At 47.4% G+C, this 130,728-nt stretch overlaps 1 protein-coding gene, 2 long non-coding RNA genes and 1 pseudogene across 4 annotated transcripts; all 4 read left to right on the top strand.

Annotated features, from left to right (window-relative positions):
• Window positions 1-12,953: 12,953 nt before the first annotated feature.
• On the top strand, window positions 12,954-25,619 carry GTPBP6 (GTP binding protein 6 (putative); the record flags this gene model as incomplete). Its single annotated transcript, XM_079727566.1, has 10 exons — window positions 12,954-13,293; window positions 18,041-18,178; window positions 18,738-18,808; window positions 18,936-19,066; window positions 19,393-19,463; window positions 20,313-20,471; window positions 21,872-22,080; window positions 24,545-24,693; window positions 25,028-25,180; window positions 25,462-25,619. The coding sequence occupies 10 exons, from the start codon at window positions 12,954-12,956 to the stop codon at window positions 25,583-25,585; spliced, it is 1,545 nt and encodes a 514-aa protein (XP_079583692.1). The 3' UTR covers window positions 25,586-25,619.
• A 10,612-nt stretch (window positions 25,620-36,231) lies between these two features.
• Window positions 36,232-51,631, top strand: LOC307069878. The gene is made up of 3 exons (XR_013811503.1): window positions 36,232-36,476; window positions 50,593-50,710; window positions 51,322-51,631. It is a non-coding gene; the product is annotated as an uncharacterized lncRNA (long non-coding RNA).
• A 4,410-nt stretch (window positions 51,632-56,041) lies between these two features.
• Window positions 56,042-57,681, top strand: LOC307069073 (putative ATP-dependent RNA helicase DDX28; annotated as a pseudogene). The gene has a single exon. The product of its transcript is annotated as a putative ATP-dependent RNA helicase DDX28 (transcript).
• Window positions 57,682-57,722: 41 nt separating this feature from the next.
• LOC307069504 lies at window positions 57,723-62,724 on the top strand. Its single transcript, XR_013811497.1, has 2 exons — window positions 57,723-57,796; window positions 61,761-62,724. It is a non-coding gene; the product is annotated as an uncharacterized lncRNA (long non-coding RNA).
• The last annotated feature ends 68,004 nt before the right edge of the window (window positions 62,725-130,728 follow it).

The raw sequence follows: 130,728 nt of genomic DNA, 5'->3' as shown, positions 1-130,728 counted from the left end.
GTGACGGGGCGCGAGCCTTCCGTGCAGACACCACGGGGAGGCCCCGACGCCCACCTTCCACACCGCTCGGGCCACTCCCGGGTCCGCCCAGCTGAGTCGGCACCAACCTGAGACTTACGGGGAGGGCGCGGCCCGCGTGTCCAGGGGGAGGTGGCCGACGAGCCCCCTGCCCAGGCCGGGGACAGGTCGTCTAAGGTCTGGGTGCTGAGCAGACCTCAGGGAATGAGTCTGTCCACCCTGCAGCTGGGCCCGCGGCGCTGGACAGAAGACGCGCCCACGGCAGGGCCGGCAGCAAGAGGAGGAGCCAGACCACGTGGGGCCACACAGGGCCGCAGGCACCATGCGCCGAGCCCCACGGACGGGAGCAGGGCCAGCTCTGGCACCTGCCTTCCAAGCCGGGCACGGCGACTGGCCACTGAGGAGGCTGGGGGCAGGCGGGTCCCCAGCTGATGGTCACACAGCCCTGTCCTGGGCAAGGGCTGCCGTCACCCGCCCCGCAGCCTGGGGGCCCCGAGGCCTGGGTCATTGGCACACGCTGGCCCCTGGGCCCCTGGCGATGGAGGGGGAACTGCCAATGTGAGCTCCGGCGGTGTGGCTTGCCTTCAGTCAGACCCGCCCTGCTGACAGACAGGACAGGTGCTCAGGACACATGGACAGATGCACAAACGTTAGAGCCCGGGACCAACAAATACGGGGCCAGAGGTCGGCCTGGCCGCCCACAGGGTGGTTCCCAGTCAGTTCAGGGACAGTTTGGCAAGTCCCCAGAAGGCAGACGGGGGACCCTCACCTGCCATGGCTGTTGGGGCCATGAAAATGGCTGGGGGCAAGGCCAGCCGCACTCCCGCCTGGAGCCCCCCCACCCCGGGCTGGTGCACTGACCACGCGGGGTCTGCACAGGGTGCCCCGGAGGGGGGCACCTTTGCTCCTAAAGGGCCGTCCCAGGGCCACACTCACCAGGGCCCTGGCAGCACTGCCCCAGCCCGGAGTCAGGAGGGGCGTCAGAACCCCAGGGTGCCCCCAACCCAGTGGTCTGAGCCACGTGGGCCTGGGCACACGCCTGAGGCTCCCAAGCAAGCCCCAGTCCACACCTGGGGTATCAGAGCGCCTGGGGTAGCTCAGCGGGGCCTGGGCCACCTGACAACCAGCCAGCCGCTGGTGATGGTGTACACAGAGGCCCTGGGTCACTGGGACCAGGGCCTGTATCCCTGGTGCTGACTGCACAGTGGCCCCTCCCATCCCCACGCTGGGCTCAGGTCTCAGCTGGGAGACCCCAGTGGCTGCAGAGTCCCACCTGCTCCCTCGCTGCCCCCCAAGTTCCCACAACGCTGGGGACGCCTGAGGACCTGCTGGACTGGGGACCCTGCAGACGGTTCTGGGTTCCCTGCCGACCACGGAGGTGCCGACCAGGGGGTCCAGGTGGAGCTCGTCCCCGCGGGCAGCTCTGCAGTGGCAGGAGTGGTCAGCCGCGGCGGCCCGGCAGGGCCGCTGCTCCCCCCCGAGGCCGCTCCCTGTTCTGAGGACGCCGGCCTCTCACCCCCCGCCTCCCCACAGACCCCTTGGGGGCGGCAACGGGTTGTCGACGGGCTCCGCGTCCCCCTCCCCCAAGGCCTGCACACCCTCGGGGATGGAGTCCCACAGGTGGGCGAGCCTGCAGTAACAGGGTACCTGGATGGGGACAGGGGAGGGGAGGGGACCCTCCAGGACCCCACCTGTGCCCCCTCTCCACGCTCACGGCGAGAACGCCGTGCGGGGACATGGAGGCTCGGGGGCGGGGGAGCGCCCTGCCCCCTGGGAATCCCCCCCCACCCCGGCCCTCCTCACTACGGCGCCGCCCGGGCACTCACGCTCTGCCAGGATCCTGCGGAACTGGCCGAGCAGGAGCAGGACGCCGAGGTTGGGGACGTGCTGGTGGCTGTGGTCCTCCTCTGTCCTTCCCCTGGGGCTCCGGGGCCTCGGGCCTCCAGGAAGGCAAAGGCCTGCCCGTCCCTGGGGGCGGGGCTCAGGGAGAGGGCAGGGCTTATACAGGGATGGGCCCAGAGGAGGGGCGCGGCCAGTGGGGGTGGGGCCATCTGTGGGCGGGGCTCGGGACTTCGAGCTCAGAGAAGTGGGCGGGGCTCAGGTGGAGGGGTGAGGCTTAGAGCCAGGGTGGGTGCAGAGGAGGGGCAGGACTTAGGGCGGGGCCGGAGGTGGGCGGGGCTCAGGACTTGGCAGAGCTCTGATGGGAGGGAACTGGAGCTCAGAGAAGTGGGCGGGGCTCAGGCAGAGGGGCGGGACCTAAGCGAACCTGTGCAGCCAGTGGGTGGCGTGAGCACCAGGCTGTGAGCGAGCAGCCCCGTGGAGTAGCAGGGGACGCAACTGAACTCAGTGGGGTTGCTGCCCGGGCTGTATGTGTCCACGGACGCGCGGGCGTGTCAGGGCCCTCCCATGTGCAGGGGTGGGCGGTCTGGGGGCACCCAATATGCCAGGGTCCGGGTGAACCTGCAGGGGTGGGCGGAGGCAGTGTCCCGGGTCTGGGGATCCGTATCTGCATGTTTTACCAAGAGAAGCCATCGCGACCTTGACACCCCGTTTCCTTCTAGGGGAAGGGGGTGGGTCTGCTCACCCCCAACAGAGGCTGGAAAACCTCTGTGCACCGTGGCCACACCCACAGGCCTGTGACCCAGGTCTGAGCCGAGCCACAGGGCTTCGGACCCCAGACCTGCCTGGGGCCTCCCCTGGCCCCCATACTTCAGGGGAGTGGGCCGGTGTCTGGATCAGGTTGTCAACCAAGACAGCAGGGCAGAGCCCCCTTCCCAGGTGACCCAGGTTCAAGACAATCCAGAGAAGAATCCGGAGGAGCCTCCCCATCTCCGCCTCCCCCAGAGGCGAAGTAATGACAGGGTCCTGGGAAACAGGTGTGTGGTCAAGGGAAGGGTGACCCACAGGCTGATGCTGTGCAGGTGAACGGGGACCCCTGAGGCTGGAGACACTCACGGGGCCGGGGTGGGGGCACAGATCCACAGCAACACACACACATGGAGGCCACTGATCCACGGCCGAGATGCTGGGGGCAGGGTCTGCCCACATCCAGCTACACCCACACTGGCCATGTCACCTCCAATCCACGGACGCCCTCACAGCCTTTCAACACAACCACCCGGATGGAAACCCACTGACCAGGGGAGACGCTCACGACTCATTACCAAGAGAGAAGAGCCTGCGTGGGGCCCGACGTGGCCACCAATGCCGACGCTTGGTTCTTGGAATTTGGGGATCGTCTGGACGTTTCAGGCTACTCCACAACGAGAAAGAAACCAGGCTGTTCCCTCCCAGGAGCAAACTGCAGGAAACCTAATGTGAAACCAGAGTGTGAAGATCTCAGAATCTGCAGAAATGGGGAGGCGGGTCGCCACGTCGCTGCAGGACGGGGAGGGTAAAGGGCGTCCGACGGCTGTCCAGGGAAAGCTGGGCACCTGGCCCGTGCACAGCCCTGGATCCTGAAGGACCCGCCCGCCCAGTGCTCATGCTCAAGAGAGGGGCTCCGTCCCGGCCCTTCCTGAGAAACCGCTGCAGTGCGCGAGGGACGGGGTCAACCCCCGAGATGGGAGAATCTGCAGCAGCAGCAAGAAAGCCTGAGGCCCGGGGGCTGCAGGCTGTCCCTACCACGGCTCAGACATGGTGCCGAACCCAGACGAGTGGACAAGGTGAGAAGAACAACACCATCTCCTCCAAGATGCTTTCGGGACCGAGACCAGGTTGGCCCCCGATTCAAGGCGGGCTCCTCAGAGAATCTGCCAACACTTGTGAGTAACCCCCGATGTGAAGGCAGGGGTGTTGGTGTGGGAAACACACGAGGAAACACAACCCAGCATGAGACAGCCACTCGCCACACCCCAGACTCCACGATTCTAGGGTCAACTCTTCCACGAAGACGAAGAATCAGAAAACCAGCCTTCTTGCACGTCGTCATGACAACATGACACCTCAGATGAGACAGAGGACGGACAGACAGTTGCCCACCCCGAGGGATGGGGAGACCCCTCCCCGCATCACTGTCAGCAGCACAAGTCCCCAAACTCAACACGAAGCTCATGCACGGGGCCCTCCCTGGTACCCTGTGTAAGGATGGGCCAAGGTCGGGTGTGCGGGGATGACCAAGTGGGCGGGTCTATGGAGGGGACAGTCTGCAGCCTGACCAGAGAGCAGGTGGGTTCAGGAACTGCCCAGAGGCCCTGGGGTGAGGGACGCCTGTCCCGGGCAGATGCAGAAGCACATGTAGGTAAGTGGTGCCCTCACCCAGCCCCTGAGATGCCCTGGGGTTCCTGCAGATGGCAGGAAGGGTGCCGTGCTGGGCCCTCAACCGGGGACGCTCCTTCCGTGGGGAGGGTGGGGCCCCCAGGGCAGCGAGGCGGCCACGGTGAGGCTACACAGCCACGCTGACCAGAGCTGAGCTGAGCCACGTGCAGACGCGGTCTCCGGGGGGCACGGAAAACTCAACAAAGGAAGGAGAAAAACCCGGTGAGACTGTGTCCTCACCCCTCGTTGAAAAGCCCCCGGGGGGTCAGAGATTGAAAACAGAGAAGAACCCGTCCCGAAAGTAAAACTCAAAATAAAAGGCAATCCAGGAGATTGGTTCAAGATGGCGGAGTAGAAGCACGTGCTCTCCCTCCCTCTTGTGAGAACACCGGGATCACAACTAACTGGTGAACGATCATCGACAGGAACACTGGAACTCACCAGAAAAGATAGCCCACATCCAAAGACAAAGGAGAAGCCACAATGAGACAGTAGGAGGGGCGCAATCACAATAAAATCAAATCCCATAACTGCTGGGTGGGTGAGTCACAAACTGGAGAACACTTATACCACAGAAGTCCACCCACTGGAGTGAAGGTTCTGAGCCCCACGTCAGGCTTCCTAATAACCTGGGGGTCCGGCAACGGGAGTAGGAATTCCTAGAGAACCAGACTTTGAAGTCTACCGGGACTTGATTACAGGACTTTGACAGAACCAGGGGAAACAGAGACTCCTCTCTTGGAGGGCACACACAAAGCAGTGTGCACATCAGGACCCAGGGGACGGAGCAGTGACCCCATAGGAGACTGAACCACACACAACTGCTAGTGTTGGAGGGTCTCTTGCAGAGGCAGGGGGTGGCTGTGGCTCACTGTGAGGACAAGGACACTGGGAACAGAAGTTCTGAGAAGTACTCCATGGCGTGAGCCCTCCCAGAGTCCACCATTAGCCCCACCAAAGAGCCGGGTAGGCTCCAGTGCTGGGTCACCTCAGACCAAACAACCAACAGGGAGGGAACCTAGCCCCACCCATCAGCAGACAAGTGGATTAAAGTTTTACTGAGCACTGCCCGCCAGAGCAACACCCAGCTCTACCCACCACCAATCCCTCCCATCAGGAAACTTCCACAAACCTCTTAGATAGCCTCATCCACCAGAGGGCAGACAGCAGAAGCAAGAAGAACTACAGTCCTGCAGCCTGTGGAATGAAAATCACATTCACAGAAATATAGACAAGATGAAAAGGCAGAGGACCATGTACCAGATGAAGGAACAAGATAAAACCCCAGAAAAACAACTAAATGAAGTGGAGATAGGCAACCTTCCAGAAAAAGATTTCAGCATAATGATAGTGAAGATGATCCAGGATCTCGGAAAAAGAATGGAGGCAAAGATGGAGAAGATGCAAGAAATGTTTAACAAACACCCAGAAGAATTAAAGAACAAACAAACAGAGATGAACAATACAATAACTGAAATGAAAACTACACTAGAAGGAATCAGTAGCAGAATAACTGAGGCAGAAGAATGGATAAGTGACCTGGAAGACAGAATGGTGGAAATTCACTGCCGCAGAACAGAATAAAGAAAAAAGAATGAGAAGAAATGAAGACAGCCTAAGAGACCTCTGGGACAACATTAAACACAACAACATTCGCATTATAGGGGTCCCAGAAGGAGAAGAGAGAGAGAAAGGACCCGAGAAAATATCTGAAGAGATTATAGTTGAAAACTTCCCTAACATGGGAAAGGAAATAGCCACCCAAGTCCAGGAAGCACAGCGAGTCCCATACAGGATAAACCCAAGGAGAAACACGCCGAGACACATAGTAATCAAATTGGCAAAAATTAAAGACAAAGAAAAATTATTGAAAGCAGTAAGGGAAAAACAACAAATAACATACAAGGGAACTCCCATAAGGTTAACAGCTGTTTTCTCAACAAAAATTCTGCAAGCCAGAAGGGAGTGGCATGACACATTTAAAGTGATGAAAGGGAAGAACCTACAACCAAGAGAACTGTACCCAGCAAGGATCTCATTCAGATTCGATGGAGAAGTCAAAAGCTTTACAGACAAGCAAAAGCTGAGAGAGTTCAGCACCACCAAACCAGCTTTACAACAAATGCTAAAGGATCTTCTCTAGGCAAGAAACACAAGAGAAGGAAAAGACCTGCAATAACAAACCCAGGGCTTCCCTGGTGGTGCAGTGGTTGAGAGTCCGCCTGCCGATGCAGGGGACACGGGTTCGTGCCCCAGTCCAGGAAGATCCCACATGCCGCAGAGCGGCTGGGTCCGTGAGCCATGGCCGCTGAGCCTGCGCGTCTGGAGCCTGTGCTCCGCAACGGGAGAGGCCACAACAGTGAGAGGCCTGCGTACTGCAAAAAAAAAAAAAACAATTAAGAAAATGGGAATAGGAACATACATATCGATAATTACCTTAAATGTAAATGGATTAAATGCTCCCACCAAAAGACACAGACTGGCTGAATGGATACAAAAACAAGACCCATATATATGCTGTCTACAAGAGACTCACTTCAGACCTAGGGAAACATACAGACTGAAAGTGTGGGGATGGAAAAAGATATTCCATGCAGATGGAAATCAAAAGAAAGCTGGAGTAGCAATACTTATATCAGATAAAATATACTTTAAAATAAAGCATGTTACAAGAGACAAGGAAGGACACTACATAATGATCAAGGGATCAACCCAAGAAGAAGGTATAACAATTATACATATATACGCACCCAGCATAGGAGCACCTCCATACATAAGGCAACTGCTAACAGCTATAAAAGGAAATCGACAGTAACACAATAATAGTCGGGGACTTTAACACCTCACTTACACCAATGGACAGATCATCCAAACAGAAAATTAATATGGAAACAGAAGCTTTAAATGACACAATAGACCAGATAGATTTAATTGATATTTATAGGACATTCCATCCCAAAAGATCAGATTATACTTTCTTCTCAAGTGTTCATGGAACATTCTCCAGGATATATCACATCTTGGGTCACAAATCAAACCTCACTAAATTTAAGAAAATTGAAATCATATCACGCACCTTTTCTGACCACGACGCTATGAGATTAGAAATCAATTACAGGGGAAAAAAACGTAAAAAACACAAACACATGGAGGCTAAACAATATGTTACTAAATAACCAAGAGATCACTGAAGAAATGAAACAGGAAATCAAAAAATACCTAGAGACAAATGACAAAACACGACGATCCAAAACCTATGGGATGCAGCAAAAGCAGTTCTAAGAGGGAAGTTTATAGCGATACGGTCCTACCTCAAGAAACAAGAAAAATGTCAAATAAACAATCTAACCTTACACCTAAAGGAACTAGAGAAAGAAGAACAAGCAAAACCCAAAGTTAGCAGAAGGAAAGAAATCATAAAGATCAGAGCAGAAGTAAATGAAATAGAAACAAAACAATAACAAAGATCAATAAAACTAAAAGCTAGTTCTTTGAGAAGATAAACAAAATTGATAAACCGTTAGCCAGACTCATCAAGAAAAAGAGGGAGAGGACTCAAATCAATAAAATTAGAAATGAAAAAGGAGAAGTTACAACAGACACAGCAGAAATACAAAGCATCCTAAGAGACTACTACAAGCAACTCTATGCCAATAAAATGGGCAACCTGGAAGAAATGGACAAATTCTTAGAAAGGTATAACCTTCTGAGAATGAACCAGGAAGAAATAGAAAATATGAAGAGACCAATCACAAGTAATGAAATTGAAACTGTGATTAAAAATCTTCCAAGAAACAAAAGTCCAGGACCAGATGGCTTCACAGGTGAATTCTATCAAACATTTAGGGAAGAGCTAACACCCATCTCCTTCACCAACTCTTCCAAAAAATTGCAGAGGAAGGAACACTCCCAAACTCATTCTATGAGGCCACCATTACCCTGATACCAAAACCAGACAGATCCTACAAAAAAAGAAAATTACAGACCCATATCACTAATGAATATAGATGCAAAAATCCTAGCAGACAGAATCCAACAACACATTAATAGCATCATACACTATGATCAAGTGGGATTCATCCCAGGGATGCAAGGATTCTTCAATATACACAAATCAATCCGTGTGATACACCATATTAACAAATTGAAGAATAAAAACCATATGATCATGCTCAATAGATGTCAAAAAAAAAGCTTTTGACAAAATTCAACACCCATTTATGATAAAACTCTCCAGAATGTGGGCAGAGAGGGAACCTACCTGAACATAATAAAGGCCATATATGACAAACCCACAGCAAACATCATTCTCAATGGCGAAAAATTGAGAGCATTCCCTCTAAGATCAGGAACAAGACAAGGATGTCCACTGTCACCACTATTATTCAACATAGTTTTGGAAGTCCCAGCCACGGCAGTCAGAGAAGAAAAAGAAATAAAACGAATACAAATTGGAAAAGAAGAAATAAAACGTCACTGTTTGCAGATGACATGATAGTATACATAGAGAATCCTAAAGATGCCACCAGAAAACTACTAGAGCTAATCAATGAATTTGGCAAAGTAGCAGGATACAAAATTAATGCACAGAAATCTCTTGCATTCCTATACACTAATGATGAAAAATCTGAAAGAGAAATTAAGGAAACACTCCCATTTACCACTGCAACAGAAAGAATAAAATACCTAGGAATAAACCTACCTAGGAAGACAAAAGACCTCTATGCAGAAAGCTATAAGACACTGATGAAATAGCCACTGAATCACATTCTACGCAGTCAAGACACAGTGCTACTTTATGTACTGAAAGTATATGCAGGATACAATTTAAGTTAAAAATTTTATAAAACAATATATACTATATAAATCCACAAACCTGTGTGTATATGTACCTTAAAAAAATTGGAAAAATACATAACAAAATCTTAACAATAGTTATCTCTGTATGGTCATATTGTAGGTGATCTTTATTTCCTTCTGGGTTCTTTTCTGCACCTTCTAAGTATCTACACAAATATGTCACTTTTTTCCATGGAGGGAAAATGCATTTTCAAGCCCAAGTAACAACGTATATAAATTGAGCAGATTGTTATACTGACAAAATCCCTAATAAGGAGCATTTACACACATTCTCAGGGCCACTGCCTTTTGAGACAGACTCTGATTTCATCACAATTTGGCCAGACCTTCATCTAAGGTACAAGAAAAGTCACGTTGCTAAATGCAGCCCTTGAAGCTGTAAGCCATGTAATGACACTGCCACCCCGACTCACCCACGACATCACTCGCAAAGGTGCCGACACCCCTGAACCCTGGGGATTTTAAGTGCATAGCCCATCATTAGACTTCTTAACACCTCTTGTCAGTAGAGGGAAGCAAGTTACAAAAGGGAGCCACTGAAAAAAACTGGCAACAACCATGGGGACAGAGGCACCGCATCAAAGTCATCGTTTCCTACTGCTGCGAAGGGGGAGAGGTGACCCACCAGCTCCGCTGGTTCTAAGTGCAGGATCGTCCGTGAATCCGAGACTTCTCACCACCCCCCCACACAAGCAAATCTGTACTGGCTGGGGCTTGTCTGTATTTTTTTTTTTTTTTTGCGTTGTGGGTGGGAAGGGTGGTAAAAAGTTTTTAAATCAACGATGTGTCTCAAAATCACTGGTAGGAGAGAATCAAGGACATGGAATACGTTCCACTGCAAGCTGCGGTCTACGCTGCGCCTCCAGCCCTGTGGCCCTCGGTGCACCTTTGGGAGCCCGCCTTCACACGACGACACCAGGCAGCGGTCACTTCTTTCACCCGGTTTCCCAGCTCCTCCCGCAGCCTCATCATCGTCGTCACACCAACATCTATGCTGTTTACCATGAACGGTGGTAGATGTTCTACGACTGTCTGCTGAGTCGTCTCCACAGAGGCCTGGAGTTTCATCTCGGTGAGGTTTTAGGGCTCCCAGCGTACTCAGGGGGAAACCATCTGCCCTCTGTCAGCAGCCGTATGACATGCGATCAATAGTAAAGCAGTAAACAACTGCGTTACCTCATGATCGAGTGTGTTAACTCTCCCCCCACACACCCCTGGAAACCCCGGAGAAGGCAGGCTCTGGGGGACAGCCTGGTGACGACGCCAGGGCAGCACAGAGACAAGTCCCAAAGCAGAGAAGAGCCGGAGAGGTCTGTGTGCAGGAGGGGACCAGCGCTTCCCTCAGACCGAGTGCTCAGGAAACAGGAGCTGCGGGCCTTCCACCCCCCAAGTAAGGCCGTGCAGGAGGGCTTGGAACGAGGTGACCTCTCCGCATCTCCCGCCAGGCGGCGTGGCAGGACCGGAGCAGTCAGCCACCCTCCCCATGCAGCCCTGCACAACCCCAGCACCGGAGCCGGCCCTACGGATGGACGCACCCGTGCTGGGACAAAGGAGCTCGAGGTTTTAACAGGACCCGGTCTACGGCGTTCCTTGGGCCTCCCGGCTGTGTCCCGCCGTTGTGATGGAGGAGGGTAGGGGGACTAGCCACAAAAGGACCAGCCACCAGAACTTACACATGCGTGATTTCTGTGTTGGGGGTTTTAATTCCGCCTCTCCTTCTATCCACGGGGAAATTGCCCCCAGGAATGACCACCTGTCCGGGGCCCCACTGGCAACCCTGGGTCAAGATTCTAAGCCTTCACCCATTTTCTTTGAGGCTGATAATCTCCATCTCAATTTAAACTTGCAACTGTGCACAGCCTGACCACACTTGCCAAGCTGTGCACATGACAGGTCCTGGCCTCAAAGGTTCCTTTTCAGCCTCCACACCCATTCCTAAATGGAAATTGTGTCTGCAACCCCGTTTCAGGCCACACGTCTCCACGTCCCTCTGGGGTCTCCCTCCTTCTCTATGTTACAATGATGTGGTTGAACACCGTCTCCTGAAACATCAGAAAGGCCATGGCTTTCTGCAGACACTTACGAAGGAACATTCCCATTGAAACCATTGTCCCGTAAAAACAAGACCCCCCTAGAGACGGTTGGGGTTCCTTGTGACGCTCTCCACACCATATGCCATCTTTAAGTTTTGCCAGGAGGACATGACTGATTACAGTGTGAACGCGAGGGGTGCTCCTTTGGAATCAGCCCGCCTCCCACTTTCTGTGATGCCGAGGACTCTGCTATCATGAACCAAGCTCCATCTGCCAGCTGGATTCGGACCTTCAGGGCAGGGCCTGAGACCCCTAGCATGACTCACACCCTCAAGGCTGCACTCAGGCTACCATCGCAGACTTTGGAACACCCCCTTGTCCTATTGGGAAGCCCCGACCAGCATTTGGGACCCCTGAAGGAGGACAGCATCGGACACTCATGGCGAAGTCAGGGGCCCCTGGGGATGGGCTTGGACTCCCATGGCAGGGTCTGGGACCCAAAGGGCGGCACTCCAACCCCCCAGAGCAGAGCCTGGGAATGCACTGTCACAGACTTGGGCCTGCAAAGCAAGGCTGGGGACTCCCAGGGCTGCACTCAGATCCCATAAGCCAGGGTCTGGGATCCCCAAGGATGGAGTGGAACCTGCAAGACAGGGTTTGAGACCTCCAGGAATAGGACGGGACCCCCAAAGCAGGGTTCATGACCTGTGGAGTCCCACTAGGACCCCCCACCCCCACCGGCAAGGCAGGGTCTTGGGCCCCAGGGCTGCATTCCCACACTCGGGCTACCAGCGCTGACTTCATCCTGCCAGGGCCAGACAGGAGACTCTAAGGCCAAGTTTGTGACCTCTGGGCCAGACACACAGCCCCAAGTCAGAATTTAGGATCCACCGCGACTTGCCTGGACCCCCAGGGCCACAGTCAAGCTACCACCATAGACTTCAGATCCCCGGACTGGATTTGAACCCCCCAAGCAGTGTTTGCAATACCCATCCAGTCCAGACTCCAGACCCTAAGGTAAAGTCCGGGACCTCCAGGGATGGGACTGGATCCCCAAGGCAGGGTCCAGGACCCCCGGGGCCGCACTCGGACCCTTAAGGTAGGATCCGGGACCCCTCCCCAAGGCAGGGTCTGAAACCCAGGCTGAACCAGGACCCCTAAGGCAGAGTTCAGACTCCCCCTAAGGCAGCGTCTAGGACCCGGGTCCGCATTTGTACGCCTAGGGCAGGGTCTGGGACCCTCAGAAATGCACTTGAACCCCCAAGGCAGGATCTGGGACTCCTGTGACACACTCAGAGCCCTAAGGCAGGACCTGGGAACCCAGGGCTGCACTCGGACCATTAAGGCAGCGTTTGGGACTCCCGGGGCCGCCCTCGGACCCCCACCAAGGCAGGGTCTGGGATCCCTGGAGCCACAGTCGGATCCACCAAGGCAGAGTTCAGGGTTCCGGAACTGATCCCCAGATGGAACTGATTCCCAGGACCGGACCCCGACCCTGCGCGGAGGCCTGACCGGGGCGCGGAGAGGTGGCGAGCGTGGGGGAGCGCCCACCGGGTTGGGTGCCCTGCCGGGCCCTGCTCCGGCACCACCTGCCTTGGGAGGTCGCCTCGACCACCGGCGGCAGAGAAAAGCATATCCCCAGGCTGCGGCGTCCCAGACTGGCCCCCCGGCCCGGACCGCGCGCACCAATCAGGCGTCTGCGATCACGTGACCCGGGCGGCCAATGGGCAACTGCACGAGAGCACGCTCCCGAGGCCCCGCCCGTGGCGTAGGAGCGCTTGCGGTATGTGCGCCCTGGGAGCCGCTGTCCGCCCGGGGTCCTGGCTCTTTAGCGTGGTTCGTGGCTGCGGGGCTCCGAGGGCCGCGCCGCCGCTGCCACCCTGCCCCGAGCGCGCGCTCGCCGCCTTCCGCGGGGGCCTGGGGGGCCCGGAGGGGCGACGGGGTGGGGGGCGGGGCCCACATGCAGGTGGCCGGAGAAGTCTGACTGGAGGAAAGGAGGAGGCTGAGGAAGCGGAGGAGGAGGAGCTGCTGAGGAGGGACTTTTTGCTGCCGGCGGGAGCCCAGCGCGTGTGCTTGCTTCACCCTGACGTCAAGTGGGGACCCGGGAAGCCGCAGGGGACCCGAGGTGACCGGGACCGTGGCCGTGGACTCGGTGGGGGTGGGGGGGAGTCATGAAGAGAGCCAAGTCTCGGAACTTAAAGGGCGGGGAGGCCGGGGGCGGGTTTCGAGGTCTGGCGCTCTGGGCAGAGACGCCGAAGGGCGGGACTTCTGATTGGCCGGACTGAAGGGGCGTGGTGTTGGGGGGCGTGACTCTGAGGGCTGGAGCCCGTAGGGCAGGGCTTCTGGGAGCGGGACTCCGAGAACTGGAGCTCGTAGAGCGGGGACGTCGGGGGCGGGGCTCCTGAGTGGCCGGGTTGAAGGGGTGGGGCTTATGGCGGCGTGACTCCGAGGGCTGGGACCCCTATAGGGCCGGGCTTATGGGGGCGGGGACTCGGAGGCTGGACCGCCCCCACCCGACCCGCTCCCGGGAGCCGCATCCCTGCAGCGGGCCTGGAAATCCTAATTCTGGGCTGGGGCGCCTTCCCCCGTGCACACAGCGGGTCCGGGGCCCCTTCCCCTTTCGGACGCGCCCCAGGTTGTCGCTCGGCCCTGCTGCCCCGCGCAGCATCCCCATCTGTAAAGGAAGAGAATCGAACAACTAACGCCGGTTTGCACGGGGTGTGTCCCTCAGCTTTAAGCCTTTATTGACCCGCTTTCGCTGTGTATCACTGAGTACTACGCCCAAAGGTGGTGCACAAGCGTGTTCACACGCCCTTTGTAGCAGAAACCGTGAGCCCGGCTGAGCCCCTGAGACGCCTGGGACCTGCCTCCATGGCCCTCGGCCATCAGCAACCCCACTGTACCCGCTCCGGTGGGGCTGGGGGGACAGCAGACAGGCCGGGCAGGAGCCCGCCGCCTGACCTGAGTGCTGTGTTCAGAACCCAGCAGGAAGGCGGACGGAGGGGGGCGGGGACGGGGCCGTCTCACCAGGGTGGTCCTGGATGGCCTGGGGAGACGGACCCCACGGATGAACAGGGACAGTGTTCAGGGTTAGGGCTCCTGAGCGAGCACGTCCTGGGCCCTCCTGGGACCGCTGCTCCTCGGCTGTTTCGGGGCTGTCAGAGGCAAGTCACTGCGGTGGTGCAGCCATGCGAGGAGTCAGGTCATCACAGGTCCTCTGGGTTTGAGCAGAGCAGTGACCCAGTTGCGGGGGAGGGGTGGCATTCTCCGTATTCCTTTCCTCCTCTTAGACCTTTATTGAGATACAGTTCGCAGAGCATAAGATGAACCACTTTGAAGGGTACCACTCAGAGGCGACTAGTACGTTCACAGCCTTGGGCAGCCACCACCTGTGTCTGGTTCCACAACGTGCTCATCTCCCCGGAAGGAGACCCTGTGCCCTCAGTAGCAGGCCTCCCCCTTGCTTCTCCCGCACCCAACCCCTGGGAACCGGGAATCAGCCTTCTGGCCCCGTGGATTTGCCTGTCCTGGACATTTCACGTGAGTGATATGTGGCCTTGTGTGTCTGGCTTCTCTCACTGAGCGCCATGTTTCTGAGGCAGACGTATGTTGTAGCCTGTGTCAGTGCTTCATTCCTTTTTTTTCTTAAAAACTTTTTTTTAGGGTGCTTTTGGTTTCACAGCAAAATTGAGAGGAACGTATGGAGATTTTTCACATATACTCAGTGCCCTCACCAATGGATGGCCTCTGCCGTTTTCAGCATCCCCGCCAGACAGTGAATTTGTTATAGCTGACGAGCCTATGTTGACATAACGTCGTCACCCCAAGTCCACGGTTTACATTAATTAGGGTTCACTCCTGGTGGTGTACATTCTGTGGGTTTGGGCAAATGGATGATGACATGTACCCACCGTTACAGCATCACACAGAGCAGTTTCACTGCCCTGAACATCCCCTGTGCTCCACCCATTCATCCCTCCCTCCCCCTCTTAAACCCCTGACAACCGGTGGGCCTTTTACTGTCTCCGTTGTTGTGCCTTTTCCGGAGTGTCATAGAGCTGGAATCACACAGTCTGCAGCCTTCTCTCACTGCCTTCTTTCACTCAGTCATATGCATTTAAGGTTCCTCCATGTCTTTTCATGGCCTGACAGCTCATTTCACTTTAGCGCTGAATAATATTCTGTTGTCTGGATAGACCACAGTTTATTTATCTAGTCATGTACTAAAGGACATTTCTGTTGTTTCCGTTTTGACAATTATGAATAAAGCTGCTATAAACATCGATGTGCAGGTTTTTGTGTGGCTGTAAGTTTTCACATCCTTTGGGCAAATAGCAAGGAGTATGAGAGCTGGATTGTATGGTAAGAGTGTGTTTAGCTTTATAAGAAACTGCCAGACCATCTTCCAACGTGGCCGTACCATCTTGCGTCCCTCCCAGCAAGCACCCGTGGGAGGGGTGCTGCACATGCTTGTCGGCATTTCGTGTTGTCAGGATTGTGGATTTCGGCTGTTCTGATAGGCGTGTGGTGGTGCCTCATTGCTGTTTTAGTTTGCATTTCCCTGATGACAGAGGACGTGGAGCATCTTGTCACATGCTCATTTGCCACCTGTATATCTTTTTGGTGAGGTGTCTGTTACGGTCTCTGGCCCACGTTTTAGTAGGTTGTTTTCTTATTGCTGATCTTTAAGAATTGTTTTTATATTTTGGATACCAGTGCTTATGGATGCGTTTTTTGCACGTATTTTCTCCCAGGTCTGTGGCTTAACTTCTCAGTCTGCTGATGACGTCTTTGCAGAGCAGACGTGTTTAATTTTCCGTGTTGTCATATGCTCAAACTCCGGGATCCTTTCTCTGCCGAGTCCAGTCTACCAGCAGGCCCATGGGAGGCGCTCGTCATTTCTGCCAGAGCACTTGTGATCTCTAGCAGGTCTTTTTGGTTCTTTCTTGGGATTTCTATCTCTGCTTGCCTTGCCCATCCGTCCTTGCATGCTGTCTACTGAATCCATTAGGGCCCCTGGCACGTTAATCATAGTTGTTGTAGATTCCTGGTCCAGTAATTCCAACATCCCTGGCACGTCTGGTTCTCATGCTTGCTGTGTCTCTTCGGGTTGCCTTTTGGTGTGCCTGGTAATTTTTTCTCGATAGCTGGACGTGATGCACAAGGTGAAAGGAACTGCTGTAAATAGACGTCTGTGGGGAGGGGCTGATGTGTGGGGGAGGGGAAGCCTGCTGTGGTCCTGGGATCAGGGTTCAGTGCCTTATGGTGCCTGTGCCCCTGGGCTGTCACCTGCACAAGTGCTTCTCCGTTTCCATCCCCACCGAATCCTAACCCTGGCCTTCGGGGTGGGGTTGCGGGGTGCCAGACCCCCAAGCGGGCAGCTGTGCAGCGCAGCAGGAGGGAGGCCGCTGGCCCCCGCGCAGGCTCTCACCACGGAGCTGGGGCCGTGGCCCCTGGGATCGGGAGAGACAGCACCTGCAGGGATTACTGCTGGGTCAGACCTGCAGCTGAAGGACGGAGGTCAGGCGTGACCAAGCACCTGCTGACCTGAGCGACCAGCAGCTGGAGGAGGTGGGACGAGCTGGCGGGCCGATGGGGAGTCACACCGAAGAAGACTCCGCCTCCCCTTGGCCTAGAGAATGGGGGAACACACTCCCCATGTCCCAGAGGATGGGGAGACCCCACCCCGCATGTCCCAGAAGATGGGGACCCCCGCACAGCCCAGAGAATGGGGGGACCCTGCTCTGTGGCCTCAGACCCTGCCTGGCCCCTACTCCCGAGCCTCTGGCCTGTGTCCTGGCTGTGCCCTGAGGAGGGTCAGGTGACCCCAGAGACAGCAGCACCCAGGTGTCCGGGGAGTGGGGACAGACAGCGAAGCAGGGGCGCCACAGAGGGGCCGCGGCTCTGAGACTCTGTGCGAGGGTGGCCTCCCAGGGGGCGGTGGCATGGGCACGGGATGGGGGGCCGGCCTCCCGTGGGGCTTGGGGCACACGCTCCCCATCTCACAGAGAACACACCCGGGGCCCCACAGAGCTGTCCTCCAGGCCACCGCTCCTCCAGACCGTAGTCAGCCTCGTCCACCCTGTCTGGGCCCAGCCCCGGGGCACGTTGGCGTCACTGCCCACCTGCCTGCTGTCCCTCAGGGGAGAGTCTCGGCTGCCCCGTGCCCCCTTCCTGCTCGGGAAGGGCTGTCAGGAGGAGAGCCTAGGGCGGGGTGGCCCCGTCAGCCCTCCATCCACGGCCTGTGCCCTCAGTGTCCTGGGCTCCTGCCCTGGGTGGGCCCTGCCTCTCCCACCACCCACGCCCCACGCACGCGCACAGATCATTTTCATCATCACCATCCTGACCGTTCACAGCCAGGGACCCTGGGTGGGCGCTGCCTTTCTGGGGCCAGGCTCGGTATGGGCAGCCACTGGGGCCAGGCTAAGACCAGGCTGGGCTCACCGAGGACAGGGCACCCACGGGGACACAGCCCACCCTGCAGGCAGGGCGGCAGGTTCTATGGGCCCTTAGGAGCCTCACAGGGGACGCTGTCCAGTGGGTCACAAGGGACCATGTGTCCCCACGGGGCAGACGTCCCAGATTCCAACACGGGGGGTGGGGGGCGGCCATCCCCGCATCCCTGCTCAGCTCAGGGCCCTCCTCCCCTCCCCGGTCCTGTGTCCACCCCTCCTGACCGTCTACCCAGAAGAACAGAGCTGCATTTCGAGCAAATGCTGACTGGGGCGCTCTCTCAGGGCCGTTGTGTAGGCATGAAGCAGGAAGCCGTCCCAGCCTGGGGCACATGGCCCAGGGCCCTGGGCAGGGCTGGACACAGCCCGGGGCTGACCCAGCCGGAAATGACCCTCACAGTGGCCTGTCTCTCCCCAAAGTTGAGTGGCAGGTGGTGGAGGCACAAGCGCTGGTGCACACGCTGGATGGCTGGTCGGTGGTGGACACGATGGTGGTGCCCACCAAAACGCCAGACAGGAAGCTCATCTTCAGCAGAGGGACCTTGGAGCGCCTGACAGGTGAGTCCAGCGCACGTGTCCCCATCACCCTCCCAGAAACAGAGCAAGCATGGCCGTGCCTCTGGGCCTCACAGGAACTTGGATGAGACGGCAAAAGCCACCACGCCCGCGTCAGAATTCAAACGAGGCCCCAGGACACAGGCGGGACCTGTGAGAGTCGGGCGCACGCCAGCCCCGCGCCCCAGCCCAGCCCAGCCCACGCCCCCCCGCCAGTGCCCGGCGGAGGGGGTCCTGCGTGTGACCCCTGCCTTCCATGGACCCCGACGTCCCCGCCCCAAACCCATGTCTAGCTCACAGCTCAGAGCAGGAGACAGGCCAAGGGGGGCGCTCACCGCCCATCTCTGTCTAACGGGCACTCAGTCCCCGTGGGGTCACGGGACCCCCATGTGTGTGAGATCTACTCCCCTGAAGAGGGACCCGGTCCGGTCCTCCCCGACCCACACTTGACAAATACTGTGCTCAGAGACTCGGGGTGTCCGGCAAACCCGGCCAAAGTGCAGGGTCCCCAGACAGACATCATGGGCATGCAGGCCTCTGAGAGGCCAACCTCTTTTCCTAGAGAAAATCAGAGGGTCCCCGGAAATCACCGCCGTCTTCCTGAATGTGGAGAGGATGGCTGCAGCCACCAAGGTACCTCAGAAGCTCGCTGTTTCCCGCCCACGGCGGCTGAGGGAGTGGGTCAGTGTCCCCGTGAGGACACAGGTCTCCACGGGCCTGGGGTCACCACAGGTCCCCTCCCTCGCTCTCCATCTTCTAGAAAGAACTGGAAGCCGCCTGGGGTGTGCGGGTGTTCGACCGATTCACGGTAGTTCTTCATATTTTCCGCTGCAACGCCCGCACCAAGGAGGCCCGGCTGCAGGTGGCACTGGCTGAGCTCCCCCTGCTCAGGTACCTGCAGAGCCTGGGCTCGGGGCAGACGGAACCCTCCTTGGACCCCTTCTTGCTTTCCCTACCTGGACTGTTGCCAGGGTGGTGAGGGTGGGATGTGGCCAGTGGGGACGTGGCCAAGCAGCACACCTACCAGGGCACGCGGCCCACAAGGAGCGCCACCCAGCAAGGGACCCTGCGTCCCCGCCCGTGAAGGCCCACGCGGCGGGGAGGCCCCGAGCGAGCCTGTTCTTCCTGTCTAGATGCCCACTCCCGAGCCAGGGCTCTGTGCCAGCCTCCCACGGGCACGTGCTCCCGTCTCCTGAGCCGACCCATTTCCACGCCAGGTCCTGCCTGAAAAACCACGTTGCCCACCTGGGCGGACGAGGACGGGACTCCCGCAACATCATGGGGTCAGGTACAGTGTCTGACGTCTTGTCACCGGGAGCTCAGAAGGGGGAGGTGTCGTGGCCACCACCCCTACAAAGGGGACGACGTCCCTCAGAGGTCCTGCTGGGGCCTCGTCCGTGGTCACAGTCAAAGGAGGGTGTCAGGGTGTTTCCCTGGTGCGGCCGTAACGAAGGACCACGAACCGGTGCCTTAAAACCACAGACGTTGATCCTCCGTGAATCCTGCAGAGCAGATCAAGGAGTTACAGGGGCTGGTTCCTTCTGGAGGCTCCAGGGGAGGGTCCTTCCCGCCCCTTCCAGCTTCTGGGGGCTCCGGGCGTCCCTGGGCTCGTGGCCGCGTCCCTCCCGTCTCTGCCTCTATCTTCACGTGGCTTCTCCTCTGTGTCTCTCCTCTTCTGTCTCTTAGAATGACCCTGTCATTGGATGTAGGGCCACCCTCCTCCAGGGGGACCTCATCTCAGACCCTTCCCTGCATCACACCTGCAGAGACCCTGTTTCTTAATAAGGCCCCATTTGTAGGTCCTGGGGGTCAGGGTGTGGACACATCTTTGGGGCACCAGTCAGCCCGCTGTGGGTATCATGGGGGCCCTTCTGAGGCTCTCCCCTTGGCCTCTTCCTCCTGGGTAAAGGGGAGCCCAGGTGACCTCAGAGGGCAGAAGTGCCAGGCCGTCTCGCGCTGGGCAGAGCTGTCTCAGGACAGAAGGTGTTGGGGCCAAGTGTACAGGGGAGCAGGCTGGGGTGGGGAGGGGGGTCCCTGCAGCCCCAAGAGGGAGCCTGTCCACGTCCCCCGCAGGCACCCCCGTGTCTCTTGCCCCTTTCGTGTCTGCCCACTGACTCGCCATCTTGCATGTTTCTAGGAGAGTCTTTCCTGCAGGTGCAGCAGCGCCTCCTGAAAGATAAGGAAGCGAAGATTCGGAAGGCCCTGGACAGACTCCGCCGGAAGAGGCTTCTCCTGGGCCAGCAGCGGAGGCGGCGGGAGATCCCTGTGGTCTCCGTGGTGGGCTACACAAACTGCGGTGAGGAGTGGGCCCGCCGGGGCTGGGCGGGGTGCGCTAGGAGAACCCGCTTGCCGACCCGGCGAGACTGGGTGCTCGCGGAGGGCCATAGCCCCCGTTGAGGAGGACGGGACTCGGGCCCCATCCCTGGGCGTCCCGGGGGCGACGCGGCCCCCGTGTGACTGCTGTGCGCTGACGCCCCTCTCAGTGGATGTCCTCCAGACTCTGAGAACGACGAAGTGGGGACAGTTTTAAGTCCGTTGACATTGGGCAGGATCTTCCAGGGATCAGAGTGATTCAGGTGTCACCGAGGAAGACTTGACAGTCTGTTCTCAGCTTTGCACGAGCACATCAAGTGGACTCCCCGTGGGGGACAGTGTAGGGCGCCCTGTAGGGTCCCAGGTGCCCTGAGATAAGGGGAAAGCACCCCGTTCCCTGCACTGTGGGGACTCTGTCCACAGCGCTCGCTGGGCTGCCCTGAGGCCCGGCCCCGCCACGTGCTCGGGAAGCACTGCCATGCCAGGCCCGTCCCTGTAGCAGGCGCTCACGGTCTGCGTCCAGAGGAGGGAGGGAATGTCCCACAGACGTGCACAGGAAGCTGTGGGGCGTCCAGGCTTGAAAAGTCATAAATGTCTACAGGTAAGATCACCCGTGCCAGGAAATCCCGACGGCCCCTCCTGGCCGCATCCTCGGAGGGCGGCGTGTCCTCTAACTGTCAGAGCATCCAGTGAGTGTCCGCTTGGTCCCGACTCTCACCGGCCGGGAGTTCAGGGCCCTTCACTGAGGAGCGGCGTCCAGGCTGCGCCCCGCCCTCCAGTTACTCGACGGCAGGACCCGTCACCACCTCCTGGTGGACCAGGCGTAGCCAGGGGGTGTCCCTGGGCTGGACGGTTACTACTGGTGCCCCTGAGCCTGGGCTCGGTGGACAGAGTGTCCACGTTGTCAGGAAAGGCTGTGGAGGCGGGTGCTCTAGGGCCCCTCAGGTACACACAGCACTGTCTACCCCCTCACTACCTCTCTGCACACACTGCACCCCCTACTCCACCATCCCCTCGTCTACACAGACACCACACCACAGCTCGGTTACTCCACGGTACCATCCCTCCGCCTGTGTGGACGCCTGCCCACCTCACATGCACGTCACCACTGTCTGCGTCTACGCCGTCTCTCCCTTCTACACCAGCACGCTTGCCCTGGCCCTGGTCCACTTTACCCTGAAGCCTAGACCGCGGCAGCCCAGTCCGTGCACAGCCCGCGCAGCGTCCCACGGGTCCTGCACAGAGTTCCCAGCGCACAGACCTCCTGCCCCTGCCCACCCTCCAGCGGCACGTGGTCAGCGTGGGGCAGCCCCGAGGTCCACAGTGCTCACTGGGGGGCCAGAGGGGTCTGACACGCACGGTCCCCTTGTGCCCCACGTTCAGGAAAGACCACGTTGATCAAGGCGCTGACGGGGGACGCCGCCATCCAGCCCCGGGACCAGCTGTTTGCCACACTGGACGTCACGGCGCACGCGGGGTGGCTGCCCTCCCGGGTGACCGTCATCTACATGGACACCATGGGCTTCCTCTCCCAGCTGCCCCACAGCCTGTTCGACTCCTTCTCGGCGACCCTGGAGGACGTGCGCCACTCGGTGAGTGTGGAGGGCCAGGTCGCCTCAAATACCCAGAAATGGGAGGCAGGTCCCCTCATCCCAACATCACGGGCCAGGGTCCCCTCATTACAACATCTAGGGAAAGGGTCCCCTCATCACACCATCAGCGGACAGGGTCCCCTAATCACAGCATCAAGAGACAGGGTCCCCTAATCACAACATCATGGGGCAGGGTTCCCTCATCGCAGCATCACGGGGCAGGGTCCCCTCAACACAACATCAAGGGACAGGGTCCCCTCATCACAGCATCACGGGACAATGTGTCCACATCACAGCAACACGGGACAGGGTCCCCTCATCAGAGCATCAAGGGACAGGGTCCCCTCGTCACCACATCACGTGACAGGGTCCCCGCATCACAGCATCACGAAACAGGGTCTCCTCATCACGGCATCAAGGGACAGGGTCCCGTCATCACAGCATCACGGGGCCAGGTCCCCTCATCACAGTATCACGAGACAGGGTCTCCGCTTCGCGGCATCGTGGGATAGGGTCACATCATCAAACTGTCAAGGGACAGGATCCCCTCATGACAACATCAAGGCCTAGCGTCCCCTCATCACAGCATCGCAGGACAGGGTCCTCTCATCACAGCATCACTGAGCAGGGTCCCCACATCACAGCATCACTGGGCAGGGTCCCCTCATCACAGCATCACGGTATAGGGTTCCCTCATCACAGAATCATGGAACAGGGTCCCCTCATCACAACATCAAGGGACAGGATCCTCTCCTCACAGCATCACGCGACAGGGTCCCCTCACCACAGCATCCCGGGACAATGTCCCTGCATCACAGCATCAAGGGACAGTTTCCCTCATCCCAGAATCACTGGGCAGGATCCCCTCATCACCTCACCAATGGAGAGTGTCCCCTAATCACAGCATCACGGGACAGGGTCCCCTAATCACAGCATCACGGGACAGGGTCCCCTCATCACAGCATCGCAAGACAGGTTCCCCTCATCACAGCATCGCAGGACAGGGTCCCCTCATCACAACATCACGGGTGAGGGTCCCCTCATCACAGCATCAAGGAACACAGTCCCCTCAACACAGTATCAAGGGATAGGGTTCCCTCATCAAAGCATCACGGGACAATGTGTCCACATCACAGCATCACGGGACAGGGTCCCCTCATCAGAGCATCAAGGGACAGGGTCCCCTCGTCACCACATCACGTGACAGGGTCCCCGCATCACAGCATCACGGAACAGGGTCTCCTCAACACGGCATCACGAGACAGGGTCCCCTCATCACAGCATCATGGAAAAGCGTCCCCTCATCACAGCATCACGGGACAAGGTCCCCTGATCACACCATCACTGGGCAGTTCCCCTCATCACCACACCCAGGGACAATGTCCCCTCATCACAGCATCACCAAACACTGTCCCCTCATAACAGCATAACTGGGCAGGATCCCCTCATCACCACACCAATCGACAGTGTCCTCTCATCACAGCATCAAGGAGCAGGGTCCCCTCATCACAGCATCACGCGGCAGGGTTACCTCATCACAGCATCTCGGCCAGGGTCCATTATAGAAAACTTCACGATGACTGTATCCCCACATCCATGCTGGTCAGCGAGCTGTGCTTTGACTGTTCGATTGTAAGTGCTGTAAATTCAATGCTAATGAAGAAGGGGTTCTCTGCACCCTTTGGCTGCACTGGGCCCCGGAGCCAGTGCTCCCTGGCATCTACTCAGGGCACAGGGGCTGCGGGGCCTTCCGTGTGACAGATGCCCCAACACCTTCGAGGTCACAACAGCTGAGCCTGAGGGCCATGTGCAGCTGCCAGCACCGTCCTCAAAAGTTTCTGAAAATCTAGAACTTCTGAACTGAAACACTGATTAAAAGATAATTTAAGTTCATCAAAAAAAAGAGATACAGACAACCCAGAAGCGAGCCCCCCAAATCGTAAAGGGCACATCCTTCCTGCGGCAGAATTACCCTCAGCTGCTATTTCTCCTTTTCTGTCTCTTCTGAATTTTGCATAAGGTACCTGCCTGTAAAACATGTGGCATAGGGGTGGAAGCCTTTTTAGAACGTGAGCTTGGTTTCACAGAAAAGTGGAGCGTCCCGGAGCCTCGAGCACAGTACCCGCCGGGTGGGGGGTTGGTGACGGAGGCAACTGGCCGCACGCAGGCGTAGGGCCAGCACCTGCGGGGCGGGGACACAAGGCAGGCCCTCAGTCCGGGTGCACCTGGAGCGGCATCCTGGCCCGGAACGAGGGGCACTGGGGGGCTCCGTGCACGGCAGAGCGGCTCTGTGGCCTCAGGTCCCACCCGCCCCCTTGGGGCACAAGCCTCTGTGGGGCAGCCGCACCCACCCCCCACGGAGAGCGGTGCGCAGACCCCATCGTGGGCCTGGCAGGTTCTCCCGGGCGGGTCCGGGCACCGCTAGACCCGAGCTGTCTGACCGCCCGGCCCCTCTGGTCCTCAGGATCTGATCGTCCACGTGCGAGACGTGAGCCACCCCGAGACAGAGCTGCAGAAGGCCAGCGTCCTGTCGGCCCTGCGGGCCCTGCAGCTGCCGCGCCCGCTGCTGGACTGCATGGTGGAAGTGCCCAACAAGGTGGACCTGGTGCCCGGGTGAGCGCCTGCCGCCTTCCCACCGCCGGACCCCTCGCGCTGGCGACCAGGGCGCGCGCGGGTCTCCCGCCGGCGGGGCGGCCGCCTCCCCGCTGCTGCTCCCAGGCGTGCCCTGCCTGCCCCGCCTGCTGCCGCTCGAGCAGCGGCGCGCGGAGTGGGCTGCGCGCTTGGACCCCGCGCGCCCGGGTCGCACCCCAGCCCCACGCACGTCCTTCCTCTCACCTTCCGGCGGGGCCGCGTCCTCGCCCGCCACAATCCGAGCCCGTCACGGCTGGGCCTGCGGGCGGGGACCCCCCTCCGGCCCCTCTCGCTGAGCGGGCGGCCGCCCCTACAGGTACAGACCCGCCGAACCCGGCGCGGTGGCCGTGTCTGCGCTCCTGGGGCTCGGGCTGCAGGAGCTGAAAGCCAGGCTGGAGGAAGCAGTTCTGAGAGCCACGGGCAGACGGGTCCTCACGCTGCGAGTGGGGCTGGCGGGGCCGCAGCTGAGGTGCGTCGGGTTGGGCTGGCCCGGCGGGGGGAGCGGGAGGGGTCGCACCAGTCGCTGCGCGGGGCGGGGAAGACGGCGCCAGGTGGGGCCCGGGTGCAACGCGGGGGCAGCCGCATCCCCCGCAACCGGTCTGGCTGCTCAGGCGGTGAGCAGGTGCCCGGCCGCTTACCCGCACGCCGGGGCCGTGGGCGATGTCACCCGCCAAGAAGCAGGACGCCTCGCTGGGGGCTTCGGGGCTCCGTCGGGGCCGCCTGTTCCCACCAAACGCGTCTTCCTCCCAGCTGGCTGCATCAGGAGGCCACGGTGCAGGCGGTGGACGTGAGGCCTGAGGCCGGGGTGGCTGACGTCAAGGTCATCATAAGCGACTCCGCTTACGGCAGGTTCAGGAAGCTCTTTCCGGGGTGAAAGGACGCCCAAGGATGGGGGTGCTCCCCGAGGACTGAGGGGGGCGCTCACGGGGGTCTGGGGGGCTGCAGCGTTCCCGCCTCAGAGAGAAGCGGGCTCGCTGCGTGGGCCCTCCACCCCCGTGAGCCTGGCGGGAGGGCCGGTGGGGCTGGGAGCTGACGTCCCGTCCAGGGCGCTTGAGCCGCGAGACAGTAAAAGTTTTGTGTGTGTTCGTGAACCAGCCTTTCCGATTCTTCCGTGCCGGCCGCCCGGCAGAAGCCCTGCGAACGCTGGCCGTGAAGGAGGCAGGTCCGGCTTCCCCGTCCGCTCTCCGTCCACGCGTTCACGGCTGCCAGTGCTCGCCCTTCCCCACGGTAGCGTCACGGGTATAATTAAAATGTCTCCCGAGATCCCAGCAAGCAGGAAGAATCTCCCCGTTTACAGGGCCAGGCGGCCCGGACCACCCGTCACACGCCTGTTGATTGTCTTTACCCAAAGGAAAAAATACAACTTTGGGCATCTTGTCGATAAGCAGGGAATCACATCCTGGGGCCAAACTCCCCCACGGTGAGGCAGGACCCCCTTCCCGATGTTCACTTTGCAGAGAGGCTCCAGGGCCCCCAGACAGACGTTCCCGGGATGCAAACAGGCCGGGGGACCTTCACAACCTCTCGGTTGTTTGGTAACAAAAATCCACAAATGCAACAGACTTTAATGTCTTTTAATCATTCTCTAGAGTTTAAATTTTATTTTTTTTATTTTTTGCTTTATAACAAATTTAATCAGTTATACATATACATATGTTCCCATATCCCCTCCCTTTTGCGTCTCCCTCCCACCCTCCCTATCCCACCCCTCCAGGCGGTCACAAAGCACCGAGCTGATCTCCCTGTGCTATGCGGCTGCTTCCCACTAGCTATCTACCTTACGTTTGGTAGTGTATATATGTCCATGTCTCTCTTTCGCTTTGTCACAGCTTACCCTTCCCCCTCCCCATATCCTCAAGTCCATTCTCTAGTAGGTCTGTGTCTTTATTCCTGTCTTACCCCTATGTTCTTTATGACATTTTTTTCCCTTAAATTCCATATATATGTGTCAGCATACAGTATTTGTCTTTCTCTTTCTGACTTACTTCACTCTGTATGACAGACTCTAGGTCCATCCACCTCATTACAAATAGCTCAATTTCGTTTCTTTTTATGGCTGAGTAATATTCCATTGTATGTATGTGCCTCATCTTCTTTATCCATTCATCCGATGATGGACACTTAGGTTGTTTCCATCTCCGGGCTATTGTAAATAGAGCTGCAGTGAACGTTTTGGTACATGACTCTTTTTGAATTATGGTTTTCTCAGGGTATATGCCCAGTAGTGGGATTGCTGGGTCATATGGTAGTTCTATTTGTAGTTTTTTAAGGAACCTCCATACCATTCTCCATAGTGGCTGTACCAATTCACATTCCCACCAGCAGTGCAAGAGTGTTCCCTTTTCTCCACACCCTCTCCAGCATTTATTGTTTCTAGATTTTTTGATGATGGCCATTCTGGCTGGTGTGAGATGATATCTCATTGTAGTTTTGATTTGCATTTCTCTAATGAGTAAAGATGTTGAGCATCCTTTCATGTGTTTGTTGGCAGTCTGTATATCTTCTGTGGAGAAATGTCTATTTAGGTCTTCTGCCCATTTTTGGATTGGGTTGTTTGTTTTTTTGTTATTGAGCTGCATGAGCTGCTTATAAATTTCGGAGATTAATCCTTTGTCAGTTGCTTCATTTGCAAATATTTTCTCCCATTCTGAGGGTTGTCTTTTGGTCTTGTTCATGGTTTCCTTTGCTGTGCAAAAGCTTTTAAGTTTCATTAGGTCCCATGTGTTTATTTTTGTCTTTATTTCCATTTCTCTAGGAGGTGGGTCAAAAAGGATCTTGCTGTGATTTATGTCATAGAGTTTTCTGCCTATGTTTTCCTCTAAGAGTTTGATAGTTTCTGGCCTTACATTTAGGTCTTTAATCCATTTTGAGCTTATTTTTGTGTATGGTGTTAGGGAGTGATCTAATCTCATACTTTTACATGTCCCTGTCCAGTTTTCCCAGCACCACTTATTGAAGAGACTGTCCTTTCTCCACTGTACATTCCTGCCACTTTATCAAAGATAAGGTGACCATATGTGCGTGGGTTTATCTCTGAGCTTTCTATCCTGTTCCATTGATCTATCTTTCTGTTTTTGTGCCAGTACCATACTGTCTTGATTACTGTAGCTTTGTAGTATAGTCTGAAGTCAGGGAGCCTGATTCCTCCAGCTCCATTTTTCGTTCTCAAGATTGCTTTGGCTATTCGGGGTCTTTTGTGTTTCCATAAAAGTTGTGAAATTTTTTGTTCTAGTTCTGTGAAAAATGCCAGTGGTAGTTTGATAGGGATTGCATTGAATCTGTAGATTGCTTTGGGTAGTAGAGTCATTTTCACAATGTTGATTCTTCCAATCCAAGAACATGGTACATCTCTCCATCTATTTGTAACATCTTTAATTTCTTTCATCAGTGTCTTATAATTTTCTGCATACAGGTCTTTTGTCTCCTTAGGTAGGTTTATTCCTAGATATTTTATTCTTTTTGTTGCAATGGTAAATGGGAGTGTTTCCTTGATTTCACTTTCAGATTTTTCATCATTAGTATATAGGAATGCCAGAGATTTCTGTGCATTAATTTTGTATCCTGCTACTTTACGAAATTCATTGATCAGCTCTAGTAGTTTTCTGGTAGCATCTTTAGGATTCTCTATGTATAGTATCATGTCATCTGCAAACAGTGACAGCTTTACTTCTTCTTTTCCAATTTGGATTCCTTTTATTTCCTTTTCTTCTCTGATTGCTGTGGCTAAAACTTCCAAAACTATGTTGAATAAGAGTGGTGAGAGTGGGCAACCTTGTCTTGTTCCTGATCTTAGTGGAAATGGTTTCAGTTTTTCACCATTGAGGGCGATGCTGGCTGTGGGTTTGTCATATATGGCCTTTATTATGTTGAGGAAAGTTCCCTCTATGCCTACTTTCTGCAGGGTTTTTATCATAAATGGATGTTGAATTTTGTCGAAAGCTTTCTCTGCATCTATTGAGATTATCTTATGGTTTTTCTCCTTCAATTTGTTAATATGGTGTATCACATTGATTGATTTGCGTATATTGAAGAATCCTTGCATTCCTGGAATAAACCCCACTTGATCATGGTGTATGATCCTTTTAATGTGCTGTTGGATTCTGTTTGCTAGTATTTTGTTGAGGATTTTTGCATCTATGTTCATCAGTGATATTGGCCTGTAGTTTTCTTTCTTTGTGACATCCTTGTCTGGTTTTGGTATCAAGGTGATGGTGGCCTTGTAGAATGAGTTTGGGAGTGTTCCTCCCTCTGCTATATTTTGGAAGAGTTTGAGAAGGATAGGTGTTAGCTCTTCTCTAAATGCTTGATAGAATTCGCCTGTGACATTCTCTAGAGTTAAATGATCCATGTTGAACCATTTCTGACCCAAATGCGAGGTGATCGCGGTTGGATCCAGCAGGAGACACTGATTATTGAGTCGTAATTACCGTTAACCACATGCCCTGATCTCCACCCGATCCCCCAAGCGTGAGCTCCACGGGCCCACCGAGCAAGTTCAAGGCCAAGGTAGCCCCTGGGATGACCCGTGAGTTTCTTCTTCTGGGTTTCAGGCACGTTTGTTCAGTGAGGGATCCTGGTACCGAAAACAAGCGGATTTTCTAGTGGAAAGTGAGTACTTAGATCCCAAAGGGAAGGCCTTCCAACGTGGATTAAATGGTCATTTTCCAGGCTCTCCAGAGAATCTAGTCCCTAAAGTCTTTGCTTTACACTAAGACTGTTCCAGAACACAAGACACAGACTCCCCGGGTACCCTCTCAAGAGGGATGTGACATTGAAAGTATGGTTGGGGTCCATCCTTTGGCTGAGACATGTACAAAATGAGCTATTTCTGTGCTCTCTGAGTTTGTGAGACGCCTGGTTATCAGAAAGTGAGGAATAACAGCACAGATGTTCTGTAGAATACCCAGATTTTGACTGGTTAGAAAGTCAAGGAGGAATGCTTTTGTTCTGAAGATATAAACCCTCTTCTAAATTGAGCTGTTATTGGAAGTTAGAAATTTTTTGTTGCTGTTGTATTGCTTTGTGTTTTCATGATTATTCTGCCAGCATCTCCCTTGTTAAACCTTCGATTTGGGGAAGAGTGCCATTATTGGAAATGAGTTTACAGAATTATTCTCAAAAACAGAAGGAAATGGTTCTCACCTAAATATTAAGAAATAATCTGTATACTGGTGTACTAACAGAATTATGATTCAGGGATAATAATTCTATGAAATTAATTAAACACACAATATATATTTTTTTCTTTTAAATTTCCATTGTTACTTTTTTTTTTTCGCGGTACGTGGGCCTCTCACTGCTGTGGCCTCTCCCGTTGTGGAGCACAGGCTCTGAACGTGCAGGCTCAGCGGCCATGGCTCACGGGCCCAGCTGCTCCGCGGCACGTGGGATCTTCCCAGACTGGGGCACGAACCCGTGTCCCCTGCATCGGCAGGCGGACTCTTAACCACTGCGCCACCAGGGAAGCCCCCACTGTTACTTTTTAAAAGTACAGTTATAATCCAAGTTCTTTGGAACAAGTGAAATTTAAAAAGATTAAAGGAAAAGATAATATTTTACCACTTGCCATCCTTTCCCACTCCCTGAAACGATCAGCATAATGTGTAGCTTTCTCATTTTATCCAGGTGTTCCTTACATCTGGAACATCATGTTTCTCACTGCAGAAAAACAGACTTAGCTCTCACACTCTTTATAGGCTACTTAACAGTCCAGAGAACAGAAGTACCAAGTATTTCAGACTTAGCTTTTTGAGAAACACTCAGGTTACTTTCTGTTTTATTTTGCTGTTCTGCAATTTGTTTTATCCCCAGAAAAATATTTTAAAAAATTAATTTAGGGGTAAGGATTAGGGTTTAGGGTACAGGTTAGGGTACGGGTACAGCTTAGGGTACAGGTACAGCTTAGGGTATGGGTTAGGTTACAGGTTAGGATTAGGGTACAGTTTAGGGTTTGGGTTAGGGTACGGGCTAGGGTACAGGTTAGGGTTCGGCTATGGGTTAGGGTTAGGGTATGGGTTAGGGTACAGGTTAGGGTACGGGTTAGAGTACAGGCTAGGGTTAGGGTACGGGTTAGGGTATGCTGAGGGGTTAGGGTTAGGGTATGGGTTAGGTTATGGGCTAGGGTTAGGGTACAGTTTACGGTACGGAGCTAGGGTGTCCTGAAGGGAGTGGCTTGGGGTCGGCAGGTGGTGGAGACTGTTTCGTGGGAGAGTCTTGCACACCTGTGACATTTCGTCCTCGGGGTCAGCATGGCAGCGTGGATCCACCATCTGCCCGTTTGTCTGTTCCTTCATCGCTCACTCATTATCTTACTCATTCATTCATTGACCCTCTCCATCCGTGATTTGAGGAGTTACTAAGGGTGTGCTACCTGCAGGAAAACACAGGACGCAGAGGGCCCGAGAGATCTGGCCATTGGTAAGACTCAGGCCTGCTCAGCACGTCACTCACGGTGAGCCCGGGAGTGAACTGTGCACCAGGGCAGGGGCTCCAGGTGGACGAGAAGACCATGGAACTGGGGGTGTCACCGCTTCCCACCTCCTCTCCCTCAGGCTCCCTGGCCTGCCCGCATCCCTGTGGCACCGCCCTGTGTTTGGTCACCCTTTGTGTGGTAGAGGCCTGGAGGAGATGGTCAGTGTCCTCATGGGAAGATCCTGCTGCCCACAGAGCACCTGGGACTCTGAATCCAAGTTCAGCAAGGGGAGTACTTGAGCTTTCTGACCCTCCAGGCCCCAAAAGCCTGGGAGCTTGGCTGGGCTCCCGTAACCACTTCTTATGCAGTCTCCCTGGGTCCCCCATCCCATCACAGTGAGGATCCAGAAGGTGCTATGTGAGGCCCTTTCCACTCTGGGCAGCACAATGGCCCTGGGGCTCTTCCAGGCCCAGAGCATCTCTGAGTGTGTTCCAGTGTAGTGAAAAATTTACAGTTTTCACACAGTGTAGAACAAGCCAGGCTGTTATTTATGGTTCGTGTTGTGTGTGATTTTTCATGGTCTTGGAGAGTCCTATCATTTTTTTTATGCATCAGCACATTTTCCCACAGCATGTGCTTGAGTCCACAGGCTCAGGGGGTATTCCTGGGTTCTCTGGTCAGGAAGGCCCAGTCAGACTGGAGGGGAGACTGACCACACCCAAGGCCTGGTCCTTGTCAGGCAGAGGGCAGGAGAGAGTCCAGTTGAGGCAGGATTGAGGCTCATTCCAGGAGGGTTATCCTGACTGTGGTCTAAAGAGATGCTGCTGCTTCTGGGAATATTTTTTTCTAGAGGAGAAAAACAGAGATGTTGTATAGAGCATGACTTGGACTAACAGGCAAAGGCAAGTCTGTGCAGGCCTGCGAGAGGGGGATCATGTCTCCCAGATCTTCATGGACTGTAGGCCCAGCACCTCCGCAATCAGCCCCAGGTGGAGCAGCATTAAGACATACAAGAAGTGGACTTGGGTCAGACTGCAGCTTTGTGATTGTGCACAGAGATGGCTGACTGTTTCCCAACTCCAGTGTTCTAGAACTGGGGCCTCTGGAGGGCATAGGCATTCAGGAATATGGTGAAGTGCTTACGGAAGAGTAGATAGCAAAATGTAAGCCTCAGCCCACAGCAAGATACCATGCAAGATAACACAAGACCCCCAGTCCAGAAGTAGCACAGACATGACCTGCAAGTGACACTCAGACTTGCTTCTCCCACGAGGGGCTGGGGCAGCGGAAGGCTCGGCTGAGGCAGCTGAGCAGGCTGGGTCTGTACCCCACGACTGGGCAGGGCAGAGCGTGCTTGAGCCTTCAACTAGCCTCTGTGACAGATGCAGGGCCGTGACCATCTTTATTTCCCAGGGACCATCTGCTGTCTCCTCGTTCTTGGGGAGGCTGAAACAAAAACAAACTTTATGAAATTTCCTGAGCTTTTGTGTGTATGTGTGTGTATTACGTGAGTGTGCACAAGCACGTGCATGTGTGTGCTGTCTGTGCACAGGTCTGTGTACACCCGAGTGCATGTGAGTGTGTTTACGTGCAGGCAGGCACATATGTGTGTATGCACGTGTTTTTGCATGTGCAGCATGTGTGATTGTGTGCCTGTGTGTGACTGCAGTCCATCTTTGCATGTGTGTGTGTACATGTGTGTGAATGCAGGTATGCTTGGGCGTGTACGTGCACATGTGTGTGTACACATGCATACTGTGGGGGGATGAGGAAGGCATGGAGTTGTTGCTTTCTGGTGCTGCCTTCCCCCACCCTCCCTTTTGCTGTTGCCTCAGCACTTTGTGGTGAAGTGTAGAGACTCAAAAGGAGGACCACTACCCGCTACCGTGAGTGATCTGCCTGCTCATCCTCATGGTCATCCATCTGTCCAGTAAACATCCCTGAGCCTGTGCCATGTGCTGGGCCCTGGGGTTCACAGTGAAGCAGGCGCATGCTCTCAGCTCTGCTCAGCCCAGCCGGGCGTGGGACAGAGGAGCTGCAGGCCAGGTGTGTCTGTGGAGGGAGAGGTTACCTCTGGCTGGTGGGTCAGCGGAGGTGGCAGCTGAGCTGAACTGAAGGAGCGGGATGGACGGAGCTCACTCTAGAAGAGGGTGGGGGCAGGGGGCAGGGGAAGGGGCTGGGTGCCTGGCTCACGGGGAGGACGCATCGCAGAGGGGCTGCAAGGGTGGCCAGACAGCTAGCTTTGACTTCGTTTTATAGACAGAACAGTTTTGGAACCAGAGTGACAGGATCAGGCCCACACTTTTCCTCTGGTGGCGGCTGAGGGGTTTGATGGCAGAAGAGAGAAGCTGGGCCGAGGAGCAGGGGTGACGGTAGCGGCTGTGCCTCCGCCGGCTTCCAGCCTCTTTGTGGTGGTCCCTTGGGTCCACAAGGTTAGCACGCACCTTGTGTGAGGCCGGAATGGGGCTTCCTCTTCATTCCCTCTTTCCCAGAAGTAAACGCAACACAGTTTGGAGCTGGTGAGACTGAGGGGGCCATCTTTCAGGAAAGGCAAGCATCAGCGTTGGCTGGGGTGCCCACCCGGGGACGAGAGGGACCCTTAGCCAGACCCGCAGACCCCGGGGAAGGACACGGTGTGCTCAGAGAGGCAGGGATAGTCAGGAAAGCCAGGTGTGCAGAGAAGGCTCGGCCAAGGGGGCCCTGGGGGCTCAGACACTCAGGAAGTGAGGGGAGGGGCGGCCAGACAGCCGTGAATGAGGCCCAGGGGTCGACGGGGTCGTGCTGTGTGCAGGGTGGACACACAGGGCCAGAGGCTCTTCTGTAGGGAATGTCTCCCGGCTGCAGTGGGCTCTGGAAATTGTCTGCGGGTTGCCACGCCTTCTGGGGCTCTCCGGCCCAGGCCCCAGCCGGGAGCTGCCTGTCCAGCCTACCCCGGCTCCACCTCCAGACTGCGCAAGCCTGGGCGGGCGGGACGGGCTCCTCGTGCCTCGGTTGCCATGACCTGTAACGTTTCCTTTCCAGTTGCCAAATTCATTATAAGGATATATGTACAGTTTGTTGCGTTGTATTGCGCCACCCATTGGCTTAGGGAAGAACTGCCCTAGTAGGTTGGCCTGCAAGGTGTGCTACTTCAGAGCTTCCATCTGACATACTCTTCCCTGTCCGAAATGCAAACACAGCACACACTCCCTGCCTGGTTTGGGAATGATGACACATCACCTCTCACCCCTCCTACCCTGTCCTGCCCACACTCCAACCTCAAGGACACTTTGGTTCCCCATCTGACTCCCGACCCCTCCAGCTGCCTGGGGACAGGCAGCCTCATGACACAGTGTGCACAAAGCTTTCTGGCTGGGCTGTGAGGATGGGGACCAGGTCCCACCTGTGCCAATGAAGCGGGCGTCTCACCTGGATTTGTCTCTGGGCTCTTGAAGGTGGACTGAAGGTCAGACAGTCCAGAGGCCAAGGGCCCCAGAGGAGGGGGGTGTGGGCGCAGGTAGACGAGGAGCAGCTGCCCCTCTGGTCAGGAGAGTGCAACAGCCCAGGGCTTTCTGGTATCAGGTGCTGAGGACGTGGCCTGCAGGGGGCACCCGGGCGGGGAGGGGGTGGGGCGGTGGGGGTCGGGAAAGAGGAAGCTAGTTTTATTACTCCCTTTCCCTTTCGTTTTGGTATATCCCTCCGGGATTTCCCGGAATCCCAGGTTGGTCCATTTGGGGACTGGAGGAGGGAGTTGGGAGCTGTCCCCATCTGTGCAGTTAACCGAGCTCGGCTGCCTCCCCCAGTTCCACTGCAAGCGAATTCTGGAGTCTGGCCGCAGCAGCATGACACGCATATCTGAGCAGGCAGCAGTGTTTCCACAAACCTTGTCCTCTCAGTTGGGAGGACGGGGTTCCCTGTCAGGGTCGAGAAGGAACATGTCCCGCCGCGTTGTGGTTAACTGTTGCCTTGGGCTGCGTGGCCTCCCTCCTCCAGTCTTCTGTCCAGAGGACCCAGGCCCCGAAATGTTTCCCCCCCGACCTCACCCGCACCAGACCCCCCACGGAGAGAGGTGGCGCTCCTTGCTGATGGTCCCAGGCCTAGATCTTGCTTTACCTACTGTGACTACACTACACTCCTTGACCCCCGCCCCCCCACCCTGTTAGCATCCCCACAGGATAAAAAGCTAGAGGGAACGGTCACCTCCTGTTGGTGGAAAGAGGTAGCACACTGTCCCGGGGCTCGGGTCTGGCCAGCCAGGGACCTCACAGAGCCCGAAGATGTCTCCTTGCACCCCAGCCTCGTCTATGCAGCAAGAAACCAGGGACTTAACCAATGTCGCCCCACTGACTGGGCCTTTTGAGTCCCCCTCCTCCCGTATGGAACAGAAAGCCATGATGCTTTAAAGCAGAGCCAGTGGAAACCCAAGGCCCACCTCCCTCTTTTGGAGTTTCAGAGCGAGATCTCTCACGACCCCCCACATAACATAACATTTACCATTTGAATCACGTTGAGCATACAGTTCTATGGCATTAACACCATTCACGTAGTTGTTTTGTACAACATTGTTGTAGAAATGTTCTCAGCATCCACCTCCGGAACTTACTCATTTTCCCTATGGGAAATTCTGTATCCGTTTCTCTAAATTTTTGCCAACATTTGTTATTTTTAGTTTTCTCGATTGTAGGCCTTCTAGTGTGTGGAGGGGTCGGCGTTGTGGTGTTAACTTGCATTTCATCACGACTGATGACGATTAACATCTCTTCATGTGCTTGCTGACCATTTGTATGTCTTATCTGGAGAAGGGTCTTTTGAAGTCCTTTTTCCATTTAAAACATTGGGTTGTTTGCCGAGTCCCGCCAAGCGCTCCTCCTGGCGGCGTTGGTGTCGGTGAATCCAGCCTGGAGCGGTCTCCGCGCCGCAGGGGCCCGCGCCCCGGGGCATCGCTAGCTGCCTCTCAGGAGAGGAGACGCCCGCCCCCCGGCGCCCGTGCCTGGAGCGCCGAGATCCTGCTGCGCCTAACGGGGCGGGTCTTGCTCGGCATTGGCTGCGGGTCACCTGAGCGCGGCGGCGGTCTGCGCGCGTCTCCCGGAAGGGAGTGTCCCGGAACTGGGCGTCCCGGCCAGAGCGCACATGGCGCGGGGCGTCCTCGGGGCTCCTAGCCGTCGGCGCCACGCGAGCCGGCGGGGTCTAGGGAGCCACCGCCCGGCGGCTGGGAATGACCCGTCCAGTGGGTCCCAGGCACCCCAGCGGCATCCGAGCGCGGAGCGGAGGGAGTCTAGGGAGCCAGCGCCCGGCGGCTGGGAACGACCCGTCCCGTGTGTCCCTGGCACCCCAGCGGCATCCGAGCGCGGAGCGGGAGGGCTGCGGACCGCAGGTAAGGGGACAGGGGTTGGTGGGGGTGGGTGGAGGAAGGAACGAGGAATTACTCCAGAGCTGTTTGGTACAGGGGCAGAAACAGAAAACTCAGACGTAGCACTGCAGAGGCCATGGGAGTTAAGTTGTAAGTGCTGCTGGCTTTCAGTAGTCGGCAGCCATTCTCTTCCTGTAGCTGATGGGATACAAAGCTCTACTGGGTTGTTCTTTGCATGGGATGGTTTTGTTTTGCAGAAATTCAGCTCAGAGCCATCCTTGATGTGTAAGTGTAAGGTCGGATCTTAACAAACGGCATCGCGAAACAGAGGAAAGCTTCAAGTGAGCTTTATTAGGGGGAGCTCCCGGGCGAGGTTCACTGGTCCGAGAGAACGGGGCCAGAGAAGTCGCCCCCGGGCGAGGGTTGGGCAAGATTTTATAGGGGAAGAAGGGAAAGGGGTGTGGTGAATCTGGGAGGGCGCAGGGAATTCCTTATCTGGTGGTCTCTTCGGGTGTCGTGGCACTATCTGGTGCCGGTTACATCAGTCTTGGGACCGCTAGTCCCGTCCCTCGAAAGGCGGGAAGGCTGGGCCGGGTGGAAAGCCCCCAGGTCAGTTCCTGGACCTGGGTGGTCCGGAATGTCTCCAGGTCAGTTTCTGGAACTGGGTGGTCCGGAGAGTTTCGGTCTGATGCAACCTGTGAATCTGATTGCGTTCCCCTGCCTCGGGCCAGTTGGCCTTATATCCCGACATCTTTGGTGTAATGGGGCGGCGTTCCGACCTCTGACTACTTCATGCTGAATGAGGGTGTCGAAAGGGGAGTCGGGCGACCAGAGGTCCGAGGCTTAGGGGAGACCAGTGGGGGGTTCTGTAGGAAGCAAGGTGTAAGGACCGAGGAACATTTGGTTTGTGGCCACCCGAGAGACTTCCTCCATGCGCCAGCGAAGGAACCTAAGAAAACAGGGGGCAAACATGAGCAAGATACAGATGAGAATTAAGGGTTAAGACTGGTGTTAGCCAGGTATAGAGGGTGGATCGCCACCAATCGGGAATTGGGGAGGCGGACTGTTGGTGTTTGCGTCGGAGTTCTTCTCTTAAGCGATGGAGGGCGTTTACAGCAGCATTCCTCCTGTAGGAAGAGGCAGGTACCTCCTTTGTCGGCCGTCAGGAGATCCAGGGCTCGTCGATTCTGGAGAGCGACTCGGGCTATGGAGGTGATTTGGCGCTGGAGAGAGGAGATGGAGGCGGCGGAGCCTTCAATGGCTAGTTGGAGTTTATGTTCTAAGTCGCGGGATGTTGAAACACTATGTGTTAGAGCTCCCCCTGCCCCCGAGGCCTGCAGCGACCAGGGAGGAGGCGAGAGAGATGCCTGCGAGCAGAGGAAGAAAGATAGCTCTTTTCTGTCGGGTAAAGGGCGGCGTGATTAGCGAGGAAAATTTGGCTTGGCTATACAGTGTGAGTTGTGGGACGAGAGTAACGGGGATACGTGGGAAGGGGGAGGAAGAATTGATCTCTTTTGTGAGGGAACCATTGCACCACAAAAACATGCCTGGTGGTGCTTCAATTGATGTGTTTACCGTGAGGGATGTGTTGCAAAGAAACCCAGTATCAGCTAGATTTGGGCGGCTGCCGTAACAGGTGGTGAGATTTTTTTGAATCAAGGAATATGGGGACTTTTAACGGGGAAAAAGGTGAGTTTGGGGAGGTGTAGGAAGTAGAATTGAAGGGCTGGTCGAGTGGGACAGCAGCCAAGGGTGGCCGACCAAGCGAGGCACATAGAAAGCAGTCGGAGATGTTACCTATTCCTGTGTGGTTGAGTATCTGTAGTGTTCGTTTGGTCAGTTTGGCTGTTGCTGCTAGGGCCCGAAGGCATGGTTGCCATCCCCGAATGGTTGGGTCTAGCTGTTTGGAGAGGTAAGCCACGGGGCGGTAGGAAGGCCCTACAGGCTGGGCAAGGAGTCCAGTGGCTATTCCGGCCCGTTCATCCACAAAAAGGTGAAAAGGTCGGTTTGGGTTGGGCAGAGAAAGGGGAGGAGAAGATATCAGAGCGTTACGGAGGGTGAGAAAGGCCTGTTGAACGGCGGAAGGAGAGGTGAGGGGTCCTTGAGGGGTTTCTTTAGTGGCTAGATATAAGGGTTTAGCGAGGAGAGCAAAGTTAGGGATCCAGTGTCGGAAAAATCCTATAAGGCCCAAAAAGGAGAGAATTTGTTCCGCTGTTTCCGGAGGCTGGAGTTCACGGATAATCCGGGTGCGATCGGCTGTTAGACCTTTTGTGGTGGGAGTAAGGTGGAGCCCCAGGTAGGTTACAGAAGATACAGATAACTGAGCCTTGGCTGGGGAGACCCGATAACCGCGAGAGCCAAGGTAATTGAGGAGATCTGCAGTATGTTGTCTTGAGAGGCTGAGAGATGGGCTACAAAGGAGGAGGTCATCTACATATTGAAGGAGTGTGCTGGGGGTATCGGAGCAGGAAGTGAGGTCCCGTGCCAGCGCCTGACCGAAGAGGTGAGGACTGTCGCGGAAGCCCTGGGGAAGAACTGTCCAGGTGAGCTGACTGGAAGTATGAGTATCCGGATCCGTCCAGGTAAAGGTGAAGAGGAAATAGGAGTCAGGATGTAGGGGGATAGTGAAAAAGGCATCTTTGAGATCCAGAACCATAAACTGGGTTGTGGATGGGGGGATATGGGAGAGCAAGGTGTATGGGTTTGGTACTACTGGGTGGAGAGGAATTATGGCCTCATTGATTAGTCGGAGGTCCTGGATCAGGCGATAATCCCCAGAGGCCTTGCGCACAGGCAGGATGGGGGTGTTGCAGGGAGAGTCAATGGGGATAAGGAGTCCCTGGTTTAGGAGTCTGGTGATAATAGGTCGTAGGCCCCTAAGGTGAGTCTCAGAGATGGGAAATTGGGGCCTTGATGGAAATTTGGAGAGGTCCTTTAGGCGGATGAGGACGGGGGAATGGTGTGTTGCTGTTATGGGCTTAGAAGTATCCCAGACTTGGGGATTGATGGGGTTGGTGTGATTGGAAGAGGGGGATAGGAGGGGGAGGGTTCTAGAGACAGGCCGAGAAGAGGAAGCAGGAGTTGGGAGGAGGGGACCATAGGGTCAAGTCTATCCAGCTGGAGGGAGGCCCCTAAGTGGAAAAGGACATCTCGGCCTAGCAAGGGAACTGGGCAGGATGGTATGACTAAGAAGGAATGAGTAAAAGGGAGTCCTTCGATATGACATGGGAGCGGACCGGTCTGGAGTGGGAAGGGTGGTTTGCCATCAATACCCATGACCGAGATCTGGGAAGGAGAAACTGGCCCAGAATAAGTAGGCAGGACCGAATAGGTAGCCCCCGTGTCCACCAGAAATGAGATGGACTTACCCGCTACCTGTAGCGTTACCCTGGGCTTGGCGATGGTGATGGGGGTCTTCGAGTCCGGGTGCCGTCAGTCGTCAGCCAATCCCAGCAGTTCGAGTGGTAATGCCGTTGGGTCGGCCCACCCCCACGTGGAGACGCTGAGGGAGGGCCAGTCGTAGGGCAGTCGCTCTTCCAGTGGCCTGTTAACCCGCAGCTGGGACAGGGCTTAGAAGGAGGTCGGGGATTGGGACATTGGCGAGCCCAGTGGCCTTCTTTTCTGCATTTGAAGCAGGCCCCTGGCGGGGTTGCATTTTGCGGAACCCATGGATGCTGTGATACATGGGAGGTGGCCGGCCTTAGGGCGGCTACAAGAGGTTGGGTTTGGAGGGCCACCTTCTGGTGCATCCGAGCCTGTCAGCTGGATCCTGCCAAATCCTCACGGCCAGTGTACACTTTAAAGGCCATCTTTACCAGATCTCGAATAGGGGTTTGAGGGCCGTCTTCTGCCGGTTTTAATTTCTTTCGGATGTCCGGGGCTGATTGGGTGGTAAAATGGGTGGCTAGGACCGCTGCCCCTGCCGGGGTGTTGGGATCCAGCCGGGTGTAGAGAGTTAAGGCCTCTGTAAGGCGATTAAGAAAGATAGCTGGATTTTTGTTAGGTTCTTGGGTTATCTCTTTTAGTTTTTCAAAACTGACTACCTTATGAGCGGCAGCCTGCATGCCAGCCAGGAGGCATTGGATCATGAGGTCGTGTTTACGACGGCCATCTTGGTCATCCTGATAAGTCCAGCCTGGATTGGTACCAGGTACGGCAGTCACTCCGACAGGATTGGAGTTGTCGGTAAGGTGAACCTGATCTGCATGGTTTGAATTCTTTCCCTCTCGTCAGGGGTCAGAGTAGAAGATAGGATCACAGAGATATCATACCAGGTTAGATCGTAAGCTTGAGAGAGGTAGCGAAATTATTTGATGTAGCGGGAAGAGTCCGCCGAAAAGGAGCCTAATCGCTTTTCTATTTGAGAGAGATCTTGGAGGGAAAAGGGAACATGAACTCTAACTAATCCTTCCGCTCCTGCTACCTCCCTCAGAGGGCAGAGGAGATTTGGATCTTGGGAGTCGTGAGAGCGTGTATGTGCACTAATTGGCGAAGCAAGGGGCGAGGGCGGAGAAACCGTTGAGGGAGGCGGGGGAGCGGTTGGATGGGCCGGAGCGGGTTCAGGAGGACGGACCGCTTCAGGGTAGGGTGGAGGCTGGAGAGGAGCTCTGGAGGGGGGAGAGGCGAGAGATTTGGGTGGGTCGGCTAGTGGAGAGGGGTCATCGTCAAAGGAAATTAGGGGCTTGGATGTAGGAGATGTCTGTTTGGCAAGAAAGATCTGGGAAGTGGAACAATCGACGTAGAGGGAGGGGCGGGAGCGTAAATACCAGAAGGCCTGAACCTAGGGGACCTCGGATCATTTGCCCATCCTGCGGCAGTAACTATCTAGATGACGGAGGATGTTAAAATCGAAAGTCCCTTCGGGAGGCCATTTGGATTGATTGCCTAGAGGATATTGTGGCCAGGCCACAGTGGAATAGAAAATAAGCCGTCGGCAACGGAGATCTTGGGAGAAAGATCTTGGGAGAAAGGGCTGTAAAATTGGCTAGGAGACACCCCAGGGGTGTCTTAGAATCTGGTTTCGATTCTGAGGTTCCCATGACCCCCAGTCTGTCCCTGAGTGAATGGAGAAGGAGAGAGGCGTGCCTGGTCTCAGTCTCCAATTCACGGCAGGTCGGAGGGCGGTCAGGCGATTGGGACGTCTCCACAATCACCCGAGGCCCGGCGGGTCGGAAAGCGGTCAAGCAATTGGGACGTCTCCACAGTTCTATAGACCTCACTTGCTATATGGTCGGTCTTTTGATACAGGTATTTAATAGGTATTTGTACACGTATGGTAACCCTAATCTTAATTTTTCCATTCACCCCACCTTTCCTTTTAGATAAGCATAGTTTGTTTTCTAAGTCTGTGAGTGTCTTTCTCTGTGGAAATATGTTCATTTGTGTCAGTTGTTAGATAATGCCTATAAGTGACATCATAGGATATGTCTTTTGCTTTCCGACTTACCTCATGTTCTGTGATTATCTCTAGGCTCAACTATGGTGCCTCAAAGAGCAGTGTTTCATTGTTTTCCATGGCGAATATTCCATTTTGTACATGGACCACTTCTTCTTTTTCCACTCATCTGGTGATGGACATTTTGGTTGCTTCCGTGTCTTGGCTATTGTGAAAATTCCTGCAGTGCAGCTGTTGAAGCCTGTGCCTTCTCGACTCTGGACTTCTCAGGTGAGACGCTCAGCGGTGGGCCTGCTGAATGGAATGGTGGCTCAATTTTTACATTTAAAGGCAGCTCCTTTCTATTCTCATTATTGGCTGTTTCCACTTTACATCTCACCAGCAGCTAGAGGGTACACAGTTCTCTAAAACCCCTTCAGCATTTATTGTTTGTAGATTTTTTGCTGATGGTAGTTGACATGTGTGAGTTGAAAACTTTTTGGAGGTTAGATTTGCATGAGTCTAATAATTCCTGATGTTGAGCTTTTATCCATTTTCCTCTTTTTTTTTTAAAATGAGTGAGTAAAACTTACCCCTCCATACTATCTCCTTGAAAATTTGCCAGTTTTGAATTTTTTTGGCCATTCCCTACATCCGCAAAATTATTTAGGGCAGGTGTCCTTTACAGCACTGAGTCCTTGTGAATGTTAAGTGACCATTAGCTGTGGGTTTAAAGCCGCTCTTGTGGGAAACGGCCACAAGGCGGCAGCATTTCTACATTTCCAACTCTGGGTTTTTGGGCAACAGAGCTTTCCTGGAAGTCGTGTTAGTAAGCTTCAAATTAGAGTGGAATGTGCCAGCGCAAACCCCCAAGAGCTTATATGTCCTAAATTGTTGTTTGCTTTTTAAATTTATTTTTTATTAATTATCAGAGCAAATTTGATAAAAATGTAGATTCTCCTAGGTGTACAGTTTCTGGTTCATCCTATCAATGTATCTGTCTATTCCTCTTTGGATCCTTTCCCGTGTATGTTATTATAGAGTGTTGAGTAGACCTCTCTTCGTATTCCATAGGTATTTTGTGATTATATATTTCATATGTATTAGTACATGTCTGTTAACCCCCATATCCTAATTCATACATTCCTTACACCTTTCCATTTGGTTAAACATAATTTGGTTTTCTGAATCTATGCGTGTCCTTCTCTTGGAAATTATTTCATGGGTATCAATTTTTAGGTAACACCTGTAAGTGATGTCATAGGATGTCTGTCTTTCGGTTTCTTTCTTACTTCAAGTTGGGTGATTATCTCTAGATCCTTCTATGGTGGTGCCAGCGGCACTGTTCCATGCTTTTCCATGGCTAATATTCCATTGTGTACATGGACGACTTCTTCTTGGTGCATTTTTCTGTTGATGGACATTTTGGTTTCTCCCAGGTCTTGGCTATGGTACATGCTGCTGCAGTGCAGGATTGCCAGCCTGTGTCTTTTTGATTCTGGTCTACTCAGGTGATAGGCCCATGAGTGGGCCTACCAGATCACATGGTAGCTCCATTTTTACCCTTAAACGCACCTCCATTCTGTTCTCACTACTGGCTGTTACCAGGTTACATCCCACCAGCAACTAAAGGGTACACAGTTCTCTAAAACCCTTTCAGCATTTATTCTTTGTAGACTTTTTTTTGCTGATGATCATCCTGAAGGCTGTGAGGTGAACGTTTTTGTACACTGGATTTGCATGGCTTTATTAATTCCTGATGTTCAGCCTTTTTCCATTCCCGTTTTTTTAACAAAGAAAGAAAGAAAAAGAAAGAAACAGAACACAAATGTGCGTAAAATATGCCTCTTGAAACTGTCGTTTTGAAATGTAGACGTCTTTTGAATTTTTTGGTCAATATACGACCCCAGGATTTGTTTTCAGGGCAGGTGTGATTTACAGGCCTGCAATTATTTTGAATATCAACTGACCTTTAGCGCTGGGATTAAAGCTGCTGTTGCGTGAAACGGCCACAAGGTGGCAGCAGTTCTGCTTTACCAAATCTGGTTACTAGGGCAACAGAGCCTCAATGGAAGTCGTGTTCTAGGTTGTAATTTAGAATGGAATGTGCCAGGAAAAAGCCCCTTATGTTTATGTCTCACAACTTCTTGTTCGTTTTTTTAATATAATTTTTATTTTTTATCACAGCAAGTTTTATTACAATGTTTGGTTTGTTCTAGGTGTGGAAGATGTGGTTCTTTTACACATAAACATATGTCTATTCTTCCTGGGATACTTTTCCCATGTACGTTATGACAGAATGTTGAGTAGCCTTCTCTTGGTATTCCGTAGGTCTTTGGTGATTATATATATCACCTGTGTTTGTATATGTCTGTTAACCCCAATATCCTAATGTATCCAATCCTCACACCTTTCCATTGGTGAACCCTAAGTTTGTTTAATGAATCTGTGATTGCCCTTCTCTGTGGGAATATTTTCACTGGTATCAATTTTTAGGTAACACCTATAAGTGATATCATACGATATATGTCTTTCTCTTTCCGACTTACTCCAGGTTGTGTGATTACCTCTAGAATCATCTACGGTGCTGCACATGGCATTGTGTCCTTTTTTTCCTTGGCTAATATTCCGTCGGTACATGTACCAGTTCTTCTTTGTCCACTCATCTGTTGCTGGACTTTTTGGTTACTTTTATTAATTATCAGAGCAAATTTGATAAAAAATATTGTGTTTCTCCTAGGTGTACAGAATCTGGTTCATTATATCAATGTATCTGTCTATTCATCTTTGGAGCCCTTCCCGTGTAGGTTATTACAAAGTGTTGAGTAGACCTTCCTTGGTATTCCATAGGTATTTTGTGATTAAATATTTCATATGTATTAGTACATGTCTCTTAACCCCCATATACTAATTCATCCATTCCGTACAACTTTCCATCGGGTTAAACGTAATTTTATTTTCTTAATCCATGCTTTTCCTTCTCTTGGAAATAAGTTCGTGGGTATCAATTTTTAGGTAACACCTATAAGTGATGTCATAGGCTGTCTGTCTTTCAATTTTTTTCATACTTCAAGTTGGGTGATGATCTTTAGCTCCTTCTATGGTGGTGCAAACGGCACAGTTTTATTCTATTCCATGGCTAATATTCCATTGTGTACATGGACCACTTCTTCCTTGTCCCTTTTTCTGTTGATGGACATTTTGGGTTCTTCCAAATCTTGGCGATGGTAAATGTTCCTGCAGTGCAGGATTGCCAGCCGGTATCTTTTTCATTCTAGTGTGCTCAGTGATAGGCGCATGACAGGACATACCAGATCACATGGCAGCTCAATTTTAACCTTTAAACGCACCGCCATTCTCTTCTCACTACTGGCTCTTACCAGTTTATCTCCCCGCAGCAGCTAGAGGGTACACAGTTCCCTAAAACCTTTTCAGCATTTATTAATTGTACACTATTCTCCGGGTGATCATTCTGGTGGCTGTGTGGTAAAAGTTTCTGTAGATTGGATTTGCAATCTTTATTAATTGCTGATGTTGAGCATTTCCATTCCCTTTTTCTTTTTAAAGGAAAAAAAGCAAGAAAAGACAAAATGTGCGTAAAATATGCCTCTTGAAATTGTCTTCTTGAAATGTTGACGTCTTTTGAATTTTCTGGTCGAGTTACGACCCTAGAATTTTTTTTGATGGCAGGTGTCTTTTACAGGCCTGCAATTATTTTGAATATTAAGTGACCATTAGCGCTGGGTTTAAACCTGCTGTTGTGTGAAACGGCCAGAAGACAGAAGCATTTCTCCTTACCAAATCTGGTTACTAGGGCAAGACAGCCATAATGGAAGTTGTGCTGTAGGCTGTAAATTAGAATGGAAAGTGCCAGGAAAATCCCCTTAAGATTATGTCTCATTCCTTCCTGTTCGTTTTTTAATTTAATTTTTACTTTTGATCACAGCCAATTTGATCACAATGTTTTCTTTGTTCTAGCTGTGCAAGATGGGGTTCTTTTACACATATACATATATCTACTTTTCTTCAGATCCTTTTTCCATGTAGGTTATGACACAACGTTGAGTACTCTTCTGTTGGTGTGCCATAGGTCTTTGGTGATTATATATTTCACATGCGTTCGTATATCTCTGTTAACACCAATATCGTAATGTATCCAATCCTCACACCTTTCCTTATGCTGAACCCTAAGTTGTTTAATGATTCTGTAATTGCCTTTCTCTGTGGAAATATCTTCATTGGTATCAACTTTTAGCTAACACCTATAAGTGATATGATAGGATATGTGTCTTTCGCTTTCTCACTTACTACAACTTGCGTGATTACTTCTAGACACATCTATGGTGCTGCAAATGGCATTGTTTCATTTTTTCCCCAGCTAATATTCCATCTCTACATGTAGCAGTTCTTCTTTGTCCACCCATGTGTTGCTGGACTTTTTGGTTACTTCCATATCTTGGCTATTGTAATACTGTGCAGTGCACATGTGCCCTCCTGTGCCTTTCCAATTCTGTCTTCTTTTGTTATAGGTCCAGGAATGGCCCTGCTGAATGATGTCGTAGCTCAATGTCTACCTTTTAAAGGCATATCCATTCTGTTCTCATTAGTGGCTATTTCCAGGGTACGTCCCACTGAGAGTTGAGGGTTTGCATTTCTCCACAACACCTTCAGCATTTATTGTTTATAGGTTTCTTGCTGATGGTTATTCTGAGGGGTGTGAGCTGATACCTCTTTGTGGTTGAATTTGTGTGTGTCTCATAATCCACTGAAATTAAGCTTTAATGCATGTCCTTTTTATTTTTCAAACTGTGATTACAGCTTAGCTCTTCAAAGTGTTTTCTTAAAGTATGTGTCACATTTTGAAATTTTTTGGCCCTAACCTCCCTCAAGACATTCTGAGGGCAGGTTTCATTTACAGCCCTGCACTACTTGTTCACATGAAGTGACCATTAGCACAGGCTTTAAAGCTGCTTTTGCAGGTAACGGCCAGAGGGTGGCAGCCTTTCTACGTTCCCCACGCTGGTACTAGGGAAACAGACCTTCCTGCCAGTGGTGTTCCTCGGTTATAAATTAGAGAGGAATGTGCCTGGATAAACCCCCAAATGCTTATGTCTCCTTACTTATGTTTGTTTTTAAATTTAAGTTATACTTTTTATTGGAGTAATATTCCATTGTGTACATGGACCACTGCTTCTCGGTGCATCCCTCTGTTGATGGACATTTTCGTTGTTTCCAAGTGTTGGCTATGGTAAGTATTGCTGGAGTGCAGAATTGCCAGTCTGAGTTTCTGATTCTCATTTTCTCAGGTGATAGGTCCAGCAGTGGGTATGATTGACTGACTGGTAGCTCAATGTTTCCCTTTTCAAAGCACGTCCATTGTGTTTTCATTAGTGGCTCTTACCACGTCCCCCTTAGAACGGAGGGTACACACTTCTCCACAATCGCTTCAGCATTTATTGCTTGAAGCATTTTTGCTAATGGCCATTCTGACTGCTGTGAGCTGATAGGTTTTTGTAATTTGGGTTTGCATGTCTTTATAAATTCCTAAAATTCATCCTTTTTCCAAGCCTTTTTTTGTTTCTGTTAAAAAAAAATGGAGAAGTGTGCATACAATATACCTCTTGAAATTGTCTTCTTGGAAGGTGGCCCTCTTTTGAATTTCTTATTCGATTTTCGACACCAGGAGTTTTTTGGTGGACAGGTGTCATTACAGAACTGCACGTTTGGTGAACTATTAGCAGTGGGTTTAAAGCTGCTGTTGTGTGAAACGGCCACAAGGAGGCAGCATTTCTCCATTCCCCAATCCTGGGTAGTAGGGCAGCAGAGCCTTTCTGGAAGTCGTGTTCCTAGGTTTTAAATTAGAATGGAATGTGCCGGGAGAAACCCCCATAAGTTTATGTCTCATTACTTCTTGTTGGTTGTCTTAGTTTGTGTAATCGGGGTAATGATTAGAATATTGTTTGTCCTAGCTGTACACAATCTGGTTCATTTGTACCTTATATATGTCTATTCACGTACAGATCCTCTTCCCATCTAAAATATTACACAGTGTTCCGTGGACCTCCCTTGCTATAGGATCGGTCTTTTTGACATATGTATATAATATGTATTGGTGTACGTAACACTGACTTTAATGTATCCATCCCCACCACCTTTCCTTTTAGATAAGTACAGTTTTCTCCTACATCTGTGAGTGTCTTTCTCTGTGGAAATATTTTCATTTGGGTCCGTTATTAGATAACGCCTATAAGTAATATCATAGGATATAGGTCTTTTGCTTTGCAACTTACCTCATGTTCCGTGATTATCTCTAGGCTCACCTGTGGTGCCTCAAAGAGCAGTATTTCATTGTTTTCCATGGCGAATATTCCATTGTGTACATGGACCTCTTCTTCTTTATCCATTCACCTGTTGATGGACATTTTGGTTGCTTCACTGCCTTGGCTATTGTGAATAAGGCCGCAGTGCAGCTGTTGCAGCCTGTGTCTTCCCGATTCTGGACTTGTCAGGTGAGAGGCCTAGCGCTGGGCCTGCTGCATCGAATGGTACCTCAATGTTTACTTTTCTAACGCAGCTCCTTTCTGTTCTCATTATTGGCCGTTACCACTTTACATCTCACCAGCAGCTAGAGGGTACACAGTTCTCTAAAACTCCTTCAGTGTTTACTGTCTGTAGACATTTTGCTGATCATCAGTTGACAGGTGTGATTTGTAAACTTTTTGTAGATTAGAGTTGCATCAGTCTAATAATTCATGAGGTTGAGCTTTTTGACAAAAGGATCCAAAGAAGAATAGATATATGTGTACATGTAAAAGAAACACATTTTGCACACCTAGAACAAACAAGAGATAGTAGTGAAATTTGTGTGATGAAAAATAAAAATTAAATTAAAAAAACAAACCAGAAGTAAAGAGACATAAACTTAAGGGGCTTTTTGCTGGCACATTGCATTCTAATTGACAACCAACAACACAACTTCCATTATGGCTCTTTTGCCCTAGTAACCAGATTTGGTAAGGAGAAATGCTGCCGCCTTTGGCCGTATCACACAACAGCAGCTTTTAAACCAGCGCTAATGGTCACTTAATATTTAAAATAATTGCAGGCCTGAAAATGACAGCTGCCATCCAAAAAAATCTAGGGTCGTTAATCGACCAGAAAATACAAAAGATGTCAACATTTCAAGAAGACAGTTTCAAGACGCATATTTTACACACATTTTGGCTTTTATTTTTCTTAAAAAATGGGGGAATGGAAAAATGCTCAACATCAGGAATTGATGAAGCCGTGCATATCCAATCTACAGAAACGATCACTTCACAGCCGTCAGAATGATCTTCAGCCAATAGTCTACATACAATAAATGCTGACGGGGTTTTAGAGAACTGTGTACCCGCCAGCTGCTAGGGGGATGTAAACTCGTAACAGCCAGTAGTGAGAAAATAATGGAGGTGCATTTAAAGGTAAAAATTCAGCTACCATGTGATCTGGGAGGTCCTTAGATGCGCCTATCCCATGAGCAGAGAAGATTGAAACAGACACAGGATGGCAATCCTGAACTGCAGGAATATTTACCATAGCCAAGACTTGGAAGAAATCAAAATGTCCAACGACAGAAAAATGCACAAAGAAAAAGTGGTCCATCAACACAATGGAATATTAGCCATGGAAAACAATGAAAGAGTGCCGTTTGCACCACCATACAAGGACCTACAGATAATCACCTAACTTCAAGTAAGAAAGAAACTGAAACACAGCTATCGTATAACATCACTTCTAGGTGTTACCTAAAAATTGATACCCACGTATTTCCAAGAGAAGGAAACGCATGGATTAAGAAAACAAAATTATGTTTAACCAAATGGAAAGTTGTAAGGAATGCATGAATAAGGATATGGAGGTTAACAGACATGTACTAATACATATGAAATATATAATCAGAAAATACCTATGGAATACCAAGAAAGGTCTACTCAACACTCTGTAATAACCTACATGGGAAGGGATCCAAAGATGAATAGACAGATACATTGGTATAATGAACCAGATTCTGTACACCTAGGAGAAGCAAAATATTTTTTATCAAATGTTCTCTGATAATTAATAAAAATTAAATTTAAAAAACAATCAAGAAGTAAGGAGATATAAGCTCTTGGGGGTTTTCCCTGGCACATTCCACTCTTATTTGCCGCCTACTAACACGATTTCCAGGAAGGCTCTACTGCCCAAAAACCGAGTGGGAAAAGTACAAATGCTGCCGGCTTGTGGACGTTTCCCACAAGTGCGGCTTTAAGCCCACAGCTAATGGTCACTTAACATTCACAAGGACTCAGCACTGTAAAGGACAACTGCCCTAAAAAAATTGTGCTGAGGTAGGGAATGGACAAAAAAATTCAAAACAGGCAAATGTTTCAAGAAGATAGTATGAAGAGGTAAGTTTGACTCACTCTCTTTAAAAAAAAAAGGAAAATGAATAAAATCTCAACCTCAGGAATTATTAGATTCATGCAACTCTAATCTACAGAAAGTTTACAAATCACACCTGTCAACTGACGATCAACAAAAAGTCTACAAACAATAAATACTGTAGGAGTTTTAGAGAACTGTGTACCCTCTAGCTGCTGGTGAGATGTAAAGTGGTAACAGCCAATAATGGGAACAGAAAAGTGCTGCATTAGAATCGGGAAGGCACAGGCTGCAACAGCTGCACTGTGGCCTTATTCACAATAGCCAAGGCAGTGAAGCAACCAAAATGTCCATCAACAGGTGAATGGATAAAGAAGAAGAGGTCCATGTACACAATGGAATATTCGCCATGGAAAACAATGAAATACTGCTCTTTGAGGCACCACAGATGAGCCTAGAGATAATCACGGAACATGAGGTAAGTTGCAAAGCAAAAGACCTATATCCTATGATATTACTTATAGGCGTTATCTAATAACGGACCCAAATGAAAATGTTTCCACAGAGAAAGACACTCACAGATGTAGGAGAAAACTATACTTATCTAAAAGGAAAGGTGGGGCGAATGGATAAATTAAGATCAGTGTTACGTATACCAATACATATTATATACATATGTCAAAAAGCCCGACCCTATAGCAAGGGAGGTCTACGGAACTCTGTGTAATATTTTACATGGGAAGAAGTTCTGTACATGAATAGACATATATAATGTGAAAATTTTGGTTGCTTTAAATTTACAACCTAGGAACACGACTTCCAGAAAGGCTCTGCTGCCCTACTACCCAGATTTGGGGCTGGAGAAATGCTGCCTCCTTGTGGCCGTTTCCCACAACAGCAGTTTTAATCCCATTGCTAAAGGTCACTAAATATTCATCAGAGGTGCAGCTCTGTAAATGACCCTGCCCTCCAAAAAAAATCCTGGGGTCTAAAATCGGCCAAAAAATTCAAAGGAGGGCAACCTTCCAGGAGGACAATTTCAAGAGGTATATTGCACTCACACTTTTTTCTTTGCTTTCCTTTTAACAGAAAAGAAAAAGGCGTGGAAAAATGATGAATTTTAGGAATTTTTAAAGACATGCACACACAAATTATAAAAACCGAACAGCTCACACCAGTCAGAATGGTCAAGAGTAAAAATGCTGCAAACATTAAATGCTGAAGGGGCTGTGGAGAAATGTGCACCCTCGGTTCTGAGGGGGATGTGGTAAGAGACACTAATGAAAACACAACGGAAGTGCTTTGAAAAATTAAACATTGATCTACCACTCAATGAAGCATACCGACTGCTGGTCCTATTATCTGAGAAAATGGCAATAAAATAGTCATAGCCTGGCAATCCTGCACTCCACCAATATTTACTATAGTCAACAGTTGGTAGCAATGAAAACGTACATCAAAAGACGAATGGACAAAGAAGTGGACGATGTACTCAATGGAAGAGTATTCCAAAAAAATATATAATTTAAATTTACAAAACAAACATAAGTAAGGAGACATAAGCTTGTGGGGGTTTATCAGGGAACATTCCAGTCTAATTTATAAAAGTGTCCATCGACAGACGATGTGGCACATATATACAATGGAATATTAGCCATAAAAAGAAACGAAATTGAGTTACTTGTAGTGAGGTCAGAAAGAGAAAAACAAATACCGTACGCTAACACATATATATGGAATCTAAAAATATAAAATGGTTCTGATGAACCTAGGGGCAGGACAGGAATAAAGACGCAGACGCAGAGAATGGACGTGAGGACACGGGAAGGGGGAAGGGTAAGCTGCGACCAAGTAAGAGAGTAGCACTGACATATATACAATACCAAATGTAAAATAGCTAGTTAGTGAGAAGAAGCTGCACAGCACAGGGAGAAAAACAAAAGCAAACCAAGGATCCGCCTGCCAATGCAGGGGACACGGGTTTGCTCCCTGGTCCAAGAAGATCCCACATACCTCAGAGCAACTAAGCCCGTGAGCCACCACTACTGAGCCCATGCGCTACAACTTCTGAAGCCCGTGCGCATAGAGACCATGCTCCCCCACAACAGAAGCCACTGTACTGAGAAGCCTGTGCACAGCAACCAAGAGTAGACCCTGCTTGGGGGAACGACAGAAAGCCCACGCACGGCAACGGAGACTGAACGCGACCAAAAATTAATTAATTAATTAAAATGTAGATTAAAAAAAAAAAACAAAGAAAAAATCACTGCTGGGAATTCCCTGGTGGTCCAGGGGTTAGGAACCCGTGCCTCCAGTTCATTGGGCCTGAGATCAATCCCTGGTTGGGGAAGTAAGATCCTGAAACCTGGAATCACAACCCAAATAAAAACGAAATAAAATAAAATACATTAAAATAAGAAAAAGAAAGAATCTGATTCAAGGTCTAAAGGGTGTTTAAGGTCTAAAGAGAAGGTGTTTATCAGGCCAATATGTGGGGAGAAAATCTTTCCCATTTCAGTAAGTAGCACCTCCATTTACCCAATTACACACCATTAACCCACACTCCCCACATCCAATTCATCACTCCGATTCGCCTCCAAGCCATCACTAACCTTCCAAATATGACTCTAACCTGCCTGCCTTACTCCACCTCCAAGACCACCACTGTGCACAAAGCCAGCCTCCTAATGAGTCTCTCCAAATCTCCTGCCCGCTCCTATCCATTCTCTTACGATAGCCAGTATGGTGTCTGAAAAAAGGCATCTCTGCTAACACCACTTCTCTGTTTATACCCTGCAATGGCTTCCCACCAAGTTTAGGATAAATCCCAAACAGATGATGGACTGGAGGTTGAAAGACCAGAAGGAGGTAGGGTGTTGGGTTAGAAAGAGGGATAAAAGGTCTAGGCGAACAGCGAAAAGGGCTGAAAAGAAAATGATCGGCACTTGTACAACAGTCCGGATGCAGGCAGGAGAATGCAGGAATAGCGAAGGAATACCAGTAGCCACTTTTTATTTCTGCAATGCCTTTGCAATTCCCAAAGTGCTTCACTTATGACTGTGATGCTCAAACCTAGCTGTACATTAGAATCATCTGGAGAGATTTTTAAAACTACCAATGGCCAGGCCTCACCCGAAGCCAATTAAATCAGAATATACAGTTCACTAGGGCAGGAATTTTGTCTGTTTCGTTCACTGTCCATATGAAAAGTACCTGGCCTATACATGGTACTCAGAAAACATATACTGAATGAATAAATGAAGGAAGGAATGTACCACTACCACCTGAGATCCAAAGAAGAATTCTTTTCAAAACTTACTGAGTAACCAGGCAACGTCAGTTACCATGGCAGCCCTGGGAAAAACATTACCAAGTGACACTAACACTCCCAGGGGCCTACATTTGATTCCACAGTAAGTAAACTTTTCTCATTTCTAAAGTACAATACTGTGAAATATGCATCTCAGTCACAACTAGAGGTTACTCAGTGTCTGCTGTGAGCAGGAGGAAAAGAGAAGGGCCTTACACAGTATCTAAAGCAATGACAAGAAGAAACTAGGGGCCACGGCAGAGACAGACAGGCTCAGACAGGCTCCAATCCCTATGACATTTGAGGTGATCACGTTGTAAGGGCTTGAGCACGAGAAAGCAGCCACTAACCAGCTACCCTGTCTCAAATATTTGGAGAAAGTCAATGCAAATACATACCTATGTATTATTCTTTTCTGATCATTCTTTCAGTGTATCCCTCCTGGCTTCGTGCAAAGCGATTCTTTGTCTTGTATCTGAAAGTTGAGTGGCCCATGTAAATGGATGAAACATCTCAGAGCAGACATCCAAGAAGCGCTTCAGCTAACGAATGAGGAGCTCCGAATTCTGGGAAAGAATCGTAAAAGTAGTGTAGAATCACAATATCTTAGAGCATCCTTTATATCAACAACCGTCTATCATATCACAAATCAGTGGTCATCAGCCTATACATGAACTTTGCAGTGACAGAAAACCCAGCACTGTCTACACAGGTCTAGGCACTTCTAGTTGCTACAGCAGTCTATATCAAATTCAGAATCTGACTCCCTGTCACGCATCAGTCCCAGTCTGCCTTCTGCAATGGTACACCCCATGGCACACCTCATCTCTTTTCCATCTGGCACATTTCCCAAACACATGAGGACAATTTTGTTCTCCCTAAAGCTCTCTTCTCCCACGTCACCCTCCTAAATCACTCCTTCCTTCCTGTGTTTATGACTTTGAGGAGCCCCCAAGGTTTTCTCATCCCAAGGCCATGACAAGCAATGGCATCAGTGTGCCTGCTACAGATTCTGGGAAAGGGGCAGGGCCACACGAGGGTCTGGCAAGTGTGACTGACAACCTGAGGTGAGAGTACAGGTGAGAACCTCAGCCTCTCTTCAGTCCTCAGCCTCTATCCAAGGTTTCTCCATAGCACGCTACTGACATTTGGGGCCAGATCATTCTTTTGGGGTGGTGGGGAGGGCTGTCCTACGCCTCGTACGATATGTAGTAGCAACCTGGCCACTACCCACTACATGCCTGAAGCACCACCCCCCACACACACCCGGGATGTGACAAAGAAAAATGTCTCCAGCCACTGTCAAACGTTCTGGAGGACGGGTGACGGCAAAATCACCCTCACTCAAGAGCCACTGCTCTATCCAATGACTCTGTTCACCCATGAGGACTCAAAACTCTCTCCTCTGCTGGCTTAACAGGTAACTCTCCAGAACGTCTATCGTATAGCAAAATGCTATCTGAAACTTAATAGTATGTATCTCTATAACGGTATCTGATGAAAGTAAAACTCTCTCCAGATGTTAAGAACCTCCCAGGTGGTTCATCCACGTTAACCTTATCTCCTACCCCAGGCCCTGGAAATTACAGAAATGATCGGACACCCATTTTCGGGATCCGTTCAAGAAGGACCAGTAGTGTAAGGCTTTTTGGCAACCTGAACAACTGAATTCAAGTAAAATATTCTGCCTGACCATGGCTTTGTGAGACAGGCCACAAACCTGTAGCAGGACCCTCCTCGCTGCTATTTACAGAATTGTGCTATCTGACTGGAAAGCCGGTGGAGGTGAACTACCCAAGAAAGCAGTGGGTTCAGGATGAGAAGTTCGAAAGGGTGACAAGGGAGGGGAGAATGAACCTCAGCTGAAAAGTAAGGGGAAAAGTACCAAGAGATGAGTTCTCTTGACTTTAGAGAAGATACGCTGAAAGCCATCAGCTTGCCCTCGGGGCCCTCAGCTCTCTGGGGAGCTCTAAGGGAAGGGTGAGCCTGGACCTACGACTCCGGACTCCTGGTCTCGGCCCCCAGGCCTGACCATTCACTCAGACTCTCAATAAATACTTGTATTAAAAGACCTTACACGGGGACCACATCTGGGAAAACATCGCCGCACCCTCATAAGTCACAGGGGGAGACCCGAACTGGCCAAGCCATGACAGGAGCTGTGAGGGCGACAACAGAGCATGGCAGGGATCGGACATCAGATCGCCAGAAGCCCTCCTCCGCCCTCCTGGTTCGTAATGCCAGGGCCCCATCGCCGCATATCGCCGGACCCCGGTCCTGCCTCCGTCGCGCACCCTTCCCCAAGGTTGGCCGGGGTCTGGAGTCACCATCCCCTGTTCGGACCTACAGACCTCGCCGCTGCTGAGCTCTGCAGATCCCGCTCCTTCCATACAGTTCGCCGATTCCGCGGGCCTTCCTGAGCCGCGCCGGCCACCGTCCGCGAGGCCTTGGCGCGCCTGTGACGTCACTGTCGTGCGCCTCTCCCGCAACCAGGGGTGGATGGCTCTGGCAGGGCAGCTGCGGCTGTGGTTGCTCGCGGCTCGTTTGCTTCTGGCGCCTCGCCGGGACCTGACGGTCTGCGGTCCCAACGAGCCCCTGCCCGTGGTGCGCATCCTGCGGGCTCTACAGCGGCGGCAGGAAGAGCGGCAGAGTGGGCAGCGGAGCCCCCCGCGGCCGGTGCTGGCGCGACCTGGGTTGCTGCTTATGTCAGCGCGGCGACCGGAGTTGAACGAGCTGTCACACCTCACGCTGGGCCCTTGGAACCCGCGCCACTCTCTTTGCGCCTGGAGGAATCCGCGCACCCACGCGGACCATTTCTCCATCGAGTGCGCGCAACATGAGGCTCCAGCGCTGCGGAACCTTTCGCCCAAGGGCAGCTGAGCCGAACTGGGTCTGGAGCTCCGCGTTCTGAGCGCACAAGAGGCTGCTCCCGAAGTTGTTTGGCCCACAACCGTGGAGTCGAGTACCATTCCCCCACTTCTTCGCGGCCGCCACATCCTCTGCGCCGCAGAAACCGGCAGTGGCAAAACTGTCAGCTACATGCTACCTCTCCTTCAACGGCTGTTGGGCCAGCCAAGCCTGGACCCCTGTCGTATCCCTGCTCCTCGAGGCCTGGTTCTTGTGCCTTCTCGAGAATTAGCCGAACTGGTGCGTGCCGTGGCCCAGCCCTTGGGCAGCTCCTTGGACCTCCAGGTGCGGGAGTTAGGGGGAGGCCATGGCACGAGGAGGATCAGGCTGCAACTGTCCAAACAACCTCCAGCAGATATTCTGGTGGCCACTCCGGGGGCTCTGTGGAAGGCCCTGAAAACTCAACTGATCAGCCTGGAGCCGCTCTCCTTCTTGGTGTTGGATGATGCAGACACGCTGTTGGATGAAATCTTCCTGGAACTGGTGGATTACATCTTGGAGGGGAGCCATATAGCAGAAGGCCCAGCTGACTTAAAAGACCCCTTCAATCTCAAAGCTCAGTTAGTGCTGGTGGGGGCCACATTTCCCGAAGGTGTAGGCCAGCTGCTGAGTAAAGTTGCCAGCTTAGACTCTCTAACCCCCGTTACCAGTGACAAGCTCCACTGCATCATGCCTCATGTCAGACAGACATTCATGAGGCCGAAGGGAACAGAGAAGGTGACTGGGTTGGTACAGATCCTCAGGCAGCATGACAGAGCATATAGGACTGGCGCCACAGGAACTGTTCTGGTGTTCTGTAATTGCTCCAGCACTGTGAACTGGCTGGGGTATATATTCTGGATGATCACAAAATCCAACACTTAAGACTGTAGGGACAGATGCCAGCCTCAATGAGAGCAGGCATCTTCCAGTCCTTCCAGAAGGGCTCCCGAGACATTCTTCTCTGCACAGACATTGCCTCTCGGGGCCTGGACAGCACCCAGGTGGAGCTAGTCCTCAATTATGATTTCCCTCTCACCCTGCAAGACTACATCCACAGAGCAGGGAGGGTGGGCCGGGTGGGGAGCGAGGTGCCAGGCACCGTAGTCAGCTTTGTGACCCATCCCTGGGACGTGAGCCTGGCTCAGAAGATTGAACTGGCAGCTCGCTGGAGGAGAAGGCTTCCAGGACTGGGGTCCTCAGTGAGAGAGCCTTTGCACCAGCAAACCTTATTGCAGCAGGCTTATATATGATGCCATAACAGGGACCTTTCCCTCTGTGCTGGATGGGTGAGCACACTTGTCAGTAGGGTGCTCTGGGCTGCCTAGTCACCTTCTGAGGACCCGGGCTGCTGTCTGGCTTCAAAAGGTAAGTTGCTGTCCAACACTTGAGGGTGAACTACTGAGCTTGGCTCTCTGTAGTCTTTCACGTGAAGAATAATGTCGATCTTGGCTCTGTATTATGTCATGGTTTCTAACAATAAGCGATGTTTCTATGGGTGCCCCTTAATAACAGTTTCCAATGGGACAGAATTCAGTAGACTCTGAGAAGATTCATACTCCAAACTACCACACTTAGGACGAAGGCTCTTTCAATTGATGTTTTAGTTTAAATTTTGTTTCCTGCCCCCAAACATCCATTAAGCCTCCAGGAGAAGGAAAAGGGGATGTGACTAGCAATAAAGAGAATTTTTCTTCACAACAATGGCCATGGCAAGCTTAGGCACTTTTGGTGAAATCTCTCTGGGAAGTACTGGCAGAGGAATAAAAGGCAAACTGACACCGAAGTATTGCTTGGTGTGCATTTCCAGGCTCTGCCTTCTTTCTCATCTCTTGGTGGCAGGTGGAGGAAGAGGAGAAAAGGTTAAACTTTTTTATAAACCGGCAGAATAAGCTTATAACATCCTCTCACTATCTCTGCATAGGTTCTAGTCTCTGCAGCATTATATAAGCTTTGCCCAAAGTAATGAACTGTTGAAAGTCAAATGTAATACTTCACCAAACAACTTAAAAATGCTTGCGCACTGGAAAGGGTTAAGTTGTAGAGAACACAAATGGACCCAGAGCAACCTTTGCCGAAAGAGAATATTGTGCTAAATGTACAGTCATAGCTCTTTTCCATATGAAGAAACAGTCAGAAGGATAAAAGAACTTGGTCAAAATCACCCAAGTAAGTAGGAAGGAATCTGGTCTGTCTGTCCTAAGGGTTGTGTTCTTTAACCACCAGGCTAGCTCTTCTCAACTCTGATTCATGCATAGAATAACTATACACCTCTGCTTCCCTTGAATATCCCCTGTTTATACATATGCCTGCTGCAGTTTTTAATACTGCCCACTTTGACTCCCAAAAGCAACCGAGAATACACAATAATTTGGTCTCTCTATCCATGGACCGCTGTGGTGGGACTGCCCAGGAAGCTTATGAAAAGTGCAGCTTCCTGAGCCCTACTCCAGGTCTAGATAAGTTTTCTGAGGGTTGGCTCAAGAATCCAGGTACAAGGCCTTTTAAGTGGTTTGGGGGAGCCCCCCAGGTGATTCGCTCGCTCTCTTAAGTTCATAAACCGTTTATTCTGCCTCCCCCAGATGCCTAGCCAGGTCCTGTTAAGGTAGGAGTCCCCACACCACATCAGAGGGATGCTCCCAGCCAGGTAATCTCCGGAGCCTTGGAGATTCTGAATGGTCTCATGCTGGCCCACCTGCCGTGACAAACCTCCGCCAGAGCAAGCATTCCCCTTCACATTTACCTTCTACCACTCCCAAAGGCAGTCTGCTCCAATGAGGCCTGACTTCGTCTGTCCTAACGGGCACCCACTGATTCAAGCAGTTTAGGGATAGAAGGTGCTGTGGTTCTCGACCAGGGTGGCCCAACCTCTAAAAGGGTAGTCCAAGCAGTCTCTACCTCCTGGGCACATCCCCTCTGCAACAGCCCCAGTAAACGAAGGTCCCATCTTTGCTTTTTCAAGGTCGGCAACAGGGAGTCTCCTCCTAAAGAAGGTTCTCTCTCATTACCACACTATCAAAGGCTGCCCCAAGTGTGGTTCCTTCCTGTGGGCCTGATCAGGCTAAGGGCAGAGTTGTCTCTTTCCTTCTCTGAGTCGGACCAAGTTGTCTTAGTAACCGCTCTTCACAGTGTTGACCGTGATTTTCACGGGGGCTGCTGCTGAGCCTTTCTCTCATCCTTTCATGGTGGAGAGAGAGAGGATTGTAATGATTTTTACTTCTAGGGGAGAGGGGAGTGGAATGATTACGTTGTCATTTTGTATTGTGTCCTTTTGTCATGAATTTGTTTTGAATTTCATATTAAAATGGGCCCACCATTCCCACTTTGTGAGGTCATTCAGCACCCTCATTTTGCACCTTTAACATCTCTCTCAGTACCACTTGGAAATGTTTGAAACGGCATGAGCTTGTCCTCACATTCCTATCAGCTGTAAATCTGGAGCCCCGACATGAACGTAACCATTGAGCAGAACCCCTCTCCACTACCTGTGTAACACTGGGTAGGCCCCTTAACATCTTGGTTTTTTTAAGCCCTCAGGTGTAAAAATGTGAGGATTCTATGAATTTATATTTGGGGCAGGACAAGGTCGAGAAGAGTGTGTCTTTGCTTGTATTCTTCCAAACTGGAATGTCTTCCCTCTCTTCCCCATGGGTCCAAATCTCACTTGTCCTTCAGGCCCACTGCCAAGGAGCCTTCCCTGATTCCCCAGTCCACACAAGTCTCTGCCTCTTAGGGTCAGTGCCATACAACCTAGCTGTCTCTTAACGTTAATCTTGCCTCTCAAGCCAATTTCAGAATGTGGGTCTCTCGCCCTCCTGGGGCCCCTGGGGCTGTACCAGCCCACCTGCATGCCCCACGTGGGGTGTCTACTAGACTAGGGCATGGACGGGGAGGCCCAGGTGTGAGGGACCAGGCAGAGCACCTCTGCCTCCACCCTGCTCTCCGCCACAAAACTGCCCCTCCTCCTGAAGCCTGACCGCAAGTCACAGGTTCCTTATTATGACCTCACTGGGTAGTGATGACCTCACAGGCCTTCTCACAGTTTCCATGGCAGCGTAACTATGGAAACGTGCTGCCCTCAGAGAAACTTCCCTACCAGTTCTCCACCAGATACCAACCTCTTTGGTTGTCTGAGAATGTCTGACCGGATCGTCTATATTTACTCAAACCTGTGCTCTGTTCCCTGGCTGGGCAGTGCAGCAGGTACACCGAGACCGGGCATCTGTAGAAGAGGCATGGTGTACACACAACCTCACCTGGCTGCCACATGTTCCTATGGGGCTTGCCCACTACGTAAACCTCAGCACTTTCCCAGCTGTAAGTAATACCAGTGACCTGGGACACCTTCAGGGTCCCACAGTGCTCACTGCTGAGGACAAGTGAAAGGTCATCCCTGAACTAGTGTGCAGGAAGCTTCTGAACTTTATAAATGTAGCCTTCCGCTTTGGGCTACAGGATGCTTCCATTCAGACCCTTTCCTGATTGGCCTCTTAGCAAAAGACAAGCTCATTTTTGTTGGCAGATGGTAAACGGAGCAGTTTGAGGAAGAGGGCCACTCTTGAACCGCACCTTCAAACCCAGGCACCTCTGTGCTGTCATGTACACATCTATATCGGTCTCCTCAGACACATCCCATACTGAGCTGCTGAGTACTAGGGGAGAGGGTGGTGCCATATTCATGGGAAGACCGGAAGAACCAAGGGGGGTGATGAAGTGCTAGTGAGACTGGAGGGCTGAGCAGATGGTGTCCCAGGAGGCTGGGTGGATGTGAGCCTACACTTGGTACCCAGAACCCGGTTCTGAGTCTCCTGATCACTCTGCCTCAGTATTTGGCCTTGTTCTAATCTAGATAAAAGTATCAGAGGGCTAGAGTTCAGTGTGGTTGTAACAGGCAGTATAAATGGGGCCCAAGAGGGGTTGCCAAGGTGGGAGGGGTCCTTAACCAATTTATATTAGATTATCTTTTTCCAAAACTTGAAAGACGTTTCCATTAAAGCCTCAGAAGTGACACACTGCAAGAAATGTTTTCTCTGTTGTGGAAGGGAGAGATGAGAGGATCATGATTGCAATTTCTTTCGGGTTCTACTGTTTTCCCTGGCAACGGTGAAGAGACTACCTCACCTGATGCAGCTGTAGGCTCTAGGAATTGCTTTTGCAGCCAGTGTCCCTTCTCTAGGGACTCATAGAGGTGATGGGCCAAGTCTGTGTTTTGGATGTCAAGTAGATTAAAGGTCTTCAGCCAGAAACTGGGAGAGACATGAGAGAGGGAAATTCTGGCAGGAGACTGTGTACAGCAGAAGTGACTGATCAGTTCTGCTTTTCTTTGCAGCAGCTGTGGCTCCCATTTCTCCTCCTACACCTGGTCACTACCATGTCCTCAACCGAGGGTGTGGAGAAACGCAGTTGGGCCGGCATGGGGAGACATACTGCCTGGTTGGTGGCTACCGGGCCTACGGGGATGCTCCTTTGGCCACGCCAGCAAAGGCGGAAGCCGAGAAGCCAGTCCCCAGATGTGCTCCCGAGAGAAAGCACGCTCCAGAAGAGTCGGACGAAGATCTCGGTTGCTCCAGACCCAAAATCCGGCGATTGTAGCATGGTGCCAGGAGGCGGACTCCACAGAATCTTGCTGGCTGAACCATTCTGAAGACAGGGCAATGGTTTAACTGCCTAAGACAGCGAATGCCTCTTCCTGCAGTGACCCCTCCCGCCCACCCCCCACTGCCCACTACCACAGATTAGAACCTGCGTCGTTCTGTCTGAGCCTTCCTCAGCCAGGAGCCTCCCTGCACACTCAATGGCCATAAGCCAGGAGCCTCAGAAAGTGAGGTTTGAAATGAGAGTCCGCCCTGAACATCCCAGGGCAGAAGCTGGCCTGGAAGAAAACCTGGCATTCCTCTGCTCAATCCTCACGGGCCCCTTTGTGAGCTGAAGAAAGTGAAGTCTGCACTCTGCGAGCCGAGGAGGATGCAGGAGCAGATACAGGGTGCAGAGAAGCCTTAGCAGTCTACCACATGGGCTCCTGCCCTGAGCCATTGTCAGCGGCCACCACCACAAACCAGGGGGGAGCTGGGCTTTTTGAAACTGAAAGCAGCAATCTGTGGCTTCCCAAAGAGCCTCCTGCCTGGGGTCTCAGGAGGCAGGACAGAGAGGCCCAGGAAGCCCTGCTCCCTGAAGCAAGAACAGGATGGAGAGTCAAGCAGCACGCACCTTGCCCCGAGGTTCACATGCTCCTTTATTGCCAGGCCTTTCCGTCCCCAGTGGCCTCCCTTACTGCTCAATAAAATGTTTTTCTGTAACAGATTTGTAGGATCGCCAGTGCTCAGACTTAGGTCACTACCCCTGTGCTAGGCACTCCTGCCACCCGGGAAAGGTTCCAAAGGTGGAACAGCTCCAGGGGGTGCCAGGGATCAGAGCAAAAACTTGAGAGGCTGGGGATGCAGGAGTTTGGGCACAGTCCCTAAATCATCTCAGTGGTTGAGCTGCTGTGAGAAGGCACATCCCCAGTGTGCGTGTGTGTGTGTGTGTTGGGGGGAGGGGGTCCCTAGAGGAGGCAGCTAGCGGGAGGGCCTGAGGCTGGAAATGGGGAATGGCGTGCGGCCTCTGAGCAAGCACAGGCACTTAGCCCTTGAGGTTTCTGGGAAAGCTAGAGCCACAAGGGCCATGAGATAAGGCAAGTGTAGCAGCAGAACCCAGGTGCCAGGTCTTTCTTCAGAACCTACACTTCACGAGGCCGGGCCTTCCACGCTGAGGTAGGAGGGATCCTGGCCAGAAGGTCAGCCAGCAGCTCTGGGACGAAGGTTGCTGCGGCGGGGGCTCTTCTGCCATGGAAGCGACTTCATTTCCTTCCACACAAATAGCCTACTGACTGGGTTCCTGCTCTGTTGAGTAAAAGGGTCGTTGACTCTCCCCAGAAGGTTGTTCAGTTCACATCCCCAAAGTCCCTCTATTCAGGCCCTGGGGAGGTGTAGCAGCTCCTGAGGGCGCTCTCCTGGGGCTGGCTGACAGAAGTGGGGGAGGTTCCTGATAGTTCCCAGGTGCTGGTTCAAGTCCCCAGAGAATGGTCATGCAGGCTGCGGAGTCAAGTAGGAGGAGAGAGAAGGTCGAGGGCAGAGGGCCCCCTCCTGAATCCAGAGCTCACAAGGTTACCCCCGCCATTTCCAGAAACTGTCTCTTCCCCCACACCAGCCCCCATGGCCCAGTCCCGGGAAACCGGGAGCCCAGAGCACTTGTGGCCACAGAGACCCTCGCACGCAGCCCTCGGGGTGGGCGGGGCCGGCTGCAGGCAGATGGGGACGAGGTGTGCTCTCGGGAGGCCACGCGCTGCAGGTGGCCCTCTGAGAGAAGCACCCCAGCTTGGACAGGAAGGTTAGAGGCGGGGGAGAGCACCCTAGGGCGCCCCCTCGGAGCAGTGGGTGTGGGAAGAGGGGCGGGGGTGGAGGGAACCCGCGATGGGAGGCGAGTGGGCTCTCAGCAGAGGCCAGCTTAGCCCGCGGGAGCTGCCTCTGAGCAGGGGGCGGGAGGGCAGTGCCGCCCTGTGGCTGCCGGGCTTCCCGGATCGCGGCTCTCCGCACACGGGTCGCAGGGTCCTGTGACTCTGTATCCCCTCCCTCACCCCGCCCTCCTCGCGAGGCCGCGCCGCTGGGTGGCCTGTGTCGACGGGCAGAACCCCATCGCCCGCCCCTCTCAGACCCGCCTCTGCCTTGCCCTGTGCAGCTTGCGGCCCGGGGGCCTCGAAGGTCCCCGTGCACGCAGCCAGTGGCCTCTGCTGTGCCTGCTGCTCCTGCTGGGTCTGCTGCTGTGATCGGTAACCCTTGTGCAGACCACGCTGGGCACCTCCAGCATCCCAAGTCCGAGGGAGCGCATGCGGGCCCTGATGCGGGACTTCCCGCTTGTGGAAGGGTGGCTGCAGTGTGTGCGGGCTGTTGGGGACGGTGGGGGCCTAGCCTGGCCCTGGGCAGGGGAGGAGGTCCGGAGCATGCAGCGCTAGTGGGGAGGCTCCCTCACACCAGCCCTGGATGTCCTCTCCATCATCTATGGATGCCCTTCCCCTTCTCTGTCATCCCCTCCCTGGCGGGAACCCCTCAGCCCAGGGCTCAGCTGCTCCTAGTATAGTCTGTGTGACAGTGTGAGGTGGGGGACCCCCAGGCTGGCCCAGGCCAGGCAATGTGTCCTGCCTGATCCCAAGACCTAAGGAGCCCACCCATTTGCCTTGACCTCCCTCCAGCCACACCAACATGCCCCTGGTCCTGAGGCAGTTTTACCACAATGGGCTACAGCATGTTAATCTGCACAATTCCAGCCATGGCTAGACCAGCTTGGACAGGCTGAAAGACAGTCTCATGGGTGGCCAGGTACCAAAGGGACACACAAGGTGCCACCATGGCTGCTGAGGAATGTGGGGCACTTTGGGGGCCTCAGAGACCACAGGTTACTCACATTGGAACGAAGTTACCATAGTGACCTAGAAAGTGCCATGCCATGGATGCTGGGGGCTACAGGGGTCACAGTGAGCCCACCTGACGGGCTGCCAAGTACCACAGAAAAAGCAACGCATTACATGTGACTTCTGGGCACAGTGAGTGCTGTGCCAGCTGAGGAGGCTATGAGAAGCCCAAGGAGTTCCAAAGCCCAAACTAAGCCCTGGCTTCCCTCAGTTCTGGTCAGCCTACGTCCCATGCCAGACCCACGAACGGGATGCTGTGCACCTCACCATGGAACAAATTGACCTCATCCGCCTCATGTGTGCCTCCTATTCTGAGCTGGAGCTTGTGACCTCAGTTAAAGGTAGACGGGGGACTTCCCTGGTAGTCTAGAGGTTAAGACAACATGCTTCCACTGCAGGGGGCTCGGGTTTGATCCCCGGTGGGGAAACTAAGAGCCCTCATGCTGCGCGGCATGGCCAAAAGAAGAGGTAAACAGACCGGTGGTGGTGGGTGTTAAGGACTTCAGTAAGCTACTCTTGCCTCTGAAAATGATCATCTGACCTACCTGCCCCCAGCTCTCAACAATACCCGGAAGTTGGCTTGCCTCACTGGTGTGGAGGGCGGGCACTCACTGGACAGTAGCCTCTCCATCCTGCGTACCTTCTATGCGCTGGGTGTGCGCTACGTGACACTCACCCACACCTGCTACACGCCCTGGTGAGCACCTGAATATATTCAGGAAAAAACGCATTCGCCCTTTTTGGCCAACCAAACAAGCGGGCAATGCAAATCAACACTACAAAGAAGTCTCACTAGGCATTGGTCAAAAGGGCCATGCTGAAAAAGTGTAAAAACCAGAAACGCAGGACAAGTCAAGGAGAAAAGGGAGCTTTTTTACGCTGATGGGCGGGATGTAAATTGCCAACGGCCACTCTGAAGAAGTGTATGGTGTTTCCTAAAACATCTAAAAAACAGAGCTACAGAGCACAGGGCACTTCCACTCATGGGCTTATATCTTGAGAAAACCAAAAATCGACAGGACACAGGCACCCCAAATTTTAGGGCTGCTGTGTTCACAAAATCCTCGACTCGGGTACACCTTAAGTATCTCATGAAAGAGAAAAATGGATAAACAAGTTGTAGTACTTATGTACAATGGAATATCACTCAGCCATGAAATCAATGTCCTAAGACTAGTAGCAGCATAATGAGTGGATTTAGGTACGATGATTCTAAGAGAAATATGTCACACAGATAAAGAAACTTATCATAAGATATCAGTTATAGACGGAATGTAAAAATTGCTATATGAACTAAATTACAAAACAGAACAGAGTCACACATTTAGAAAACACACTTATGGCTGCTTAAGGGGAAAGGTGAGGTGGGGTGATGCATAAAACAACAGTTGGAAATTAGCACAGATACCGTTCAATCAACCAAATATGTAATAGAGAAGACATACTCATTGCTCAGTGAACTGGACTCAACACACCTTATTCACCACAGAAGAATATATCCACGTAGTAAGAATCTTAAAAAGTATTTATTGATATTTCTCGGTAAGTGAATATAGTGGGTGTAAAGGGGCACAAACACAGCATTGAAAATCAGCTAAATCCCATTATAAATACAAATTACAAAAAAAAGCAAAGATAGTGAAAGAGAGAGAAATTCTTACAAAATTCGTTCAGTGGCTGTGATGCAACCTGGATTGACCACATCTAGACCCACAGCTGGAAGAGACATAAGGCTGGACACTCTTGGGGGCGACCGGATTGGTGAGGTTGCGTGAGCAAATGCAGACCCTTTAAAGTAATACCGCGTGCTACCCATTCCATGGGTCAGAAATCTCCAGGTTCAAGGGAATCTTCCTACAGCTAAAACATGCATGGGAAACCCAGAGGATGGTACACCATATGATCGGGAAACGTTTCTAAAATGCACCTCATTTTTCATCTCGTGGTGCTCGGGTTCGCCATTCCAGCTGCTTTACCAACAATCTCCCCACTTGGAGAATCAGCACCTTTAACCTCCTGTTTCGTACAGTTTGCAATTTGTCCAGAGCTTGAACGGGTAGAGGGGGAACCAATGAGAGATCAGCTCTAGGTGTTTGGACAGACACATGTCACTCTAATTTCCAATCAGGAAGAAGAATTAACCAAAGGCTCTGCCTGCCCCCCGGAACCAGAATAGGGCCTGAAGCAATCCTGCGGTTTGGAGGCCAGCTCCCAAAAAGGCGAGTTGAAAAATGGATCTCAGAGGCACTAAAATTCACAAACCTGCAGGATAATAAATGATAACTTTCGTACCTTATTGAGGTAAGGCAACGAAGAGGATTTGAAAACAAGGCAGAATTGCAGGAAACCGTTTTCAAGAGGTAGATCGGAGTCGCCTTTAAAGCACACGAAAAGTGGCAGAACTTCGACAATGATGCAGTTGGCCAAAATGGGCGTACGTTTTTTTCCCCTGAATATATTAAGGAAAAAACGCGTAGGCCCTTTTTGGCCAACCAAGCAAGTGGGCAATGCAAATCAGCACTACAAAGAAGTCTCACTTCGCATCGTTCAAAAGGGGTTTTACCATGTTTGAAATTCCAATATTTTAGCCTGACACGTTTTTGGATTTTAGAAAAAAATATATTTTAAATGAGACAAAAAATCATTTTTATGACCCAAAAAGACAGCAATAGTTTTATATTTTTATCTATTTCACTTGCACACAAAAGTCTCATGGGGTTATGTAAAGCAGTCCTGTTGGATGCTGTGCATGGTGCAAATATGGATTAAAGCTTTGGAATCTTAAGCTTCACTCACCTGAAACTTTTAAATTAGGATGCAAGCAATCCTTTCCAACATGTGAACAGAGAAGGACACTGTCTTTATTTTATTTGTCAGGTAATTAATCTGTCTTTTGGCCCAAGGAGAGAAACACCTGGCACTTCTATCAATGTGTTGTACAAAAATCTTTGAACACAGAGTGCAAGCAGAGGCTGATACAAGATGTGAAAGAAAAAAAAAAAGAGAGAGAGACCCCTGTGGCATTTTCTCCTAACTTATTGCAATCTCCCATTTAAAATGTGGGAATAATCAATCTTCTGAGGAAAAAGGCCCAAGGAAGCTTTTTGCTTTTGTGGAATAATGCAATGACTAAAGATTTCATGAGGCAAGAAGAATTAATGAGAATGACCATGAGAAATCAAGAAAAGTCAGATCCATGGATGAAGTGATGTTTCCCTCTGTGAATCAATGAGAAGTAGGAGCAAATGAAAAGAAAGCTGAATACAACATTTTCTGAATAAATGTAACCTTTCAGCTGTCATAGACAAATTAATGCTCACTATGATACAACATATTTAGTTCAGAAAGTTAACTTAAATTTAAAGCTTAACAATTAGATTTATTGAAGAAACGAAAACATATTTGTGGTTTAGAATATATAATGTGTTCTGCAACAGATAAGAAGATTACATAAATAAATAGAAATAAGACTAAATAGAGGCAAATAACAAATTAGATGTTATTAACATTAAAAACTGACACTCATCTAAAGAAAGAGGAGAGACAGAAAGACAGAAGAACTTATATCAAGTATATATTTAAAACTCCTAAATAAGAAGTCTTCACATGTTAAAAAAAAAAAAGTCTTCAATAAGAAAATAATGTAATAGCAAAGATGGGAAAAATATACCAAAAGATATTTCAAGAAAGAGAGTACAGAACGTTAAGTAAACATATCAAAAGATGCTTGGCTTCTTAGTAGTCAATTAAATGCAAAAGAGTCATACCTAGAATTATCACTCACCAACCAGAAAGTTCAAATGAAAATGACAGGTATTATCAAGTTTGACAAGAATGTGTGTAATCCTTGAATCTCATTCACTGCTGCTGAGGATGAAAAATCATACAAATGTTTTGAAAATATTTAGAAATATCTAAAAAGATAAACAGATGAAAGCTATGAATCAAAAATTTTACTACTACATGTATATTGAACAATAATTTATACACATACCACCAAAGCTCAAGTTCTAGTATGTATATACCAGTGCAATTCTCAATAGACCCAAACTGAAAATCACTCATATTGTAATACATTTTGGAAAAAATTAATTAATAGTTAAATATTTACACTATGGAATCCTATGCAACAGTGTCAGTGCATGACAACAACAACAGGCAACCATATAGGCGTATTCATAAACAACATAAAATAAAAAAGCCCAATCCAAAAGTGATTTTACTGGGCCATTACATTTATATAAAATACAAAATACAGGTAAAGTGATCTTTTTGCTAGATACCAGAACAATATTAAACCTTAAGGGGAGTCACTAGAAATGGACAAGGGTGGCTCTGAGTATCTGGCAATTTTCTGTGTCTGTATCTAGAAGCTATGTATAGAGTGTATGCAGATTCTGAATTTTCTGAAATTTGTCATTTCCTTACAAACCATGCATATTTTTAGTTGTTTTTTATACATAACAAAAAGCAAAAATGATAGACTAGGGAAGGTAATTATATTAGCACTTTAATATCCATGCTTTTCAAGGTGGAAGTGAAAGGTATTAAATACTTGACATTGTGATTACTTCTTAAAAGTAATGTGAAAATTTCAGATGAATAACTAAGACATACTTCTTCATACATCATCCTCAAAGAGGAGGGGTAGAAAGGAGTATTATTTTTTTTTATTTAATATAGAACAGTTAAGATAGAAAATAATGAAAACAGACTAGGTTTAAAAAAGAGCACACTGGACTTCCCTGGTAGCTCAGTGGGTAAGAATTTGCCTGCCAATGCAGGGGACAGGGGTTCAATCCCTGGTCTGGGAAGATCCCACAGGCTGTAGAGCAACTAAGCCCGTGTGCCACGACTACTTGGCCTGTGTTCTAGAGCCTGCAAGCAACAACTACTGAGCCTGCATGACACAACTACTGAAGTCCAGGCACCTAGAGCCCATACTCCACAAGAAGAGAAACCACAGCAAGGAGAAACGGAAGATAAAATAGTGGAAATAACTACCACAGAGCAGAATAAAGAAAAAAGAATGAAAAGAATTGAGGACAATCTGAGACACTTCTGGGAAAATGTTAAACACACCAACATTCGAATATAGGGGTCACAGAAGTAGAAGAGAAAAAGAAAGAGACAGAGAAAATATTTGAAGAGATTATAGTTGAAAACTTCGCTAATATGTGAAAGGAAATCGTTAATCAAGTCCAGGAAGTGCAGAGAGTCCCATACAAGATACACCCAAGGAGAAACATGCCAAAACACATATTAATCAAACTATCAAAAATTAAATGCAAAGAAATAATATTAAAAGCAGCAAGGGAAAAACAACAAAAAACATACAAGGGAATCCCCATAAGGTTAACGGCTGATCTTTCAGCAGAAACTCTGCAAGCCAGAAGGGACAGGCAGGACATATTTAAAGTGAAGAAAGGGGAAAAGCTACAACCAAGATTACTCTACCCAGCAAGGATCTCATTCAGATTCGACAGAGAAGTTAAAACCTTTACAGACAAGCAAAATCTAAGAGAATGCAGCACCACCAAACCAGCTTTACAACAAATGCTAAAGGAACTTCTCTAGGCAGGAAACACAAGAGAAGGAAAAGACGTACAATAACAAACCCAAAACAATTAAGAAAATGGTAATAAGAACATACATATCAATAATTACCTTAAATGTAAATGGATTAAATGCTCCAACCAAAAGACATAGACTGGCTGAATGGATCTGAAAACACGACCGGTATATATGCGGTCTACAAGAGACCCACTTCAGACCTAGGGACACATACAGACTGAAAGTGAGGGGATGGAATAAAATATTCCATGCAAATGGAAATCAGAAGAAAGCTAGAGTAGCAATTTTCATATCAGAAAAAAGAGACTTTAAAATAAAGACTATTACAGGAGACAAAGAAGGACACTACATAATCATCAAGGGATCAACTTAAGAAGAAGACATAACAATTGTACATATTTATGCACCCAATATAGGAGCACCTCCATACATAAGGAAAAGACTAACAGCCATAAAAGGGGAAATCGAATGTAACACAATCGTAGTAGGGGACTTTAACACCCCTCTTTCACCAATGAACAGATCATCCAAAATGAAAATAAATAAGGAAACACAAGCTTTAAATGATACATTAAACAAGATGGACTTAATTGATATTTATAGGACATTCCATCCAAAAACAACAGGATACACTCTTTCTCAAGTGTTTGAGGAACATTCTTCAGGATAGATCATATCTTGGGTCACAAATCAAGCATTGGTAAATTTAAGAAAATTGAAATTGTATCATGTATCTTTTCCGACAACGCTATCAGAATAGATATCAATTACAGGAAAAAAATCTGTAAAAGAATACAACCACATGGACGCTAAACAATACACTACTTTATTACCGAGATCACTGAAGAAATCAAAGAGGAAATTAAAAAATACCTAGAAACAAATGGCAATGAAAACATGATGACCCCAAACCTATGGGATGCAGCAAAAGCAGTTCTAAGAGGGAAGTTTATAGCAATACAATCCTGCCTCACGAAACAAGAAACATCTCAAATAAACAAGCTAAACTTACACCTAAAGCAATTAGAGAAAGAAAGAAAAAAAAAAACCCAAAGTCAGCAGAGGAAAGAAATCATAACGGTCAGATCAGAAATAAATGAAAAAGAAATGAAGGAAACAACAGCAAAGATCAAAAAAACTAAAAGCTGATTCTTTGAGAAGATAAACAAAAGTGATAAAACCATTAGCCAGAGTCATCAAGAAAAAAAGGGAGAAGACTCAAATCAATAAAATTACAAATGAAAAAGGAGAAGTAACAACTGACACTGCAGAAATACAAAGGATTATGAGAGGTTACTGCAAGCAACTATATGCCAGTAAAATGGACAACCTGGAAGAAATGGACAAATTCTTAGAAAAGCACAAACTTCCAAGACTGAACCAGGAAGAAATAGAACCTATAAACAAACCAATCCGAAGCACTGAAATTGAGACTGTCATTAAAATCTTCCAACAAACAAAAGCCCAGGACCAGATGGCTTCAAAGGCAAATTCTATCAAATATTTAGAGAAGAGTTAACACCTAACCTTCTCAAACTCTTCCAAAATATAGCAGAGGGAGGAACACTCCCAAACTTATTCTATGAGACCACCATCTCCCTGATACCAAAGCCAGACAAAGATGTCACAAATAATGAAAACTACAGGCCAATATTACTGATGAACATACATGCAAAAATTCTCAGCAAAATACTAGCAAAAAGAATCCAACAGCACATTAAAAGGATCATACACCATAATCAAGCTGGGTTTATCCCAGTGATGCAAGGATTCTTCAATACATGCAAATCAATGTGATACACCATATTAAAAATCCTGAAGGATAAAAACCATATGATCATCTCAATACATGCAGAAAATGCTTTCGACAATATTAAACAGCCATTTATGATAAACCTCTAGAAAGTAGGCATAGAGGGAACTTTCCTCAACATAGTAAAGGCCATATATGACAAACCCACAATCATCATTGTTCTCAATGGTGAAAAAGTGAAACCATTTCCACTAACATCAGGAACAAGACAACGTTGCCCACTCTCACCACTATTATTCAACACACTTTTGGAATTTTTAACTACAACAATCAGATAAGAAAAAGAAATAAAAGGAATCCAACTCGGAAAAGAAGAAGTTAAGCTGTCACTGTTTGCCACTAGATGACATGATACTATATATAGAGAATCCTAAAGGTGCTACCAGAAACCTACTAGAGTTAATCAATGAAGTTTGTAAGGCTGCAGGATACAAAATTAATGTACAGATATCCCTTTCATTCCCATACACTAAAGATGAAAAGTCTGAAAGAGAAATTAAGGAAACAGTCCCATTTACCCATGCAACAAAAGGAATAAAATACCTAGGAATAAACCTACCTAAGGAGACAAAAGACTTTTACTCAGAAAACTATAAGACACTGATGAAATAAATCAAAGATGACACAAACAGGTGGAGAGATATACCATGTTCTTGGATTGGAAGAATCGACACTGTGAAATGACTATACTACACAAAGCAATCTACAGATTCAATGCAACCCCTATCAAAATACCAATGGCATTTTTCAGAAAACTACAACAAAATATTTTCCAATTTGTATGGAAACACAAAAGACCCCGAACAGCCAAAGCAATCTTGAGAAGAAAAACAGAGCTGGAGTAATCAGAATCCCTGACTTCGGACTATACTACAAAGCTACAGTAATCAACACAGTATGGTACTGGCACAAAAACAGAAATATATATCAATGGAACAGGAGAGAAAGCCCAGAGATAAACCCAGACACATATGGTCACCTTATTTTTGATAAAGGAGGCAAGAATATAGAATGGAGAAATCACGGCCTCTTCAATAAGTGGTGCTGGGAAAACTGGACAGCTACAGGTAAAAGAATTAAATTAAAAGATTCCCTAACACCATACACAAAAATAAACTCAAAATGGATAAAAGACTTAATGTAAAGCCAGACACTATAAAATTCTTAGAGGAAAACATAGGCAGAACACTCTATGACATCAATCACAGCAAGATCCTTTTTGACCCACCTCCTAGAGAAATGGAAATAAAAATAAAAATAAAAACATGGGACCTAATGAGACTTAAAAGCTTTTGCACAGCAAAGGAAAACGTAAACAAGATGAAAAGACAACCCCCAGAATGGGAGAAAATATTTGCCAATGAAGCAACTGACAAAGGATTAATCTCCAAACTTTACAAGCACCCCCTGCAGCTCAATATCAAAGAAACAAACAAGCCAATCCATAAATGGGCAGAAGACCTATTAGACATTTCTCCAAAGAAGATATACAGATTGCCAGGAAACACATGAAAGAATGCTCAACATCACTGATCATTAGAGAATTGCAAATCAAAATTACAATGAGGTATCATCCCACACAGGTAAGAATGGCCATCATTCAAAAAATCTAGAAACAATAAATGCTGCAGAGGTGTGGAGAAAAGGGAACCCTCTTGCACCGTTGGTGGGAATGTAAATTGATACAAAGACACTATGGAGAACAGTATGGAGGTTCCTTAAAAAACTAAAAATAGAGCTACCATATGACACAGCAATCCCACTACTGGGCATATACCTGGAGAAAACCATAGTTCAAAAAGAATCATGTTCCACAATGTTCATTGCAACTCTATTTGCAATAACCAGGACATGGAAGCAACCTAAGTGTCCATCAACTGATGAATGGATAAAAAAGATTTTGCACATCTTCAATATAAAATGGAATATTATCAGCCATAAAAGTAAATGAAATTGAGTTATTTATAGTGAGGCGGATGGACCTAGAGTCTGTCATACAGAGTGAAGTAAGTCAGAAAGACAAAAACAAATACTGTATGCTAACACATATATATGGAATCTAAAAAAAGAAAAAAAATGGTTGGGAAGAAACTACGGACAGGACAGGAATACAGACGCAGACGTAGAGAATGGACCTGAGGACATGGGGAGGGGGAAGGGTAAGCCGGGACGAAGTGAGAGAGTGGCATTAACTTATATATACTACCAAAGGTAAAATAGATAGCTAGTAGGAAACAGCTGCATAGCATGGGGAGATCAGCTCAGTGCTTTGTGACCACTTAGAGGGGTGGGAAATGGAGGGTGGGAGGGAGATGTAAGAGGGAGGAGAAATCGGGATATATTTATATGTATAGCTGATTCACTTTGTTATACAGCAGAAACTAACACACCATCGTAAAGCAATTATAGTCCAATAAAGATGCTAAAAATAAATAAATAATTTATACCTCCCCCAAATTAAGTCTTTTTAAAAATAAATAAATAGGGCTTCCGTGGTGGCGCAGTGGTTGAGAGTCCGCCTGCCGATGCAGGGGACGCGGGTTCGTGCCCCAGCCTGGGAAGATCCCACATGCCACGGAGCGGCTAGGCCCGTGAGCCATGGCTGCTGAGCCTGCACGTCTGGAGCCTGTGCTCCGCAACGGGAGAGGCCACAACAGTGAGAAGCCCGCGTACCGCAAAAAATAAATAAATAAATAAATAAATAAATAAATAAAAAAGGGTACTCAATAACATGGTAACTCTAAACCTAAGTATTTTCAATACTACAGCAAAGGTAAATGGATTAATGTCTCCTATTAAAGTGTAATTTTTTATATTATGTGCAACTAAAATTTTTTCCCAATATGCAGGTAAAATAAAATAATTACTTTAGAAAGGTGAAAACATTCCATGTATTTAAAAACAGTAAAACGATAAGCATATGATATGCATCTTAGATAAAGTAGTGTTTAATTTCAGAACAATTTGTCATTATTGTAACTAGTACTATTATCCCAATTTCTTAAAAATATTTCAATACTTTTTCTATTTGAAAAAATACTTTAATATTTTTTTCTTTGCTCTTTTGTGGTCTAATACATGGTAAGTATTTAGCTGCTAACATAACTTAAAAATATATGTTGTTTTTTACAGCCAAACAAAACTGAATCAAGAAGAAATAGATAACTTGAACAGACTGATCACTACAAGCAAAATAGAAACTGTAATTTACAAAAACTCCTTACCAACAAAAATCCAGGATCAGATGGTTTCACAGGCAAATTCTACCAAATATACAAAGCAAAACTTACACTGATTCTTCTCAAACTCTTCGAAAAGATTGAAGATTAAGGAATACATCCAATGACATTCTATGAAGCCACCATCACCCTGATATCAAAACCAGATGGGGGGGGGGGGACTTCCCTGGTGGCACAGTGGTTAAGAATCCATCTGCCAATGCAGGGGACATAGTTTCAAGCCCTGGTCCGGGAAGATCTCACATGCCGTGGAGCAACTAAGCCTGTGTGCCACAACTACTGAGCCTGTGCTCTACAGCCCACGAGCCACAACTACTGAGCCTGATAGCCACAACTACTGAAGCCCACGCACCTAGAGCCCATGCTCTGCAAAAAAGAAGCCAGTGCAGTGAACAGCCCGCACACCACAACGAAGAGTAACCCATACTCGCCACAACTAGAGAGAGCCCGTTCACAGCAACAAACACCCAATGCATCCAAAAATAAATAAAGAAAGAAATTTACTTAAAAATAAAAAAACACAGATGGGGACTTTTCTGGTGGTCCTGCAGTTAAGATTTTGCCTTCCAGTGCAGGGGGTGTGGGTTCAATGCCTAGTGGTGGAGCTAAGATCCCACATGCCTCACAAATAAGAAACCAAAACATAAAACAGAAGCAATACTGTAACAAATTCAATAAAGACTTAAAAAAAAACAACAACACAGAGAAAGACACTAGCAAAAAAGAAAATTGCAGGCCAATATCTCTGATAAATATGGATGCAAAAATTCTCAACTGAATATTAGAAAACCGAATCTGACAGCACATAAGAGGATCATACACCATGATCGAATTTGATTCACCCCCGTGTCACAAAGTTGTTTCAACATATGCAAATCAATCAACATGATACACTCCATCAACAAAGGAAAAACACAAAACAAATGATCATCTCAATAGATGCCGAAAAAGCATCTGAGAAACTTCAACATCCATTCATGATAAAAACGCTTACTAAAATGGGTATAAAGGAAACATATCTCAACATAATAAAAGCTATTTATGACAAACCCACAGCCAATATAATATTCAATGCTCATGACAAAATATAAAAGCAGCACGGAAAAGTGATGGAGGAGATGGAGAAACTTCTCAGTGTGCAGGTGCAGGATCAACATCAGCGCTAAATCCTGCTCAGCTTATGGTGATTCAAGAGAAAGCTAAAAGCCTTTATGAAGACTTGAAGAAGAAACACGGGAAAGAATCAGAGGGCATATTTTTTAATGCCAGCCATGGCTGTTTTCATTGGTTCAAGAGTAGAGCCAACCTCAACAAGGTAAAAGTAAGTGGAGAGGCAGCAGGTGCAGATAGGGTAGCTGTCCAGGAACTTCCTGAAACACTTTGAGAAATTATTGATAATGGTGTGCATGTACCCAACCAGGTGTTTAATGTGGATGAGACACAACTGTACTGGAAGAGGATGCCAGACTGAAGTTACATCAGTAAGAAGGAAAAGTTGATGCCGGGCTGTAAAGCAGAAACAGATAGTCTAACTGTTGTTTGGTGGAAATTCTTCCAGTGATATGAAGCTGAAGCCTCTCTTAGTTCATCATTCAGAGAACCCAAGAACCCTTAAAAACATAGCCAATGACTCTCTTCCTATTGTGTGGAAGCGTAATCTCAAATCCTGGATTACACAGGACACGTTCCAGGACTGGTTCTGCCAACACTTTATCCCAGATGTAGAGAAATATTGCTCGGAGAAGGACGTCCCAGAAAAACATTCTTTTGAGGCTTGACAATGCTCTGGGCCACCCCCCTTTCATGGATGACTTTTCCCAACGTCAAAGTAGTGCATCTGTCACCGAATACTGCATTGCTCATCCATCCTATGGACCAGGAAGTTATAGCGACTTTCAAGAAATATTATTTATGTCACACTTTTTGTCAGGCAGTAAAGGTAAGTGAGAAATCAGGAAGAACCTAGGGACAATTTTGGAAGGACTATTAACATCTACAAGGCCATAAAAAACATTGACTTTGCATGGTGTGAGGGTATGGTGGTCACCATGAATGGGGTTTGGAAGAACCTTTGCCCACAGTTTGTTCATGATGTTTGTGGATTTGAGAAGGCAGATCAGAAGTCTGAAGAGGTCTTCAGCAACGTAGTGACCCTCAGCGAGAAGCTGGAGCTAGATCTGCAAGAGGACGATTTCATTGAACTCCTTGCTGTGCAACACGAGGAGCTTACTGATGGAACTGGAGGCGCAGAGAAAGGATGAAGAGGGACAGGAGAAAGAAGAAGTAACTGAAGAACTGAAGAGATTCATGACACAGAAAATGCCAAGGGAATCTTCTAAATTTGAGGAGGCACTGTTAGTTTTTGAGGCACAGGGCTCGAACCTACAATGGTACCCAAAGGTGGCAGCAGCCATTCAGAATGCAAACCAGTGCTACCATGTCATCATCTATGATGAGAAAAAACGAGCTACAACCCAGACATCAATGGATCATTTTTTCAAGAGGGTAGATAGAATAAATCCAGCAAGGAACCAGAACCTGCGTCATCAATGTCAGGTACGAGTGAAATTGGAGCTTGCCTCCTGTCTCCCACTGCTGATAATCCTTCACCTCTACCATCTCCCACCTCCTCTCCCTCCTCCAATCAGTAACTCTTCTCGCCTGTTCCCTCGATGCCAGCCCCAGTATCCCAGCTGTTGTGCTGTATTACTGTACTTTTCAAGTTACTGTACTGTAAGACTAAAAATGTCTTCTTTGTTTTTGTGTTTGTTTCTTATATACTGTTTGTGTGAAAAGTATTATAAACCTATTATGGTACAATACCGTATAGCCGACTGTGTAACCTGGGTACATCGGCTAACATTGTTGGACTTACAAACAAATTGGACTTACAAACGCACTCTTGGAACAGAACTTGTTCATACGTAGCGGACTTACAGTAAAAGCAAATAAGAAACAGGAACTAATCAAACTTATAAGCTTTTGCACAGCAAAGGAAACCATAATCAAAATGAAAACACAACCTATGGGCTGGGAGAAAATATTAGCAAATGATGAGACTGACAACGGCTTAATTTACAAACTATACAAACAGCTCCTACAACTCAATAACAATATGACAAATAACTCAATGGAAAAATGGGTAGAAGACCTAAATAAACATTTCTCTAAAGAAGACATACAGATAGCCAATAGGCACATGAAAAGATGCTAATCATCACTAATTATTAGAGAAATGCAAATCCAAATTACAATGAGGTATCACTTCACACTGATCAGAATGGCCATCATTAAAAAAAATCTACAATTAACAAATGCTGGATGGGGTATGGAGAAAAGGGAACCCTTCAGCACTGTTGGTGGCCATGTAAGTTGGTGCAGACACTATGGAAAACAGTATGGAGGTTCCGCAAAAAAACTATAAAGAGAGTTGCCATATGATCTAGCAATCCCACTTCTGGACATATATCTAGACAAAATTATAATTCAAAAAAATATATAAAACCCTATGTTCATAGAAGCACTATTTATAATAGCCAAGACATGGAAACAACCTAAATGTTCATTAAAAAATGAATGTATAAAGAAAGTGTGGTATACGTATACAATAGATATTACTCAGACATAAAAAAAGAATGAAATAATGCCATTTGCAGCAACATGGATGGACATAGAGATAATGATACTAACTGAGGTAAGTCATAAAGAGAAAGACAAATACCATATAATATCACTTACATGTGGAATCGAAAACAGGACACAAATGAACATGTCAGCAAAACAGAAACAAACACACAGATATAGAAAACAGAGTTGTGGTTGCCAAGGAGAGAGTGATGGAAAGATTGGGAGTTTTGGAATAGCAGAAGCAAACTATTCTACATAGGATGGACAAGCCACAAAGACCTACTGTACAGCAGAGGAAACTATATTCAGTATCCTGTGATAAACCATAATGGAAAAGAATACATATATATATATATATATATATATATATATATATATATATATGGCTGAATCACTTTGCTGCACAGCAGAAATTAATACAATAATGTATAAAGGCTGCAGAGGGTGTGGAGAAAAGGGAACCCTCCTGCACTGTTGGTGGGAATGTAAACTGATACAGCCACTATGGAGAACAATATGGAGGTTCCTTAAAAGCTAAAAATAGAACTACCATATGACCCAGCAATCCCACTACTGAGCATATACCCGGAGAAAACCATAATTCAAAAAGATACATGTATCACAATATTCACTGTAGCACTATTTACAATAGCCAGGACATAGAACCAACCTAAATGTCCATCGACAGATGAATATAGAAAGAAGATATGGCCTATATATATAATGGAGTATTACTCAGCCATAAAAAGGAATAAAATTGAGTTATTTGTAGTGAGGTGGTTGGACCTAGAGTCTGTCATACAGAGTGAAGTACGTCAGAAAGAGAAAAACAAATACTGTATGTGAACACATATATATGGAATTCAGAAAAATGGTACTGACGAACCTAGTGACAGGGCAGGAATAAAGACACAGATATAGAGAACGGACTTCAGGACACAGGGCTGAAGGGGAGACAGGGACGTAGTGAGAGAGTAGCACTGACATATATACACTACCAAATGTAAAAGAGCTAGTGGTAAGCTGCCACATAGCACAGGGAGATCAGCTCGGTGCTTTATGTCCCCGACAGGGGTGGTGGGATAGGGAGTCTGGGAGGGAGCCTCAAGACGGGGGGATATGGGGATATATGTATACATATAGGTGATTCACTTTGTTGTAAAGCAGAAACTAATACAGTGTTATAAAGCAATTATACTCTAATAAACATGTATTTTAAAATACCACAACGTTGTAAATCAAGTACACTAGAAAATATTTCTTAAGTGAAAAAGATTTTTTGAATGTATGTTTTATTGTGTGTGTGTACCACAGGTTCAATATATATGAATTATGTCAAATTGATTACATTGTTTTTCAAAATAAAGAATTTTTGATATTCTACATCAGCTGCATAATATAAATGCAGAAAAACTATATTATTTTTTTCTAAAGTTCAGAAATACCCATTTTGCTCATTCGGTATACTATAAACCACTAACTGTTAAAAAGGGATTCATGACCTCTTTCTTCCAAAGAAATATTTCTGCATTCACACAAGTTTAATAGAATGTTCCACCATGAACTGGCTTCCCACCTTAGAGACACAAGATTTGCATCCTGAAATCTCTTTCTTGCAAAAATGTCCAAGTAGCATCCTAGCATTACAGAAAAGAAATGCTTTTTGCCAGATCTCAAATTACATACAACTTTATCACGACATCATGTATGTTTTTTTCCACACACATAGACTGCATTTTATTTTTACAAGAGAAAAATCAACTGACACCAAACATTGTAAATGGATGACCACAGCAAAAGCAACAATGATTGTAATTACCAAACATGAAACACACTCATACTATTGTCATAATATTGACATTCATTCCAGGAATCCTCCACAGCTCCTTTATTTTGCAGTGAAAGACACCATGTTTTTTTTTTTGTTTGTTTGTTTGTTTGTTTGTTTTGCAGTACGCGGGCCTATCAGTGTTGTGGGCTCTCCCATTGTGGAGCATAGGCTCCGGACGTGCAGGCTCAGCGGCCATGGCTCACGGGCCTAGCCGGTTCGTGGCATGTGGGATCTTCCCGGACCGGGGCACGAACCTGTGTCCCCTGCATCCGCAGGCGGACTCTCAACCACTGCACCACCAGGGAAGCCTGACATCATATATATTTAAATTATCAGCACTCACCTGAGATCTTCAAAAATCAACAAAAACATAATTTTGTGCTCTCTTTCATTTATTCTGGTTCTAAGTGGTCATTTCTAAACGAAAGTATTTAAGTATGTTAACGTCATCTTATAACATCATATTTCAAATGACTACCGTCTCTCCAAAGATGCAATATGAGGAACTCATAATTAGGCTCTCCAAAGTTTTACTCTTTGAATCTGTATTACACTTCTGCTGAACTTCACACTGTTCATTATTCTCTGAGAATATTCTTTTTCTTGTATGCCCATCTCACATGCTCTTTCATTTCATGAAGTTTTTTCCTACAATTTTATGCCTAGTTTATTTCTGAGAAAATGCATTATTCCAGATTGATAATTATAGACACAAAAACTTCTATATAATTCCCTGAGAGTTTCAAAAACTCCTTCTTCTTTTTTTTTTAAATACCTAGATTCTGAAGCTCTCCACAAAGCATTACTAAAATTGCATTTACATAGTATCTACATATTACTCACACATTAATGCATTTACAATTGTATTATGCTTTATTGCTAATTTTGGAGCATAAACGTAGCTGTCTTATTTACCACCCTCTTGGAAATCACTTTAATATTTGCACTTAGGACTTGAAAGAGAATGGATAAATAAAAACCTGAAGAATATGCAAATACAATTTATATATTTCTCATAAAATTAGGTGATTATCTAACCTTTATCCAGAAAAAAGAAGAGCCCACATACTCTGCAGTCATGATACTCGAGAATGTGTGGTCTTCCAGCAGGAAAACATGCAGTAATCCACGTGGCAGAGTTTACCTGTGACCAGCTGGGGTTAGTGTCCTATGCATTCCTTACATGCAACATATCAGGAGTGGCCAAAGTGAATTTGTCAGTTGTGGCAATAAGTATAATGAAGATTTGTAGCAGGTCATGCTCATATATGCAGCACAGGTACAATCAACATTTTGCTCAATTCTGGTAGATCTAAATCTGTATCTGTTACCTTGTCTTTAACCAGGAAATGTCAGAACTGACTTACCAAAAAAAAGTGTTTTGTTTGTTTGTTTGTTTTAATTACAGTCACGGTGAGTAAGACATAGCTCAGAACAACTAATGTGACTTAGTGATTCTCTCATCAGGAAATGCAGTTTCTACGTCCCTGTTTATTCTCCACATCTTGTAGTAAGTTAAGTTTCAGTGAAAGATAAATCTACAGGGTGAAAAGAAAAGAAAACTTACATGTGTTGATAAGATCATTCTGACAGGTTTTACCACGTATGTCAGTGTTTCTGGTGATGGACACAAGCTAAAGCCCTCTACTCTGACATTTTCACTGATGTCATTCCCCTTGATCCTCAATTTGAAAGTGGATAAAAATGTTTTCTATGTTTTCTTCTTTAAGAAATTAAATAAAGAATGCTGTCTAGACATGATCCTCTAATGACTTTCAGTCAGTGGTCATCAAGAGAAGAAAAGCACAGAATCTCATCCCCACAGAAGGGTGACATTCAGTCAGGTAAGAAAATTCTCCCCAAAATCAGAGCTTCATCTTTAACACTCAATCAAAGGCTTTCACAGGTTCTTCATACTCTGCACTCAGCCTTACCATATGGGATTGGCTCTGAGAATCTCACATCAGATGACTGACAAACATGTCATAGTACACTGACCTGGTACCAGATCCTGCCTCTCTTAATGATCCCCCTCAGGGACATTGCAATATTCTAGGATATTTCCTGGAGCCCTCTACTCTATACAGGTACACTTCCAAGTAGAAACAGAAGCTTTGATTCTCCCTGGGACCCCTGATCTGTCCCACCAACCTCTCTAGAAATATGATGTTCTAATCTCTCCTGATCAGAACATTGCACGGTCTCTCACTGTGCTAATTTAGTAAAGGTAAAAGAGAAACAAGAAAGAGCAAACTATGCAGGGAGCAATATATAAGATTCCTTTACTTAATGTATTTATCTGATATACACAAATATTGAGAAATATAGATTCATTTCATAATGGTCAAGAAAAGAGGAGGAGGAACCTCCATGCCAACAGTATATATAAATTGGAATCAATCCTGCATAAGCTCCAGCTAAAGCTTAGCTACGAGGTACTAACTCTTCTCATAAAGAAGCAATAGTTCTCCATCATTTGAAGCACACTGAGGACTCAGACAGCTGGACGCTGAGGGTGTAGTCTCCTCACTCGAATTCTGTACCTGCATCACAGAGCAATGAAATATTCCCAAAGAATTATTAAGGATGAGGTGGGGAGCCGAAATAAAAAAGATGAAACCACAGTCTGCCCTACCATCCGTTCTGCTGGATATTACCACCATCTTGGTCCAGTATGACCTTCCCACTTTTCTCTGGGCCTCCCTACTTCCCACCTCCATCCTCTCATTATACCTTACCTACACTTGGAAACGACTCTAGTTTTTCCACTGATCTTCATCAACAAGCAATCCAAATAGCAACTGTGTATATAACTCCTTAGAAACCTCAGGTATGACTCAGTAATACATGACCTTCGAAGTCAAAAGTTTTCCTAATTCCCTTTATTATTATTTTTTCCAATTTCCATGTACTTACACTCTCAGGACCTCCACTGTTCTCAGGTTCATCTTCCCTGCAAAATCTGTCAATTTAGACATAGACTTAAGTATCACCCTCTAATTATCTCCTAGGGAATCCAGTTTTTAAAAAAGCCTCAGCAAGCCTTATGGACTTTATTAAAGACTCTTAAAGATAACCCATGGGAGATAGTAGTACACCCACAGATATCTATTTAATACACCCTCAGAGTAATTTTTTTTCTTTTTTATAAAGTCCCTTCTGTCCAATGAAAACTCTCAGCTCTTCTTCTTCAACATATGCAGTGTCTCACCCTTCTGATTACTCTCTGCTGTATCCCAGGGCCACTCCCTTTCCTGATATTACATTCTTTCCCAATTTTGTATGTTAGAAACATCAAATAACATAAAGTATAACATGTAAATTATTATAAAGTGCACCGTTCAGTGATATTAAATACATTCATATTATTGGGCGATAAACATCGCCATTTATCTTTCTAATTCTTTTCTACGTTTTAAAACTGTAACTCTATATCCTTTAAACATAACTTTCCTTTTTGTTCCATAACCACCTGAAAAGCATCATTACCCTCCCAATTTCTATGGTTTTGACTACACTAAGTACCCCATATAATTGAAATAAGTAGTTGCATTGTTATGACTCACTATGTCACAAAAATGGCATATTTGGTAGTTAAATTTCCTCAGGATTCATCCATGTTGTAGCATATTCCTAGATCTTTTCCTTCTTAACACTGAATAATATTGTATTATATGGGTATACCACACTTTGCTTATCCAGGAACTAGTGGATGAACATTTAGGTTGCTTTCATATGTTAGCTACTGTGATTATTACTGCTCTATACACTGGAGTACAAATATTACTTTAGGACGCTGATTTCAATTCCTTTGGGTATACCTCATAGTAAAAATTTCCTGGATCATGTAGTAATTCTATTTTTCAATATCTGAAAAATTGCCATACTCTTTTGCAAAGCAGCTGTATCATTCTACATTCCCACTGACAGAGCACAATGCTTCCAACTCCCTCACATCCTCACCAATACTTGTTTTCTGCTTGTGTATGTGTGTGTGTGCTTGTGTGTGTATGCATGCACACAAATATATAAACATGCATTTAATGATATGGAGCATCTATTCAAGTGCTTAGTCATTTGTACATCTTTTTGAAGAACCATCTATTCAAGTCTTTTATCCATTTTTGAATCAGGGTGTTTGCTTCTTGTTGAGTTGTAGGAGTTCTCTGTATATTCTGAATAGAAATCTGTTGTCAGATAGATGGCTTTCAAATATTTTCTCCCATCTTGTGGGTTGCCATTTTATTCTGTTTACGTTCCTTTGATACACATTTTTTTAAATATGTACTGCAAATTGTTTATTTTTTTGTTAGCTGTACCTTTGTTGTCCCTTCATTTCATATTGAGGAAATCACTGCCAAATACAATGTCATGAAGCTCTTCTCCTGTGTCTTCTTCTAAGACTTTTTATTTTATTAGGTCTTATATTTAGTTTTTTGATATGTTTTCATTAATTTTTGCATATGATGTTAGGTAAGGGTCCATCTTCCTTCTTTTGCATGTTGACAACAAGACTTCTCAGCATCATTTGTTGAAAATACTACCCTTTCTACTTTGAAAAGACTTGGCAACTTGTCAAAACCCATTTGGCCATATATCAGGGTTTAGTTCTGGGTGTTCTATTCTATTCTATTGGTCTTGAATAAGGGAAAAAATAGTATAACCTATCCAGATTGATGAAGAACATAAAGAAAGACCAGGACTGAGAATTAGGAGGGCAATATAAAAAAGCAGGGAGTAAAAGACAGTGTGAGAGAAGATCTTGTACTTGCAAGTTCATGGAAAAATGATCATGTTAAATCACTAAACGCCTGACTTTGAACAATACCGTAAATGTGCTAGCAAGAAACGTAACACTTACCCATCTCTGGAAAATACAGTATCCGCAAAAAGATAAACTACATACAAATATATTAAAAAGGGAAGGGTTTTCATGGTGTGAGAATATTGTGGGATTTGAAATACAATTTACTTCTGTTCTACCATTGTCTCTAAAATTTATCAAAGTATATATACAAGCAATTCCAATTCTGGTAATGTGCTTGACAGGTTTAATATGAACTTCAGCAGACCAGTAAATGTACATTCATAGTAGGACTGTTCCCTAATCCAAAAAACAAAACACAAAAACTGGAAAGCCTAGAGTTCACTTTGTCAACACACATACAGATGCAGCGATGGTTAACGGTCCAAAAAAAGAAGGTGAACATGGGTGCAAGAGGTTAATCCCCAGTCTGGTGAGGGGTGCAGAGTTTGAGGGTAAAACCGGTAGAAAATGCTTTTGTTCTATCCTTGATTTTTGAGGTATGGAAATTCACAGGTCACTACCTTCATTTCAAAATGAATGAATGCACTATTCAAATTTTTTTAAAACAGGAGAAGTAAACATGAGTGATAATAAATTTTAAACTGTCGCTAGTCAAATAAGATACTAAGAAAAATTAAATCATATGATTTAAGAATGAAGTGGAGAGATTGTCTAAGATGGTAGCATTCAAAGACCCAGAGCTTGATGCCTCTCATGGGCACACCAAAGTCACAACTGTTTACAGAACAGCAATTGATGAAAAAGGCCGGGACCTACCATAAAAGATGTTTTAGAGCTAAAGATATAAGGAAGGCACCTCGGCAAGACAGGAAGGAAGGGCAAAATCTCAACAGAGTCAAGACCCATCCCCCCAGGTGGGTGGCCCACAGATGGGAGAATAATTACAATTTCTGAGGTGCACCCAGGTGGCAAGGGGCATGAACCCAACATCAGGCTCCCAAGCCCAGGGACCCTGTGCTGGAAAGAAGGGTTCCTAGAAAGTTGGGCTTTGAAGACCAGTGGTGCTTATTTTCCAGAGAGCCAGAGGGTTGTGGGAAATAGAGATTCCACACTTAAAAGATGCTCACAGCGCTTCCCTGGTGGCTCAGTGGTTGAGAGTCCACCTGCTGATGCAGGGGACACGGGTTCGTGCCCCATTCCGGGAGGATCCCACATGCCGCAGGGCGGCTGGGCCCGTGAGCCATGGCCGCTGAGCCTGCACGTCCGGAGCCTATGCTCCGCAACGGGAGAGGCCACAGCAGTGAGAGGCCCTCGTACTGCAAAAAAAAAAAAAAAAAAAAAAAAAAAAAATGCTCACAAAATCCCACATGACCCGAGAATCAGAGCAGAAGCAGTCATTTGAACGGATCCTGGGTCACACCTACCTCCTGATCTTGGAGAGTCTCCCAGAGAGTCCAGAGGCAACTACAGCACAGCCTCAGGGACATAGACACTGGCAGCAGCCACTTGGGGGAGCTCCTTCTACCTCGTGGCCACTGGTACCAGCAAGCATAATTTCAGAGTCCTCCCTCTATCTTTTTAGCCTCAGGGTCTAGCCCTACCCATTTCCACCAGACTATAGACACAAGTACTAGGATGCTGCAGGCCAAGCAACTAACTGAGCAGGGGCATAGCCCCATCCACCAGCAAACAGGCTGCTTTCAGACCCTCTCAATGCACAGCTGCCGCTGGACATGGGCCCAGCAACCAAAAGCCCCAGGACCAGCCTCCACACCTAAGTGGAGAGGCACCAGCCCCAGAGTCCTTGGCCCCTCTGACAAGTGAGCCTGCTCTGGCCTTGGAATCAGTCTCACCGTCGGCAGGTGATTACTGCACAGGGACTGGATGGAGCTTGGACCTACCCAACAGCAAATCTGCTCTAGCAGTGGGATCAGCCTCATACACCAACAGGCACACACCAGCTCCAGGAATACCACAGCCCAGCAGCCTGTGTGACCAGAACACTCACTTGCAGGCCAGAAGCAGCCATGGACTCACTTGGGTCTTGACCCTGCCCATCAGAATGACAGCACAAGATTAGGGATACCCCAGACCCTGCAGATAGCTGTGTCAGGAACAGTGATCCAAAACCAACTCTGAGACTCCTGGGCCCTGCAGCCAGAACTCAGGACCTGTGTCTTCCTCCCAGTAGCCAGCATCACCCCAGTGACTGGGCACTAGCCCTGATATCACCTGGACTGCAATGCTACCCATAAGTGAACCAGCACTAGATTTGGTGTCCCACAGAGTCGTGCAGCCAACTGCCTTATGATTTAGCCTCACCAAGCAGCACAGACAGCCTCCATACAAGGCAGAGTCTGTCAAACAAGCAGTCTGGGGGCAGCCAAGCCTACCAGACCACCCACAGTAGTCAGCCCACCACAATAGAAGAGCCCAAGTAGCCAACATAGGGTGTACACCTAGAACATATAGTTCTAGTGACCAGGGGACAGTGGGCTTCTGGGACACATAGGACCTCTCCTACAAAAGGCCACTTCTAGAAGGTCAGGAAATGTAACAAACCTACTACATACATAGCAATAAAAACAGCAAGTTAAGAAAAATGAGGTGACACTGAAACACGATCCAAATGAAGGAACAAGATAAGAACTCAGAAGAAGATCTAAGTGAAGTGGAGGTAGCCAATCTCTTCAAAAAATAGTTCAAGGTAATGACTATAAAGATGATCAAAGAACTCAGGAGAAGAAGGGACGACCAGAGCAAGAAGGTAGAATTTTTTTAAAAAGAGTTAGAGCATTAAAGAACAACAAAACAGAGATGAGGAATACAATAACTGAAATGAAAAATACACTAAAAGGAAACTACTGTAGACTAAATGACACAGAGGAATGAATCAGAAAACTGAAGGACAGAGTACTGGCAATCACTGAAGATGAACTGTAAAACAATAGATTAAAATGAAATGAAGAAAGTTGAACAGACATGTGAAACATCGGGTGTACTAATATTTGCATTATACTGGTCCCAGAAGCAAAAAGGAAAGAGAAAGCAGTGTAGAGCATACCTGAAGACATAAGAGCTGAAAACTTCCATAACCTGGGAAAGAAAACAGACATCCAAGTCCAGTAAACACAGTAAGGCCAAAACAGGATCAACCCAAAGAGGACCACACCAAGACTCATTGTAATTAAAATGGCAAAAAAATAAAGATAAAAAGACACTATTAAAAGGAGCAGAGGAAAAGCAACAAGTTACAAACATGCGAACTTGCATTAAGTTATCAGCTGACTTTTCATGGTAACCTCTGCATGCCAGAAGGGAGTGGCATGGTATATTTAAAGTCATGAAAGGGAAAAGCCTATAACCAAAAATACTCTACCCAGCAAGGCTCTCCTTCAGATTTGATGGTGAGATCTAAAGTTTTACAGAGAAGCAAAACTAAAAGAGCACAGCATCGCCAAACCAGCTTTATGAGAAATCTTAAAGGGGCTTTTCTCAGTGAAAAAGAAAAGGCCATGACTGAAACATAAAAATTAGAAAAGGAAACTTACTAACGGAAAAACCTCATTGGATAAGGCAAATATTCAACAAAGGCAGTAAATCAACCATGTACACAGCTAATAGGAAGGAAGAAAGAAAACAGTAATAAAATCATCTATATTCACAATAAGAAGTTAAGGGACACACAAAACAAGTAGATGTAAAATATAAGGTCAAATTCAGTAACTGTGGGGGAGCAGAGTAACAATGCAGGGTTGTTAGTGTCCACGTGAAATTAAGAGCTCAGCAACTTAAATAATGACACACACACACACACACACACAACTGAAAGAAATCCAAACATCATATTAAAGATAGTCCTCATATCACAGATGAATAAAAGGGGAAGAAAGGAACACTGAAGAAATTAAAGAGGGATTCTAAAAATACCCAAGAGAAATGAAAATGAACACACAGTGATCCAAAATCTATGGGACACAGCCAACGCAGTTCACAGGGGGAAGTTATAGTGATACAAGCTTATTCTTAGGAAACAAGAAAAATATCAAATAAACAACCTAACATTACACCTGAAGGAATTAGAAAAAGAAGAAAAAAACAAAACTCAAAGCTGTCAGAAAGAAAAAAATTAAGAAAACAATACCATATGCAATCACACTAAAAATAATAAGATACCTAAGAACAAACACACCTAAGCAGGTAAAAGACATGTACTCAGATATGTATCAGCCATTGGTGAAAGAAGTTGAAGGCAACAGAAAAAGATGAGAAAATATAACAGGTGCATGGACTGGAAGAATTAATACTGTTAAAATAACCATACTGCCAAAGACAATCTACAGATTTAATGCAATCCCTATCAGAATACCAAAGCATTTTCATAGAACTTGAAAAAGTAATTTTAAAATTTGTATAGAAACACAAAGACCCCAAATAGCCAAACAATCTTGAGAAAGAACAGAGCTGGAGGCATCACGCACCTTGACTTCAGATTATACTGCAAAGCGACAGTAATCAAAGAGCATCAGACCGGAGCAAAAACAGACACAAAGATCACTGGAATAGAATAGAGATCCCAGAAATAAGCCCACACACGTATATTTAATTGATTTATGACAAAGCAGGCAATATGGAGAAAGAACTGTCTCTTCAATAAGTGGTACTAGGAAAACTGGTCAGCTACATGGAAAAGAATAAAATTAGAGTATTTTAGCACACCGTATATAAAATTAACGCAAAACTGAATAAAGACCTAAATGTAGGACCATAAAACCCGGAGAGGAAAATACAGAACATTGTTCAACATAAATGATAGCAACAGTTTTGCGTTCAGTCTACTAAGGCAAATGAAACAAAAGCAAAAATAAACAAATGGGACTTCACTAAACTTAAAAGATTTTGCACAGCAAAGGAAACCAAAGACAAAATGAAAAGACAACCTGCTGAAGGAGAGACAATATTTGCACATGATAAGAGGTTAACACCAAAAAGATGACCAAGCAAGGGTTCATATCTAAACTACAGAAACAGCACATACAACTCAATATCACAACTGCACCCAAAATGTTTTTTTTTAAAATGAGAAGACCTAAATAGACATTTTTCCAAGGAAAAAATACAGATAGACAGCCAGAATGCACAAAGATGCTAAACATAGCTAATCGGCAATAAAATGCAAATCAAAACTATGAGTTATATCACCTCAGTCTTGTCAGAATGGCTGTCATCAAAAAGGTCACAAATAACAAAGGTTAGTGAGGATGTGGAGAAAGGGAAACTCTTGTAAACTCTTGATGTGAATGTGAAGTAGTGCAGCTACTGTGGAAAGAAGAATGGAGGTTCCACAAAAAACTAAAAATACAACTACCATAATATCCAGCAATTTCCCTCTTGGGTATATCAGAAGAAAACAAAAACACTATTTAAAAAAAAATAACTGCACACCAATGTTCATAACAGTGTTATTTGCCATAGCCAAGATACAGAGTCAAACTAAGTGTTCATCAATAGGTTAGGGGATAAAAAGTGATATTTATGATGACTTCAGCAAAAAATGAAATTTTGCTATTTGCAAGAACATGGATGGACTTGGAGGGTATTATGCTTAGTAAAATAAGCCGCAGAGAAAACAACCTGGTAGGTTATCACTTACACGTGGCATCTAAAACATTGAATACAACAACAAAAACAATGAAACAGACTCACAGATTAAAGAACAGACTAGTGGTTACCAGCAGGGAGAGACAGGGTGGAGGAGCAAAATAGTGGTAGGAGATTCTGAGGAAGAATCCACTATGTATAAAATCAATAATCTACAGTGACGTTCTGTATAGCATGGGGAATAGAGCCACTCTTTTATAATAAGTATAAATGGAGAAGAACCTAAACATTTATGAATCACTATGTTGTACCTCTGAAACTAATATAATAATGTAAATTAACTATAGATCAATAAAATATAAAGTAAGAAACAATAAAGGAGAGACAGATTATTAGATAGAAATCAATTAAATAAACACAAGTTTTGGAAATCAAGGAATTAAAAAACAACATGTAAGACAACATTGGCCTTTAAAGTGTACGATCTATTCATTTAAAAGAAATCATTTAAGTGGTGAAAAATGGTACCTATTCTCACAATTTTGTATATCTAGGATAAATTATTATCTACAAAAATATGTTACAAATATTCACTCAAAAAGAAAGAGAAAATTTGGATTAACCCATTTTAGTATACAAATTTAATATCAAAGTCTCTATGTAACATTGATGTGAATAAGTTCTGTTAGCCACTGCTAGTTTCTTTGTGATGTAAAATCTTTTAAAGCATAAAAATCAGCCTTTCTACATCATTCCATTAGACATACATAGAAGTTAAAAGAAATGAGAAGACAGAAAAATCAACCAGGAAGGTAAATTTACTGAGAAACAGCCATTCGTTCTCCCTCCTCCTTTGCTTTTCCTCCTTTTCCAGGTCTCTTTCGGTTCCAATCAAGAGAAGTCTTGAGAATTCTGAGAATATTTCCTTGAGGGCTTCAAACCACCATACCTATGTCCTCTGCCACAACTACACACACGGGAATAAAAATAAACCTCTGCTATCTACTCATGTAGGAGAGATTCATGCAAAATAAACTCCTACATGGAGACCAACAGGTGAGTTTTCTACCTGTTCTTTATAATGTCCTTCCATTACAGTAAATCCCACACATTATGAGGCAGAAGGGGTTATGTGAGCTCTTCCTTGAAGTCAAAAACCTTGCATTCATTTCAAGTACCTGGTGATCATAGGGTACAGACAGGGAAGGTGCCATCACCCTCGGGGGGGGGCGGTGAATGGGCTTCCGCAACCATGCACCTCCTGATGAAAAGATTCTGAAGAAACAAAGGGCGGTCACACCGCAGCCAGCCTGTCAGACTGTCGGGCCACTGGGCAACCCCACCAGTCTGGAAGTGCCCCATAAGTTGCTCAAAGCAAAACTCTGCCCCCCCGTGAAGCCAGGCAATTTGGGCCAGAGAGTCAGAGGAGACCGGTAATCAACTCCTCCTCTCTGCTCACCTCCTTGGGGTTACAGCAACCCCATCTCCAAAGCCAACTCTGATCCTGGAGTGCCAAGGTGGGAGCGCAGGTGGGCTCTGCCGGTGCTTCAGTGCCTTCTGGGAAGCCCCCTAATTTGAATATGATTTGAGTTTGATCCGGTGGAACCATCAGAACTTCCCACCGGAGATAAATGAGGAGATCCTGGCCTTTATTAGTGCGCACGGTGAACCCGGTCGTCCTGGCTGTACTTGCCAACCCTCCTATTTTACGCACCTATGTTTATCCACCTTCCTCCCTGTGAGTACCTTTGACTAACCCTGAGCTCAGACTCCTGACCTATTACAGTGACTTTTTCAGTCTTTCTTTAAAAATGTACAGGTAGGGCTTCTCTGGTGGCGCAGTGGTTGAGAGTCCGCCTGCAATGCGGGGGACACAGGTTCATGCCCCAGTACGGGAGGATCCCACATGCCGCGGAGCGGCTAGGCCCGTGAGCCATGGCCGCTGAGCCTGTGCGTCCGGAGCCTGTGCTCCACAACGGGAGAAACCACAACAGTGAGCGGCCCGAATACCGCAAAAAAAAAAAAAAAAAAAAGGACAGGTAATAAAATGAATTTAACCTAGAAGCAGCAGCTCAGTAAGGGAAATAAAATCATCAGAAGTTATCTAATCACAGCCACAGCCACCCAGGGCCCTGTCTTATCTGCTGGGGCATAAGAATGGGACCTTCCTAAACTTGAAGGGCATCCAATCAGATAAGTTGATTACGCTCACCTCTGGCTCTTGGAGGGACTGCTAGGAAGTCTACCCAGTGTATACTGCCTGCAAAACACGGTCATGGTTTTGAAACACCTATGCTCCAGGAAAGATTTCTGCGGTGCATGGGGAAGGTTTCTTTTTGACATCAAGCAAAAAATAAGTCACCAAGCCCTTTGAGCACAGGGCTTCTTAAGAGGGAGGTAGAAGGAAGGAATGGGCAGAAAACATGATCTCCTCGGAAGTGCAGGGCGTTTTTCCAAAAGAGTAGGATTTAGTCTCAGTTTAAGGAGAACACCTTTAAATAGCTGGGACAGCTCCAAACTGCAGTTTAGGGAACGAGTGCTCCAAAAGAACAGTGCTTTACAAGTCCTGGCCAGGCAGCAGGAGGATGAAGAGTTGGTTTTGCATAGTTTTGAACGCAGGAGTAAAGAAACCGAGGCATCTCTGACTAAAAGGGCCTGAGATCCTATGGCATCAGTGGGTCAGTCAGTTGCAGGGGGCAGGGGGTGTGGGGGGCGATATTTCTCTCTCAACGTCTCCCAGGGCAGCCACCCCTCCCAACCCCACCCCCCTACTCCCTTCACCCTTCCTCCCTCCACTGTTGGGTCCCCAGGGACAGCACTTCTTAAGCTGGAGTGCTCAAGCACCATCTCTGCAGTCTGGATTCTTCCTGGAGCCTGGCAAGTTCTGGGACAGGAAGCCAGGTCTGCAAGGCCGCTGGGGTGCAGTCAGCCCTGGAGGTCTGGAGGGGAAATGGAGCCCTGAAGCCCACCCACGTCCTTGAAGCCGAGGGAGGAACACATCCTTCTAACAGGACTTCTCAGGGGTCAGCATGCTCCCCACCCGACGGTGATCCATACTCACTTGAGGCAACAAGGACTGCCTCTGACTGGCCCCCTCGATTGCGCCTTAAGGGTCCTCGCACATGTGTGAGAGCGCAGGCCCTGGATCTCTTTAGTCAGCCTAGGCCAGTGCTGCCGGGGTCCCTCCAGTCCCATCCCCCAGCCCCTCCCTCTGGGACTGTATCTAATAGAAGAAAGAGCACAGAGGAATTGGCTAAATCAAGGGACCTGGGAGCCTGGGTATGAGTTTGAAGACCGAGAACCTATGGCACAATTACATATCATTGGAGACTCTTGTGGGGTGTGTGGGGTGAGGTCAGGAGGCTGAGAGGCTGAGTCGGCCTGGTGAGTCCAGCCCCAGGACACCACACAGCCCCGCCCCCCTTCCCTGCCATCAGACAAGGGGTGCCGCAACTCCAGCCAGGACTCTGCACTTCCCCCTCCCTGATTCTCCTCCAGAAGAGCAGGTGGTCCCGCTCTGAGGGCAGCGGCAGGACAACGCGCCAAGTCCCCCTGCACTAAGGCGCTACTGGAAGCTCTTCCTGCACAGCAGTGCTGGCTTGGAGCGAACCCGAGCACCGCAAAGTTGGTCTCGTCCTGCAGCGGAGGGACGCAGGGTTTAAACCAGCTGCCCTGGCTTTAAAGCAATCAGCCCCCCCCTTTAAGTCAGGTGACCCGACTTTAAATCACTGTGTGCCCCTCAAGCCTGCAACTTCAAAAGTTGGGAACTTCACTTTGATCCCAGGACCTCACACAGCTGAATGCACACTAGTCACCCCCAAGCCTGGCTTAGAGGCAGGATATAAGGTAAGGGGATGGGCGTGCACTCATGGTGATGAGGGTGTACTTCATGTACCAGAAGGGTCTAGGCACTCTGGGGTACAGCTAGCAGTGCACGATACAGCAGCTCCCTGGCAAAGCTGGTGAGGCCCAGGGAGAGCAGACACACCCATGCGTGCAGAGGTTCCAGGACGGGAGCTGGGGCACAGCCAGCCAGGAGGGTGTGAAAGTGGAGGATTTGAGCCTTTTGTGAAAGGCAGACACAGAGGATGGATGAGAAACAAAGACCAGATGAAATATGGATTTGAAAAACACACCCTGCTCTTGAAATTGGGGTGGGGGGGCACCCCAGACTTGAGACTTCTTACTCCCCAGTACCTAGTGCTTTGGCCTTTGCCCAATTACTTATAAAATTTACTGATAATATCTAACCCATAGAATACTGCATTTGTAGTGGTATTGCATGTTAATGTTTCTATAGTGGAAAAATCTTTTCTACAAGAAACATGTACACTATCTGAAATCAATTAAAAGCCCTCTTTATAAAGTACTATATTGGACTTCCCTGGTGGCACAGTGGTTAAGAATATGCCTGCCAACGCAGGGGACATGGGTTCAAGCCCTGGTCAGGGAAGATCTCACATGCTGCGGAGCAGCTATGCCCATGCGCCACAACTAGTGAACCTGCAGGCCACAACTACTGAAGCCCGTGTGCCTAGAGCCGGTGTTCCACAACAAGCGCAGCAAGAGAAGCCACTGCAATGAGAAGCCCGCGCACCACAACAAAGAGTAGCCCCCGCTCGCCGCAACTGGAGAAAGCCCACGCACAGCAACGAAGACCCAACACAGCCAAAAATTAATTAATTAATTAATTAATTTTAAAAAGTACTATATCCTTCTGTACAACTTCTCTGGGAAGAACAGAGATGGCGTGCGAGAGTGAGAAAGACCAATATTTAGTGCACATCTCTCATGCAGGTGCTCTGCTGGCTCAGATACATTTATCCCCACTTTACAAAGAAGGAAATAAGCTCAGAGAGGTTTAGTAATTTTCCCAAAGCCAAACAGCTATTGAGTGGCAGAACCAAGATCTGAACCAAGTCTGTTACCTCCAAAGCCTAAGCCCTCATCACAACAAAACTCAATTAATATTTACATTTATCGAATTACATTGCAGCCTGGGGAGTTCTTGGCACAATCCTGAATAAGAGTGAGAAAGAAAGAAATAGCATTGTTCCTACAGTCAACCAAGATTTTTGGAGCAGTGGCTAGATGCCTGGTCCTTTTTGGGGTTCAGCAGTGATCCACGACAGGAAGAGTCCTGCTTTCATGAACCATATAGTGGGGAGGAGAGACGGGTGCAACTTGGGTGAGGGATTTCACCTTGCTGGGCCTCTGTTTTCTCATCTGGAAAATGGGATGGGTGTTCCTCGTTTTCTGGGATTGTCCGGCTGGACATTCTCTGATTCCATAAGAAGCATTTGTTTTCCTGTTTCTTTAAAATTCATTCAAGCCATGAGCCGTGATGCATGTTGTTAGCTGCTCCCCAAATCACTCTTCCCCACCCTTTTCCTGTGATCAGGTCTTTCCCGAAACATGACTCACAATCAGTCAAGTCACAGAACCTAAGGGGCACCCAGCAGAAAAATTCCAACCCTTGCTTCTCAGGAGCTCTGCGGTCTACCTGCCAGGTAAACTTAACTCACCTGGGACAAGGTGGCCATCCCTGGTTTCACATCAACATGATCTCAGGCACAAACCTCCTTTTTTTCCATTTTGTCTTTAAGTTACTTGTTGAAACAACTGTACAAATATGACAAAGGTATAAAATCAGGCATCTTCTGCCCCCAGCGCCTACTAATACATGATGTTCTGCCACTTTAAGGATAAAGATAGAACATTTCAACATTCTGCTGCCCTCATTATTTGTCATTTTTGTTGATATTTCTATTGAATACATCTTTCAATATTCTAACAATGGAACATTTATTTAGGTTGCTCCAGACCCAGCCTTTAGTGGTAAGGGATTTGTTGTTATATTTCTCTTATGTTTCCTTTAAAAACCATTAGCCTATTTAAATGGATTAAGTCAATTCTATAGGCATTTATCTTATGATATTCATGAAATTAATACATACAGGGCAGTAGTACAAGTTGATCACACTTGAGAACCTCTAGTAGCACAGTTAAGTGTAAATATTATCTATATGTAAACCAAAGTACATGCCGAGTGAGAGTCTCCTACCCTTTTCACTCTGTGCCCCTCAAGCCTGTGAGAAATGGAATATTTCTTGCCATCTCAGTAAACAAAGGATGTCACAGTCATCAGCCCTTGCAGCCCTCCAGTGTGAGCCGCGAGCCCTGAGGATCTCAGGATATGCAAATACAGAATGCAGGCCCCAGAGCGCTGAGGTGCATATGAAAGGAAGGAATTCAGGGAGCCCAGACTCTGGCATCTCCGCAAACAAAGAAAAGCGCTGCATTCCTCACGTTGGGAGAGCCGGTTTTCCTTAGTTAACAATCACCTGCTGATGGTCCACATCACCTGCGCCAGTGCCCTGCCCTGTCCCCTCCCCCGGTACTTTAGCTCAGGGAGGAAGGAGGGCAGAGGGCCTCCGCTGAATAAGGGGCCTGCGAGCCTCGGGAGGAGTTTTTAGCCGCTTTCCCCGCAGTCGGGGGGAGGCGCGCTGACGCTGCAGCCGGGCCCGGCGCCTCCCTTGCCCCGTTTCCCCTCAGGACACTCAGGCCGACCCCTCCCCACGCCCCCCAGGCCCCGCGAGCCAGGCCGAGGGCAGGGCCGAGAGGAGGGACCGAAGTTCCCGGGACCAGACGCTGGGGGCCGCCCTTTCTGCACAGCAGCGGCGGGTGGCAGCGAACCCCTGCCCCTCAGAAGCTGGTCTTGCCCTGCCGCCAGGGCACCGTACCAGGCGGAAGGTCGGCGCCCACTTACCCGGCCCGCCGTCCGCACGACTGTCGCGGCTTCGGCCTCCGGGGCCCCTCCAGAGCCGGCAGCGTCAGTGAGGCCGCCCTCGCCGCGGGCTCCGGGGCAGTTCCGTGAAGGCGGAGGGAAGAGACCCCGAGCCGGGAGCTCCAGCTCTGCGGAAACGCGGGCTCCGTTCTGGGCGCAGCGGGTGGGACCGCTCTGCCCCGAGGCCTTCTGGGAGGGACGGAGGCGCCGGGGGAGGGAGCCGCCAGGAGCGCAGGGCCCCGTCGGGGGTCCTGGAGGGGCGGCCCGGCCTGAGGGCCCGCCCACTGTGACCGCAGCCCAGGCATTTTTCCTGGAGTCCTACACTACAAAGTTAGAAAGATACACGGTCTGTAGTAAATATTCACAAATGATTGTTGCTGCTGTGCTTACTATCCTATTAAAGGTGTAAAATCCATAAAACACTTTAAGTTCAAAATTAAATATGAATTTTTACCTTTCTAATTATGTCTCTGCTATTTACAATTGTCGTTAATGAATCAGAGACTGTGGCATCACTAGTTAAAAGTGAGCTTGTTAAAAAAATAGGACTCAGGCCCACCGGACCTACTGAATCACAATCTGAACTTTTACAATCTCCCCAGTGTACTTGTGTACCCATGAATAGTTGAAAGGTACATTTCTACCTCGACACGTCTTTTCTGAGAAATACACACATTTTATCCAATTTGATATAAATAAAACACTCAAAAATGCATATGCCTGTGTTGAAACCATCATTTTATCATTTCTTTTCCAGATAAGTATAGTCTCTATACTGGTTTTGTGGATCACATGCCACACTCTTTTCTCATAGTTAGAAATAAGATAGAGAAACTTACTTTGTAAAAAAAAAAAAAAAATATATATATATATATATATATATATATATATATATATATATATATATAAGTGGGTAATTGAAGACACTCTTCTAAATTAAAACCAGTTCTCTTAACTTGCTCTTTTCTTCTTGGGTCACATTATGAACTCTTCCCGTGGCCACACGGTATGTGTACTTTTAATTTCAGGGACTGCTGACATTCCAGGATATGGCCATAGTTTTCTCTCAAGAGGACAGGCAATGCCTGGACCAAGATCAGTGGGAACTGTCCAGGTATGTGATGTTAGACAAGTATAGGAACCTGCTCTCCTCGGGTGAGGATACCTTCCTTCCAGAATTCCTTATCCAACCACAGGGTTTAGAGTCCTTCATTTGTAGAATGTCTCCTGGAATCTTCTGCTTCCTACAATAGGGTTCCAGATTGCAACGTTTCAGGAAAGATTGGGAGTTTGTGGGTATAATTTATCTTATTCTTTTAACATTGCAGCCTCCCTCAGCCGCATAGCACAGGGAGACCAGCTCGGTGCTTTGTGACCACCTAGAGGGGTGGGGTAGGGAGGGTGGGAGGGAGGGAGATGCAAGAGGGAAGAAATATGGGAACATATGCTTATGTATAACTGACTCACTTTGTTATAAAGCAGAAAATAACACATCATTGTAAAGGAATTATACTCCAATAAAGATGTTAAAAAATAATAAAAATAATAAAATAAAATTGCAGCCTCCCTTTTAATATACTTTGTAACTGCTTGGGCTGTGTCTATATGAACTGTGTACTATATGCTTCTGTTACAGTCCTTACAATATTTTATTGTCTTATTTTCTGTAACAATTCTCCATGGATTCTTTGGGCTTAAGGTATACTAAAAGGGAGACTGCGATTCTGGGACTTCCCTGGTGATGAAGTGGTTAAGAATTCGCCTGCCAATGCAGGGGACACGGGTTCGATCCCTGGTCTGGGAAGATCCCACTTGCCACAGAGCAACTAAGCCAGTGGGCTACAACTACTGAGCCTGTGTGCCACAACTACTGAAGCTGGTGCGCCTTGGGCCCGTGTGCCATTTATTTTTTGGAGAAGCAACCACCTCTGAGTGATCAAAATTTAGACCAACTAGTCAAAATGCTTTATCACCTGTTTTAAAACACTGATCAACAGAACAAGTTTTACTAGGGATAACAGTGTAATTGTATTCTGGAGTTCATAGCGGCAATATGGTTTATGACCTTGATGCTGGATCACGACATTTCAATGGTATAACTGCTTTTAATTGTTCAACGATTAAAGTCTCATGTGATCTGAGTTCAGACTGGAGTCATCCTGGTTGCTTTCTGTCTATTGTAGATTTCTTCCAGTAGGAAAGGACAAGAGCATTACGGCTTACTTTACAAAATATCTGGAAACTAAATGATGATATAATCTACATTCAATTAATTTATACATACCCTACTGTAGAACCATGTTTGTTAAGGTGGCAGAGCCCGGTAATTATGTAAAACTGAAACCTTTATCTGCACTGGTTCAAGTCCTCTTCCTAAGAATATGTTTATAATCAACATTATTTCACAAATTACCCAATTTAATTCACCATAGCATTCCTCATATTAATTAAATGGAAAATCCTAGGCTATATAAAAATCCAGAAAGGGCCAACAATCCTCAGCCCCCATGGATGATTACAAACCATTGCTGAGGCATACAAATTACTTATTAAAGAACCACTATGTCCATCAACATCATCAATTTATATATTATTGCCCCAATGCTAACCTTAACCCTGGCTCTCAAAACATGAATTCCTCTTCCCATATCTTACCCACTAATTAATATAAATGTTGGCATATTATTTATATTAGCCATATCACACCTAGCCATTTATTCCATTCTCAGATCTGGATGAGCTTCACATTCAAAATACTCACTCACTGGAGCCCTAGGGACAGTAGCACACACAATCTCATATGAAGTAATGTAGCAGATATTCTATTATCAGTCTTACTGATAAATGGATCATTTACACTTTCAACAGTAATTATTACATGAGAACGCCTATGACTAGTTTTCTCCTGACCCCTACGCAGAATTTGATTATCTCCGCGGTAGCAGAAATCCAATGAAGCCCCACTTGATTTAACAGAAGTAGAATCAAAACCTGTATATGTCTTCAATGTAGAAAATGTAGTAGGCCCATTCACCCCGTCCTTCCTAGAGAATATGTTAATTTCCTTATAATAAACGTTTCCACAACAATCTATTTTTAGGAGCATTCGACAATCCTTAGGTGCCAGAATTATAGATTCTTTCATCTTGTGAATATAGTTTTTTTAAAAAAATAATTTTTTATAGTTTTACTGCCTTCAAACAAAATGTACTCCATTGCTGTGGAATATTCCTTCATAGGAGCGTGCATGGTTCATTTCTGCATCTGCTTGTGATGGTCTTCAGGTTCTTTCAGGTTTGGCTCCTGTGGCTGCAGAGTCCATGTCCGTGTGTCCTGGTGCAGGGCTGGGGGGGTTGTGTTCAGCTAGGAGGAACACTGTGGGTCTGTGTGCACGGACTTCGCTCTCTGAGGCCCGATTGTTTCAGAAGTGGTTGCACCCCCCGCTGCGCACCAGGCTTTCCATTGCTCCACATCCTGCTGATATTTGATACTGTGTCTTCATGTCTGCCATTCTGGTAGGTGTGTGCACAGTAGTTTTCTTATGGTTTTAATCCCTCGGTTGTTAGTGAAGTTGTGCATCTTGTGTTATCCACGGACTACTTCCTGTTGTTTTTTTTTAAAAGTTTTAAAAATTGTGGTCCAATACACAAAACATAAACTTTACTATCTTAACCGTTTTTAAGTGCACATTTCAGGGTCCAGAAGTAATTCGCACTGTTGTGCAAACCTGACCGCCATCGTCCTCCAGAATTTTTTCATCCTGCAAAATTGAAACAGTCCCCATTAAACACTCAGTCACCATTGTCCCTCCCTCAGCCCCTGGCACTCACCATCCTACTTTCTGTCTCTATGTTTCCGACTGCTCTAGAGGCCTTGTATGAATGGATCAAGCACTGTTTGTTTGTTTGTGTCTAGCTTACATCACTGAGCATTAATGCCCTCAAGGTTCATCCCTGCTGCAGCCTGTGTCAGAATTGTCTTCCCTTTTAGGCTGAATAACATTCCCTTGTATTGATGGACCATGTTTTTCTTCTCCATTCATCCATTAGTGGACACATGTACTATCTACATTCATTTCTCCCGTCATAATATTTGTGGAATAACGTCAGAAAGTCCTATGAATCAAAAGTCATTTGCCATTAACTTTTTCCTTAAACTTTTTATTGTGAAAAACATCAAAGCTAAGAAAAGGGAAAAATACATGTCAGCTTCACTTGTGTTCAGGACTTAATGCTTTACGGACTCACTTTATGGATTCACTTTATTCCCTGTGTGTGTGCTATGTACATGCGTGTGCATGTGCCTGTTTGCATACCTATGCTGTGCATGTGCATAGGTATGTGCACTTGCACAGGTTACTTAGTGTGCGCTTGCTCACGTTAGTGTGTGCATGGGCATATGCGTGCATGTGTGTTCATATGCTAGTGTGTGAATATATTTGTGCTGTGCACCTACATATGTTTGTGTGTGTGCTGTGCCCGCCTGTGTGCACAACTGTGTGTTTGCTGGAACCACTTGCAGATATATCCACACGCAGCTGCTCTAACAATCCTGCGTAGCCACGTAAAGGTCACAGATCTCAGGGATTTAAATGGATGGAGCAGGATGTCCTGACACAGAGTCTGTCTTCCAATGACTGTCACGGTCTCAGTAACATCCTTCACACCTTCTTTAAGCCCCATTCAGGGTCCAGTTTAGACCCCCATTACCTTCAGTCACCTGCCCCAGGTCCCCTAAAGCTACAATGTCACAGTTGGAGAGCCCGGCCAAGGCTGGGGATGCCCCTCCTGTTGGCCTGGCCTCCAGGCCCTGCACTTGGCTCCTGTGTTCCCATCTCTCAGCCAGGCCCCGACTTGGATGGGGCCGCCACCTCTTTCCTCACAGTGTCCCATCGCCCAGTCAAGGGGGTTCATTCTCCCAATGTCAGCATCAGGAGTGGGGGCGTGACAGTCCCCACTGGGTCTCCTTCATGTGAGACCTTGTCCTTTTGAAAGAGCAGGCGCCCTGCCCTCGGGGGTGGGGGCTGGGGGATGACATGCGGCCCACGATGGGCAGGCGGGTCAACAGGTGGGGCGAGCCAGTGTGCAAGGAGCTCCGCAGTGGGTTCTCCTCTCCAACAGCTTCTGTGCCCCTACCTCTCCCCGTGACTCCCCTCGAAGACAGCGCGGTGCCCGGGACGGGAGCCATGGGAGCTGTCAGCCACCACCCCCTCTACACACACCCACATGCACACGCACACACACACGCACACGCACATGCACATGCACACGCTGCAGGGAAGCAGGACCTGAGTGCAGGGCTCTCAGCGGCCCTGAGCGCCCCACCCGGAATCGGCCAGTGGAATGGACAGACCGGATCTCCTGGCCCGGACCATGCAGGACTGTCCTGCCTGGGCTTCCAGTGCGGCCGCCTCCTTCTGGAAGCCTGGGAGGCTGGAATCAGGCCACTTCTTGTCTGTCCTGGCAGCAGATGGGGCTGCACTCTCAGAAGTTCGTGGCTCACCCGTGGATCCTGACCATCAGGTGGCCAGAGATATTGGTAACATTTTGGTTTTGCCTGTTGAAATGTTTAATGACAAAGATTTTGTTCAGTTTCCTGATGTGGGTGTCCAAAGATGAGAGACCGATGTGTGTGATCTGTACCTCCTATGAGATCAGCCCTAAGCTAGTTTAAACATGGTCAAGTTCTGTCTACACGGTAGATTTAGACCTCTGCATGTCCTTTCTACTGATTATGTTCAGAGCTGACCATGTGCTGTCTATAAGAAGAAGATTTAGGCCTGACCATGTTTTGTGTACGCTAGGACTATGGGAACCTGGGTAGAAACCCGGCCTGGCCTCAGGACTGGGAAGCTCTGTGCCTGCATCTGAAGGTGAGTGCTTAAATGTCTGGGGTCTGGAACTGAGGTGGGCTTCTCTAAGTAACAGCCTCTCTTCTGAGTGTGGTTACTTGGTCCTCCCAAGGGTCAGTGCTGTGGTCGGGGCCTTAGTCTTAATCCCTGTAAGGTTCACCTTCCCTGGGGCTCGTGGAGAATCCACAGGAGGGCTACCTGGCAATAATTCCAATTCACCAGCACGTGCATGGTGCGTAGGGAGGCAGGTTTAGCTGGTGAATTGATTGCAGGGCACGCAGATCAGGCAAAAGCCCAATGGGTAACAGCTGAGGCTGCTGCTGAGCTCTCCTTCCATTCTACCGTCCCTACTCAGAAGCGTCCAGAGCTGCCCCTCTGCTTTCAGCCCTGCTGTCCTGTGAATTATCTCAACAAGTATGTGAGACAAGAAAGGACTGAGCCTGCCAGAACCAAGTAGTGTGTTCAACTTTAGCATGAAAGCTTTAAAAACAGGTAAAATCAACAGAATCAAACTGAAAAGAGGACTTCTCTGGTACAAGTGTGGGGAGAGGAGACCCACCTGCCACATTTTCCCATCCCAGGAGGCCCCAGGAACACAGCTTGTTTCCACATGAGGGGATCCACCAGCAGAGCCATGGTGTCCTGACCAAGGGGACATGTCACCCCAGGGGCAGGGTCTGGGGAGGTGAGGTCACCCTGGAGACTGTGCACGTGTGACCCCAGTTGGGGGAGTCTGGGGAGGGTGGTTCACCCTGGGACTGTGGACATGTGACTCAGGTGGAGAGGTCTGGGTAGGAGGGGTCACCTGTTGAGAGAGAACGTGTGACTTTAGGTGCAGGGTCTAGGGAGGTGGGGTCACCGTGGTGAGTGTGGACGTGCGACCCCAGGTAAAGGGTGTGGGGACTGTGTGGCTCTCACCACATCTGCATGGGTCAGGATCACATGTACAGGGAGAGCCCATATGTGCTCTTTGCCTGAAGTGTGTCTTTTCCCCTTTGAGATTTCCAACCTCTGCATTAAGGGTGTTGACCTGATTAACCAGTGGTACCTTTTCTTCTCTTAGTCTTCTCACATTCATGTGAGGTCAGGCATGTTTGAGTGGGTTGCTGATCTGTGTTCTGGTGAGTGACAATGCTTGGTGGTATCATATTAATAACATATCATATCATATGTCTAATCTATGGGGGTCACCACTGCCTGGGTCCCCCTGGACAGAGGTCAGGTGAGCACAGACTAGCCCCCCCTAAGTATGGTCTCCCATGTGCCATGTGAGGGTACCGGGATGGCCCCTAAGGTAGGGGACTGTGTCTGGGCCTCTGACATCTGTGATGAAGGGGAGTGGAAATGGAATCACAGTGAACAAGACATTATTTTAAGAATTTATTTTAAGTGAAATAAAACACACGTCACATACCCTTTACCATCTTCACCATTTTAAGTGCACGTTTCTGAGGCATCAGATCTATTCACTTTCTCGTGGAGCCATCACCACCATTCCTAGAACTTTTCATCTTGCAAAACCAAAATTCCACAACCACGAACGTCTCACTCCCCATTCTCTCCCACTGCCCCTGGCACCGATATCCACTTCAGTCCCTGAGTTGTGGACTCCAGGGCACCCACTGGAGTGGAATCCTGCAGTGTTTGCTGAGGGGTCACTTTGGAAGAGCTGACTTTCAGTCTGAAGCTCTGCCTGTTTGCATCTGAAGAATCTGCATTTAAGGAGAGGGTGTATGAGGAAGGGGCTGTATGAGGGACAAAGGTGTCTGGGGTACAGATGAGCCAGGACCTGACCAGCTGCCTTTTAGGTCCTCTGGATCCATCTCTTGGTCTGTGCCTCATCTGCATCATCACTGTTCCCGCTGGCACCCCTGGGGTGTTGTCTGAGTGAGATTCCCCTGGTGCCCCTGCTCTCCTCCCCTCCTCCTGCTGGTTGGGGAGGAAACTGCTTGCTGTGGGGGTCTCTACTCCTGAGGCAGGAAGGACCCTGCAGCGTGGACCTGCAGAGTGTGGGTGTGGTCCCAAGAGCATGGGACCCACATAGGACACAGCATTGGGGTGTGACAAGTGCTAGGGCTGCCTCATCACTGACAGGGAATGTTGCCAAGATCCTGCTCGGGAGGGTGTGGTGGGTGGCCTGGGACCCCAGAGGCCCCATTCCTATCCTGGAGCTTGGAGGGTGCATCCCCATGGGCTCCAGATTCACCCCATATCTCAGCCATATCCCTCTGTCCTGTCTTTGACCTCAGGAAAACGACCTCTATTGATCATTGTCCACAACATAGGCCTGGTCCTGTCGGTATTAGGATTCTTTAATTTAGGCCTCCTGGGATAGCAGCTCTTTTTAGGCCTGAGAAGGAACAGCTCAGGAGTGTACAACAATTTCAGATGAAACTAATATTCAATGACTATCTCTATAGTGCTAGGTTGTTGACTTCTATTAATCACTATTCTCCTGGTTTTAGCTCTGATGTGGGGATTACAGAGCAGTCAACATTTAAATCTCCATAATCTGTGTATTTGTAGCATCAGTATCATTACTGACCCATAGTTTTTATGCTTTGGGAAGAGTTATTGATTTCATGTATCATGTAAAGGATTCACAATGATGATAGAGCAGCTAAGATTACAATAATGGCTGGTAAAATGTTCAAATTTTCTCTACCTGTGCATCTATTGTACATATATGAGTTAGTTTAATTGTCAATATTAGTGAAATAATATAGAGGACTAGAGAACTTCTTTTAAAAATCACTATTAATGTGTGTGATGAAAATGTAAAAGTTCTTCCATAATCGGTGATGTTGTATCTTGAGAGCCTAGATGAAATTGATATGCCTTCGTGATATACACTATTTTAGCCTATAATTTCACTTTGAAAATTTTACATCACTTTTTACTTTTATCTCATTTATTGAGAAAGACATAATTGTTATGCTGTTGGCTTCAAACTGCTTGAAAAGGACTTGAGTCCTACCTTATTTTACATTTACATAGGTAGGACTTCAAATATAGGATATGGTGGAGGGCATCCGTGCAACCATTCTAGGTTAGGAGCAGCAGTTTCCACTGCTGAGACTTCTCGTTTGGACACAAATGGTTTTCACAGTATGAAGATTATTAGCATTACTGCTGCTACTGAGACGAATGAGCCTAAAGACAAAATATTTCATGTTGTGTGTGCCTCAGAGGAATGTAGTAACCTCCCTGAGAGGCCAAGAAAGTGCTTCAGGAAGTCATATTTACTACTACAAATATACCTGTGAAGTGAGTTTTGCTACTGCTGAGTTAACTGTGTAATCTGAGAATAGTGGGAATCAGTGTAGGAAGCCTCCTATAATAGTGAAGACTGCTCCCATGGACACTACGTCATGGAAGTGTGCTACTACATAGTATGTATCCTGGAGGACAATGTCTGGGGATGAGTTGGTTAAGGTGATTCCTGTCAAACCACCTACTGTAAAAAGGAAAATAAAGCCTAAAACTCATAATAGAGTGGGATCTCATATAATATTACCTCCGTGAAGAGTTGCTAATCAGGGACTTCCCTGGTGATGCAGTGGTAAAGAATTGGCCTGCCAATATAGGTGAAACGGGTTTGATCCCCGGTCCAGGAAGGTTCCACATGCCGCGGAGCAAAAAGCCCGTGCGCCACAACTACTGAGCCTGCCCTCTAGAGCCCGTGAGCCACAACTACTGAAGGCCACATACCTAGAGCCTGTGCTCTGCAACAAGAGAAGCCACCGCCATGAGAAGCCTGCGCATGGCGACGAAGAGTAGCTCCCGCTCACTGCAACGAGAGAAAGCCGGTGCGCAGCAACGAAGACCCAACGCAGCCAAAAATAAAAAAATAAAAAAATAAAATAAAGAGTTTCTAATCGGCTAGATACTTTTACTCCTGTAGGGATAGAAGTAATTATGGTAGCTGATGCAAAGTATGCTACTGAGTTGACAGCTATCCTTATGGTAAATATAAGATGGGCCCACAAGAGAAATCCTAAAAGGCCAGTGGACATGACTCATAATATTCCCAAATAGCTGAAAGGCAGTTTTTGTCCTAAATCGTATGTAATGATATGTGAAATTATAACAAACCCTGGTAGGCCATGAATACACACTTCAGGGTGACCAAAGAATCAAACTAGGTGTTGCTATAGGATTCGGTTTCCTCCTGCAGGGTCAAAGAATGTAGTGTTGAGATTTCTATCTCTTAACAGTGTGGCAATTCTGGCTGCTTGGACTGAGAGTGGTAATTATAGTAATATGGCTATAGTTAGGGAAGAGTAAACAAATAATGGTGTTTGGTATTGGGATTTGACTGCTGGTTTTGGATTAAAGACTATAGTAATACAAGAAATAGCACGAAGAATTGAAGAGACACCTGCTAAAGGTAAGGAGGAAATGGTTAGGTCGACAGAGGCTCCTGCATGGGCCAGATTGCAGGCTAGAGCTGAATATACAGTTCCACTTTTACCAGAACCAGCTTCTACTATTGGTAATATGAGAAGGAGTAAGAATGATGGGGGAAGTAGTCAAAAGTTTACATGATTTATTTGGAGAAATGTTACCTCAGGTGTCCCAGTTATTAGTGGCCCAAGTCAGTTCCTGAACCCTGCAGTATAATGGGTACAACTATAAAGAAAATTATTACAAGTGCAGGGACTGTTATGACTACGTTAAAGATTTGGGCATCTCCAAGTAGCGCTCCAGGTTAGCATAGCTCAGCCAGGATTAATAGACTCAAGGCGCTGCCTGCTACTCCAGCTCAAGCACCAAATAGTAAATATAAAACACCGATATCTTTGTGATTTGTTGAAAATAATCAGCAGTGTATGAACAGAGGTAAAATGACTTGAGCTCGCATTAGACTGTAAACGTAAAGGCAGAGATTGAGCCCTCTGCTCTTGTCCCGTTTAGCTGTGGATCTAGATGGGGTCAATGCAGGTTTCATCACAGCCCCTGAATGAATTTTGTAACAGTTTCTCCTTGGTTTTTTTTTTTTTGTAATTTATTTTTATAATGGGGTATAGCTGATTTTCAATGCTGTCTTTCTTGCTGCTGCACATCCACTTGATTCACTTACAGAGAGACATCCATAAATTCTTTTTCAGATTCATACCAGTCGTATATATTCTTTTATGGTGACTAGAATGTGCCCAGTCTAGTTTTTTGAGCTATAGAGTAGGTCTTGTCAATTACCTATTTGGTCTTTGGAACCCTATCTGTGCTAATTTCAACCCTCTGGTTTATGCCTCACCCCACCCCACCTTTCCACTTTAGCAGCCTTAAGTTTGTTTTCTAAATGTGTGGCTCTCTTTTGTAATTTAGTTCATGTGTAGCCATTTTTAGATTCCACCTATAAGTGATATCTTATGCTAAGTGTCTTTTTGTGTCTGACTTATGTCACTTAGAATGATTGTACCTAAGTTCACCTGAGTTGCTGCAACTGGCCTTATTTCATTGATCTCATGGCTGAGTAATATTCCATTGTACATAAGTACCATATCTTCTTTATCCATTTTTTCCTTCCAAGAACATTTATATTGTTTCTAAGTCGAGGCTCCTGCAAAAGGGCTGCACTAATAGTTGAAGTGCCTGTGTCTTATGGATTTATGGTTATCCCGAGATATACACCCAGGAGTGGAAGTGCTGTATGCTCTGTAGCTCTATTTTTTTTAATTAATTAATTTTTTTGGCCTGTGTTGGGTCTTTGTTATTGCACGTGGGCTTTGTGTAGCTGCAGCAAGTTGGGGCTACTCTTCATTGAAGTGCATGGGCTTCTCATTTCAGTGGCTTCTCTTCTTGCAGAGCATGGGCTCTAGGCGTCGGGCTTCAGTAGTTGTGGCTCACGGGCTCTAGAGCACAGGCTCAGTAGTTGTGGTGCACGGGCTTAGTTGCTCCGCAGCATGTGTTATCTTTCTGGACCAGGGCTCGAACCCATGTCCTCTGCATTGGCAGTTGGATTCTTAACCACCGCGCCACCAGGCAAGTCCCTATAGCTCTGTCTGTATTTCTGGCATGGTATGACATGGCTGTTTTGATAAGTACTTTATTTTCTAGTAAATTTCAAGTGTATAAAAAACTTTAAATAGCAGTATAAAGTTTTCCACATTCACAAAATACTCCAGCTTGTTTTACCCTGTGAGAGTAGGAGGGCCACTCTCCCAGGGAACGAGCACATAACCCCAAAATGAGGAATAATTATGGTTTCCACATTATAATCCTATCTACAGACCTGCTTCAACTTTCACCAGCTGCCCCAGGTTTGTGGAAATGTATTTTTCTATTCGAATCCAGTTTTCTTTTCTTGGAACCATCACTGGGGCTTTTCCTCACTTAAAAAACCGTGCTGGGTTTAAAGTGTACAAGATGAGCATGATCTGGGTGGTTTTTCTGTATGGCTTCTTTCACTTAGGATGTTTTCAGTGTTTATCCACATGTAACATTGATCATTATTTCATTCATTTTTTCCCATTGTGATTAAAAACACATAACATTTACCATTTAAATCATTTTTTAAAAGCTTAAAATTATTTTATTTTATTTTCTATTTTTTGGCTGTGTCGGGTCTTTGTTGCTGCACGCAGGCTTTCTCTAGTTGCGGCGAGCGGGGCTACTCTTCGTTGCTGTGTGCAGGCTTCTCATTGCGGTGGCTTCTCTTGTTACGGAGCACGGGCTCTAGGCGCACAGGTTTCAGTAGTTGTGGCACGAGGGCTCAGTAGCTGTGGCTCACGGGCTTAGTTGCTCTGCGGCATGTGGGATCTTCCAGGACCAGCGCTTGAACTCGTGTCCCCTGCATTGGCAGGCAGATTCTTAACCACTGTGCCATGGGGAAAGCCCCATTTAAACCATTTGTAAGTACACAGTTCTGTGGCATTAACTACATTCACATTGTTGTAAAAATATCCTCACCATCCATCTCCAGAGCTTTATTTTCCCCATGTGAAACCGTAACCATTAAACACGAACTCATCTCAACCCCTGGCAACCTTATTCTACTTTGTCTTTGAGTTTGACTTATCTGGATACCTCATACTAGTGGAATCATAGAACGTTTGTCCTTTTTGTGTCTGGCTGGTTTCAGTTAGCATAATGACTTCAAGGTTCATCCACATTGCAGCATGTGTGAGAATTACCTTAGTTTTAAAGGTTGAATCATATTCCATTGTGTATATACTACACTGTACTTATCCATTCATCTGTTGAAGGATGTGTTGTGTTGCTTCCACCTTTTGGCTATTGTGAATAATGTTGCTATGAATATGGGGTACAAATGTCTGTTCCAGCCCTTGCTTTCTAATATTCTGGGTGTACACCCTGGAGTGGAATCAAGGGATCACACATTTTCCATGTTTTTGAGGAGCCACCATACAGTTTTCCACAGCAGCTGTATAATTTTACTTTATTCCTTTATATGACAGAATAATGTAGCTTATGAATCTACCTTATTTTGCTTATCCGTTTACCTGCTGATGGACATTTAAATCTTTTCTACCCTGGGCTATTGTGAACAGCGCTGCTATGAATAATTGGTGTACAAGTTTTTGTTTGAATGCCTGTTTTCCATTTTTTTTGGTATATATCTAGGAGTGGAGTTGTTGAACCACATGGTAATTATATTTTATATTTTTAAGTAAATGGTAAAGGTTTGTACGCATAGACTGCACCATTGTGCATCTCCACAAGTAACTTTTAAGGGTTCCAATTTCTCTGCATTGCTGCCAACATTTGTTATTTTTATTTATATATTTTAAAATTGATTTTAAAGTTTATTTTTATTCTAGTGTGTGTGAAGGGGCATCACACTGTGGCTTTCATTTGCATTTTCACCATGACTACTGACGTTTGACATCTTTCCATGTCCTTGTTGACCATTTGTATGTCTTGCCTGGAGAGCAGTCCATGCAGCCATTTGTCTGTTTCAAAAATGTTATTGTCTTTTTGTTGATGAGTTGGAAAAGTCCTGGGTATATTCTAGGTAAAGAGTCTTATCAGATATAGAATGTGCCAATATTGTCTTCCATTCTGTGGGCTGTCTTCTTCCTTTCTGGATAGCCTCTTTTGATGCACAAAGGTTTGTAATTTTGAGGAAATCCAATTTATCTATTTTTTTCTTTCATTTCTTATGCTTTACTGTCAAATCTAAGAAACCATTGCTAAATTCATGGTCAGGAAGATTTAATTCCTTGGTTTATTTGAGAGTTCATACAGTCATTCCTCGGTACCCACTAGGCCAGGCTTTAGGCCTAGGTTTGAGTCAGTGTGAGGGTTCAGGGGTCACGGTTTAGGGTTAGGGGTCATTGTTGGAGTGTCCTGGTAGAGGGCTGTGGCTAAAGGGTCGGGGGTTAGAGTTTAGGGGTCGGGGCAAGGGTCTAGGGGTCTGGGGCTAGGGTTGTTAGGGGGTTACGGTTAGAGGTTAGGGTTATTAGGGTGAAGGTTAGAGTTAGGTTTAAGCACAATTGGCCCTCATTGCCCTCCCCTCTCTTTCTCTCTGAAGCCACCAGAATGGATAGGACTTGCCCAGGGTCAAACAGGAGTCAGGGAGCTGAGGTCAATAACTGTTTTTCTGGCCTCCCTTCCCCCAGTCCTGGGCTCTGAGAGAAGAATGAAATGTCTGTTCTTGTCTCGGACTGTTTCTTATCCAACTCAACCTCTGTCAAGGATTGGGGAGGGTGTCAGAAGTCATGCATGGTTTCCTTCTGCCCTCCTACCTGGGAAGGGTGATGCTGGCCCTACTCTGCCTGGGCAGCCCCAGGTTCCAGCACAGCCAAGACAGGAGGGCACTCAGCGGACACGTGTGGATTTATACAGGACTGGGTGCAGTGACCTGCCAGCCCCCAGATGCTGCCTTCTTAAGGGCTGGTGGGGCCCTCCTGGCCCTGGAGGCATCCTTTGTTCCATCTGAGTGGGCATGAATAGATGATCAAGTCTCAGGCAGGACAGCCTTTGACCTCTGACTATCCAGGCAGGCATCTGTGGTCCTCTAGCTCAGTCCAGCCTGGGCATTGTCAGGCCCTCATGTACAGTTACGGAGCTGACCATGATGCTGGGCAATTCAAGAGCTACCTGGGCAGTGTAGACATTCCTTTGAGAAGTTTCAACTACCAACATGCATGTGGCTGAGAAAAAGGCCTCCCGCTCACAGCCTCATAGGCTGCCAAGAGAAGTAATAATCCTCTAAACTTTGGAGTGTGTCCCTGACACAACACCCATACAGCAGACCATGGCCCTGCAATTCTTTGTCCTTTCAGTCGTTAGAAACTTTTGACATGCATATTCATTAAGAATCAAAGATATGGGAGCACCTGGACCTCCCAGTGGGAGGTTTACACTGACACTGCCATTGTCTTGGAGAGCCATATGCATTCATGTGGCCTCTGGAAGCCTGCCAATTATGGGTTCCATGGCATGGAATAATTCTTGAGCCTCCCGTTACTTCATTGCACAAGAGTTTCCTTACCACCCTAGCATTTGGTTTCTTCCCTTAGAAAAGGAGAGAGAAGAAACTGGAAAAGGAGCAGTATTGTTATTCAGGGATGGGTAGTTAATATGTCCAGGGAGGTGGCATAACTCAAGGGCTCCCACCTCTCAGGGGCAGGAATGAGGTCTGTGGGTCTTCTGAGGGCACATGGGCTGTTCTGGGCCAGCCTCTGAGATGTGAGGACCTGATGCCCAAGGAGAGAGACTTGAGTTTACCACCACCAATGATCCTGACTTTTCAGCAAGTGAAAGAACTTCTTGCAGTCTTGGGAGGGACAGTAAGAGCACTGGATGAGTAGCTGCAGCCCCTGACCCTACGTGAACCCCTTTCTTCCTTTTGTGTCAGATTCTGTGCTGTGCAGTGAGCTGTCATTGACTTAGAATCTGTTGCTTTCTCCCAGCCAACATCTGTTCTCAGGCCCAAGTGCCTCAGTTTTCCTTTGGAAATTACATCTCACCTGCTTCCAGTCCAAACAGTTGCAGAAGGATGACCCCATGTTCCACCCAGCTCGAAGAAGGGTTTACAACCCACATCTAGCCAGTCCCATTTTCCATCTTCTGGTGTTGGGTCAAGGATGAGAATGCAACCCAAGCCAGATCAAAGGCGTTTAAAACCATGACTTTTTGGAATCCAAGAAAAGGAGAAACTCTTTCTCGGAAAATGGATGGTGAGTTGTTGTCAGCCTAGAACTGCTGTTGGCCCAAGGGCAGTGAGAGAGCCTGTGCCTGTGAATGGGGTCCCCCAAAGGCACTGAGCGGGACAAAGATTTGGAGAGAAGCAAGATCACACTGAGACAGTGTGAGCCGCTGGACCTGCCAGGTCCAAACCCATTCTTCAACTTGTCACTTGCAAGTATTAATGTATTTCTACCCTTACAATAAATACTAATTTATTTTACTTCCGTAAGTGTGTCCAGTCGCTGGGAAAAGAAAAAGTCCTGGTTGATACATCTGAGTCAATAATCCCTGACCCTTCCTCAGGTGTCCTCACTGGGTAGGCGTGGCTGGGGGAGGTGAAGACACTGGGTGGGGTCATGTACTAGGGGAGCTGCCAGACATCTCTGTCCCTGCTCCTTCCCTGTCCCAGGAGAGGGAAACCCTGGAAGAGTGATAGGATAACCAGTAGAGGAAAAGGTTCCTCAGTGATTAATTGGCCTTTTTGTGTTTTCCTTAATTTAGGGACCATTTTGGTAATGTGTTTTTACAAAGAAATCCCCCTTTTCCTCTTGGTTTCCAGTTTGTTACAGTAGGTTTCTCTTATTTGACGTTTACTTTTTCCGGTCTAATTTTCTACAGAATCATGACAAATAATGAACAAATACTGATACTTTACTATTAACTGAAGTCCTTATTCACGTTCCTTTGTTATACCTTTCATTGTTCCAGGGTCTCAAAGGACATGGGGTCATCATGTCTGTTTAGTCTCTTCTGGGCTCTGACAGTTGCTCAGACTCTCCTTGTTTCCATGACCTTGACAGTGTGGAGGAGGACTGGTCAGGTATTTTATAGACTGCCGGGCACTGGGATTTGCTTGGTGTTTTTGTCGTGGTTAGACTTGGCTTTGAAAAAGCAGATCACAGAGGTGAAGTGCTTCCTCTTCACTATATATCAAGAGGACAGGCTCTTAAGGAAACTTCTCACTTATATTCTTAACTTTGGTCACCTAGCTGAAGTAGTGTTTGTCAAGTTTTCCCACAGGTTAATTTTATCCCCATGTCCATCCTGTGTGTCTTAATTAGGAGGAAGTCATAATGCAGAAGCCACACTTGAGGAGAGAGGGGTTAGCTTCACATCCTTGATGGACAGCTGAGTGTCTATATGAATTGTTTAGAAGCTTTGTGCATAGGAGATTTCTATTTAACACCATTCATCGAAAACTATGTAATTTATTTTTACCAGTTTGGACACGTGAATGATTATTGTAAACTTTTGTTTATAATCCAGCACTACATTATTAGACTGCTTAGTTCATTCTTGCTTTGGCTGTTGAGAGCTTTTTCCATTTGCTCCTGTTTTCATTTTACATAATTTTTCTTTTGTGGGTTTTTAAAATTTTGGGTACTTCTTTACTTTCTGATATTTTAAGATTATGCTGCTTCATATATTTACTGTCTCAGTCCTAGCATCAGCCCTTTCTTCAAAGAGCCCTTGTTCCTTTTATTAGAGAATGGTATTAAAAACTTACATGTGGGAGCTAAATATGCTCAGCTGACAGTACATAGAAATACATGCATGTATCCCAGCCTATGCATATACACATAATTATAAAGATATCCATATGGAACTATGTGTAGGCTAAAGATAGTTTATACCGATGTCTCCAACCGGATCTGTTATGACATGGATATCGTAACCTTTTCCCTTTGTTTGACTGTAACATCCCACTCCAGTGGTAAGAAACCTGGCTTCCACCATTTGTCATTTATTAAATTCAGTGCTTGTTCCATTCGATTACTGATATAGTAGTTTCAGTACTGTTAGCTACTACCCCTCACGGGAAAGAACTTAGAGTCCACTGTGTATGTATGGCACATTTTGTCTTTGGCCTACAGATTCTGTACATTTCCAAAGTTAACTTAGGTCAGCCCATTTGTCCCACTACCAACAGTGAGTTTTTCCATACATTTCTGAAACAGTTAGATTCTTTGTTACATTCTGTATTCCAGTCTTTGACACTCCCATATCCTAAGTAGCTAAGTTTGAATTGATTGTAAATTACTTGTTGTGTTGTAAAAATCTGTGGGTGTAGACAAATGCATAGTGACAGGTATTCACCACTAAAGTATCATATGGACTATTTCAACCACATATTCCTTAAACTGTTTACCAGTGTCAGTTTTACCTTTTCTAGAATGTCATATAAATGAGGTCATACAGTGTGTAGCACTTCAGACTGGATTCTTTCACTTAGCAATGTAAGTGTTAGTTGCATCTATATCTATCTATATATATTTGCATGGGTTGATGATCCATTCCTTTATATCTCTGAATACTATTGCACTGCATGTATATGAGAGGAAAAATAATTTTCCCTCTACACTTCTATGTTCTTTATTGAGATCTCCCTTGTAATGAAAAAGAGACGAACTGGAGAAAACAATCAGAAGTTTAATATATACCATGCGTACCTCCTGTATACTTGAAAGATACCCAGGAAAACTGAGTCACTCCCTGAAATGGCCCAAGCCATTACCTTAAATGCTATCTTCTGCTGAGAACAAAAGAAAGATGTTAGGGAATGGAGGAAGCCATTTAAGGGATGTTATTAGTCAAAGCCCAGTAAACAAGGGTATGGTTGTTACACAGATTTACATCCAGGCCTATTTCATTGACAAGCTTTTTTTTTTTTTTTTTTTTTAAACATTTATTTATTTGGCTGCACTGGGTCTTAGTTGCAGCTTGTGTAATCTTTAGTGGCGGCATGCAGGCCCTTAAGTGCAGCATGTGGGACCTAGTTCCATGACCAGGGATTGAACCCTGGTCCCCTGCATTGGGAGTGTGGAGTCTTAACCACTGGACCAGCAGGGAAGTCCCAACAAACTTTTCTTGATATTTAGTCATCTTTCAATTCCTGGTCCAAAGAGGGACATACCCTTACAAATGGAGATAGCCTTAATAAATGGAAATTTACCTCCTAAAAGGGCATTTTCTACTTTATTTATTTATTTATTTTTTTGCGGTACGCGGGCCTCTCACTGTTGTGGCCTCTCCCGTTGTGGAGCACAGGCTCTGGACGTGCAGGCTCAGCGGCCATGGCTCATGGGCCCAACCACTCCGCGGCATGTGGGATCTTCCCACACTAGGGCACGAATCCGTGTCCCCTGCATCGGCAGGCAGACTCTCAACCACTGTGCCACCAGGGAAGCCATCTACTTGGTTTTGAAAGATTCTCCTGGGTCTGCTGTTTCTTAAATTAATCAGTCCAAAATAATCCTTTTGTCAAATGGGCATATTTTGGGGTGGTGTATTCTGCTCCCCTTGACATGTATGTGCCCTAATTTGCTTATGAATTCATCTACAGAAGGACATCCTGATATCTTAAGTTTTTAGCCATTATGAATAGAGCTGATGTGCATTACTTGATGCTAGTTTTGGTTTGAACGCAGTTTTTCAAAGCAGTTGTCTAAATACAAGAGGTACACTTCTTGGATCCTAAGGTGAGACTTTTTAGATTTGGACAAAACTGCCAAACTGTCTTCCAAAGTTGGTTGTACATGCATTCCACCAGCATCCTGAGTATATTCTTGTATGCTTATTTACTGCCTGTTTATCTTCCTGGGCTAGGTGTGTGTTTCAATCTTTACTAAATTTTAATGGCGTTGTTGGCATAATTTGAGTACAAATCCTTTATCAGATATGTGTTTTGGAAATAGTTTCTTGCAGTTTGTGGTTTGTCTTCCTGTTTTCTGAATAAGGTCACCAGACCCAAAGTCATGTAGATTATCTTTTTTTGTCTAGGATTTTTATAGTTTGGTAATTTAAATTTGTCTATGGGCAATTTTGAGTGAATTTTGGTTTAAGTTGTAATGTTTGTGTCTACATTCATTTCATTACATATGGTTTGTAATTAATTGCTCCTTAACCAATTTTTGAGAAGATACAGTGAGACACTTGGCTCCATTTCAGTTTGGATTTCCAAACTTAGTATATATAGCAGAACTGCCTTCCGGATGAGGCCTCTGGGTTTGTGAGTGCGGCACTCCCGGCACTTTTCTCACGTCCCACAGGGGGCGCCAAACCCACCTGTCTGACCCTGGGGGCACAGGTGCACCCTGCCCACAGACTTTGCTCTGTGACAAGCAGACGGGAGCTTTGTCTCCTGTCAGGGCTTAGGTTTCTGGAACATGAGGCATTGTACACACTGACAAGAGCTGGGTTTTCTCAGGAGCCACTGGCGAGGAGACTCCGCAAGAGGAAAAAAGGAGCAAGTGTGGAGAATCTTCCTGTGCAACTGACTGCTGGCTGGGTGGGTGCATCTTCAGGGGACTCAGGAGAGAAAGAGTTTAATGTGGAATACTGTGTGCTTTTAGTTAGCTTTATATGCAGTGTAGAGGGTGACCACTGTCGTTCTTTGGAGTCCGGTGTCTAGTTTTCCAGGCACTGGTTGTTGATGGCTTTAGGTAAATAAACATTTTTTTACAACTTTATTGGAGTCCAATTGCTTTACAATGGTGCGTTAGTTTCTGCTTTATAACAAAGTGAATCAGTTATACATACACATATGTCCCCATATCTCTTCCCTCTTGCGTCTCCCTCCCTCCCACCCTCCCTATCCCACCCCTCTAGGTGGTCACAAAGCACCAAGCTGATCTCCCTGTGCTACACGGCTGCTTCCCACTAGCTACCTCTTTTACGTTTGGTAGTGTATATATGTCCAAGCCACTCTCTCACTTTGTCACAGCTTACACTTCCCCCTCCCCATATCCTCAAGTCCGTTCTCTAGTAGGTCTGTGTCTTTATTCCTGTCTTAACCCTAGGTTCTTCATGACATTTTTTTCCCTTAAATTCCATATATATGTGTCAGCATATGGTATTTGTCTTTCCCTTTCTGACTTACTTCACTCTGTATGACAGACTCTAGGTCCATCCACCTCATTACAAATAGCTCAATTTCATTTCTTTTTGTGGCTGAGTAATATTCCATTGTATATATGAGCCACATCTTCTTTATCCATTCATCTGATGATGGACATTTAGGTTGATTCCATCTCCTGGCTATTGTGAATAGAGCTGCAATGAACATTTTGGTACATAACTCTTTTTGAATTATGGTTTTCTCAGGGTATATGCCCAGTAGTTGGATTCCTGGGTCATATGGTAGTTCTATTTGTAGTTATTTAAGGAACCTCCATACTGCTCGCCATAGTGGCTGTACCAATTCACATTCCCACCAGCAGTGCAAGAGTGTTCATTTTTCTCCACATCCTCTCCAGCATTTATTGTTTCTAGATTTTTTGATGATGGCCATTCTGACTGGTGTGAGGTGATATCCCATTCTAGTTTTGATTTGCATTTCTCGAATGATTAATGATGTTGACCATTTTTTCATGTGTTTGTTGGCAGTCTGTATACCTTCTTTGGTGAAATGTCTAGGTCGTCTGCCCATTTCTGGATTCGGTTGTTTCTTTTTTTGTTATTGAGCTGCATGAGCTACTTGTAAATTTTGGAGATTAATCCTTTGTCAGTTGCTTCATCTGCAAATATTTTCTCCCATTCTGAGGGTTGTCTTTTCATCTTGTTTATGGTTTCCTTTGCTGTGCAAAAGCTTTGAAGTTTCATTAGGTCCCATTTGTTTGTTTTTGTTTTTATTTCCATTTCTCTAGGCGGTGGGTCAGAAAGGATCTTGATGTGATTTATGTCATAGCGTGTTCTGCCTATGTTTTTCCCCTAAGAGTTTGATAGTTTCTGGCCTTACATTTAGGTCTTTAGTCCATTTTGAGCTTATTTTTGTGTATGGTGTTAGGGAGTGATCTAATCTCCTACTTTTACATGTACCTGTCCAGTTTTCCCAGCACCACTTACTGAAGAGGCTGTCCTTTCTCCACTGTACATTCCTGCCACTTTATCAAAGATAAGGTGACCATATGTGCGTGGGTTTGTTATTATAGGTCTTTTTCTTCTCTTGTGTTTCTTGCCTAGAGAAGATCCTTTAGCATTTGTGAGGTGTGAAGCTGGTTTGGTGGTGCTGAACTCTCTCAGCTTTTGCTTGTCTGTGAAGGTTTTAATTTCTCCATCCAATCTGAATGAGATCCTTGCTGGGTAGAGTAATCTTGGTTGTAGGTTGTTCTCCTTCATCACTTTAAATATGTCCTGCCAGTCCCTTCTGGCTTGCAGAGTTTCTGCTGAAAGATCAGCTGTTAACCTTATGGGGATTCCCTTGTGTGTTATTTGTTGTTTTTCCCTTGCTGCTTTTAATATGTTTTCTTTGCATTTAATTTTTGACAGTTTGATTAATATGTGTCTTGGCATGTTTCTCCTTGGATTTATCCTGTATGGTACTCTCTGTGCTTCCTGGACTTGATTAACTATTTCCTTTCCCATATTAGGGAAGTTTTCAACTATAATCTCTTCAAATATTTTCTCAGTCCCTTTCTTTTTCTCTTCTTCTTCTGGAACCCCTATAATTCGAATGTTGGTGCGTTTAATGTTGTCCCAGAGGTCTCTGAGACTGTCCTCAGTTCTTTTCATCCTTTTTTCTCTATTCGGCTCTGCAGTAGTTATTTCCACTATTTTATCTTCCAGGTCACTTATCCGTTCTTCTGCCTCAGTTATTCTGCTATTGATCCCTTCTAGAGTATTTTTAATTTCATTTATTGTGGTGTTCATCGTTGCTTGTTTCATCTTTAGTTCTTCTAGGTCCTTGTTAAATGTTTCTTGCATTTTCACTATTCTGTTTCCAAGATTTTGGATCATCTTTACTATCATTATTCTGAATTCTTTTTCAGGGAGACTGCCTATTTCCTCTTCATTTGTTAGGTCTGGTGGGTTTTCATCTTGCTCCTTCATCTGCTGTCTGTTTTTCTGTCTTCTCATTTTGCTTATCTTACTGTGTTTGGGGGTCTCCTTTTTGCAGGCTGCAGGTTTGTAGTTCCCGTCGTTTTTGGTGTCTGTCCCCAGTGGCTAAAGTTGGTTCAGTGGGTTGTGTAGGCTTCCTGGTGGAGGGTGCCTGTGTTCTGGTGGATGAGGCTGGATCTTGTCTTTCTGGTAGGCAGGTCCACGTCTGGTGGTGTGTTTTGGGGGTGTCTGTGGACTTATTATGATTTTAGGCAGCCTCTCTGCTAATGGGTGGGGTTGTGTTCCTGTCTTGCTAGTTGTTTGGCATAGGGAGTCCAGCACTGTAGCTTGCTGGTCATTGAGATAAGCTGGGTGTTGGTGTTGAGATGGAGATCTCTGGGAGATTTTCGCCGTTGGATATTACGTGGAGCTCGGAGGTCTCTTTTGGACCAGTGTCCTGAAGTTGGCTCTCCCACCTCAGAGGCACGGCACTGACTCTTGGCTGCAGCACCAAGAGCCTTTCATCCACACGGCTCAGAATAAAAGGGAGAAAAAGAAGAAAGAAAGAAAGAAAGAAAGAAAGAAAGAGGATAAAAGAAAATAAAGTAAGGTCAAATAAAATAAAGTTATTAAAATAAAGAATTATTAAGAAAAACTTTTTTCAGTAAAAAAAACCAAAACCAAAAAAAAAAAAAAAAAAAAAAACGGACGGATAGAACCCTAGGACAAGTGGTGAAAACAAAGGTATACAGACAAAATCTCACACAGAAGCATACACATACACACTCACAAAAAGAGGAAAAGGGGAAAAAAATCATAAATCTTGCTCTCAAAGTCCACCTCCTCAATTTGGGATGATTCGTTGTCTATTCAGGTATTCCACAGACGCAGGGTACATCAAGTTGATTGCGGAGCTTTAATCCGCTGCTTCTGAGGCTGCTGGGAGAGATTCCCCTTTCTCTTCTTTGTTCGCACAGCTCCCGGGGCTCAGCTTTGGATTCGGCCCCGCCTCTGCGTGTAGGTCGCCGGAGGACGTCTGCTCTTCGCTCAGACAGGACGGGGTTAAAGGAGCCGCTGATTCGGGGGCTCTGGCTCCCTCAGGCCGCGGGGGAGGGAGGGGCACGGAGGCGGGGTGAGCGTGCGTCAGCGGAGGCCGGCGTGACGTTGCGCCAGCACGAGGCACCCCCGTGCGTTCTCCCGGGGATGTTGTCTGTGGAGCCCGGGACCGTGGCAGTGGCGGGCAGCACAGGCTCCCGGCAGGGGAGGTGTGGAGAGTGACCTGCGCTCGCACACAGGCTTCTTGGTGGCGGCAGCAGCAGCCCCAGCGTCCCACACCCGTCTCTGGGGTCCGCGCTTTCAGCCGCGCCTCGCGCCCGTCTCTGGAGCTCCTCCTTTCAGCAGCGCTCTGAATCCCCTCTCCTCACGCACCGGGAAACAAAGAGGGAAGGAAAAGTCTCTTGCCTCTTCAGCAGCTCCAGACTTTTCCCCGGACTCCCTCCCGGCCAGCCGTGGCGCACTAACTCCCTTCAGGCTGTGTTCACGCCGCCAGCGCGCTCTGACTGAAGCCCGAGCCTCAGCTCCCAGTCCCGCCCACCCCGGCGGGTGAGGAGACAAGCCTCTCGGGCTGGTGAGTGGCGGTCGGCACCGGTCCTCTGTGCGGGAATCTCTCTGCTTTGCCCTCCGTACCCCTGTGGCTGCGGTCTCCTCCGCGGCTCCGAAGCTTTCCCCCTCCGCCACCCGCAGTCTCCGCCCGCGAAGGGGCTCCTAGTGTGTGGAAACCGTTTCTCCTTCACGGCTCCCTCCCAGTGGTGCAGGTCCCGGCCCTATCCTTTTGTCTCTGTTTATTCTGTTTTCTTTTGCCCTACCCAGGTACGTGGGGAGTTTCTTTCTTTTCTTTTTTTTTTCCTTCGGTACACGGGCCTCTCACTGTTGTGGCCTCTCCCGTTGCGGAGCACAGGCTCCGGACGCGCAGGCTCAACGGCCATGGCTCACGGGCCTAGCCGCTCCGCGGCATGTGGGATCTTCCCGGACCGGGGCACGAACCCGTGTCCCCTGCATCGGCAGGCGGACTCTCAACCACTGCGCCACCAGGGAAGCCCCGTGGGGAGTTTCTTGCCTTTTGGGAGGTCTGAGGTCTTGTGCCAGCGTTCAGTAGGTGTTGTGTAGGGGTGGTTTCCCGTGTAGCTGTATTTCGGATGTATCTGTGGGGAGGAAGGTGATCTGCGTGTCGTGCTCTTCCGCCATCTTCCCCCTCTCCCAGACATTTTAATAATAGTAATTTTTCTGACGCATGAGCATGGAATATTGTTTTCTATTGTGTCTTCAGTTTCTTTACCAGTGCTTTATAGTTTTCTGAGTATAGGTCTTTCGTGTCCCTGGTTAAATTTATTGCTAAATAGTTCGTTCTTTTGGATGGAATTGTAAATGGGATTGTTTTCTGAATGTTTCTTGCTGGTGGTTCATTATTAGTGTATAGAAACGAAACTGATTTGTGTATATTGATTGCATATTTTGCAACTTTACTGAATTTATTTTTTAACATATTTTTTGAAGTAATGTGAAAAATTGCAATACTAAAATCTCACCATTTCTACTGCCCCCCAGGTGATCCACAGGACCCACGACATGGTAGCTACTACTATACTCTTCCCACGGTGCCTCTTAATACCATGCGGACTCCTACAAGGGAAATAAGTATCACAACTTTGGTTGAACATGGTCTGAGTAAGTCTTGGCCTCTATAAGAAAAATTTGATGTCTGTCTTCTCTGATTTTCTGGCATGATACTGACATGGTTGTCTAGAAAAGTAATTTACTTTCCAGTAATTTAAAATGTACAGAAAAGTTGCAATAATGGCAAAAAGTACTCACATTTGCCACTTGACACAAAATGCTCAGTGTGTTTTGCCCAAGGCACCAGCACATAACCCCTAAATGAAGAAATCCTGATGTCCACATTATAATTTAATACTCAGCCCCACTTCAACCTTCACCTACTGTCGGAACGGTATGAAAATGTCTTTTTCCATCCTGATCCAGTTTTCTTTTTCTGGAACCATGACTGAGTTTCTCCCTCATTTGGACAACCTGGATGGATTTGAAGCAGACAAGATGAGTATGGGATCTAGGGGGCCTTTTCTGTATGGCTTTTTTCACTAAGAATGTTTTTAACGTTCATTTTTGTAACAAATATCAGCGCTACACTTTTTTTTTCATTGTCATTAAAAATACAAAACACGACTTTAGCATTTAATTCACTTTATGTATACAGTTTTGTGGTATTAACTACCTTCATTTAGTTGCACAAACAAGTTAACTAACATGTGTACCTCCTGTGTGCATGGCAGATACCCAGGAAATTGAGGAACACCCTGAAACGGCCCAAGACATCACCTTAAATACCGTATTCATCTAAAAGGGAAAAAAAGGAAGGCTATAGTTGTTTCTGTCTACATTCATTTGATCGTATATGGTCTCCAATTGATGTTGTATAACTAGTTGTGGAGAAGTCATGGGATAGGTGGCTTCATTTCAGTTTGAATTTCCAAATTTAGTGGATTCTGCAGGCTTGTTACAAGGTTTACAAACTTCATATTGGATCAGGACATCCCCTGGTGTAACTGGTATTCATGGTTTGTTCAACAGTTAAAGTTCTGTGTGATATGAGTTCATCCGGGAGTAATCCAGGTTAGTTTCTGTTATACATTTGTCCCAGGATGAAAGGACAAGAGAACTAAGACCTAATTTATAAAAGTGCCTTCAAACTAATTGATACTGAAGTATAGTTAACCTACAATGTTGTGTTAATTTCTGCTGCACAGCAAAGTGATTCATACATACGTACATACATATATACATATTTTTCATATTCTTTTCCATTATGGTTCATTACAGGGTATTGAATACAGTTCCCTGTGCTGTACAGGAAGACCTTATGTATCCATCCTATATCTAATAATTTGCATCTACTAATACCAAACTCCCAATCCATCCCACTCCCCTGTCTTCCCCTTGACAACCACAGGTCTGTTTTCTATATTTGTGAGTCTGTTTTTGTTCTGTAGATAGGTTCATTTGGGTCTCATTTTATAATCCACATATAAGTGATATCATATGGTATTTGTTGTTCTCCGTCTGACTGACTTCACTTTGTTTGATAATCTCTAGGTCCATCCATGTAGCTGCAAATGGCATTATTTCATTCTGTTTTATGGCTGAGTAATATTCCGTTGTATATATGTACCACATCTTCTATATCCATTCATCTGCTGAGGGACATTCAGGTTGCTTCCATGTCTTGGCTATTGTGAATAGTGCTGCTGTGAATGCTGGGGTGCATGTATCTTTTTGACTTATAGTTCTGTCTGGATATGTGTCCAGGAGTGGGATTGCTGGGTCCTATGGTAATTCTAGTTTTAGTTTTTGAGGAACCTCCATACTGTTTTCCATAGTGGCTGCATCAATTTACATTCCCACCAGTAGTGTAGTAGGGTTCCCTTTTCTCCACACCCCTTCCAGCATTTCTTTCTAGACATTTTAATGATGGCCATTCTGACCGCTATGAGGTGATAACTCACTGTAGTTATGATTTGCGTTCTCTCATAATTAGCGATGTGGAGCATCTTTTCATGTACCTATTGGCTATCTGTATGTCTTTGGAGAAATGTCTGTTTAGACCTTCTGCTTATTTTTATTTTTTATTTATTTTTTTTTTTGTGGTACACGGGCCTCTCACTGTTGTGGCCTCTCCCGTTGCGGAGCACAGGCTCCGGACGCGCAGGCTCAGTGGCCATGGCTCACGGGCCCAGCTGCTCCGCGGCATGTGGGATCTTCCCAGACCGGGGCACGAACCCGTGTCCCCTGCATCGGCAGGCGGACTCTCAACCACTGCGCCACCAGGGAAGCCCCCTTCTGCTTATTTTCTGTTTTCTTTTTTGAGCTGTATGAGCCGTTTGTATATTTTAGAATTAAGACCTTGTTGGTCGCATCATTTGCAGGTATTTTCTCCCAAACAGTTAGCACAGGTAGTGGAACAACTGGATACCCACATGCAGAAGAGTAAAGTCGGACCCTTACCTCCCGCCACCCCACATACAAAATCAACACAAAATGGACCAAAGGCCTAGGTGCAAGAGCCAAAATTATAAAACTTGTAGAAGAAAACATGAGAGTAAATCTTCATGACCTTGGATTTGGTCATGATATCTTAGATCTACCAAAAGCACAAGCAACAAAAGACAAAATAGATGAATTAGACTTCCTCAAAATGAAAGAGAGTTGTGTATAAAAGGAGCAAGGAATAAGATAATCCACCATCCAAAATGGCACAGGATGTTTGCACACCATGTATCTGATAAAGGACTGTATGTAGCTCACCGGCCAAGCCCCCGGTGGTCCAGTGGAGTGTCTGTGCGGCCCCTCCCGTCCTCGGTGATCAGGGAATTTCAGGCCCCACGGCGCCCGAGGGGTGGTCACTGGTCATCCTCGGCACCCTCAAGGAGTGAGTGAGTGCTGGACGGTTTTGAGCCCCGATGCACTCCCATTACTGCCCTCAAAGGCTGAAGCCTTCAGCATGCCTCCAGAAGGACACAGAGTATTTGCAAGTCTTTGAGAGCCAAGAGAACAGTCTTCACTTTTCTGAAAAGGGCATCTTACTATCTCACAGCATGACCATTTTCAATCTGGCTCTCGGGGTGCCCTCCCACCTTCTTTATTTCTCTGAGAGTGGCCATGGTGGTTTGGCTGTCCCCAGTCCCCACACCAGGTGACAAGGCCAGTGGGGCCAGATCCTGGTGGTCCTTAGCTTCGTTGGAGATTAACCCAGACTCTCGGCCTGCGATTGAACGGGGATGCCCCTGCTTCTCCCCATCACCGATTCTCATCTCCTCCTCTATCTCTTTTCCTCTTGCTTTTCAGTCTCAGATTTACCTGATGGTCACCACTCACAGCTCCCGCAGAGCCCAGAGATTTCTCCTTGAAGGAAAGGTTCTGGAAAATCAGAGGGGCAAATAAAGGATGCAGCTGCTTCCCGCCTTGTGCTGACGCCCAAGAGGGTGAGGAGAGTGAGTGTTTTCTCATTAGAATTTTAAATCCTGCAAGTAATAGATCATTGGGGGTGGGGGGCATCCAGTGTTTTCCTGCTCATTCTAATAATGTCATTCCTGAATTTTTATGTGGTAAATAATTTATATTATTTATCAGTAATTTGATTATTGGTATAATCAAATTATTATCAAATTATCCTGAGGGGGACATCCATTTAAAAAATGTTAGAGGTAACTCCAAGGGATTTACAACAAACAAGGACACAGAACCCGTTCTCCAGACACTGGCTGAGAGATTCCTACCCTGAGCCGCAGTCCCCTGGAGGGCGGAGTGGCCATGACTCTCCTCCCACAGGTGAGCCTACACAGGCACATCCCACGTGGGACCGCTGCATCGCAGAATCTTAGAGTGGCCAATGGCAGGCAGCTGGCCAGAGATGCGGACAAGAGAAGACTGCCCAGCAGCCTGGGACAACCCCGGGGTGAGGCCTTAGGAAGGCCCAGTGTCAGAGCCTCAGAGATAACTTGAAGAGAGTTCAGGCTGTTAAGGATATCGTCAGAGATGCACTTAGGGACATATTCAGGGCCTTAGTTATGGACAGGATCAGGGTATTATTTAGTGACAGCTTAGACTATAGGGGACAGCATCAGGGCCTAAGTTAGGGACAGTGTCAGTGCTCCAGTTAGAGAGAACGTGAGAGCCTTAGCTAGACCCAGTTTGGGCTGTTACTTAGGGATCTCTTCAGGGCCTTAGAGCCAGCATCGTGGCCATAATTAGAACCAGTGTGAGGGCATTAGGTAGGGCCAAAACTGTGGTGTTCGTTAGGGAAAGAGAGGTCATTAGTTACAGACAGTGTCAGGGTTTTAGGTAGGGACAGCGGCAAGTCCTTGGTTAAGAAGAGTGTCAGGGCCTCACTTAGGGGCAGCGTCAGGATGTTAGGGAGAGTCGGGACATTAGAATTTCAGATTGTGAGGTAGAGACAGCATCCGGGCCTTAGTTAGGAAGAGGGTCAGGGCCTTGGTGAGGGACAGGGTCAGGACAACGGTGAGGGACATCTAAGACTATTAGGGACATCGTCAAGGCGTTAGATTGGGCTAGCATCAGGGCTGTGGTGTCGACCAGTGTCAGGGCATTAATGAGGGACAAAATGAGGGTGTTAGTTAGGAAAAGAGTCAGGTCATTAGTTACAGACAGTTTTAGGGCCTCAGGTAGAATGGGCATCAAGGCCTTAGTTAGGAAGAGCATCAGGGCCTCAGTTAGGTTCAGCATCAGGACGTTAGTTAGGGCCAGCAACGGGGCCTTAGTTAGGGACAGTGTTGTCAGGCCCTCAGAGATCACTTGAGGGCCTTCGTAAGAGACAGTCCAGGCCGTTAGTTAGGGACACTTCAGAGACTTCCTTGGGGATATATTCAGGGCCTTAGTAATAGAATCAGGGTGTTATTTTGTCACCGCTTAGGCACTAAGGGACAGCATCAAAGCCTCAGGGAGGGTGTCAGCGTCCTGGGGATAGTGTTAGGGACTTTGTAAGTTATAGCTTAGGCCATTAGCTAGGGACAGTGTCGGGGGCTTATTGAGGGCAGTGTCAGAGACTTCATGAGGGACATCTTCAGGGCCTTAGTTATGGACAGGATCAGGTCCATACTTGGGACCAGTGTCAGGCCGTTATTTAGGGGCAGTGTCAGGGCCTTCTGTAGAAACAGCGTCATCCAGGTGTGGATGTCCATGTTGCCTTGCAAAGATGCTTTCTAGGAATTGAAAGCAATGAGGAATGAACAAGTAGCAACAAGGTGCAGGATTTTCCCAAAGAATCATTCTTTTTTTAACATCTTTATTGGAGTCTAATTGCTTTACAATGGTGTGTTAGTTTCTGCTTTATAACAAAGTGAATCAGTTATACATACACATATGTCCCCATATCTCTTCCCTCTTGCGTCTCCCTCCCTCCCACCCTCCCTATCCCACCCCTCTAGGTGGTCACAAAGCACCAAGCTGATCTCCCTGTGCTACGCGGCTGCTTCCCACTAGCTATCTCTTTTATGTTTGGTAGTGTATATATGTCCAAGCCACTCTCTCACTTTGTCACAGCTTACCCTTCCCCCTCCCCATATCCTCAAGTCCATTCTCTAGTAGGTCTGTGTCTTTATTCCTGTCTTAACCCTAGGTCCTTCATGACATTTTTTTTTTCTTAAATTCCATATATATGTGTCAGCATACGGTATTTGTCTTTCTCTTTCGGACTTACTTCACTCTGTATGACAGACTCTAGCTCCATCCACCTCATTACAAATAGCTCAATTTCGTTTCTTTCTGTGGCTGAGTAATATTCCATTGTATATATGTGCCACGTCTTCTTTATCCATTCATCCGATGATGGACACTTAGGTTGTTTCCATCTCCGGGCTATTGTAAATAGAGCTGCAGCGAACGTTTTGGTACATGACTCTTTTTGAATTATGGTTTTCTCAGGGTATATGCCCAGTAGTTGGATTGCTGGGTCATATGGTAGTTCTATTTGTAGTTTTTTAAGGAACCTCCATACTGTTCGCCATAGTGGCTGTGCCAATTCACATTCCCACCAGCAGTGCAAGAGTGTTCCCTTTTCTCCACATCCTCTGCAGCATTTACTGTTTCTAGATTTTTTGATGATGGCTATTCTGACTGGTGTGAGGTGATATCTCATTGTAGTTTTGATTTGCATTTCTCTAATCATTAATGATGTTGAGCATTGTTTCATGTGTTTGTTGGCAATCTGTATATCTTCTTTGGAGAAATGTCTATTTAGGTCTTCTGCCCATTTTTGGATTGGGTTGTTTCTTTTTTTGTTATTGAGCTGCATGAGCTGCTTGTACAAAATTTTGGAGATTAATCCTTTGTCAGTTGCTTCATCTGCAAATATTTTCTCCCATTCTGAGGGTTGTCTTTTCATCTTGTTTATGGTTTCCTTTGCTGTGCAAAAGCTTTGAAGTTTCATTAGGTCCCATTTGTTTGTTTTTGTTTTTATTTCCATTTCTCTAGGCGGTGGGTCAGACAGGATCTTGATGTGATTTATGTCATAGCGTGTTCTGCCTATGTTTTTCCCCTAAGAGTTTGATAGTTTCTGGCCTTACATTTAGGTCTTTAGTCCATTTTGAGCTTATTTTTGTGTATGGTGTTAGGGAGTGATCTAATCTCCTACTTTTACATGTACCTGTCCAGTTTTCCCAGCACCACTTACTGAAGAGGCTGTCCTTTCTCCACTGTACATTCCTGCCACTTTATCAAAGATAAGGTGACCATATGTGCGTGGGTTTGTTATTATAGGTCTTTTTCTTCTCTTGTGTTTCTTGCCTAGAGAAGATCCTTTAGCATTTGTGAGGTGTGAAGCTGGTTTGGTGGTGCTGAACTCTCTCAGCTTTTGCTTGTCTGTGAAGGTTTTAATTTCTCCATCCAATCTGAATGAGATCCTTGCTGGGTAGAGTAATCTTGGTTGTAGGTTGTTCTCCTTCATCACTTTAAATATGTCCTGCCAGTCCCTTCTGGCTTGCAGAGTTTCTGCTGAAAGATCAGCTGTTAACCTTATGGGGATTCCCTTGTGTGTTATTTGTTGTTTTTCCCTTGCTGCTTTTAATATGTTTTCTTTGCATTTAATTTTTGACAGTTTGATTAATATGTGTCTTGGCATGTTTCTCCTTGGATTTATCCTGTATGGTACTCTCTGTGCTTCCTGGACTTGATTAACTATTTCCTTTCCCATATTAGGGAAGTTTT

Source organism: Hyperoodon ampullatus, assembly GCF_949752795.1.
Source record: "Hyperoodon ampullatus genome assembly, chromosome: X".
Classification (NCBI taxonomy): Eukaryota; Metazoa; Chordata; class Mammalia; order Artiodactyla; family Ziphiidae; genus Hyperoodon; species Hyperoodon ampullatus.
The sequence above is the reverse complement of the archived record's forward strand: the minus strand, read 5'-3'. Positions and strand labels throughout refer to the sequence as shown.